The sequence below is a fragment of the Topomyia yanbarensis genome, chromosome 2, assembly GCF_030247195.1.
Source record: "Topomyia yanbarensis strain Yona2022 chromosome 2, ASM3024719v1, whole genome shotgun sequence".
Classification (NCBI taxonomy): Eukaryota; Metazoa; Arthropoda; class Insecta; order Diptera; family Culicidae; genus Topomyia; species Topomyia yanbarensis.
Genome location: NC_080671.1, coordinates 310,296,209 through 310,400,840, shown reverse-complemented (window position 1 = coordinate 310,400,840; position 104,632 = coordinate 310,296,209). Strand labels below are relative to the sequence as shown.

The 104,632-nt window shown below is 38.1% G+C and overlaps 4 protein-coding genes across 7 annotated transcripts; 2 read left to right on the top strand and 2 right to left on the bottom strand.

Annotated features, from left to right (window-relative positions):
* Nucleotides 1-13,883: 13,883 nt before the first annotated feature.
* LOC131683552 (ero1-like protein) lies at nt 13,884-25,252 on the top strand. The gene is made up of 6 exons (XM_058965612.1): nt 13,884-14,535; nt 22,944-23,195; nt 23,639-23,910; nt 23,974-24,547; nt 24,607-24,758; nt 24,813-25,252. Exons 1-6 carry the CDS (start codon nt 14,347-14,349, stop codon nt 24,862-24,864), a joined length of 1,491 nt encoding a protein of 496 aa, XP_058821595.1. The 5' UTR covers nt 13,884-14,346; the 3' UTR covers nt 24,865-25,252.
* Nucleotides 25,253-35,587: 10,335 nt separating this feature from the next.
* Nucleotides 35,588-103,910, top strand: LOC131683549 (cilia- and flagella-associated protein 298). 2 transcript variants are annotated; one of them, XM_058965607.1, is made up of 4 exons: nt 35,588-35,821; nt 35,882-36,276; nt 36,332-36,559; nt 99,405-103,910. In XM_058965607.1, exons 1-4 carry the CDS (start codon nt 35,683-35,685, stop codon nt 99,516-99,518), a joined length of 876 nt encoding a protein of 291 aa, XP_058821590.1. In that variant the 5' UTR covers nt 35,588-35,682; the 3' UTR covers nt 99,519-103,910. The 2 variants fall into 2 exon arrangements, with proteins under 2 accessions (XP_058821590.1, XP_058821589.1); XM_058965606.1 differs by lacking the exons at nt 35,588-35,821; nt 35,882-36,276; nt 36,332-36,559 and adding an exon at nt 75,788-79,269.
* On the bottom strand, nt 43,711-54,931 carry LOC131683551 (protein tipE). 3 transcript variants are annotated; one of them, XR_009304534.1, is made up of 5 exons: nt 54,673-54,931; nt 54,246-54,615; nt 53,934-54,170; nt 45,182-45,333; nt 43,711-44,365 (listed from the first exon to the last, which is right to left on the bottom strand). XR_009304534.1 is itself a non-coding variant. In XM_058965610.1 (4 exons), the coding sequence occupies exons 1-4, from the start codon at nt 54,929-54,931 to the stop codon at nt 45,285-45,287; spliced, it is 915 nt and encodes a 304-aa protein (XP_058821593.1). In that variant the 3' UTR covers nt 43,711-45,284. The 3 variants fall into 3 exon arrangements, 2 of the variants coding, with proteins under 2 accessions (XP_058821593.1, XP_058821592.1); XM_058965610.1 differs by having other exon boundaries at nt 43,711-45,333; XM_058965609.1 differs by lacking the exon at nt 45,182-45,333.
* Nucleotides 55,822-65,569, bottom strand: LOC131683550 (uncharacterized). The gene is made up of 3 exons (XM_058965608.1): nt 65,427-65,569; nt 56,280-57,688; nt 55,822-55,962 (listed from the first exon to the last, which is right to left on the bottom strand). Exon 2 carries the CDS (start codon nt 57,637-57,639, stop codon nt 56,290-56,292), a length of 1,350 nt encoding a protein of 449 aa, XP_058821591.1. The 5' UTR covers nt 57,640-57,688; nt 65,427-65,569; the 3' UTR covers nt 55,822-55,962; nt 56,280-56,289.
* Nucleotides 103,911-104,632: the final 722 nt, after the last annotated feature.

Sequence of the window (104,632 nt, the reverse complement as noted above, 5' to 3'; positions counted from 1 at the left end):
GTTTTACTCGCAGTGCCTACAAAAAGTCACTTTGTTTTCCAAGTTTTACAACCAATAATTTTTAATGAAATTAATTTTTCGAAGCGCTGAAAAAATTAAGTCTTGTTAAGAAGAATTGTGCATTAAAATTATAATTTTATTGGTTTTGTGGCAACTTAGAAAAAGTGTTAAGCTTAAGGTGTCGGTTTTAACCATAATTCCCCTAATACATATTTTTTTCCAACTGGTTAAACTCACGGGAAATAAATTCTTGTGGGTAATAAACAGTCGGTGGTAAAATGTACCATTGTGCCCCATGGGTAGGAACTGTAAAACACGACGTCGTCTATAGTGAAATATTCTATTTGTAAATTCTGTTCTTTTGTTTTGACGAAGAATTATCCTAACGCTTCGAATTAAAGTTATACTGAGGCGAAAATCACTTGCTTACGAAAGAAATTACTATATCATCGCGTAACATAGGACTACCATATATGCATATTGGCTGCAATCCTGAAAGTAGCGAGAATTTCTACAAAATTTGTCCAAACTTACCAATTTTGCACTTTATGAAGTATTTACTGTGGAAAATCGGAACCCATTCACATTTTGAGACAGACCACAAAAACAAGAAAATTCCACTGTCCCCTATACGTCATCGTTTCACAGTTACCCAATGGGTCTATTCACGAAAATTGTGAAATTACACAGACAACACCATGACACGTTACCAAAAAACTTTGTTCGCGGCTAATGTTGAGCATAAAATTTGCTATAAATATCAATGGACTAAATATTTATTCAATGGATGGTAACTCATAAAGATGGAATAATGTTTTTCATTGCAAATTTACTCTGGCTATAACAAAACAAACAAATATTCATTAAATGAGATGCAGTTATCAGATCTCTCTCAAAATACAGCAGCACGCGTAAAGAATTAGAAATTGTGAAATATGAGGGAATGAGACGATTCTGACCATGCATTATTATTTTATTGCGAATGTTTCATAGTTCCTGCTGACATTCGTTATCGAGCACTCAGTCGAGATAGAAGTCTTTTGTCATCGGTCCGTACACTCTATAGCGACAAATAGTGTTAATCCGCGTTCAAGGTTATTGGCACACTCTACGCCTAGTTGAGGTTTCATTATTTTTCCCTTCTTTTGTGATTCTGTTTCTGAGTACCGTTAGCCGGTCAGTGAAGTGAAGCAGTGTTCTTTTAGTAAGCCGTCTGGATACCGTTACATACACAAGCTAAGTATTAGTTTTCGTTTCCCCTTCTTGGTTGTCTTAATAACGTGCACTGGGCAATAGGCCCGTGCAAAAATGACTTCCCCTGACGGCGGTTCATCTCAAGGTGAGATGGACGTCGAAATAAAATCGGCTCCCCGGCTCAAGGTATATCCGAGCTCGGCCACCGGGCCATTTGTGATCTTCTTCCGGACCAAAGAAAAAAAGTGTTTGAATCTGTTGCAGATTTCACGAGTTCTGACGGATCGGTATTCGGCCGTGACAGAAATATCGAAAATTCGCCCTGATAAGCTTCGGGTGGTGGTTAACAGTTCTGCTCAGGCAAACGATATTGCTGGCTACGAGCCCTTTACGAAGGAGTACCGGGTTTATATTCCAGCTAGCAGGGTTGAAGTCAGTGGGGTCGTTTCCGATTCGAGTCTGAATTGCGAGGACCTGCTAAAATATGGGACTGGCTGTTTCAAAGACCCCATGCTTAAGCCAGTGAAGATACTGGAATGCAAACGTTTGCATTCAGCATCAGTCGCAGCTGACGGCAAGAAAATATACGTCAACTCAGACTCTTATCGGGTGACCTTCGCCGGCTCTGCCCTGCCCAATTACCTCCTCTTTGACAAGGTTCGTCTACCTGTTCGCCTCTTTGTGCCGCGGGTCATGAACTGTACTAATTGCAAACAATTGGGACACACAGCCTCCCATTGTAGCAATAAAGCCCGCTGTGGGAAATGCGGTGGGAATCATGCGGATGATTCCTGTGGTAGAGATGTCGAAAAGTGTCTCTACTGTGGGGGAAACCCACATGATCTCCCTTCATGTCCCGCGTACAAACAGCGCGAGGAAAATCTTAAGCGTTCCCTTCAGGGACGCTCTAAGCGATCTTTTGCAGAAATGCTTAAGATAGCTACGCCACCTGTCTCTACGAACATCTTTACCAACTTGTCTACTGACGAAGGCGACTGTGATGAACCCCAGGAGGGAACATCTTCTGCTGTGCCTAGAAGTAGTAGAAAAAGGAAGAACATTTCTTCTTCCAAGCTTCGTCGTAAAGGCCAGAAGGTGTCTCTTCATGGTCCCCCTAAAATAACTACTCAAGGAAGTACTGGTGCAAAACCGAAGCAAGTCGCTCCCGGTCTCAGTAACCTGAGCTCAGAAAAGGAGTTCCCAGCACTTCCAGGAACATCAAAAACCCCAAGTGTTCCCATATCTCAGCCAGAGAAAGAAAACAGTGCTGGCTTAATAAATTTCTCTGACATTGTGGACCGTATTCTTACAGCGTTAAACATTTCTGACCCCCTTAAAAGTATCTTGATAAGCTTTCTCCCCGCAGTAAAAACATTTTTGATGCAGTTCACTGCGAAATGGCCCCTTCTTTCAGCGATTGTATCCTTCGATGGCTAATTCATCGAACGAGGTCAAGGATTTAATCACTGTTCTACAGTGGAATTGCAGAAGCATTATCCCGAAAATCGATTCGTTTAAAATCTTACTAAATAATTTGAAATGCGATGCATTTGCCCTATGCGAGACATGGCTCACTTCAGAAATAACCCTACACTTCCACGATTTTAATATTATTCGCTTGGATCGAGAAGACTCTTACGGAGGAGTACTTTTGGGGATCAAAAAGTGCTATTCTTTCAATCGGATCGACCTCCCCTCGACACCAGGCATTGAAGTTGTCGCTTGCCAAACTAGAATTAAAGGCAAAGACCTTTGCATTGCTTCCACCTACATCCCCCCTAGAGCCTCAGTTAGCCACCGACGGCTTTGCGATATTGCGGAACTCCTCCCCGCACCGAGGCTAGTTTTAGGTGACTTCAACTCCCACGGCACGGCATGGGGTTGCCTTCATGACGATAATCGATCTACCCTACTCCATGAGCTTTGCGACAACTTCAATATGACTATTTTGAATACGGGTGAAATGACACGGATTCCTGCCCCTCCAGCGCGTCCGAGCGCCTTAGACCTGTCCCTCTGCTCGACATCGCTGCGGTTAGATTGCATGTGGAAGGTAGTCTCTGATCCCCACGGCAGCGACCATCTGCCAATCGTAATTAATATTGCTAACGGTTCAGGGCCACCGAATACAATCAATGTTTCGTATGACCTCACACGAAATATTGATTGGAAGAGCTACGCGTCCGTGATATCCGAAAAAGTAGAATCGACACAAGAGCTTCCTCCGGAGGAAGAGTACGGGTTCCTGGCTGGCTTGATTCTCGATACCGCGATTCAAGCTCAGACTAAACGCGTACCAGACGCGAATTCACGCGGGCGTCCTCCCAATCCATGGTGGGACAAAGAGTGCTCAGACGTGTACGCGGAGAAGGCCGCTGCGTATAAGACCTTCCGGGACGACGGGCTGCCAGCTAGCTACCGACAGTACGCGATGGCGGAAACGCGCATGAAGAGTTTGATAAAAGCCAAAAAACGTAGCTACTGGCGCCGGTTTGTCGACGGACTAACGAGAGAAACATCGATGAGCACTCTTTGGAGTACGGCCCGACGCTTACGAAACCGAAACAGTACTCATGAGAGCGTGGAATATTCAAACCGTTGGATATTCGATTTTGCCAAGAAGGTTTGTCCGGATTCCGCCCCGGCACAGAAGATCTACCGCGCCGCGTCCCCTCACAATAACGCGAACGAAACACCGTTTTCGATGGTGGAGTTCTCACTTGCTCTCTTATCATGTAACAATAAAGCCCCAGGGCCAGACAGAATCAAATTTAACTTGTTAAAGAATCTGCCAGACTCTGCCAAGAGACGCTTGTTGAATTTATTTAATAAGTTTCTTGAGGGTAATATTGTCCCTCATGACTGGAGGCAAGTGAAGGTCATCGCCATTCAAAAACCAGGAAAACCAGCCTCCGACCACAACTCGTATCGACCGATTGCGATGCTGTCCTGTATCCGAAAGTTGTTCGAGAAAATGATCTTGTTTCGCCTCGATAATTGGGTTGAAGCAAATGGCTTACTGTCAGATACACAATTTGGTTTCCGCAAAGGCAAAGGGACGAACGATTGTCTTGCGTTGCTCTCAACAGAAATTCAAATGGCTTATGCTAGCAAAGAGCAGATGGCATCAGTTTTCCTAGATATAAAGGGGGCTTTTGATTCAGTTTCTATCAAAATTCTTTCTGAGAAGCTGCACCAGCATGGTCTTTCACCGACTCTAAACAACTTTTTGCTAAACTTGCTGTCTGAAAAACATATGCATTTTTCGCATGGTGATTTATCGACATCACGAATTAGCTACATGGGTCTTCCCCAGGGCTCATGTCTAAGCCCCCTTCTCTATAACTTTTACGTGAATGACATTGACGAATGTCTTGTCAATTCCTGCACGCTAAGGCAGCTTGCAGATGACGGTGTGGTCTCTATTACAGGTCCCAAAGCCGTCGATCTGCAAGGACCATTGCAAGATACCTTGGACAATTTGTCTGCTTGGGCCCTCCAGCTAGGTATCGAGTTCTCCACGGAGAAAACTGAGCTAGTCGTATTTTCAAGGAAGCGTGAACCAGCGCAACTACAGCTTCAATTAATGGGTCAAACTATTGCTCAGGTTTCAACTTTCAAATATCTCGGGGTCTGGTTCGACTCTAAAGGAACCTGGGGATGTCACATTAGGTATCTGAAACAGAAGTGCCAACAAAGGATCAACTTTCTCCGTACAATAACCGGAACATGGTGGGGTGCCCACCCAGGAGACCTGATCAGGCTGTACCAAACAACAATATTGTCGGTGATGGAGTACGGGAGTTTCTGTTTCCGCTCCGCTGCGAACATACATTTCATCAAACTAGAGCGAATCCAATATTGTTGTTTGCGTATTGCTTTGGGTTGCATGCACTCGACCCATACGATGAGTCTCGAAGTGCTGGCGGGCGTCCTTCCGCTGAAAAATCGATTTTGGGAACTCTCATATCGATTGCTCATCCGATGCGATATCTTGAACCCGTTAGTAATTGCAAATTTCGAAAGGCATGTCGAGCTCAATTCTCAAACCCGATTTATGTCCTTGTACTTCGATTACATGGCACAAAATATCAATCCTTCTTCATACTATCCCAACCGTGTCAATCTCTTTCATGCTTCTGATTCAACTGTATTCTTCGACACATCCATGAAAGACGAGATTCGTGGAATCCCGGATCACATACGTCCGCAAGTGATCCCAAGCATCTTTCATAGTAAATTTCGAGAAGTCGACTGCAACAAGATGTTTTACACCGACGGGTCAAGCCTCGACGGCTCCACTGGCTTCGGTATATTCAATCAAAACCTCACCGCCTCATTCAAACTCAATGATCCTGCTTCAGTTTACGTCGCAGAACTTGCTGCTATTCAGTATACCCTTGGGATCATTGATACTTTGCCCACCGATCATTACTTTATTGTCTCGGATAGCCTCAGCTCAATCGAGGCTCTCCGGTCAATGAAACCTAGAAAGCACATTCCATATTTTCTGGGGAAAATCTGGGAGCGCCTGCGTGCTTTGTCTGTAAGATCGTACAAGATTACCTTAGTTTGGGTTCCCTCGCATTGCTCCATTCCAGGTAATGAAGAAGCGGACTCTTTAGCTAAGGCGGGCGCTTTACAAGGTGACATATATGAAAGACCAATTAGCTTCAGCGAATTTTTCAGTATCACTCATCAGAGAACCCTCGAAAGTTGGCAAACTTCATGGAGCAATGGTGAACTGGGAAGGTGGCTACATTCGATAATCCCTAAGGTATCGACGAAACCTTGGTTCAGAGGGATGGATGTGGGTCGGGATTTCATTCGCGTGATGTCTCGGCTCATGTCCAATCACTACACGCTGGACGCACATCTCCGACGTATTGGGCTCGTGGATAGCGGTATCTGCGCTTGTGGCGACGGTTATCACGAAATCGAACATGTTGTCTGGGCATGCGCCGAGTACTGTTCTGCCAGATCTCAACTATTCGATTCCCTTCGGGCCCGAGGAAGATCACCCAATGTCCCGGTTCGAGATGTACTAGCAAGCCGCGATATTCTCTACATGTCCCTTATATACACGTTCCTCAAAACCATCAATATCCAAATTTAAATGCCCCTATCTTTTCTCTTATTATTCCCAGAAGTGCCCTCTTCCGCCTACCGTACCCCAACGATGGTTTGATACGACTCCAAGACGAGACAAAACATCTGTCGAATGAACCAACAACACGAGATCTACAGTACAACATCACACACGCAGCGCGGTGTGTTCCCGATCCGTATCTGAGCCGTACTACGAAATCGTCTGGAGGAACCCCTGCCGGCTCGAGGAAAACCGCCCGGCGTCCCAATACTTGATACATCCGTTCGAATCTGTAATCCTGGCCGTTGATTCCTGATGCCGGAAACTGAAAGTTTATATTCCCCCCCCCCCCCCCCTGTTCAGCCTTGTCCACCCTCTCTCCCATGTCTCTGATACACAGATGTATGACTTCACCCCTTCTCCCCTTGAATATCTTCCCAAAACTTATGTGCCGCCCTATCTTCTAGTGTTAGTTGATCAATCCGTTCGAATCTGTAATCCTGGCCGTTAATTCCTGATGCCGGGGACTGAAAGTTTATATCTCACCCCCCCCCTTCAGCCTTGTCCGCTCTCCCTCCCATGTCTCTGATACACAGATGTATGACTTGATCCCCTTCTCCCCTTGAATATATTCCCAAAACTTAAGTGCTTAGTTTTAGTTGATCAATATTTAATCCCGTTAAGAAATGCCCAACAGTACCACTACTTTAAAATAGCCCCAATTAATTCCCCTTAATCTTGAACCACTCTTTCTAGTTATTTCTAGTTAATAAGCTTGTAAAATGTTCCGCTTAGTTAATAACTAATTTCTCCTACAATCTTACTATACAAAGAACACACAAAATGACCCGTCCCCCAAATCTTACGAATATTATATTATACCCTCTTTTATATGTATAAGTTAGCTGTAAAGTTTTTTTTTAGTTTCATTATATAAAACAAAATAATATTGAAATGTGTAACCCCCTAGTTTTAAGAAATTCAAAATGTAAAACAATGAAAAAATGGCACCTTTAAGCTAACGCATACGTGCCTTATCAAATAAACAAATTGAAAAAAATAGTTCCTGCTGATCTAACGCTGGTGGACAACGATGACAGAGAAAAGCCGAATTGAGCTTGCAGTTTATGGCAGATCGTCGACGGTACGCCCTGTACGATTAGTAGGCGAGGACTCATTTAAGGTTGGACAGAGAAAGGGTAAAATTCGCAAACGAAAAAAACAGTTTTTTTCCACACTGTATGTCAGATCTTCATAAAAGTCAATCAGCAGTACTGTAACAACATTCTACATACGCTGATTGATTTTTATGAAGATCTGACATACGGTGTGGAAAAAACTGCTTTTTTCGTTTGCGAATTTTGCGCATTCTCTGTCCAACCTTAAGACAGTTCGTTTTTCACGACAAATTTTTTCGTGATATTTTTTCATTTGTTTCCTGCATTGTGGGTTCAGATCCCCAGAAACTTTTTGAGGTATCCTCGGTGACCGCAAGCCTGGTGGTGAAACACAGAATCCAATATGAGTGATAGCCAGTGCGAGAAAAAGCTTGGAGGAAAATTATTCGCGAGTGGTGTTATTTGGAAGTTTAAAATGAGGAAGCATTTACAGGAAGCGACCATACGAAAGGAAGTACAATTTTATTTTATATTATTCATCATACTCTTACCCGGCAGAGAAAAGGATGCAAAATTTTGAATGCAGAAGGTTTCCGTTGATTAGAATGATTGGATTCTTGTGTATCTTTCCACAATTATCTGAATTACATGATAGAGTGATAGAATGTCTTAAATGTAATTTTAGAATTATCTTAAATGTAATTTTACAGGTACTTTTCATGATAATTATTAACCCTCCGGAAGTCGCGCATATGGCCCACTGAACGAACAGCCGCTGGGGCCCTAAAACGATTCCGCTAGATTTCCAGAGCAGCGTGCACTCAGTGCACTAGCGCGACTGCCAGAAGGTTAACTGCAGAGTAGAAAATTAGGCGGCATGTAATCGGGATTTTGGAATATATGTTCCCGGTTGATACATAAGGGTTATGAAGAAAAAAGAAAAAAACATATTAGAGATAGTGCAACCCTTTCCATGTTCGCAATAACCAAAAATTAAATCATTTTCTTATGTATTATTTGTAGTGGGTGTATTTAGTAATTGTGAAATATGATGTATTTTATTTTTCCTGCAAACTGAGATAACATTAAGATACATTCCGGCTTCACGAAAATTTTCTTAATTTTTTTTCACAAAATGTGGAGGAAATGCGTTACGGAACGTTCCGAAAGGTTTCTGTTTTCATGATCCTGTACTTCCTATTAGGACATAGAAGTCCTGTATGGATTTTTGTCGAAGGTCAGTTGTCTGTTGGTTTGTATTTTTATGCGTTTTTTGTTTATATTACTACTAATTAACCGGATTCGCCAATTTTCCCTATTCTTTCAGAGAACGAGTAAGGGCGCTATAACCCTGGCTCATTAGCCAGGGCAGGGCTAAATACTTCTGTCCCAACCCAGGAGCCTAGGACCAAAGGAGTGACATTAACCCTCTTGGCAAAGTCACTCCCAACGATTTATCAAACCCCCATCAAATTTAAACGGTTGTGTACGGTTGTCCACGTTTCTTCCTTATTCAAGGTTCAAAATAATCCGTTGATTAAATTATTCATTGAATGAATAATTTGATTGTCGTATAATTTTTTAATCATCTTTATTTTGTGCGCTGCACAGTTGGCCTGGCCGCTTTAATGATTGTGTCATATTCAATATGTGCCACAAACATTAATGACAAGAAAAATTATGGACGAACGTCTGCAATTTTCAGGGATCCCTACACGTATTGGCTGTGTATGTGTAGACTAGACTAGACTAGACTAAATCGTCGACGGTACGACCTGTACGCCTGTACTGCCAAGACAGCACGCAGCGGGATGTCGGGTGGTCCTCGTCGGACCCGTGAGGAACCCTCCGAATTGGTCAGAACTTTCGGTTGTTTCGGCTCCAATTTTGATTTATGCCAGTACAAAAATGAGAGTGAATAGCACTTTTTGATCCCCAAAAGTACTCCACCGTACGGGGTATCTCGATCCAAGCGAATAATAATAAAACAGTGGAAGTTTGGGTTTAAGTCGGTTTCACATAAAGCGAATGTATAACATCTCAAGCGAAATTTGTAAGAATCTAGTTTTAGGATGCTACTTCTGCAACTGCACTTTAGAACAGTGATCAAATCCGTGACCTGGTTCGATGAGTTAGCCATCGCAGGATACAATCGCTGAAAGGAGGAGCAATTTCTCAGTCAACTGATATAAAAATGTTTTCACTGTAGGTAGAAGAGCAAACAATAGACTTTTAATGTGATCAGTTCTAAGAAAGTTTTTATTATCCAATCCAGTAGTAGTAGATAGTAGATGTACCCACTTGTGGGTCATCAGCCCCGCCTTCGGTAGAAGGCAAGATAGCATAGCGGTTCGTTGAGGATGGTGACGTAGCTTTCTTTAACATTTCTGCGAAAGACCGCTCGGAACGTTCCGCAATGGAACGTTTTAATTTATCCCCGCGTAGTTTGTACGCGGGACATGCCGAGATCTCATGCAGAATGTCTGCACAGTAAGGACACTTTTCAGCATTCCTACTGCACGAATCATCCACATGATTCTCGATGCATTTTCCACAGCGGGCCTTATTGTTACAATGGGTGGTTGAGTGACCCAATTGTGCAATTCATGACTCGCAGTACAAACAGACGAATAGGCAAACGGACCTTGTGCAAGATAAAGTAGTTCGGTAAGGCCGTTCCAGCGAAGGTCACCCGATTGGAATTTGATTGGGGGTATGTTTTCTTACCATCCCCCGCGAGTAATACTGAATGTAAATGCTCGCACTCAAGTATTTTCACCCGCTGAAGTAAGCGGTCTCTAAAACAGCCAACTCGGTGCTGCAGCAGTTCCTCGCTTGTCAAACTCTCATCGTTGACGAAGGCTGCAGACTGCACCCTTACAGCTGGAATATCCTGTGAAAACTGCTCGCAGCGAGCAATATCGTTTGCCTGCTTTGAATTAGTCAACACAATCCTGACCTTCTCTAAGCGGACCTTTGTTATTTCGGTCACAGCCGAGAACCGTTCTATCAGGTCTTTCGAAATATGTAAGAGATTCATTTGTTTTGGGCCGAAAGAAGACCACAAAAGGTCCGATCGAGAGCTCTGGATATTGTTTTTGGTCGAGAGGGAGCCTTGGGAGTCGATTCGACTTCCATTTGGCGTTCCTGGAAGGGGGCTATCGATATCGTCAACGCACGGGGTCTGCACCCGCGCAGACGGGAAAAAGCAATAAATGTTTCAAAAAGGTAGATATCGCTTATCTGTATATTTGTTTCCCATGACGCACCAGTCCAGCTTATATAGCTGGCTATTGTTTAATCCTCACTGTGCGAAGAAAAAGCTGAAGAATGCGGCCTTGGAAATTAAAACACAAAGCTAAACCGAGACAAAGCGTATAATCACTCACCGCACCGAGATTAAAAAGCACCCGAACTGGTTGAAAGTCACGGTAAGTATCTTTTCACTTCTTATTCCAGTGACTTTTTCGTGAACGAAGGAATTTTGATTTTGAGTATATTCCTATTTTTTAGTATATTTCAATTTTCTCAGTAAAATTAGTACCATTTTGTAACAAAAGAGATTTTTTTAAAACGTTCACGAAGAGCGTCCAGACATGTACTAACGAAAACAACACTGTGGCAACACTGTCAGTTTTCAGAATTGACGAACAGGGTTGCCAAAATTAAATCTGTATTTTTATCCTGAAAAATCTTTTCATCTGTGTTTACTCATCGAAAAATCTGTGTCGATATCTGTATCGAATCAGTTGAGTCGTTTAACCTTTTGCTGGATAATCTATCGAAGATATTAATTCCTGTTGTTTAAATCAGTCAAGCAAGGACCTGTTTACATTTTCGTAAAAAAAACACTACAAATCGTTCTGATATTTAACATCCAGAAACTTGAAGTTTACCGATGTGCACAATGGAAAAATAATTTTCTTCTTCATTTAATGACTTTTGTTGGTATATAATGTTATATACATTAAGTCGACCAATGTAGCTGTCGAATTTTTGGACAAAGAATTTAGGCTTAACAAAGTCATCGAGCATTACAATTAACGTTTCTGGAAGTAGACTTCAGCCAGGCGTTTGCTGGGTGCTAACCTGAGTGTGCTACAAACCTTTACCTTTCAGGATGAGCGACCACTCTCAAATGTGAAGATAAATTTTATTTAAACTGTGCACGCTGACGAAGTCGATATAAATAATGACTTACTGTGAGCCGTGTTTATCAACACTGCCATTAAACTGTGAAGCAATGTTTGTAAATACGGCTCACAGTAAGTCATTTCTAAGTCGACTTCGTCAGCGTGCACAGCCTAATATAGAGGGCTAAGCTGAGAGAGACACAGAGGAAGTATTACTGAAACTGAAAAAAATATTTCTAAGAATAGTTTTTGTTGTTACTATGTTTTAATTGCCGCCATGTTCTACTGTATCGATTTTGTTGGTTATTTTCGGCTGACGTCGGCGGTAAAACATGATGTCGAGTTATGTTCTACCATAGACCATGCGGTAGACTTGGGTGCAACGCCCAACTCCTACTTAGCAGAAGGCAAAGAATTCTTCACATTTCCTTTCGATGTCCATATGAGCCTGCCTAGTCCTAGTTTTCCGTTCTAAGTTTATAACTGATTCGCTCTAGAAAACCTATCCGTCTTTCAATCTCATTGCTTTCGTTTCTCTTAGTCTTAAATTTATCGAAAATAACCAACAAAATCGATACAGTAAAAATAGTTAATGTAACATCATTTCTCAAAAATCTGTATATCTGTACATACACGCAAAAATCTGTATATCTGCACATACAGATTCTTGGCTGAAAAATCTGTATAAATACAGATTATTCTGTATTTTTGGTAACCCTGTTGACGAATTCAAATTATTTTATTAGGTAACTTGCATTGATCATGATGCCAACACTGCGAAATGGGCCCTGTGGTAACGAAAACAGTATCCCATTAGTCAAATTCGAAGACGTCATTTGGGCTCCACGCAGGCTCCAGAAATAGCTTACTAGTTGTCTTGTGTTGTCTTTGGATTTTCTTCAAGCACATATGAATGCATCATTGTTTCTCTTTTCAATTTGCATGTAACAAAATATTCATTATAAATCGTAGTGTTCAATCTAATTTTGAATAAAAGAAAATTGAACACTACGATTTATAACGTCCATTCGTTTCGCCTGTTGTTTTTGGTCTTTTTAAGTGGAAATGAGCTGTATTACAATACAGTACAAACAAATTTTCTTTGAAGAAGACCGAACACGACAGTTGAAACGTTTGGAGGTTATAAAACATAGTATTAAATTTTAATTCGACTGGATAGCCATAAAACACAAAAATGTAATAAGACAAAGTTGAATAGTGATTTAACGAGACACAAGGAGAATATATTTTAGGTCTGGAGAAAAATCAGGACTAATCAAGCGTTTTCCTGGACATCCCGGGACACCAGGACAGTCAATTGAAAACCAGGGCATGTCCTGGGAAACCAGAACGTATAGTCACCCTACAAATCGACATAGATCGTCCATTAGGGCCTAAATCGTAAATGTAAACAAACTTCGTTTTCGCTATTAGGACATCATGCGACTAAAATACTATAACATTGAGGTGAAAATTAGTTATAATGGTTTTTAGTTCGATTTATAATTAAAGAAAACAAAACGGCGAAACATGCATTTTCTTGGAGATTTCTTAGGCCCTTTTTCTTATATGGAATATAAAGGCTAAACTTACATTTTTGGATAGAACTGGGGCGAATGGTTATTATTCACAAAATTATTCTGTAAACGGCGGTTCTACTCGGTGGTTGTTTCACATAAACATTCGAATATTTCGAAATTTTCATGAAATATGAAGAAAAGATGCACGCTCCCTTTCATTTGCATTGGGTTTCTATGCGCCCATTTGCTGAGCCCTATTAGAAATATCCTGCCAAGCGCGCCCATAAACTATTTTACGGTTAATGTACGTACACGTCACGTGACACAAATACTCAAATTCTTTGTTATACTGTTATAAGGTTGAACCAAACATGCTTTAGGAAAAACATAGTCATACATACCTACAATAAACGCTACATTTAGAAAAGCATTGTCGAATATTGAAACTGATTTTTCTCCATTTGAGAACATTGCGAATTGGGCCCTTATAAAAGATCTGTGTCGAAATGAGCATTGGAATTGTCGAAATTCGCGTAGTAAATGGTATGTAATTTGTTTCCCAAGCTGTACGAGTGATGACTGTAGAGCGCACATACTGCGAACCTATAAAGCATATGTCTCCCACCACCCACTTGTATACTAGTTTGTGTACGATCTTCAAAACAAGTTGTCGATTAGCACATGTAAATAAAGTAAAATTGAACATCGTGTTCTCTTTAGCTACTGCAGCGACCATGTAAACGATAACGGCACCTCGTTGAATCACGTCTGACGCTAACACTCTGACGTTTAGACTAACTGTTTTGCTTTGTTTTGCTTTCGTCATCCGTCGAGCTACGTGCCATTCATGTACTGTTCCGCGAGCTTTGTTGACGACCAGCTGGACTGGAACAGAGGGCTGCGATTTTCACAACGCGATATACTGATTTCAGTATGCGGTTCGATACCGATGCGATTGTTTGCGGCAGAAAGGATTCAATTGGCTTAAGAAACAGGTGCCAGTGGGAGATGTGAAAGTGAGCACGAACGCCATCCACCAGGTTTGTTTAAAGTGTTGACGTGTAGATTTCCTAGTGGGAAATCCCAAAACGCACCCCACCGATTGAGCCGTGTACTGAAAAGGTGCTCTTGAAAATGAAGATTACATATTCACGGTTAGTGCAATTGAGCGGTCCTTTTGTGCTTGTTACACACATTTACCACAGGAGTGTGTCCCAGTGAAAACAAAATACGGAATAGAAAGTTGAATAACTGTGTCTAGTGTAAATAACAACATTCCCAGACTGCTACAAATGAATGAAGCAGCGACGACAATGTCAGTGTCAATGACACCGTGCCGGAGGAGGTCTTCCGGTCATTTGCACCGGTTCCAGTGGTTTTTTGTTAGTTTTGTGGCGCTTATAGTTATAGTGAACAATTCCAGTGGTTATTTTTACAAGGATGGTGGCGATCAAGCGGAAGATCGGTTCTGTTTCTGTCAGGTTTGTATCGATATTTGAGATTCATGGTTTTATATTTTGTAGGTGTATTCTCCACCCGACTAACTCAATATTTTGGCTACGTGTGCAGATGCGTAGATTGCCATTTTGGGGGTGTTTGCAATAGATTGTGATTTTTGTACTATTTCGTTGAACATTAGTAAAACTAAATTGCATATTAAATCCATCTTCAACACAAACGGAGATGTGTCTAATTCTAGTAACCATCTCTAATGAAGCATTTGATGGAACTAAAATAGGAAGGTGCGGTTATAATTATTAATGTTTTAATGAACAAAACGTAGGTGTTTACTTTTAGGACGAATAATTTGCCTACATTAAATATTGACTGCAAAGTACATACGTTAAACTTTAGAGCTGTGTAATTAGAACAAATTTCGTTTTAGGGGAGGTACGCTGTTGTAGAAACTTTAGGTAAGACTGCGTTTCTCGCAAACTTTTAAAGTCGATAATCATAATGATCATTTCTAGAAGATTGCGAAATGCACAGCTAGTGGATCGACGAATACAATATGTAAATTAACCTGAAGGTATCCGTCTTTATCTACTTTTCCCTGCGTTTAGTAAGAAACCGAGTTGTCCCTCGCCGTAGCATTTTTTTTCTATACCCAGTTACGGTTGAATTGAGTATGCCACAAAGTTAATAAATGGAGCATTTTATTCCAGTCATCTTCATGACTATGAACGATTTCAACGAGTATATTTTGAATATTGTTTCCGCATTGCTGCTCAATTTCATGAAAATATAGCAAAAGACCGTTTGGAAAGTAATTGTTTTCATTTTTGATTTTTATAACATTCTGAATTCAGCCTTCACCTGCGCCTTTGCTAATTGCCAAAAGCCACGTAATGCTTATTAATTTTGTAGGTTGCGTGTAAGGGCTGCTAATCAACAGCAGTTGATATATAACCGGTTGAAAGTAAAACGCTCTAATACAGTTACCTGAAGAAATAGTGATAATTCCTCCAACCCAAATAAATGCATTGGTATAGGTCTGGTTGTATAGGTATAGGTTGTTCAGGTTACAGATCCAACACAAATCCGGAATTTTTCCTGAAATAGGAGACTCTTTATGAGATTATTGGACAGGAACATCGGGGAAGTCCACGTGAACATCGTGTGGAGGGGGTACAGGAATTGTCCACGCTTGTCCACAGAGGGGTGAGTCGAACACGAAATTATTTTGTCCACGTGGTATATGAACGACCCCTTAGTTCGTTTTGTATGGGTTTAATGATACTTTTTGCTGAGACAACAAGACGTCGGGTTCAATTCTTGAACAATCTAGGATGTTTCCAGACTGAAATTGCTCTTGGTTGCCTTGGAATTGGCGAAATAAGTTGTGCTGAGTATTATCAGAAATGGGGGACATTAGGTTCAATTCCTAATTCCATCAAGTGTCTTCCGAAGATGAAATTTTTTGAATAGCTGGTTCTTCTGAGCAATATTCGAAAATCATCTAGTTAAGTTCTTTTAAAGCAATGTGATTGCAATGGTTTAGATATAAAAGGATGATGGTTGGGATCTTGTATTTTTAGCCAAGTTATCTTATCTATCTATCTATCTATCTATATATATATATATATATATATATATATATATATATATATATATATATATATATATATATATATATATATATATATATATATATATATATATATATATATATATATATATATATATATATATATATATATATATATATATATATATATATATATATATATATATATATATATATATATATATATATATATATATATATATATATATATATATATATATATATATATATATATATATATATATATATATATATATATATATATATATATATATATATATATATATATATATATATATATATATATATATATATATATATATATATATATATATATATATATATATATATATATATATATATATATATATATATATATATATATATATATATATATATATATGTATATATATATATATATATATAAAAGTCAATGTTTGTATGTATATGATTTATAGACTCCCAAACGGCTTAACCGATTTCCGTAAAAAATTATACGTAGTAGGCATTCGTTATGGAGCATGTTTGTGTACAACTATCACGAACCTGATAAGCAACATGTCGATACTGACACACATGAAACAAACAAAAATAAAATATTTTTATAGCTTAATCAGCGTGAGTTCAATGTTGACTTCATGGTAGAGAAGGGACAGGATATAATTAGTAGGCTGGCGAATCACCCACATAGGTTAAAGCCACAAATAAACAACAACAACATAATTAGTAGGAGGGGGAGGATGTGTCGGGAATCATCTAGCTTATTTTAGTATACGGGGTGGATGAAGGGGATGCATGTGGGAGGTTGGTCTGAGAGGGTGGAGGTGAGGCAGGGGAGCGGGGGCAGATTCAACACCGAACTTCATATTATACCTTCCATTTGAGACTAGGTTAGTGAAATTTGGTTCAGTCGTCACCGAAGTGGCTTTGGATCTGGAATTTGCCCGGAACCCCAGGACTTCCGGAATTATCGATAGGAGACAATACATTCCAATAATTTTTGATTCGCCATCAGTAATCTAGGCCTGCGAATCGAAGTAATTTGATGTTCATTTCAATACATCTTAAACCTACGAGGTAATTACGATTGAGCCGGTTTATATGAGAAATGAGACCGAAATAACCAACCTATAACTCAGGAACCAAAAGTCAGCACTGAATGAAATTCAATAACAGTGGGAGTATTATATCTTTCATTTGAAATCAAGTTTGTAAACATCGGTTAAGGGTTTGCCGGAAAATAGGTGACACATTAGCTCGGGAACTTGGCGAGTTCCCAGGGGGCATTAAGATCCGTCATAGGTGACCAATGTGGTCAAAACTACTTTAATTAGTCATTAGTGTTCTAGGCCCACAAATACAAGTAATGTTGAACGTATTTGAATATGTATTACATCATTCGGACATGAAAAGGAAGAGCGTAAAGGAGTGCAGAAGAGAAAAAGGAAAACCGTCGGCTCGTCAGAAGGCGCCAAAAGGATAAGCCGTGCTCGTCAAAGCCAATGACGCAACGACTTATGCAGCGCTGCTCTTAAAAGTCAGAGAGGACTCGGAGCTGAGGGATTTAGGAAAAACGTGGTAATAATCAGACGTACTCAAAAAGGCAAGATGCTCTTCGAGTTCTAGAAGGATCCCACGATTAACAGCTCGACCTTGCACGAGAGTATTCCCATATCAATGGGTGAAAAGGCAGAAGTTAAAGCCTTAAACCTGGAAATTGTGATTTGTGATTGTGTGCAAGAACTTGATGAAACCACGACGGAAGACGAGCTGAGAGGTGTAGTGACGCAGCCAGGGATGCCAAGCGTTTTTTCAAGAAGTCTGTAAAAATTTTGAAAAAAGTCTGGAATTGTCTGGATTACCTAATTTTTTATTTTTTTTTTTTGAAAAAGCTTGAGGATTGAATTTGAGGTTGTGAGCTTTCAGCATCTTGGATTGCTGAAATTTCCAGCTGAACTCAACAAAATTTATTCAGTGAAATTTTTTTTGCTAGTTTGTGTTTCCAACTACTCTAAAAATCGTTACTCGAAAAGGTGGTTTAAAAATCAACAATTCATTTTTATATCTCATTTTGTTATTTTTCAAATTGTCTGTATAAATCTGAACAAATTTTCTGAAATCTGGATAAAACAAACATAAATCTGTATGTCTGGACGACGCTTAAAAATCTGGAAGAATCAAGATAAATCTGGAAGGTTGGCACCCCTGGACGCAGCAGTGCAGCCTGGGCGAGGTGCACATTACGATCCGGTTAAAGAGGGGATACGGAGGATACCGCACCGCAACTCTTGCGGCAGTCTACGACAAATTATGTGTGATAACGATAACTGGGTAGTGGATAGATCGACAACAACTGTGCTACAATTTATGGACAGATTCCCGCTTCAAGACGTAGTAGAACGCTCATACGAGGGTTTCGTGATCGCCAAAATGAACGGAATCTTCGTGTGCAGTTGTCACATTCCTCCAAGGTAGACAATGGAGCAGTTCAGTCTAATACTGGAGCAGTTGAACAAGCAGTTGATCGGCCAAAAGCCGGTACTCATTGGTGGTGACTTCAACGCCTGGGCTGTGAAGTGCGGAAGTAGAGGAACTAATTCAAGAGGGTGTATTCTACAGGAAGCTCTAGCGAAGTTAGACGTACGATTGTGAAATGAAGGTTCTGTGGAGTATATCATCGACGTCACATTCTGTAGTCTTTCATTGACGGCGAGCATGGATTGGAGAGTGTGCGAAACGAATATGCATAGCGACCACCAGGCGAGTCGCTACCGTATCGGTCAACGGAACTCTGCTGCAGCACGGATAAGGATGACCGGCGAGCGAAAGTGGAAGACGATAGCCTTCGACAAAGACCTCTTCGTTGAGGCATTTCGGCCGAACGGTGGGATCGAGAACGTGCATACGGCTAATCTAACAAGAAGGATTGTAACGCCACAATGCCGCGATAATTGGAACCACGCAATAGACGGCGTCCAGCTTACTGGTGTAACGAGATGCTTAGTACGTTACGCACTGCTTGTCTCAAACCTAAAAGGCGGGCTCAGACAGCAATATCGGAGCCCAATAGAGAAGAGCTTAAGACAGCATTTCGGGAAGCTAGGGCCGCATTAGAACGCAAGATCGGACTGAGTAAGTCAGAGTACCACAAGGTGCAGTGGGGTAGCAGGCTGCATAACGCAATAGGTTACAGCCTGTTAGGAGTCCTGACGAAGCAGGTGTAAGGCTGTGCAACAGAGGTTCCGTTAGCGCATTCTGTACAGACGGCCATGAATCCATGATCGACGTAACATTCTGCAGTGCGTCGCTCATGGGTAACATGAATTAACGAGATAGGCAGCAGTACACACATATCGCCCACCTTGGTCGGCGGAATTGCATTGTAACGTGGAGAGTGAGGACTGTGGAAATTAATGAATTTCGATTAGAATTTTTTTGTGGAAGCACGTCGTGCTGACCAAGGAGTTTTTATTCTAAGGTGATACAATCTTCAAAAACGCCGATCAGCCATGTTGATTTTAGAAACGACAGCTAACAACATTGTTTACTATTTCTCTCCATATGTTTGCTTAGATTTCAGGCGGTAAACAAAGTTGTTCGCTGTCATTTTTCTTCGCTGCAGTATGCTGCACGCTTACCTCACTCCTCACCTAGTTACTGCCAAAGACTTATAACTCAAAGCACTTTGGTACTGACAGCCTCACTCCAATTTCGAATGCCAATGAACTGTCGGAATATTAGCGAGGGCGTGTGACGTATCAATGTCGAGGAAAATGGAGCGGAGTAATTGCCGACGTCCGGTGTATTGGTGGAACGAAATGCTCAGTATCTTCTGTGCTACCTACCTAAAAGTCAGAAAACGCGTTTAGAGAGGCTAGGGTCGCCTTCAAATGTGAGATAGTGCTTAGTAAGTCTACCTCGTACAAGGAATTGTGCAGAGAAGTAGACGCTAAGCACTGGGGCAACGCTTACCGTGTCGTGATGGCCAAGATCAAGGATCCAACGAGCTCAGCTGAAATGTGCGCTTACAAACTGAAAATTATCATGGAGGGTCTTTTCCGAAACACGGCCCAGTCGCATGGCCGCCCACCCCGTACGTTGAGGCAGACGGTGAAACTGCTGGTGACAATAGAGTCTCCAACGACGAGCTCCTTATAGTGGCGAAAGGGCTAAAAGCAAGGGGTGAGTTGCTTAGCACAAATCGAAATTATTCAGCTACACTTTGTTGACAGTTTTTGAGTTGTCAGAAGTGTGCCTCATTGAGCCACACATTGTGGTAACAAGTGAAATGATCATGTATTACTGTGAATCGTAATCTTATATCGTGTTGTCGTAAGTGATGCAGTGTGTGTGGCACATTGTTCTAAGCGACTCACCCCTTGGCTAAAAGTGAACAAAGCTCCCGGTCCGGAATCCTCAACGTGGCACTGAAGACGTACCAGATATGTTCAGGATAGTTCTACAGAAATACTTAGACGAAGGCTACTTCCCGAACAGATGGAAGATCCAGAAGCTGCTGTTGCTGCCAAAACCAGGGAAGCCACCAGAGGATCCATCATCCTATCGGTCTATATGCCTGCTGTATACTCTTGGTAAACTTCTGGAAAGGGTCATTCTCAACAGGTTGACGAAGTACGCTGAAAGTCAGAACGGACTATCGCAGAGGCAGTTCGGATTCCGGGAAGGGATCTCGATTGTGGACACCATCCACAAAGACACCGCGAGCGCAAAGAATAGCGGGTCCCGGACCATTTGTGCAAGGTTCCGAAAAGTTTCTTTCAGACCCGAGGATCGCAGGAGCCAGATGCAGTACGAGACGTCTCCTGACGGGTGTCTCATCCTTAATACTGAGGTAGGCGTACCGGGCTGGGCTGCTGCATTGAACTCAAAGCGTAACCGGACGAAGTTGAGAAGCATTTTTCGACTAATGGCTGTTCGTCTCGCGACCGCGTTCAGAACGATATCGTCGGAGGCGGTATGTCGGGATGATTCCCATCTACATCACCCTGGTTGAGAACGTATAATGCTACCAGCGGAGGAATACGCGAAATGCAGCGAGACTGGTCAGAGCCGCTCTGACCTCATTGGCTAAGTGGCAGCAAGTGTGTGACAACGCGGAGAAAGGAAGGTGGACCCACCGACTCATTTTAAATGTGTAGGTGTGGATGCATTGGAAGCATGGTGAGGTAAACTTCCATTTGACGCAGGGCACGGATGCTTCCGGAAGTGCCTGTATCAGTTTGGAAATGCTTCGTCACTCCTTTAGCTGCAGTGCGTGAACGTGCAAGAGACACCGGAACACGAGGTCTTCAAATGCCCTCGGTTCGAAGAGGTATGCCTGGTGTGACAGTTGACAATATCATCGAAGAGATGTGCTACGATGAACATATCTAGGATGCTGTCAACAGGGTGGTTACGAGTATATTCTCCGAGCTGCAGAGAAAGTGGACAAACAATGTAGCGCCATCGGCTAGAAAGTCGCCCTGAAACCACAAATCGGATTTCGGGAGAAAATCTGCCGCCGGGGAACTCTCCATCGATGTAGACTAGGTCAACCGCCAGCGACCAGTTGGGTAGTATGTGACGTAATACCGGGTTCGGGTCGTCGGGGTGTCAGTGGACCGTCAGGCTTCACCGGAATCACCGGACCGACCTCGACACCCTACCGAGTAATTCGTGAGTAGGCCTGATCCACCTCTCCGGTGGTGGAGCGAGTAGACCGCGTCTAACAGCTAGCAGTGGGTCGTTGAAGCGCCATTGAACCAGAAGCTACGCTCCACCTGGAATCGCTGGGCAGACCTCAGCACCTACTGGTTGGCCCGTTGAGTAGGCTAGGTCCACCGCCGGGTACTGGATCGAGTAGATCGGGACGAAGCGGGGAACTAAATGGCTCGCGGAAACGAACATCGTTATCAGGGAAATCTGCTACCGGGGAATTCACAGTAGGGGAGACTCGCCGCCACGGACTATCCGACAAAATCGTGACAAAAACTCACGAAACAAATACCGGTACTGAGAGAAATTCCATTGCCAGAAAACTTTCAGTTGGATTAGGATAGTTCACCGTCGAATTATATCCGATCTCGATAAAGCAGGGACGAGAGCTAAATGGTGACGTAATAGATGGAGACAAGAAGCATGAGAAGAGTCGAGAGTTAAATCAAAGCTCAAAGGTCGAGCCATTTCATGAACCAAGTGGGGCTCCAAGATAGAGTAGAAGGAAGAGGTGCGACGAAAGCACAACGAGCCCCTCTCCTCCACGAAGTAATACCTTGATGTTGTGAGATCCACACACTGCCAATACACTACAGGTCAAGATTTTGAAGCTTTTTAAGCCTTGCCGTAAAACCACACATACACATACAGACATTGTCCCAGTTTGTCGAGCTGAGGCGTTTGGTGTATGAGACTCGGCTCTCCAGTCATCGGAATTTTTTTGAAGTTTTAGCGAATCATTTCTTTTGTAAGAAATGTAAAAATGATTTCCTAAAAATGAGAGTACCCGCTTAAGAAAAGTAAGGGTGCAAACTTATTTAGATGCGCTATTACGTTCCATAAAACTTTGCTGAGGATACCTACACACGTAAACGTCACAGAAAGCCAGTAAATAGTTTTGACTGTCTTTTTCGGTTTGGGACCGCTGTGCACCGGGGAGCTTTCGATCAACTGTGCTAATTTTCATTTAAAAATCATTATAGCAGCTATTACTAAGACTATTGGAAGAAAAGGATTAAACAATTCGACGTTGGAGATAAAACAATTTAGAATTTCTTAGTTATTTCACAATCAATTCCACCTGACAATTATATCTTTCCATTCTAGCTACAAGGCACAATCGACGACTGCAGCTGTAACGTGGACACGGTAGACTATTACAACAATGTGAAAATTTACCCACGGCTGCGTAGTCTTCTAGTCAAAGATTTCTTCCGCTATTACAAAGTAAATCTGGTGAAGGAATGCCCATTCTGGGTTGATGACAGCAAGTGCGCCATGCGTTACTGTCACGTACAGCAATGTGAGGAAAAAGATATCCCACCCGGACTCAAGGGTGACACCTCGTCCTATCTCAAGGTAAGTGTTGGGTAAGTGTGACCGATTTGAAAGAGCGCTTCGCAAATGAAAAATTGTTTGCTGCTTCACCCCGTTCTACTTTTACTATTTACTACACTGCCTTTTATCGCAAGTCAGTCCCATGTAGATAGGGAATCACATAGAACATGGGACTGACTTGCGATTATGGGCAGTACACACCTCGTGAAATCTTTTCTTTATTTTAAGAAATAATTCTCATAAAGTTATTCTGCAAAGTATGTACATTCATAATTAGTTAAATTATATCATGTTTGGGATTTGGTATCTCAAAAGATTCGGGTTTCTCGACAAGGGTGTAAATTCCACGCGTTTCATATTACTCTTGTTTATCATCACTCACCATGTGCAGTTACTGTTCCCGGTGCTGCGGTAACATGCTGTTGCTCACGTAACTCATTGACTGTGCATTGTTCTCCCTGCAGTACATAAAGGAAGTGCAAACGCTAACCAATTGTGACGAAGACTTGGACGTGGAGCTCGGCTACCTGAATACCAGCATCAGTGATAAGGCTCACAAAGAGTTCAAGAAATGGGCGGATTACGATCAGGCTCAAGATAATTTCTGTATATTGGATGACCACGAGCCGGGTGCTGAATACGTGGATCTGCTGCTTAATCCAGAACGTTACACCGGATATCGAGGTGAATCGGCTCGGAGGATATGGAGCAGCATTTATCTTGAAAATTGTTTTCAGTAAGAGAAATACTATTTAATTTTCCTACCAAGATTCTAGAACAAGCGCTTTTCCTGTTTCAGATCACATTCGATTCGTCGTTCCAATCGCTACTCGGCCATGATTCCATACAAAGAAATGACCCAGAGTGAGGTATGTCTAGAGCATCGAGTCTTCTATCGGATGATCTCCGGTCTGCATTCTAGCATAAACATTCACCTTTCTGCGCACTATCTCCTATCGGAGAAAAATTCGATGGGGTTCGTTTCGCCGACCGGCATCTGGGGTCCAAATTTCGAAGAGTTCGAGCGACGATTTAGTCCGCAGACAACCGACAATGAAGGATCGCACTGGCTACGAAATCTTTATTTTGCATACCTCGTTGAGATGCGGGCTTTGGCTAAGGCTGCACCATACCTTCGGAGTGAGGAATACTTCACCGGTCGGGAGCGTGAGGATAAGGAGGTCCGAATTGCGATCAAGGATTTACTCAACGTGATTGAAAGCTTTCCGTCGCATTTCAATGAATCGGTCATGTTTAGTGGGGGGACGTCATCGGTGAAACTAAAAAATGAATTTCGAGAGAAATTCATGAACATCTCTAAGGTTATGGATTGTGTTGGTTGTGATAAATGTCGACTGTGGGGAAAGCTACAGGTAAGTTGTCAATACTATTCAAATTTACGTATGTTGTGAAATCAAAATTTATGCTACAGGTTCAAGGAATGGGAACGGCTCTAAAGATTTTATTCTCCGGAAAATTCGATGATCAAATTGAGTCCAGTATAGCGACTAAACTAAAACCCGAGAACTCGCAATTCAAACTCAAACGAGCAGAAATAGTCGCTCTGTTAAATGCGTTTGGAAGGTGACAGATACGTTTCATGAGATTATCCACTGTACTATTGAACATTTTTTACAGGCTTTCGACCAGTATCCATGAACTAGAGGAATTCCGTCAGAAGATGCGATAAACGCCACTTGTGATAAGTTTAGTTATGTTTAATGACTCCTTTAGACTGGCAGTGGAATGAAATCAGTGATATGGGTGCTTACAAGATACGCTAAATCCTAATATGAGAGGAATTTTCTGAAAGTCGATTCTATTAATGCATGCCCATGTTTCCAACGATCATCGTATTAGCCAGTTGAAAACCAATGATAGATGCTTTTACTATTGGGAAAAGTGTAAGATAACTGTGGTGCTCAAAGATTTAGCGGGCGAGACCTAACTTAAAATATTTCACGGATAAATTTGTGTACATGTTTGTGAACATAGATGGACAATGCGTACTTGTAATTTATATGGAAGACAATGATATTTATAAGTTTGTAAATAAATGCATATTTTTACAAAAGAGAGTTACTGATCTCCACTTTTCGGTTCTTGTTTCATTACTGTTGATTTAAGATTGTTAGATATTTTAGTTGGGGAATTATGCGAAGGAAGAGATAATGTTTGAAGTAAAGATTGGCAGATTGTAACTTTATATTAGGGTAAAAGAAAGGCTATGGCTTACTCGGCATAAGAAGTCATAAGGAAGTTGTAACAATTGGAGATATTAAATTAAAATATCTTTTAACAGAACCTTTTATAATTTCGGCTGACGATATGCTAAATTTTATATGCTTTTATCAAAATTAAAATTAAATAAGATATAATTAACCTTCCGGCAGTCGCGCTAGTGCACTGAGAGCATGCTGCTCTGAAAATCTAGCGAAATCGTCTTAGGGCACCAGCGGCTGCTCGTTCAATGGGCCATAAGCGCGACTTCCTGAGGGTTAATGTGTTCTAAAAGTGTACTTTCATTGCTACCTCTGTGAAAGATCAGATAGATGGTGTATTGGCAACAATCATCTAATGACAGTAATATAGTAATAAAAGATCGATGTTTATTACTTTCCTATTTTCTTTTGTATTTTTTTCAATTAGAAACCTTTTTAATACTTGACTATACTATTGGTACTATAAAAACTGTTAGCATCCCACTTTCAGTTGCATTAAGGGGTTACACCGCCGTAGAGCACGAAAAACTAGGCATTTTTCGGAATTTTGCTTGACGCAATAAGGAGATGAATCGAGATCTTGTTAAATGGAATTTATAACATAAGTAATGAGTCACACAAAATATTTTTTTGAGCAATTTCATCACAAGATGGCGGCTATGCAACATTTTTCCGCTCGCGCATTTTTTGGAAGGGGTCCAGAAATCTATCTCCTGTAGTTTTTTACCTAGAGCCAAAAACTAAAGTTTTTTTTGATTCCTTATGTCAATAGAAAGCGACGTTTGTGAGATTTTGATTTTACGCAAAAAACGCCGAAAATGTCATAATAATCGTCACAAAATTGTTAATGACAAAAGTTAAGCAATAAAAAAATAAAATCCTGCGTACGTCGCTGGAGAAATCAATATACTGTGAAAATTTTAAAGCGATCATAAATCATTTGTTCGAGTTACATTTCCGACCAGCTCAAAAAAGTGGTTTCGAGAAAAACGCGGTTAAAGTTTTCAGTACACTCGGGGTATACATAGGTGACATTTCGGCAGAATTGAAAATATGAAACATTTATGTATTGTTTTCGTCTACTATGTTTTTACCCAAAAGCATACCAACAAAACCGGCTGTGCCATTCGATATAATAAAAATATCACGTGATCTGACAGAGCATTACCGTGACCGTGATTACAAGGGTTCGCGCCAACAAGTTAAAAATTATTGTTAGTGACATCGCACAGGCAAATGAGATTGCTTCCTGTTACCGCTTTACGCTGCTCTATAGAGTATGTATACCATGTAGGGATGTAGAAATTGACGGAGTCATCACCGAGGAGAGTTTGACATGCGAGGACCTGCTGAAGTATGTGGTTGTCAGGTTTAAAATCCTCCTTTTCCAACCGGTGGAAATATTAGACTGCAAAAAATCGCACACGCTCGCTGGAGACAAGGAATGCTATATACCAGCGGTTCTCAACCTTTTTCATACCACGGACCCCTTAGAAATCACCCTGGGTTGCTGCGGACCCCCACGGACAAACATCGACTTTGTATGCTATCAATGTATTACCTTCAGTTTGTTAGGAAACAAAAAAAAATGAAATTTCAATATCGCTTGGAAAATATATTTTTCTTCGCGGACCCCCAGCTACAACTTCACGGCCCCTAGGGGTCCGCGGACCCCAGGTTGAGAATCACTGCTATATACCATCACACGATTCGAGTGAATTTCGCCGGATCTTCTCTTTCAAATTACGTCCTTCTAGTCTGCCTGTTCGCTTGTTTGTACCGCGGGTAATGATCTGAAGTAATTGCGAAGATTTCGGCGACCTATTGTGGCAATAAAAAAATATGTGGCAAATGCGGTGGGGAGCATGAGGATTGTTCTTGCGGCAATGAAACGGACAGGTGTATTTACTGTGTGGGCCCTCAAAAAGTTAATTATGGCTTGCGTAAAAAAAGCGCGGGGATAAAATTAGGCGCATCGACGCGCTACTTTTAGAAAATTCCTTTGCTCTTTTGGCTCGTGTTGAGCAAGAATCTGATGATACACAAGAGGGAAAATCTCTTGTTAACCCGCGAGAGTCCAGGAAGAGAAGACATCTTTCTAAGCAATCCAATGGAAGTGCTGCCCTAAAGCCGAAGCAAGTTGTTCCCTTGGAAATTACAATTCCAACAAGGAGCACCTACCACTTCCAGGAACATCAAAAAGATCTCCCCTTTTTTCGAACAGAGACTCGGTCAAGTACCGGACTAATGAAATTTTCTGACATCGCGAATTTAATTTGTATAACTTTCAATGATACTGATTCTTTTTTTTTTTTTTTTTTTTTTATTTCAATTATAGAGGTTTTAACCTTAAGGTCATTCGCCTCTTCGGGTTAGAAAAATCTCTTAGGAAAAATTTCTAACCCTATGTGCGGGGTCGGGACTCGAACCCAGGTGCGCTGCATACAAGGCAATCGATTTACCAATACGCTGCGCCCACTCCCCAATACTGATTCTCTTAGAAACCTTCTAATACGTTTTCATCCTAGAGCGCAAACATTTTTGAAGCAGTTGGGTGCTAAATGGTCCCTCCTTGCAGCGATCGTATCCTTCGATGGCTAATTTATCGAACGAGTTCACCCATTTCATCGCTGTCATACAGTGGAATTGCAGAGGCACCTATCCGAAGATAGATTCCTTCAAAATTGCCTTACACAGTTTAAAATGCGATACATTTCCCTTATGTGATACTTGGGTAACTTTCAACATAGATCTCCACTTTCACGACTGTAATATAATTCTCCAGGATCGAGAGGCCCCCTACGGAGGTGAGTCTGGTTGAAAATTTCAGGAAGACCATAAATATTGGCTCTAGCGTATATTAAGAATACTTTTGAGGGTTAAAAGGTGTTATTCTTCCAATCGATTTAACCTCACTTCGATATTGAATTTGTCGCTCTTCGTATCAGGATCAAAGACAAAGACCTTTGCATTGCTTCCTTCTACATTCCCCTTATAGCCTTGATAGGGCGCCGAACGCTTTGTTATATCACGGAATTCTTACCAGCACCGTTGCTAGTTCCAAGGCACTTTAGCTCGCACACCATCAGCACACACACACAATCGCGTTGAATTTATCACTATGCTCAACTTCGCTCCAAATTTGAAGCAAATCGAACAAGTCTAGCTACCGGACCAACGTTTCTGAATTTTGTGTGGGATTTTTGGAAAAATTACATGGAGAAAACCCAATAGCTCGCATTTTCGACGCTAGGTGGTACTGCATGCGTCGTATGGTTACTGTAACTGAAAATAAGAAAGATAATTTAATTGTGTACAACTTTGTCGAAGACTTCTTGTCAATCCGGTTTTGTTAAAAGAAGCAGAGCCGTAGCGTGGTGTTCTGGCGGAGTCTCAGTTTTGCGCCCCTTTTTCAGTTTGACCTCCAAACAATAATTTGTGTACATGGAAATGGCACACCTACTCCCTACTTACTTCATGTTTGACTGGCGTTCATTTCATGTAAATTCCAGCCACATTCCATCTTTTACAGTATATTTATGAAATCAGTTGACGGCGACGGATGGAGTATCTATTCAGAACACTGTTCATTATGGTGCCAATGACATGTATGGAAAACAGGTGATAATCAAATTTAATAAGGGACCATTCATAAATTACGTAACACTTTTAGGGGGGAGGGGGTCCGGCAAATTGTGATATAATCTTACATATGGGGAAGGGGGAGTAAGCTAGAACGTTGCGTAACAGATTTTTTACTGAAGAAAAAAAAATTCAGAGGATTTTTTACGTAGTAGGGGAGGGGGGATAGAGAAATTTGAGACAATTTGTTACATAGGGGGAGGGGGAGTCAATTTTGGGCAATTTTTGCGTTACGTAATTTATAAATGGTCCCTAACCGGACGCGCCTCGAAAAAAGTCTCTGCAAAAGTTTAGTTCAATCCGACACGATTAAGAAGTTACGCAAAACGGCCAAAATGCAAAAGTTTTCACTCATGAAATATCCCTTCGAAGATTCAAAGATTGAATTCGAATTTTTTAGGCTAAGTGGTTTAAATTGTAATGAAACTTCGAGCTCTTCTGCTACCCTGATTTTTTTTTATATATAGTCTTTATGGAACTTGGAAAATTCCGGATTTGAGTCGATACTGGGTTTTGAAAAGGCTGCTTTTAATTTATTTTCTATGCCAAATGTCTTGGAAATGCATGAAACAACGGGCCTTGCATCTTCTCGTAAAAAATTGTTCCCTGCTATTTTTAATTTTAATAGATTTTCAAATATTTTTTTCGAATCAACGGATTTAATTACAACATTACACCAGATCTTGACATTGTTTTTCGATTACGCTCATATGTTGCATTGGGACGTTTTTTGGGGGAACCAAAACTTTAGAGGTGAGTCTGGTTGGAAATTTCAGGAAAACCATAAATATTGGCTCTAGCGTATATCAAGAATAGTGAGGAGACAATTTTAGGAACTGATTGGTGGATTGTTGATTATGATTTGAATTTTCTTTATATTCCAGACTGCACCCACTCATCTTTTTGCGCAAGCAAAGATGCTTTTATGATCTATTGCTGATTAAGTTTTTCACATATTCTTCGCTCCAGTTTTTAATAAAATAGGTTGCATTCATCCATATATCGTGTGAAGATAGATGTCCATGTTATTCCTTTACTAACAAATTCAGATAATTCTTCAATTTATATCATCCATGTATCTTCCTTCCTATTCTTCAGTTTTCACTTTACGTCTAGCTCCAGGTCCGTGCATAAATAAACTCTCCTCAATTAACCCAAACGATCCCAAAACGGATGTCGAACAAGATTCGTCGCCAAAGACTCCGAGCTTCCATTTCCAATCAAACACAATGAACTGGGTTCGACCAGATCTGATCTTCTTTCGGATCAAAGATAGTCCGCAAAATATTCTAATATTCCGCAAGACGTAGAAGTATTCAGCTGTGCCAGATATCTCGAAAGTTCGCCTAGAAAAGCTCAGAATTGTGATATTTTGTCTAAAGCAAACAAATGACGTTACTGGCGACAAGACGTTCATGAAGAACTAACGCGTTTACATGTCCGCTCACAAAGTTGAGATCAATGGTGTAGTTATCGATTTGAACTTGGCATGCGTGGATCTACTAAAGGACGGGGTTGGCTGTTTCAATAACCCCTTGGTCCAGTGACCGAAGATTTCGAGTGACAATCGCATCGAGAGAGACTGCTTTGCGTCTTCTTTGACAAGGGTCGTCTGCATGATCGGTTGTTTGTGCCGCGCGTCATGCATGCAGTATTGCACTAAACATATATCAGCAAGAGATAGCTCTGTCACAAATCTGTCACAGCACCTGGTCTTAGACAATTAAGAAGAAACAAAGAGTTTCCAACGCTTCCAGGAGCACCGAAAATCTCATGTGACATGTCATGGATGGATTGGTTGGACCTAGGTTGGGAATCGGCAACTTTGTGATATTGCGGAACTCCTCCCAGCATCGAGTAGGCTTCAAATTTCATGGTACGGCATGGGGTTATTTTCTCGATGATAATTGATCTAGCTTACTCCACGATCTTTGCTACAGCTTTAAAAAGGTGGCCTGCTTTATTGCCCATGACCATATTTCCGTTCCCCTTGTTCCTATGCAACTGAGAAAACGAGCGGAAAAAGTTTGCATTTTTTTTGCTATTTTTATTGGAACTTGAAGTCTTTGTCTTATTAGTTGTTTATTCTGGATCTTCATAAATGGCTATTAAATTTCATCCCGATCCGACTTCCGGTTCCGGAGTTACGGGTTGTGGCGTGAGGTCACAAAGCAAATTGTGATTCAAGCCGATACTCCGATGAAAGCAAAAAGGTAAAAATGTCGTTAAAATGTCTCTTAAACAACTTAAATTTGCAGTTCTAGGTCACTGACGGCCAACCGAACTTTCGTTGACTACTTTAACCACCATAGACGGTTTCGGAAGTGCCCAGGAAAAGCGGCCATCTTTCAAAATTAACGAACATGAAATTTCAGAAACCGAATTCGTATTTTTGATGCCAAACATCTTTAAAATGCACGAAACGTCGAGATTTTATGATACCTCGAAAAAATTTTTTTATAAAGATCGACTTTTTGGGACTTTGCCGATTTCGCACCTTTTTGCCTTTCTCATATAAAAAAGGCTATGCAATCACTGTAAAAAAAATTTAACCGAAGCCCGGACGGCCGAGTGTCATATACCATTCGATTCAGTTCGTCGAGCTCGGAAAAAGTATGTGAGTGTATGTGTGTGTCATTTAAACTCACAATTATCTCTGAGATGGCTGAACCGATTTTTACAAACTTAGTTTCATCAAAGGGTGCAACATTACTTTGATTTGCAGGTCTAGATCACTAATGATCATACAAAGTAGCTTTGACCACATTGGCCACATATGACGGTTCATGATGCCACCGAGAAACTCGCCAAGTTCCTAAGCTAATATCACACCTATTTCCCAGCGAATTGTTGACCGATTTTTACAAACTTGATTTCAAATGAAAGATACGATAACCCCATTGACTGTTGATAAATTTCATTCGGCTCTGGATTCTGGTTCCGGAGTTACAGGTTGTTTAGTAAGGTCACACTGTAATTTCCCATATAAACCGTTACAATCGCAATACCTCAGAGGCTAAAAACTATTGAAATGATCACCAAATTACTTCGATTCGCAGATCTAGATCTCCGATTGCCAATGAAACATTCTTTGAATATATTGTCCATGATCGACAATTCCGGAAGTCCCAGATTCCGGGCATATTCCACAGTTAAAATCACATTGGTTCTTCGGTGATGACTAAACCGACTTTCCCAAATCAAGTCTCAAATGGAAGGCATAGTATGCAGTAGAATATTGCATCGCCTTCCTCCTCTTACCCTTACACCTAACACCCGCATTTTCTTCATCCATATCGCATACCGAAATAAAATGAAGTAGGGGAAGATGGGGTAAAACGCACCCCCTAAGGAAATATGATCATAACTCAGCTATAGAACATCAATCGGGGGAAATTTAATTAATAATATCGTTTTGCCAACATTTTCCTTTGTAATCACAATCATAACGCTTTGCAAAACAATCAAGAACATGAAAAATATTCGGTCTTCAAAATCATTAAAAACTGCGTTTTGAAAAATTAAAGGGGGAAAACGCACCTGTTCGGGGGTAAAATGCACCACAACAACAGGGCATAATGCACTACAACAACGGGGAAGAATGCACCGCAACATCGGGGCAGAATGCTCGGTGAACAAGCAAGTAGTTTTGTTTTCTAACGAGATTTCACAAAAGTGTGCCATTAAAAAGCCTTAGGTTATGCAATTAGTAGGTTTTTAGAACAATTTTTCTGCTTTCGATTAAAAAATCAACCAAATCAAAGAGGGCATTTTGCCCCCGATGGAGCAGAGATATAAATTTAGCAAAAAGTGAATTATTTAGTAGCTTTTTCATACATAGTGCGACAGAATAATGAACAACGGTATAAATAGAACTGGAATGCACTGAAATAATAATACAAATTTCATTTATAAGAGCTTAAAATCCTTGTTGCACGAGCCAAGATAATGACATGAGAAGAGCATGTTATTGTATTTTGTTTATTTCTCGAGCTGCTATTGATGTACGGTTATCAAACTTTGACAAAGTATGTTTACTATGGCGGACTTCCGACTGGTGTTACCCTTTTCTAGAAATTTTCAACAGTTTTCGATATAAGCAACGGGTGCATTTTGCCCCGGGGGTGCGTTTTACCCCATCTTCCCCTATTTCTGACGCATCCTCTACTCTCATTCTGCTAAACCTCCCCCTTCCAAAGCCATTCTCCAAGCATTTCAAATTATGATACACGGCTTACATAAACATAACATTAAACTCATTCTGATTAAGCTAATTAGGGTAATAAGCCTATTTTCGTGATATTTCTGTTATCACCCTACCCATTTGAAGCCGTTGGTTAGAGCAGCGTCTGCCATCTTTGTTCAACGCATTGAGTCAAGTTGTAGGGCAATAATACGGGCACTCGATTCGAGTTTTTGTTGCGTTCAAAAACCAACATTTAACCGTTTTCAGAGCATTTGTGTTATTATCTTGGTTCTTAAAAACGAAGCAAAGCTGTTGATGCCAATTTGTACGCATTCCATTGATTGTAGGCAGAGTAATAAATGAATTAGTGTGGCATTCTCCCAAATAGGATGAAAATAGGAACTTTACCCTCGACTTTCGTGGTAATCGTGAGATACGTGCTAAGTATAATAAGAATTTAATAGACATTTCCACAATTATATTCAACATAACCAGCTATTGAATCATTGTTTGGATAAATGAGAAAGGCACAATTGCACCGCTAGGTGGATTAAAACAGGTTCTTCCTTCTGTTTTATCTACAGTAAAAAGGGCCATTGCAGATCTTTTTCTGAAAAATATTTAAGTTATTAATAAACGAAGATACACTCCATAATTTTTTAGAGCAATAAATGTTTGCATTTGCTAAGATCGTAACGTTAAAGGTTCAGGTTCAGATAGATATTGTTTTGTTCCATTACATCCGTCGTTCTGATCGTTAACACTCTTAAATTTCTACAGGCGCCAAAGCGAAATGAATTCAAACGTTTCATACGCACATAATTTTTATCGCGATTAATAATAATTAATTGGAACTAATAATTAATTTATATAATAATAAAATAATTTATAACAATAGATAATCACTTATAAATAATTAAAATTTGTTGAGCAGCATATGCTGCCCCCAAATTTTGCCACCCGGAACGACTGCCCCCTTCGCCCCCCTCTTCCCTAGCGCCGCTACTGTATGAACCCAATTTTAGACAATAAAGTTTTATTATATTTGTTGCACCGTTTCTCTCCAGATTTCAGTTTTGCAACGTGGGACAAGAGTGCGAACAAATCTTCAACAGCCAATCAATTGGAATGAACTGTTTCAAACGTATCTCGAAACTGTCTCACTTTCCTTACGATCTACCCATTATTTGTACCATCCCTCCCTTTCTTCCAAAATTATATGAGAAAACAAATTTGCCACGCAAATCGTATCTAATAATAATGATTTCTTGTTTGGCAATCATTACTTCTGAAAAAAAACCACTGTTGAATTGTTGTGAATTTTTATTTCGTCAGTGCTTTTAAGGTTGTTATCGTTGCTCAGAATAATAATTACGACAGCGTTGTGCAGCACATAGTTTCATAAGTCCTTCCAATCTCAAAAATATTGTATATGCCTGAGTCACCAAAAAAGTTAAATTCATTTTTAATAGTGAGTAACATTGTTGAAACTTATACTTCATGACAAATTTCCAACAGATTTAGTTACTATCAGTGGTTTACTTAAAGATCTTCTACTCATTATATTGCGCACAATATCCTGTTCAATTTGATCGCAAAAGAATTTTAATTACGTAGCCAAAGACTACTATATTTTTTGTAGGTTTTGCTTCAACTGTTAAAATTTAAGAAATAAAATCAACAATAAAAAATTATCGAACGCCACTCCTCAACGGCACCGTTTTTTTACTTCAAAAGCCACCTCATTAGACTCACCAAATACATATTTGCATTTGGAGTCATTTTCCATATTCCCTTAGTCATCGAAAATGATAAAATTTTGTTACTTCGGTGACATCTTTCACTTTAAGGGCCGATTTTTTCACCCTCGTTTAACTTTTAAACCAGGTACACCAGTAACCTGGCTTAAGCGCTAAGCGAGGGTGAAGAAATCGGCCCTGAGTGAGGTGACTCGAAAATTTCCGATCACCTTAGGGTCGATTTCTTCACCCTTGCATAACGCTTAAGCTAGGGTGAAGAAATCAGCCCTTAGTCACGTGAGATTTGTTTCATCGCATCGAAAGTGACCGTCAGAATAATCCCCACAAAAAGGTAGATTTTTTGTTGGCAGTTGGATGATGAGGAGGAGAGGGCTCATCGCAAAAGCTACGTTGTTTCCAAGGGGGGGTGTCGATTTTTGTGACAAATTGCCACGAGAGGATAGAAGGGCTTAGAAAATATATGTTCAGGTAGGTACCAAAACAAATCTGCGAGTAAACCAGAAACAGCGAAACCCAAGGCGAAACCAGTTCGTTACAGATCAATAAACTGTTACTAGGTTACACCGGTTCAAAATGCGTTTATTTATTTTGCTTCGACACATTTGTGAGTTTTCACAGCAAGTTTGTCAAACTCTTCTCGAAATTTGAACTAAACTGAAAATAAAGAATTGCTACTTCAGTAGTTTACTTTCCGGAAAATGGTTTTACTACATGTTAAACGTGCTGACGAATGCCAATTCTTGTACGAAGCAAAAACCACTATTACTGTTGAGGCTTTGGCACTAGAATTAGTAACAATCTACAACGGTCGGTTGAAAGTCAGTCGCGTATGCTCTGGTAAGAGAAATTTAGTAGCTCACTAATATAGTCAACAGATCATAACTTCAAAATTTTCAGAAATCGAGGAATTATCGAAACACGGTACAATGCTACCACCCGATATGCTTGGGCTCACCGAAGAGCAGGTGCAGGAATTGAATCTAAACGACGAATGGGGCGAGAAATGCGTTCCATCAGGAGGTTGGATATCCAACCCGGATCCTGTAGGCCGCCGAAATGGACGCCAACCACAGCAAAGAATGCAAGAAGTTCTGGAAAAGGCAGTGGCCGATGCCAAGTTGTTGATATCGAAAAAAATGGTACAAGAGGGTAAACTTTTGTTCCAGCGCAATATCCAGGATGCTTTGGATCTGCTGCGGGGTGCAGTCATGATTGTGTATCCCATGCAACTGCCACCGCATGATCCCATTCGAATGGAGTTTACTAATACGGAAGATTTGACTGGGACACAGGTAAGGAAAAATATTGATTTAGTGAAGTGTGTGGTTTTATATGGCTTTATTGTAGGCTTCCCTAGAAACAATTGAGCCAGCGAAAGCTCAACTTTGGTTCGCTGGTAAACTGATGCTGGCTGATCATAGGCTAGGTGACATAGTTGGGAGCAATGAAAAAACAAAAATTATTATCAAACTTGCGAAAATCAATGAGGGAGCTCCTGGGAGGGAACCAGTTGTTTCTGAGGAAGCAAAAAGGCAGCTAATGTTGCAAGCCTATCGTCGGCAGGAAGAACTAAAGGTAGGTGTGCTCTTTCTAATGTCTTATAATATGTTGACAGCAAGCTGGTAGAAGGACGAAGCTTACTTGCAAGGTCCACATAATGGATATAACATCAAACGCCTTTAGCGTAGTGATTATTCAACGTGAGCATCGATGGTTTATAGGTCTGTTTTTCAAACTGGCTGGGTTATTTACTATTTGATTTAACTGATTTGCAGCGTATTATTAATAGACAAGGCGATCAACGCTGTCGCGTTATCTTATAAAAACACTGTTTTGGGGATAAATGAATTAGATATGATACGTTATTGTTTGCAAAAGCACTACAAAGTAACGCTTCCAAAAAGTTCAATTATTGCTTGGTTACTGAGATATAGTGAAACACGATTTGGGACATTGTGGGGTTTTCGTTTAAAATCACTGTATTTCGGGTGTTTTTGTGTAAAAGTGTCAGAGAACCACGAAATCATAATTTTGAAAAAAATGGATTTTATCTGTACCCTGAGTGTATTCAAAACTTTAACCAAATTTTTATCGAAGCCAGTTTTTGGGGCTGGCTAGAAATGTAACTCAAACAAATCAATTTTGATCGTTCTGAAAATTTCACAGTGTATTCAAAATTGCTAGTTAAATATCGCTTATTATTTTTTTGTCGGCGCACAGTAATGCAAAGCTGGCCAAAATAAAAAAAATTGCACGTTGAAGGAAATTGCGTCTTCTTTGAAAATATCATAGTGGCGTGTTGCGCCGGTTTGCGCCAAGGTTGACCGGCAACTATTTTTTGTAGAGCCTTTGATGAAATGACTAGAGAAAAACGAGGATTTATTGCGCTTACGCGTGTTTCCTGTCGTATTAATTTTGCATAAACCAAGATAGCGCTGCAGTAAGTTGCTTCGATACATTCTAGACTACAGTATTCGACCGCAACCACAAATCCATTATGCGTTTTACTTTCTAGTATGTTGGAAAATCGCACAATAAATATGTTTAGACATAGTTTCGAATTAAATAATAACAGAAGATAAAACGCATCTATGACCTATAATTCAATATCATTTCTTCAAAAGAGCTAATGAGATTTTTGTAAACAAACTTGTTTTGCTCATTAATTCGCTGCTGAGTGGAATTTCATTGAAAATAAACGTTAGTCAACATCTTCACCCTTTGTAGAGGCAGTTCCACATGTTTTCTGCGTTGAAATTATAGCCAACTTAGAGAAATCAGCAAAACAAAAGTTTGTTTACAAATCTTATTACCCCTTTCGAAAAGTTAATATGGAATTGTTTTTGAAACTAATCAATATTTCGAGGCAGTTGAGGGAGTTTGTGGTAATGTACGAGTATGTGCGGTACAATATGCCGACGACCGTGCACAAGTTACTATTACATCATGACATTATAAAAATGTCTGTTCAATTGGTTGATTGTTTGAAGTAAAGGATTCGAATGAAGCAGATCGAAGTATAGAGAGGGGGAAATCATCACGTTCATTGACGAACAAAGATATTTCGACTGGATTAATGTTAGCTTTTGTCCTTATAACGTTTAACTTTGAGACGTGATCGAGTGAGCGATAAATTGGAATATCAACAAGAAATACAATACTTACTAATTTCCATTACAGTTTATTGTAAAATAAACTAATATAATTAATAAAGCAATACAAAAATGTGTTTAAGTATCACCATATGCCTGAAAATATGTCTGAAATTTATTGGTTTTAAATTATACACCGTTTAACCACATTACGACTCTAAAGCCAAAAAATGACGTTTTCCATGTTGTTAGAAAACTTCTGGGTGTGTTAGGACCACCCTTATCAATTCAAACCCATTTTTTTAAATCATATGCCGAAATGGAATCGAGAGTATTAAAATATCCTAGTTTCGTGATTGGAAAGTTTTAAAGATTTTGGACAACTTTTGTACTGAATGGCATCAATGTGCGACGCGGAACAATATTGACTAGCAATAAATATCCATAATAAAGAAGTTGTAATGCCCTCGGCATGATACTGTACCTTGACGTGGTCCGGGGGCTTTTCCACCAAAGCAGTATGATCAAATTTAGTACTTAAATTGGCGACCTTTATTACCAACTTATGCCATTGTCGAAATAATGTACAATGTGGGTTTGGGGCCAAGTACTCTCTGGAGGCATCTTGGGCTTAGCGACGAGCCCCAACCTGGGACTATCCTAAATTTGGACTGTACCATGTCAGGGCTCCCGAAGATGACAATATACCAAACAATCTTTGACAGCCCTACGCGATAACTCATGCACACCTACGCCCGCGATCTCCAAAGCACGATAGTACCTCATTGATAAAATGATCGTGTTAGCATGCACAAATTTACAAACGCTAACCCACAGGCGCCGGTGTTCGCGCGGTCACGGGTAGATCACGTCCGGAAGTTTGCTCCATGGCTGCACCATGGCTGCACGACTACAGAACCGAAACTATACTCGCGAAGCTGCATACACGCCATCACACCCGACTTACATAGGCCCAGACGATCGAATACGCTACCATACAAATGTCTGAGTTCCTCGTCGTGAATTGGCAGGGGCGAACATGCAAATGCAATCGTCCACTAATACATCCAAAATCTACGCGAATACGCGAAAGTGATTAGGAAGAACGCACTCTCTTTTAGCATCTGAGCCATACTGCGAAAATTAAGTATCAAATTCACGGTCCGCGCGCGATCATCTAAGAACACACGCGAATATGTGAATGGAAACACGGTTATGAAATCGAATTTATACATGCGAAGTTACATGCACGCTAGCACACGCGACATACAAACGCCCACGCGATCGAACACGTTAACGGACAAACGCTCGAGCCCCTCGTGATGATGCACGCGATCGTGACGTCCCTGTGTTTACACATGTCTGTACCGTACAACAAATATCATTTAGAAGCACGACCCGCTGCAATTGATCTCGTCTGCAATTGTAGTGACGGGTAGCTCTTCCGACACCCTAGCTCTACAGCTCCAGTAGAACAACTTTCGAAAAAACATCCACACACTCTTACGCAATTGGTGAGCATCCACGCCAACTCAGACAAGTATGCACCTCTGGACTCGAACGCTAAAACTTACACATTCCACGCACAAACCACCACAGCAGGACTCACAATTAGACATATACATACATAATCACACGTAACGATTACAGGTATTCGTCTGGCGACCGGGTGAAGTACATCTCATACGCAGAACTTATCATTTCAATGATGGCCTTGGATCTGCGTCGCCTGTGTTCAAGGCACCATAGCTTCGTCCGTCAGGTCAAAGATGTATGAGACCCGCTAGTCACCACCCTCGGCCCTAGCTGCCCATAAAGGGATAAAAAAAATAATAAAGAAGTTGTAATGTCTTTTTGTTACTAACATAATGTGATAACAGTCTAGTTGAAACACCACCAACATTTTCAGTCAGTCGTATTGAATCAAACATGAATCCAACAGTCCATTTTTTTTTCTTCAAATACCAAATTAATAATATCTTAATGCTCAAAGTTATTTTCAAATGCACCCAAATGATGAGTTGATGATTTTCAAAGTTTTTATGCTGTTATAAACTTAAACTCTAAAAATAACATCCAATGGGGAGGGGGGTTGCTTCTCTAATCCTTCGCCCATCACATCACATGAGTGGCACCAGTTGGTTTTTTAATGTTAACATAAAACGCATCTATGACCTATAATTCAATATCAATTCTTCAAAAGAGCTAATGAGATTTTTGTAAACAAACTTGTTTTGCTCACCAGTGGCACCAGTTGGTTTTTTAATGTTAACATAAGCTGAACTACACAATAGGAGTTACCATAATAACACACAAAATAGTGAAATCACAGATAACAGACAATCAAGTTAGCGCGTAATTGAATTGAACTTTTGAACGGTTCGAGACAGAGCTTGATTGTTTTCGATGAAGTTGTAGAATAACACAATTGAGACAAACTTGCTGAAGACACGGAAGATCTAGCTTTTATACTTTCCATTGCACGAGAAATCCAAATTTAAGCTTGTTTCTTAAAAACGGTTTTATTTCTATAACTTTTGTAGCTTTTATTTTACGCTTAAGTCCCCTTTGGATATATTGAAGATTATTTATGAGTGCATAATTTGCGGTGAAACACCAACTACTAAATATTTTTCTTTTCAAAGTTATGAGAACTTTTATATAAAACATAAACCTTTTTCAAATAGCATTATCTTCGATTAGAGTACTTTTTTCATTTCGACTTTAGAGGTTTTGACCTTAGGGTCATTTGCTTCTTTTCGGGTCAAAGAAATCTCCTCAGAAAAAACTCTTACGCAATTAGAGCACCTAACATTAAATACCATTGCTGTCATATGAAATAGCATGCTTTGTAGTATAGATCACCAAATAATGGCAAATACGAAATTTTTTATATTATATTTGCTCAAAAATATTTTAGTTTTTGTAATAAGTATATATATATATAAGAAACAGTTCTCTTTCAAAATATCTTAACCCCTTCATGCCCATGTTGTTTGTGGACAACAACGTTTTTAATCAGCTATATTCAGTCAAGATTTGCTCACAAAAACAAGTAAGGCTTATTAATTAGACTAATATCTTTAATTTGAGCATTAACAGTTACAAGGATCAGCTCTAGAACTGAAGTTATTGCAATTAGTCTGATTGGATTCCAATAGAGCAGTGCTACCAGGGACAGCTTACGTTGACGACGGAAAATGAATTTTTCATATATCTTCTTTACGTTGCAATACTATTGAAAACTGATAAAACTTATCAATTTAGACTGTCGTTGGCTACGTTTTCCACGTAATTAGACTACTGTTTTCATTCTAGGAGAATTGTATTAAGCATTGGAAGGTAACAATTGAGCAGCTTCTAGCACTGCGAGGGAAGCACCTCTCCTTATGAAGATATCCCAAGTAACAATTGAAGTTTTATAGCATGCTACAAGTGCAATCTAAGTTTTATCAGTGGCTATAAAACTATCATAAAACCACAATTGTTACTAGGGAGGCTTTTTGTGTTTCTTGACTCCACCGTTTTCATGGAAAAATAGTTTTGAAACCCTACATGCACTAGAAAAAAGTTGGGCTAAGTAAGTATTTCTATCTTAATGAAACATCAAAACTGCAGAAGTTATATAAAGAAAACGATTTTTTTAAGAAACGCCTTAATTTATTTTGGTAAATTTCTTGTAAAATGAAAAGTACACGACATAGAGTTCCAGTGTTTTCGACAAAGTTTATTTTTAATTTTATTTTTTTCAAATTTCTTTTTCAGTTTTCTTTTTTTTTCCAACGTATCCTTCAGATGTTTTTCAGAGTTTTTGAAGGCAAACATTTTCTTATAATACATCAAAACTTTTGCTTCTATTATTCAAAAGATATTAGTACTTATAATATAAAGAATAGCTTTTTTGAAATCAATTTTTATGAAATTTTAAAAAATATCGCTTTCGTAATTTTTTGCTCAATAATAACTTTAATCACGACCTTATTTGTAGTTGAAAAAGAATTATCTTTTGTTTGCCCCAATGAGTGATATTGGTATTCCAAAGAACCACGTTATTTGCGAAAATGCGCTCATAACTTTTCAATAAAAATAGTTTGATATATGGTGCAAATTATTCACCTTAAAACAATCGTAATGTTGTCTGAAGACTACTTCAGTTTCAAAACAATACCGCAACAGTTATTTGAAAACACCTTAACCTTTTATTTTAAATTGGTTGTAAAATGAAAAGTATGAAAGATAGAGCTTACATGTCGCTGAGGGTCGTTTGGCTCTAGCTAGAATGAACAATGGTTAATTTTTTAATCTTGGTAAATTTAGAACCCCCTTCTCCATAGACTCAATAAGGCTAAGTTGTTTAGTTTTAGTAAAATCTCAAAATTCCTACTAAATTTGCATTTGTTCATCATTAAGCAAAGCACGAAAAAACTTGAAACGTCTCACATGTGTTGAACTGTTTGGTATACGTTCACCAACCTTCCTAATATTATATTACTCTACCACTTAGGGAAGAGTATTTGTGATTCGCCTAGCTTCATTGTTTGAAACTTGGAGTTTATTGTTACTTTTAAATTTTTGGTGCCCATTTAGAGAACATAAGTTTTAAAACAAATAAAAATCCGATGACCAAAAAAACAAATACAAATAGACATTTTTTATGAGTTTCTTAAATTGATAAGCTAATCTCTCCAAACAATAACACTTTTCTACAAAGACACACAACCTAAGTGTCCATTAATTCAGTTTTTGGATTTTGACGTAAGTGCTATTAGTCTTACGATACGTGCGCAAGTATGCAGTATTACCCATATCTACGAATTTGTAAAGTATGTATTAACGTTGTACAAAACGTAGTTCAGCAGATAGTGTTTCAAGATATGAACTTTAAAACTTTCGGAGCGTTTTGCTTGCAACGAATTTTGCATCATAAGAGTGTTAAATTATGTATTACACTTGTAAATATTACACGCAGTATTGCATACCAATGATTGGATGACTTATCGAACCTAGAAATAATTATCATAAGAAGTCTTGAATCACTCGGATAAACGAGATCGAATACTACCGAATACTAAATACACTAGAAATTATTCATTTTGGGTTTTTAACAGTGTTCTAGTCGAGAATACCTAATATTTGATTAAACAACCCCTAGAGCTCATGACGACTAAGCGAATTAAACATGACACGGTGAGGACCCGATTTTGTCTGCCAACTAGGGTCATGAAGCTACTTCTAGAGACTAAAGAAAAATATTTTAACCGCTTCGGTTTATTAAAAAGAGATAAACAAATATATTTTGTCATTGTCTCCATTTTGGCAACCTAAAATTTACCATGGGTCTGATAAAAATGATCCCTACAAAACTTTTGTTTTGAAATGCCATGGAAGTGTGCTAATAATAATCATTATAAGTTTGTTAAGCTCTTTTTCCATTGAAGTTAGTGATATGCGAAAATTTTATTCTATCCGGTTTAAAAAAGTGAGCATTAGTTATTTCAACACTTTTAGTACTTGTTTAGTTCATGTGAGGTAAATCATTCTTTTCCATAAAAGCCTCAATATTAAACTAAGAGTATTAAGCATACTTACCTTTCCAAGTCATTTGAGATTTGCATTTCCATTTAAAAGATAAAATTTCATATTTGAAAGCGCTGTTTTATTATTTCATAAATTTCTCTGAGTCCTCAAAAATTACAAATCTATCTTGTGTGCGATTTTTTTATATATTATTCGTATCAGCACTAATCGACAAAGACTGAACTTTAATGATCAAGCGTGACAGTAATTGCTATTTAGTTTGTTTCATAATTCATAAAAGACTCCTGTTCAGAGGATAGGTAGTTTATATCCTCTCTTTTTAACTACTAGTTGTCGAATCAAAAATATTAAACTTTGAAGCACTTAACATTCCTGCGTTTACTCGAATCGCTTGCAAATTCTAGTTGACGTTAAAATATGTTATTTAATTATTTTATTCATTGGACTTTGTTCTCTGATTCTAGCTATAAGATGACTTTTGTTCGCATACTCATTCTCCAAAATGCTATAATAATAATAATATAATACGTAACTACGTAATTGTAGCGAATGAAAAAAAATCAAACTAACTGCTGATGATGTCTGGAGACTTGACGATTGCTGCTAACAAAAACTGGAATCTGCTCGGCGGCTGTCGGCTGACTTGACTCGATTTGTCACTGTTGCCAATGAAGCTGGGTCCAGCGATGTTTCTTTATCTCATATTTTGCTTATGTATTCGTTAGGAAGGTCAATGTTCCACGACTCTTTACTAATCCACGATCGACCGTATTCACCAGTGTACAAGCGGACAGTGTGGTGGGGGTTATTGATTGTGTTGATGATGTAATAATCAAGAAACAATCGGAATGGAAAGAGAAGAATTGGTTGACAGAAAAGGAAAATACATGTAAAGAATGTTAAGAAAAGTCAATGTTCTAGATAACGAGGAAAGAGTAAACGATAATGCTAGTATGTACTATAAATAAGATGATAATATCAAGATAAACCGAACTCGCGATGTCCGTGTATTTTACTGCATAGGACTATGCAAAATTTAACTCGTCGCAATCAAACGACGTTTTCAACAATGCCATACTGTTCAAAGTTCACTGTAAGTGGTAAGAAGGTGAATGAAACATGGCAATGCGTATTTATGTACAACGATATCGCGACGCTGTTAGTTTTGTTCTATTTACATTTACATAGATTTACAAAATTTGTCCATGTACATCATATTTACAAGCAGCATTCGCTAAATGATTGTAGTAGTCTTTATAGTTAGCTTTACGTTATTGAATACTAAAAAGTAGGACAATGCCGAGAGCTCGTTTTGAACCATGCTAATAAGTAATTTTATTTTATTGGACTAAAACTTGATGTTTTCACAGAGTGATGATGCGAAATTAATGTTTTATCGGTTTCAAAGTATCTATCGCAATTTTAGCCACGTTCAAGCTAGTCAGATTTGGATAGTTCAATGAACAGTGCTCTTAAAATCCTAACGAGCAAAAATGGTGAAAATAGGCATGCAGCTGTAGAACAAAATCTATAAGAATCTGGTTATTATGTCCGAAAAAAATGTTACTGTTGAAAAAGGTCACTGTGTGAGGTGTGAGTGTGTGCAGAATGTTGGTTTTCCGAATTGAGAAAATTCAGCTGCTACGTGGTGAAAAATCGAAAATAAACTTTCAGTAGTCTAGTTCGTCTTCCTCATCGTCACTACGGCACAGAAGTTTGCTATAAAATATATGAGAGAAAAAAAGCGAAAAATGATATCCTTCTGTAAGATTTGGATATTGCAAAAACGCAGATTATGCTGGCAGACAAATTTCTACAGGCTTAATAATAAATGTTGATTAGAAATGATATGAATGTGAAATCATAACTGCTGCAGTGTCTAAGCCTTAAAGTGTTGTTACGATTAATCAGCACCGTACTGGATTTCGATCGGATTAGATCTGTGATCGAAGCGGATTCGTAGTCTTATGATCCTAATTGTAGTTCAGTTAAATTTCATGATCAATACCTGCTACCGGAATTTTCTTTTGGTAGAAAATTTATGTACGAGTGATGATCAATATGATAGTGTATTGCATGGTTGTACTTTCGAACAGATGTAACATGGTCAGTGCTTTTCCACTGCAACACTGGTGCAATCCACAGCTCTGATATTTTTCAATATAATGAAAGTTATTTCTCAATAAGCTAGTTTTCCTCCAGTTCAACAAAGACCCCATGTATATATAAATTATTGTAAACTAACTCTTGGGTCAATTATTTCAAGTAGATCCTCGCCATGACTTGCTATAAAATAACTTCTTTGCGCTTTCCTCATTCTACACGTACTTTTTCGACATACCAACATAATTTGGATCAGCTAAAGCGTTCTACAAAAGAGCAATCTAAGCGTAAGCAACCTTCATTGGGGCTAAGGAGTCTGTTGGTGTAACGAGTGCTCTTTTGCGAAAATACTAGAATCATCTATTTCCAATCACAACTCATCCAAAGATGATGTAGGTATATCGATGGGATATATCGATTATATTTCTACTCTTGATATCAATAGAGAGAAAAGTGATGTCCCTTCGCAGAAATTTACACACAAGAAAGGGGAATATACTAACTAAATCATCTACTTCAAAGAATAACGACGATCCAGGCGATTTCCGGTGATGGTCTATTAAGTACAGATCAAAGTCACAACGACCTTCGAATATTTGTAACCCTAGACCTCCAGCTCGAAAGAACAGGTTGGATTTGTTCGAACACTTCATTGCTCGACTGGAGCTAGAAACTTAATATTCTGCATTTTGCCAAGCACCCATTTTTTCGGATAGCTTCAGCTCCAAACAGTTAAACCGGCCTGGTACCTTTCGCATTGCGACCAGTTCAGATTTGCTGACGATTTTAAATCATTTGGCATGCTTCGGAGAAATTAGAAGCACAAAAAATTAAGGGTGGATAAGGTGGCTCCGTTGGTTATTATACGACTTTGAATTTCCAATAGGCTTCACCTTATCAAAATGAAATGTTTGAAGAATTCTCATTATAAAATTATTGCAACTATGGTCTTGTCCCTAATATCCATTTTGGGGTTCTTTATTGGCAATTATAAGCCAACGTGTTTGGTATCTTCTAGTAGCTGTACAACAGATGCTGATGATGAAATATGTAGGGCTGTGATAGAGTATGATTAGAGTAGCATAAATGAATCTTCAGCATAAACGTACAGCAACTAAGAATCTATCCCGCATTTTACGGGAAGGAAAAGCTTCCATGGCGTTGCTTTAAGAATCGTATTTCCATAAAGGAAACTTTTCTGTTGGAAAGTTAATTAACCCCGTCTTCGCAGCTTTCAATAAAAATGATATGACAAATCTACGTGAAATGCCTCGTGCATGTATTCTTGCGAATAATGCTATTGACGTATGTCTTATATCCGACCTCACATTCACGCTTTTGTGCTGTCATGATAAATATGACTGTTGATAACATAAACAAGAAATATGTCTATCGTTTGGCATATTTGCCGCATAATGAACCGTCACCTTCTAATAATTTCAAAAGGGTCGTATCATACTGTAGCAGAAATGGGCTTCCCCTCATAATCGACGATGATGCAAATGTACCGAATTGATGGAATACTTAAGTAGTACTAATCTGCACATACTTAATGTAGAAAATAGCTCAACATTTACAAGAGCTGGCAGCGAAGAGGTATTAGGTATGCTCTGACGGTATTACGCATGAGTTGGCAAACTGGCTCGTACTAAACGAGCTCAAACTGTTATCTGATCATAAAAACATCGTGCTCATTTAAACGTCTCGCTAAATATCGTCACATATCGTAATCCCAAATCTACAAACTGGGACCTCTACGAAGAGGGCTTGGCGACTAGGTTTCATGGGTCGTCGGAAGATCGATTGAATCTCCAAGTGACTTGGATGAGGTCGTGGATAAAATAAACTCACTCATAGTAGCAGCATACTAAGCGGCTTGTCCGCTTCGTGCTTTGCGTGCTTCTAGAGGAAGCCCTTGGTGGAATACCGAGCTTGTTAGACTAATAATGTTATGTAGAAGAGCTTAGAATCGCAGATACAGGGACGGGTCGGAGGCATTTAAATTGGCTCACAAAGCATACAGAAATGCTCATCGATCCTCTGAGCGCAGTGCTTGGAAAAGCCTCTGTCTCAAGTCTCAACGAGACTAGTAGATTAAATGAGTTTTTTTTGAAATTGAAATACTTTCAAGTCTGACGAAGATGAAGTACTCAACTGTCTTTTTGATACACACTTTTTAGACTTACGGAGCCATCACCGACGACTGCCCCTGAGTTCTTTGAATTGCGACAATTAAATCGATCAAATGGGCGATTGAACGTTTTGCTCCGTATCTCCGGGAAAAGATGAAATCATTCCAGTTCTACTTCAAAGAGGATATGAACACTTTAAGCATATTTTAAAAAAAATCTTACTTGTAGTTTTGCAACAGGATACATTTCATTATAGCGTGGCGGGAAATAACTGTAAAATTCATTCCCAAAGGGGGCCGCGTTACTTATGAGGAGGCAAAGAGCTTTAGACCGATCAGTTTGGCCTTCTCAAATCAGTGGAACGTTTAATCGACCACTACATTCGGGATGTTAGCTTGGGCGAGCATCCGCTGCATGCAATGCAACATGCATATCAGCGGGGAAGTCTACTACCACCTTGTTGCACAATGTTGTCTACAGCATTGAGCAAGACTTTCGCAAATGCAATCAAGCTTAGGAGTTTTGTTTATATTGAAGGTGCTTTTGACGACGTGTCTTTTGAATCCATTTTGATCGCATCACAAGGTCATGAAGATCCTTCTTATATCGCGCTTGCAATGCTTAGCAACCGACGTCTGAGCTCATCGTTAAGATAAGTAGGGATACGGAAACTGAGTGCCTTCAGATGTCCTCAAAGTGGTGTGTTGTCACCACTTCAATGGAAACTTCTCGCCGATGGCTTGTTAAGGAAATGTAATGAGTTTGGGTTTGCGGCATGTGGTTTCGTATCTTCATGTGGGACTATCAGTTATCAGTTATTGAAATTATTGTCGCAGATCAAGATATGTACGTTGGAGCAATTCTTGACTCAAAACTAAATTGGTCAACTCACATCGATTTCAGAATAAAGAAAGCTTACATGACCTTCGACCAATGTAGACGGGATTTCGGCACATCTAGGAAACTCAAACCCAACTACATTTAGTGGATCCACACAACAATTGTTATATCAATACTGGCATACGGGTTTCTTGTTTGGTGGCAGAAGGGAAAAGTCACAACAATCCAATCAAAGTTAAACCATCTTCAGAGGATCGTCTTGATAGCGAGGACTGGTGCGTTCACGACAACACCTACTGGTTACTTGGGATGAGTATATACTTACTCCCAGTGATCTTACACTCACGTGTAGTTTTCCTTTTAAAAATTTCAATGTGAGAATTCCTCCCCGTGAAGAAGGCTGTTTGGTTAGATGGAGTAACAACTTCAAGAATACGTAGTTTTTTGTACTGACGGCTTTTTTTTGTTGAAGGGGCCGAGCCAATGCTGGTGTCTATTGTCGTGAAATGAGATGAAACAAATCTCATTCGCTTGTTAGATACAGTACCGTATTCCAAGCAGGAATCTTCGCGATTCTGAGTGTCGTATAATCGTCACTTCAAGAAGGACTTTGCGGTAAAAGAATTTATTTTTGCTCTGACAGCCTAGCTGTCCCTAAAACACTTAGTTCAGCAGATTCGTGGTCGAAATTAGTAATCACATGTCACATCGACGAACTTATAGCGGTTCTATGTTCTACCTTTTATGGGTACCCGGTCATTTCGGTTTTATTGGTAATGAATGGGCGACCGAATGGGCTAGGGCGAGCGCTGCGACTGACTTCGTTGGTCCAGAACCAGTTCTACCTCTGTCGGTAAGCTGGATAAAAAACAAGATTCGTTCTTGGGCTGCATCCAAACATGCCAACAATTGGCGTAGTTTGCAAACTTGCGTTCAAACAAAAACTTTTCTATCGAATGTGTGTCCGAAAATTTCAAAGAATTTGTTGTTTTGCCACAATTACTTGTTTAGCCAGGGAAAACAAAATTATTACATGGCTACTATATAGCGTGCTGAGTATTATTCGTGCGATCTTTGTGTATCTGATTACGGAACTTCATATCATTTGATATGTAACTGCCCTGCACTAATGCAATTGCCTACCTGAATTTTTAGTTCTCCATACATAGATGAACCTATGAACAGTAAGCTGAAACTCAAGGATACACTATCGTTCCTAAACCAGTGTGGTAAAAAGTTTGTTGGGAGGTTCTGAGAATCCAGTCGATTATAGAAAAAATGCAGCAATCATTTTGCGGTATCGACGACCGATCTTTGGAATTTCTAATGACAAAAAGTTAAAATCTAAACTATAGCTTCCAAAAAGTCAAAACAAATGTTTATAAACCTAAATCGGTCTAAGCCTAATTTGAATAACAATATCTCTTCGGGGATGTTGTCGTTCTGTAATCTCAATACCCCTTGATATATGCACTCGTCGAGAAGTGCCTTTTATTCCATTGGGAATGCAGAATGCTTCGGTATTATCTATGTTTTTTGTGTCGTTATTTTCCTTATGTCTAATCTTACCCAGAACGGTAGCAACCTAGGGAGCAAGGGGGATTTGCCCCACCACGCGTTTTCCGCCACACCGCGCATTTTTCTCATACATGAAATAGATACTAGAAAGGAAGGAAAATTAAGAATAATCAAATAATAATGCAATTAAGAGATCTATGGTATTTTTAACAGTGAAATAATTAGCATCTGCCCGAAATTTTCGAAAAGTTTTACTACCTAGCAAACCGCCAACACATAAATGTGCGCGCCGCGTTTTGTTGTAATAATTAGCGACGGTAAAACTCGTAGCGTTTTCGAGTGAACTCTCTCAGATCGCTATGAGAGTGCATTTCGCTAAAACTGGCCACTAAAACCTGCTCAGAAATAAATCTGATACCGCTCTCAGAGTGATCTCCAAAACGCTATCAGTTAGTTCGTGCGCGCAATATGCCGGTGTTGAGAATCATCGACTTTTGGATAGCAGTCAGCTCCTTCTTCAACTTCTGCTCCTTCAGCGCCTCCAGTAGCTTTCACGGATCGACTCCAGTCGTCGAAAGTACAACAGGAACAATTTTCGGAACCTCATCCAACCTCAAAATGTCCTTCAATTCTACGAGCAGCAAGCGATATCTGGCAACTTTTCTACCGTATCTAACAAATTGTTTTCCAATAGAACGGCGACGTCGATTATGGTGACTTGGACTTGTCATATCTGGGCGGCTGTGGTGTAGGAATTGGTCCGATAGAACAATGCGATCCTAGTACAGCTTAAAAAGGGCATTTTCCGGAACAGGTCCAAGCAGATAACGGTAGTTCGGCACATTCTCTTCCGAATGACCATGTTGCAGCGCCCATTGCTGGTGCAAAATATTAGCAACGCTGTTGTGACGCTCGATGATCTCGAGCAGCGAATGACACATCCGGCATATACCCTCGACGTTTTGGCGCCAAACATGCCTCCTGCCATTCCACATCGGCATTATCCTGTCCTGGATGGCTATCATGTCGGCCTCGATTACTAAAGACAGTTCACCTCGCTTGAACCACAGGTTTGATGCATCCTTGTCGACGTACGGCTTCTCCAACTGGTGGGAGTGGGCAATCAGATTGCCGTTAAGGTTGTAGTTCGCATGGTGAAGCACAAACTGCTTGATATACTCCATATCGGTTGGCATTTTCCACAAAGTATTCTTGCAGTCGTGGAACCTGCGCTACTCATAATGACTGGATGTTGACTATTCCTTGTCCCCCTTTATCCCGTAGCAATATGAATCTCTCCAGTGCAGAGCTGCAAATTTTCAACAGTTTGTTTTGAACTCGAAGGAGGAAAAATTCTCAAATCATGCCCTACTATGTTCAATTCGTAGTTGTTCGTTTCCATTATTCATTCAAACAGCCGACCTGCTCAATCATTTTCCATTCATTTTCAATTTCATTGACCCTGTGAATATCTCTTTACTGGGGTATTGACTAGGTTTTTCAAGCAAAACTACTCTGAACATAGTTCTTACTGTCCATGTAAGCTTGAAAACGCAAAACATGACGACATTTACCCTAAACTGGTCTCTACAGAGCAGATTACAGCTGTGGTTGGTGAATAAAAAAGCATCAATTTGAAATGAAGACGTACGATTCAGTTATGAAAATCCCGCCAACTTGAAAGTGAATGAGTGAAGAGGCTTTGAATTTGAATCATGGTTGGGTTTGATTGAACTGAAAGTTGGCATTTGAAAATGAAAATTTGCACCACTGCTCCAGTGTCGACTGAGTAGAGTGCATTCCTGCTTGTCTATCCACCTTCTTCAATCAATCTCAAGATCTTCCAGGGCAGTCCGGCTTGATTTGATGACGCCGAAACTATAGGTCAAAACGGGGACAGCGAACGTGTTCATTGTTATGACCTTATTCCCAGCATTCAGGAATGACTTCAAGACACAATTCAGTCGAGAACTTATCTCGGCGCTCAAGCTTGACGTCAGTGAGACGAATCACGAGGAACTACCGGAATCACGAACCATGTCCCGAATCATCTCGCCTTCGTCGATCTTATAGCCACCAGTGTCGACCAATCGCCCTAATAGTAGCTGAACAGATCGACATTTCTCCAAACCAAACTCCATGCTGATGCCGTCACATCCTTTCGATTAGTTTGCTGACTACACGCAGCCGTTCCCTCGAGTCAGCATAGATCTTGAGATCGTCTATATAGAAGGTAAGGTTCACGTCTTCCGATGAGCTCTGTCCATAGCTTATCTGATAGCCATGCTCGTTTCGATTGAGTGTCCTATTGAGCGGATTCATCGCCAAACAAAACCAAAGCGGGATAAGGGAGTCGCCTTAGAATGGCCCCTCAAAGTGCGGAGCGTTTTAGACCGCAACACGTTTTCCCCTATTCTGAGCTGCAGTGTTGTCAACTACCTCTTCATCGCCGCCCGCAGGAACCCTACGATTGCAGGATCAGAAATTGATGAGGAACGACTGCGGTATGGAGTCGTTGCCTTCTTGAAATAGATATAAGATATACTAAGGTTCTGTTGGTTACACATTGCTTGTCCAACAGTGATTGCATCGTTGATGGCTTGATTTTTGCAGGTGATAATGGTGCTCAGGATCTTGTGCACACTTGCTAGACAGGTAATTGGTCTGTACTTTTACAGGTTGGCCATGGACATGTTGCTGTCCTTGAGGAGGCGAAGCTCGCCGATCTTTTTTCGTTTCTTTACGCGGTCAGCCTTCTAATAGCGGCACGTTTGTTCGAGATTCGACTCTCCAATGTCCGCTGTCATGGAAGTACTCGCCTTTCCCGGTGATGTTGAGGCGGCTCCCCTCTAGTCGTGTGAGTCGGCGTCCTAAACATCTAACGGTTGCCACTGCAGTACACAAATTCCAGGTGCATTGGAGGAACGTTTCTGTTCATGATCTGAAGTTCGTAGGTTAACTTAAAAGAATACTGCAACTTTGCCCTCCACGGAAGACATAATGGCTATGGCTCTGGGCTTACTACCTTCACAATCCTTCCCATCAGGAGAATGATGAAAAGGCAAGGCACAAATCTCCGATCAACGTAGCAAAATTTGAACCAGACGCTCCTGGTGGCACTAGGAATCAATTCAGGAGTGGGTCGATTTATTTTGGCAAAATTCATTTATTCTGGACAATTTAGCAAACTTTGTGGAACTGAAGGGAAGTTAACTCATTTAGATATCGAAGAACATTGGTATGTAATATGAATATGAACTGAATTAAGTGATACTTGGTGTTAATTTCCGCTTTAATTTGGAAGCGAGATTGCAAATAAGCATATTTAGACCGTGACATTGAACCAAATTGAAACTACTATTAGATATAAGAATATTTGAAAACAATTAAGAAACGGTGTGTAAATGTATGTTACAAAACACTGAAATACTTGTTTGGCGTACGCATATCGAGAGCTAGTGAGCTGGTCTATTGCGCATCGGAAGATGGAATATATTGCATCAGATATTGTAAATATTTAAACCGAGGATGTCTAGCGAAAGGATACACACAGACACACAGAATTGGGAAAATGCTGGTGGCGTGTTTGTCTTTGGTCACTTTGAACATATCAGATTGTTTTGCTTTTGTTAACTGATTGTGGTTTGGGCTGAGGTCATAAGATCTACTACCTTCGAAAGAAAAAGAGAAGCATTGCAGGATTAATCTAGATCGTGCCATACTTACTTTTCTTTAGTGGGATACTTTTCTGCGTAGACGCGTGGTGATTTGTGGCAAGCCTTGTCGCAGCAGGGACAGTACCAATAGCTTAGCACCCCAATCGAGACGGCAAAGAGCACATTCGGTATGATCAGCGAGAGGATGAGATGCTTCAGATTGTCATCCCACGAGTAGCGAGCTACTACCATCTCGGGATAGGCACGACTGTAGTAACAGGGGAAGGGTTCTCCTACGTGAGAATACCTAACAGAGAAATATAGAAGATCAGTTTAAACCCGTCATTGTCCGAAGATACAAATCCCACGTGTATCTGTTTACCCATATTTCTTTGCGAACTCAGTGCAATTAACCCGCGGTGGATAACCGCAGCCTTCCGTGTTGACTAGGAACTTGGTATCCATCACGTCCCACTCTAAAGCATCGAGATCTCTTGGTTCTTTCTGCAGTGTGTGATATGCAATCTTGGTATAGTTCACCAGCAGCTGATGACATCGTATGGCGGCTGTTGTACAACCTTCACGGCACGAGCTCCAGGTGCAGTTTCGCATTCCTTCAGCGTACACGTGATCGGTCACCACACACGTCACCGGAACTGGGTCGTAATCAGCTACAATAGTCGATATGGCTGGATCCACCACGAATGGTATCAGAAACAGAAAAGCAAAAACGGACAAGATGGCTGTAGTTCCTAAAAAAAATGATGTCTTTGCTATTGACAAATGCTACTGAATGAATTGCAACCTACCTAGACATAGTGAAGTATAGAACTTGGCTTTCTCCAGCAGTTCTGCAATCATTTCTTCCCGCGTAGGCGGTTTCGGTTCCTTACTGCTGGATTCGGCTATGCTCGCCGTTCGACTGTGCGCGAGGCTAACTTTGCTGTTGTTTGAACTTGGTTTACTCATCGTGGTCAGACTGGGTGCCGCTGACAGAGTCGACAGAGATGAATGTAGGTCATTGGTCGATCTCATTTTGCTTTCTGTGCTAATGATTGTTGGTTGCATGAAGTGAAAATGTGTTTTTCTCTTGTTATCCTTGTTGGTTAGTTTTAGTTTCTCTATTTAAAGCGATTCTCATATGTTAAAGATTTTTTTTTGCTTCCGTGCGGCTTTTGACCTAGCTTTGACTACTGATAAATCGATTATTTTACTTTCTGCTATTTGCTATTCAAGATGTTCCAAGCATTGTTAAATTGTTTTAGATTTGATAATTCACGCATTCCTCTGTTCATTCAAATTTCTGCTGATGGTTTACAGTGTTTCACTAGCGTCAACGTACGGTGCAACTGTCGGATGGTCTGACCATGTTGGATCCGTCGACGTTCCTATTACGATCCTTTTCCTTTTCTTACGTTCCGTGTCTGACTGAGTTCTCGTGTTTATCAATGCGTGGTGTAAAATTTCCTCGTTTGCGGCTAATAAAACATTCAACTGAGTCTAATTCGATAAAAATAAATTTCAGTAGCAACAAAGTTTATACAATTCACGTGACAAAATACAAAACACTATTTTTCGTTTTATCGCTTATTGATGCAGCGTCAGATCATAGCAGGTTGCTTCACAAAAGCCAACATTAACTTGAATTAACAATATTTATATCAAAATCGAGCGTTCTTGTTTGGTTCTAACACAACTAGAGTTAGTATGCTGGGAGTACAGTTCAGGGTACCGTTAACTTATCATGTTGGTCGTTGGATGTACGTGAGGAGTTTTGTTAAAGTATTCTATAGCGAGGTTGCGTCTGAGCCTCCCAAGGGTTGGAGTAGTACGGATCGTGCGCGGTTACTTAAGTAGTTGAGGGGTTTCAAATGTGTTATTGTCTTTGGAGTTTAAAACTGGTTCCGTTTCTTCTTCCTTGCTCAACTTAATCAAGAACAATTCAGTTGCACAATCAATATAATGTAGACGAGAATTGTAGAGAACACGACTTATTCGTTCGTTCGAAAGAAGAAGAATTTGAACTGTAGACGCAAATTAGTGCAGTGAAAATACACCCGATTGATGAACTGGACTGTCTTCTTGCAGTAGAGGAATGCCTAGAATCGAAACAGAAAAGAACCGATTATTATATCGAAAAATCTTGCAGGTGACGAAGCATTTTTTTCCAAATTATGACAGCCACAGCTCCCAAAACATCAAGGATTTTTTTCATGTACTCGCCTTTGTCCATAATTCGGCTCCAGTTTGCGGCCAACTCGAACAAAATCCTTGAAGTTTTGACGTGTAAAACGATGACGGTGGAGGGGCTGCACATATGTTTTGTCGTACATAATAGGTTGCAACAATATGTTGGAAAAAAAGTCTCAGTCACCGAAGTTATCGCAAAATAGTCAAAGAAAACAATTGTCCTTACGTGATGGATCTCAGAGAGCCATAACAGAGTCGCCACCTCCACCGCCATCGCCAGATTCGGTGTTAGGTTTATTGGAACACCCATCTGCCAGCAATTGCTTATTAGCACAACCAACAAAACGCATTCTCGCATCATTCCCGATGAAAATTGTCTTTTGACAGAATGTCAAGGTTAGGCAGGAAACAGCAAACAAAATAGTTGGAACAAAGAATCCAATAACAAATTGTTTGTAGGTGGTCTCCAAGCTGAATCGGGCAACAACTTTGTCCGTGTTCGCTTTGGAGTAGAAGCAAGGAAATCGGGCGCGGGCATTGTGATCTGTTCCATCTTTTCCATATTCTTTTAGAAAATCTTTACATTCATCCTGTAGAGTATTGACACAACCTTCCAAGTTGATCATGAGCCCAGATTCGTTTGATATGGTCAAGTCTTGCTCTAGGGGTGCAATCGTTTTCAGTGGCGTCGAAACAGCATAGTGCAAATAGCTCAGATAGGTGAAGTTGGTCAGATCGGTTAGCTCGTCCTTCTCCAGAAGCGATCCATTGACGCAATCGGTTGCCTGAATACCATTAGTGGTGTTTTGTATCGTGTAACACGACGACATTATAACTTTCCCATCGCTTTCGTTCCATATCTCTTGATTCGTAAGCGTTTCAACCGCAACTGAACATTGCGAAAGATAAACTTTATCTCCACTCAATAAAATCATATTCTTATTCCTAGTCGGAATGTCCACACAACGGCGGTCACAATTGTATGGAGTTTTTATCTTTCGGCATGTTCCACGATTGCATGAGAATAAACCGTGTATGTCGATACACGTAATCTTGCCACGTCGGCCGGAACATTTGAGCGGTGCGTCGGTGTTCTTGAACACACACTCAAATGCATCGGTAATGTTGATGCACATCCCCATGGAACAGTTGAATGTTCCCGTAAGATTCTTGCACTCGTCCGCTATGCAACGAGCCTTTTTCGCATTTTCTTGATCTATCCCATAGCATGTTTTATTTGCCGAATTGGTACAATTTTGAAACGTCAAACTGCTTCCATTAGTACGTAGATGGACGTAAATCTGTATGCAGGCACCGGACGTTTTGCTGAGACACCATTCCCCGCAGGAGCCCCATTCGCAGGCATCCTTATTCAGAGCCTTAGTTGTAGTACACATGACCGGTGTTTCGTCGATACCGCTTTTGAACGCACGTGATGAGGGCATATAGATTGCCACCGTCAGATAAACAATCGCCACCGTACTCAGTACAAAGGTCAGCTGACAGATGCAAATCATTCCACATATCCGTGTGTCCTGGGGCGGTATAATGAGGTCCTCGACGGGGACTGGCTTTTTCTTTCCCATTGTCACGGTGCCCGCGTTCGGCCGAGATTACTGCTATTTCGGTGTTTATCTGTTGACGAGAATCATGCAAGTGAGAGTAAATACGCATTGATACGATTGTGTTTGTATGATTTATCATTAGCTGGTTATGTTTTACTCTTATTAGAGGAAGCGCTTTTTAACGGTAATATGCAATGACCATTGAGAAAGATAGGGTCCGACTACAGCACAGTACAAGAAATATATACATTTCAAACAGTTTTCAGTTCTTTTTTCAAAATATCGTAAATCAACACACTAAGGTTCCAAAGACTTCATTGCTTAATAGCCGACCTTTCTTAAGTAACATTAGGAATTATTTTTCTGATGGCTAGCTGTGTCAGGAGCGAGGAGACTTGATCGCCGCACAGTGGGACGGAATAAAAAAAGCCGGACATTGATATTTGCGATGAAACTATTGGCTATGGCACTTTGATGTCTTCGGAAAGGTTTCTTTATTTTTTAAGTAGTTTAATATAATGTTGAAAAAAATTTATTTAAGAAAGATGAAAAAATAACTTTGCATGTTGTTGCCAAAATTGATAGACATATATGGAAAGTTTGTAGACGAAATGATTTTATGAAACTTTGTTGAAGTAGCGAAATGGCTATCTGTTAAGCGAATAAAGTCATTGGTTCAAGTTGAAGTACAGGTCGGAATACCCCCTAAAAAGTTTTTTTATTGTAACTTTTTTATTTGATTTTTTACAGTTTTTCGATGTTCTAGAAAGTTGTAGATGCTTTCAAAACACACCTATTTGCAGAACAGACTAACTCGCTATCTCTTCGTTTTTAGGATGCATGCCTGTTTTTTGGTATTTTTGGGTTAACTGTAAAAAATCAAATAAAAAAGTTACAATAAAAACACACGCTTTTTTTGATTCCGTCCCACTGTGCGCCGGGGAGATTTGATCCCATCGTTGTAACCCAAAGATGGTTAAGAAAACATAAATTGAATATACTAGTAAGCTGCGTAGTTTTATCTAAACATACATTTTATTTTAAGCAAAAAAAGAAATTGGGAATGTGTAACAAAAATATTCACCGATTCAACAAAGAACTTTTATAGAATCACCTACATACTTTTACATACAGAATTCCAGAAGAATTTCAATTATACGAACATGTTATGATTGAGCTGATTTTTTTGTTCAACTAAATTTTATGGATATTTGATCACCTTCACCATAATCCATACACACCACTGAACATAACAAAATTCACACCATAACAATTGAAGTAATTGCTGCCAGAAAATAACAAAAGTAATTTGTCGAAAATGAACGTTAAAAATAAATAATTCGATCGCAGGAAAATCCGAATAACGCAAGGAATAACGTTACATTCAAGGTTGAAAGTCGGATAAAGAAAAGTCCTTTGTAAGAAACGGATATATTTTTTACGGTTATTATACTGCAGGTTTTCTTTAACGCTCCAGTTCCCAGTTCACTGTAGATGTGAATTGGTTCCGTTGAATTAATCGGAAGTTTAGCTTTTTTTGGCGAAACACTTTGCCTGCCTAAAGGCAGCTGAGCGAAAAATATTCTTTTAGTAGAGGTATGCGCCGCCGCACCACGTCGCAGATTTCAGGTAAAAATTGTTGACATGCTTACCATTTTTTACCTGAAATCGGCGGCGTGGTGCGGCGGCGCATATCTCTATCTTTACTTATAGTACCAAAACTAGCATTATGCGCCATTTTAGCTGAAAAGAAGTAAGTTTTAAAAACTTTGTGCGAACGTTGCTGTTAGAATATAGATAACCTTATCTTTTATTAATATTTAGGGGAGTCTGAGACCAAATAACGGAATCTGTTTTCTCCTTTTGTATTAAACATATGGCGCTGTATCTAGATCTGCACTTCAATTACTATGTAATTCACTCTACAATATGTTTATGTTGCATTACATTCTGTTTTGTAGACGTTGTAAGCGATATTGAGCTTTCGAGCGTAATAGGGTAAAGAGCCAATTTAAGCTCTATTAGGGAGGGTGCCTCACTATTTCATTAATTACTCGGACTACAATTAATGGAATGCGTATAAGTTGGCATGAACATGATTTGTTCTTATGAACCAATATCATCAATCGCCATGATATTGGAGCCAATGCGTTGAACAGTGCGAAAATAGGCCCATTACCCTAGATGAAGTTTTTAAATTTCAACATTTTTGTTATTTAGAGTGAGTATAAAACTATTTTACGTATGACTCGATTTTACGATAGCGAGCGAGAAGAACCTCAAACAAAATTTGTTTGTTTTCCTTGGAATTGCACTTGAAGAATTTCGAAAATTTGCTTTTGATTGTGAAGTATAGGGCGAATTTAAAATGCCGGAACATTGAGCCTGAAAAATAATAGTAAGGGTCGATTGATTTACAGTTTTATTGAAAAGAAATGTGACGCGATCAAAAGTGGCCAGATGGCATCATCGTGCGAAGAGCCGTAGGTTGGCGAGATTTCCGCATCACATATTTAAAATTATGTGATGCAGCCAACAGTCTGCTCTTTGATGCAACGTATTCCCTTTTATGCAATTTACTTAAATTAAAAAAAGTTATAAGCAAAACCATCGCTAGCAGCTGGACCATCTTATTAAACAATTGAACAATCAAAGTACTAGAGAAATACCCCTTACAGTTTAGAAAATTTACGTTCTGATTGAAAACTTGTCTTCGACTAATTTTTCAACCAAGGTTTGAATTATAGTTTTATGAAGCTGGTTTTTCATATTGAGTAAAATCTTTATTAACGTAAATGCAAAATAATTGATTTTCCCATATGAAAACCCATACAAACTTTGAACGCAATGTGCAAACCCGGGAAGCAACCAATCGCCACCAAATTTTGCAAAGGGATTTGGGACCACAAAAGGAACTCAAAAAGTGCTGTGCCCGCTAGATTAAATTATTCTGAAGTTTTTCCATACAACCGCGAGCCACTCCAATATTCACGGTCCGCGCGCGATCATTCAAGAAAACGCGAACTTGCGAATGACCACACGCTCAAAAAAATATTACACGCGAACTTACATACACGATATCACACGCAACAAAAATGTCAACATACCAATGCTCGAGTCCTTCGCGATGATCCACGCACACTTACGCCCACGATCTCGCAAACAGGATAACATCACAGTGACTAAGTGAACGGTTAAGCACTTATAAATTCACAAACGCGATTCCAGGAGTGAACCTCAAACTGGCCGTGTTCGCGCGATCATCCCGGTCAAAAAAAAATGCGGACGAACATGGTCAGACGATATAAACAGTTTGGCGTTTGACTCAACTCGCCTGCAATTTGCAATTTGCGAATGTGATTTAAAGGCAATTTCAACACTTAGGCAAATTTTCTGGCGGCTGAAATGGACTTGGTTGTTTTTGCGTTTTTCAAACATTTGGCTTAAGCTTAAAATTGTTTTTTCAAGCAATTCGCGTGTTCCCTCGTGTATTTTGTTTGTCTAGTGCACTTCATTTAGCCAACGAATGCACAGTGGGACGAGCCTGGATTTAAGTCCATATATGAATGTTATGCGATATTCTCGCTAGTATTTTTTTTCTATCAGCTGAGCAATCAGAGACATTTTTGCGAGATTTTAAGTGATTTGAACGTAAAAAGAAATTTTTGGCAGCTTTTTTAAGGGCGTAATTCAAGTGTATTTGCATAATTTGACCATAGGAACTACATCCGGGAATTTTCGTTTTTCAAATAAATGGTTGATTTTATGCATTGCATTACTTCACCAAAATTATCGGTGTGATAAAATTACATCATAAAATTGCCAAAAAATAAGTCAATAGTTACTTTTGTTAGTGTTTAGATAACAGTTTGTCATGAATTGAATTCAAACTTCAAATGCGATAACAACAACGACGCCCGTGAATGCCCGCGACCACACTATACTCATTCGAAAGCTTTTGATTTTCTCTTTCAAATGAGTATATGCTAGTTTTGCGAAAACTTGTGATAAGCAGTCAAAATTTAAAAAAACTGTGAATGGAGACGCATGGTTATTACTGATATTGAATTTGGATAATCACTTAAGAGCTAGAATAATGACACGAATACATGCACAACTTTCAAATAGCATTGAGAGCATGATCTACAAGGGTTTTACTAGTGATCAAGACTAAGGAGCTGAGTGGGAAGTATGTTTTTTAGATGGTAGAGGTATTACGACTGATTGAAAATCAGCAAATATTTTCAACTATCTGAAATAGGGTATAAAATGTTTCTGGAACTATTTCTTGCTAACTTGCGCAATAAATAGAGTGAACACAGTTGAGTTTTAGTCATTTGGTGAGTCTATTTTGATCCGAATTTGCATAACACTGATATAGCTTAAGGGTATGCGATATTATCCAAATAAAATAAGACCATTTTTAAATGAACCATATACACGAAAAAAGGCTTTTGGATTTATTTTCATTTCTAATTTGAAATAAGCAATCTAAGTAACTTAAAACACACCTACGAAAAAATCGGTAATAATCTTGTTGATTAGTGAATGTAATTAAACATTCCACTAAGATGCTCAAAATGTTTGTTTTGAAAATGATAGAAAATGTAGCTTTCATATCAAGTAACCCACTAACGAAATGAATATTCCAAAATTAGTCGAACACATCTTATTTGATTCGTAAAAACAAAATAGTCATTTCTGAAGCCCCATAATAAGTTGTCAATTAATTCATTTCAATATGGAAAATAAATTCCAAAATTAATATTGAAAAAAATCATTATAAAAGACAAAATACTTACTTTTGAGCCACTCTAATAAGTAGAAAAGCTAATTTCTGATTTTGTAATGAAAATAGAAATTTAGCGCACAAAAACTTTTTTAAAAAAATTTTTGTATCTTCGCTACAAAATAATTCTTTGAGCCACCCTAACGCACAATGAATTTTTTTTACATGTGTTTAGTACACGAAAATTAATATACACAAATTTTAAGAACGACTTCGAAAAAAATATATTTTTGAGAACCCTAAGGAATAGTAAACTCTTGTTTTTGAAATGTTTTAATATCAAAAATGAATTCAGCGTACCAAAATTACATAAAATCTTCCTATTTAAACCGATACGGCAAAGTTTGGACTTTAGTCCACCTATTGTTCTAAGTTGTCCCACTGTGGAATGTGGGAAATTGTGGAATCGTGTGTAAGTATAGTGGAACAAGTTCTCTGACCTAAAGTCTTAATGATAGTCAGATTGTGGTAAGTTTTGGTGTGCAATACAAATTTCACCATTGATTTTTTCTATAATTTGGTGGTGATTACGTAGTGTACTGAAAAGTTTATGTGAGAGATAATGAATCCGAAAATAAGCATTATTCGTAATTTTCATATTAGGCACTTAAAGGCGATTAAATGGCGCGTTTCCCGATCAGAAACACATAACAAAAATATTTCAAAACTATAACTCGCATTGTTACTTGTTATAAATTTCTGTTATTTTAACTACTAACGAGACCTAATTTATAACACAATATGTTACAAAAAATGTGTTTTGTTATAATCTTGTTATTTCATTCTGATCGGGTTCCTGGACAATTTGGGGGCGATTTAAGGGCGGGTAGAGCGGCAAAAATGACGGCGGTAAATCGCCCAAATGTTGCATTTGAAATAGCCCCCTAATTGACAGCAATTTGCTGGCAAATTGAAGGGCAATTAGCGCATCCGAGTTGGCAAATAGCCCTCGCTAGCCAGCAACTTGCACTTTTTGACTGGGATGTAACACATTCCCTGTCAGAATGTGAACCGTACACCAAATATTAAATATCGAAATGACGGTCCGCGTAACCATCCAAGAACGCACGCAAATATACGAATGGTCACCCGGTTACAAAATCGAATTTATGCACACGAAGTCACATGCATGCAAGTACACGCAACTAACACTTCAATATACGAACTCTTAAGCTCTTCGCGATCTACCTCGCACACCTACGCTGGCGATCACGCAAACTGGATAACACCCCGGTAATAAAGTGAATGGTTTAGTTCGTATGAAGTTTCAAAAGCGGTCTCAAACGCGAGCCTACAAATGTCCGTATTCGCGAGATCATGATTCGGTCACGCCTGGAAATCAGTATCCTCCGTCCTAGCAACTCAGGTCCATACTTTTGGTTGGACCAGTCAACCACTAGACATCCACTAGACAACACCTTCCAGGGCGACATGATCGGAAACTCTAGTGATATGGAAGATTTCACTTTCTTCTAGCATCTGAACTGTACACCGAAAATTATGTATCAGATTCACGGTCCGCGCGTGATCATCCAAGAACACACGCGAATGGGCGCACGGAATACGGTCATAATAGAATTTATACGCACGAAGTTACGTACATGTTAGCACACGCGACATACAAATGCACATGCGATCGGACACGTTAACGTACAAACGCTCGAGCGCTTCACGATGATACACGCGCTCGCGAAAAGGCTACGCCTGCACATATCTGAACCGCACAATGAATATCACATTCAAAATCATGCCCCGCCGCAATTGGCCTTAAGCAATGTTTTGGTTGGCGACATTGCCTGTTTCGTCCGCAATTGTAGTGAGTGATTCAGACGGGGAGCCCTTCCGAGAATCTAGCTCTACAGCTCCAGTAGGACAACTCTCGAAAAAAAAATTCGCTGCGATATATTGAAAATCGAGTTAGTGACAATAAATTCTCAGGAGTTATTTCGAAAATATTTGGTGTACATCATATCTCAAATTCTCCTGGACCAATCGTTCTGATAGTTTGCACAGTTCTTCTTCACATAATTGCCAAGAAGCTTTTTACAAAATGTTGATTATTATTCTTTTTACAATAACATGTTGCCCGATTTTTTTTAGCAAAAATGGGACTTTTGACTTCAGTGAGGTATGAAAAATTCAAATATTGAGAATGAAATAAATGCTCCTCTATTTACCGGAAAGTGATGTAAAGAAGAGCTATGCAAAATTTCAACAAAAAAACACAAACGAAGCGTAAAACAAGTTTTTGATGAGACCCGGAGATTCGCTGGTAATCACTCAATTTTCAGTATTTGGATTTAATTAACCTTAGCACTTAACCATCCCTACAGCTTCGCTGTAGTCACTCTAATCCTTATGATTTCCCCGCGAAATGTTTAGAGCCTTGATTTTACACAGTTTGACTACTGTGCACTGTTAGTAGAAGGAAAATCTTTCCAATGAATGACACTGACCACTCATGATGACACATTGCACTTTGATCTGGAAAAAATCTTGCAAAAGGCAACAAACTCCAGCTCTGTTACCACATTCACGAATTAGTCCGCAACTGTACACAAATTTGTATCCATGTATCAGTGACTTAATTGTGATTCAGTGCACCTGAACTTAAAAACACTGCAGTAGTTTTCAGGCCATCACGCAGTAGACTCATTCTCAGTATATTTGACGTCAAGCATTGGTTCTTCTGTTATAATTTTGATCTTTTTTCAAATGGCTTGCCAATAGATTGGATACGATTGATTCAATATCCTGTATCATAATATGAATAACCTTATTATTACCGAAAACGCAAATGGAGGTCTGTCCTCAATTGCGGTAATTTTTTCCACATACCTCACTCCTCTCTTTTTCACTTGCTTGCTGTCACCGTAAAACGACTTCGAGTATGAAGAAAAATCAATTATTTTTTTCAGTTGGGTGGTTATATGTGAAGTCAGTTCACCGATTTGTTTGCAGATAAATTTTGAATTATTTTTAGCAAATAATAGCTTCACACCTTTTTCGGGACACTTACTTGCTATTGTGTTCTAGAACAGTCAGAAGATAGTAATGAAAAGAAAGTCCTTTCTTCTAATTATCGATCTATCTCCACTAGCACCATCGAATTATCATCTCAACTATGTAGTAGAACACTTTTTACGGCATTTTCAGGCATTTTTCATTGGATACAGTATTTTTTATTGCACTAATGAAAATTTTTCACAGGCTGCCCTTAATCACGTACATCCTGTTTCCTTTCCATCAAATGAATGAAATTTTTTCGCTGCTTTCCTTCTTCAATCCATTGTGAGAGAATGAAGACTAATGAGAACAATCTCTTAGAATCAGCCTGCGCGGGCGCATGGTAAATCATGACATCGAGCACGTTGTTGTTGTGCTTCGAGCAAGGACATGTGCACCAGCATGCCACAACAATGGTATGTTTATCTAAACTTCGGCTCGAAGCCACCGTTTGATGCAACGTCATACTGTTTTACAACTTGTAATGTTGGTAGAGACACAGGGTGTGAATTATATCGGGATAACGAACAAACGCGTTATTCTAGAGGAAAAACATGTTAATGTACGTTAACGTACCTAGAATAAAATAATCTAATTGATGTAACTGATATTTTCACACCAAAAAATATGAAATTTATCTTCGACGTTATTTTAAGCAAGATACACTTGAACAAACTCACAACGTAACGAGAAATGGGAGATTTGTATAGATACAATATCACGTCCGGTTAGATGATTCTTGAAATGCTTCACTGCTTCATACACGGCATACAATTCCCGATCGAAGATGCTGGCTCTTTGGTTGTTTGCATTTAACTTACATGAAAAGTAGGCGAGGGGTTGACGGCCTTTCTCCGCAACACAGCGCCGCACAGAGGCGTAACTAACTTCAAATCCTGGCCAAAATAGAAAAAATATTGTTTTTGTTTATTTATCCATATTTTCAGCTTAAATTGTTCTTCGAAACATACTCTAACGTATTGCTTAAAAAAGCGTTTTCGTTTGAAAATTTTTGTATGCAACTATTTGAAATCAGTGATTTTTTTACACATTTTATTAGCTTGAAAGCCATTATCCCTGAATTTTTTAGATTGCTCAAAAACTAATTACCCAAAGTCAATATATAAATCAAAATCGTTCTTTTCATAGCAAACTCCAGCAACTACAATCAATTCTTGAGCATTTTTTCAAAACGTCATATCTGCAATGAGTTACTCTCTTTGTTTACTCTCTCTTTCGATTTAACGGCGTCACTATAACACTTTTCACTTATTTTACAGTACAGATCGAAAGACGGTGGTTTTAACTAGCATATTATGCAAAGAGCTGAGGGATAAATGTTAAAGTGACCGAATTATTAACAGAAGAGAAAGTAAACAAAGAGAGTAACTCATTGCAGATATGACGTTTTGAAAAAACGCTCAAGAATTGGGTTCAATTTTAGCTTTTCTTTGTCATTTTTGGGTAGGTTTTATAAAAGTGCTCACTTTTTTCAATTTTCCACATATTCGTTAGTAAAAAAAAGTAGGTCGGGCAATGTCGGGTAAATCTGTTAAAAGGAGAAGATTTTTTAGAGTGCCCTCTCACTGTTCCACGAAGAAAACATTCCCAATTAATCCCATTCGATTTTTTACAGCTGTTTGAAAGATTTTTCAGATAAAGCACTCAGATATTCCCGTATTTTCCCCAGGAAATACGGTGAGTGCTTTCCAGGCTTCGTCGCACGGATGGCCTCAATGGAGCTGAGACTATCCGAAACGATGAAATAATGGTCTGCTCGTTCAGTGGGTCATTTGTGCGACTTCCAGGGCGTTAAGTAGATTTATTGGTTCGGGCAAGGACTCGAATATTAGTTTTTTCAGGACGTGTATACACGTTAATCTTGTTGTCGTGGAAAATGCAAGAAATGTTGGGATTATTAGCCTTCTGTTTCTCGCACTTCTTTGCTAGGGCTACAAAACGGCAATGGACTCAGCAAATCCAACAGAAGGGTGCTCTTGGTCATGATGATTCACGTCGTCCTGGTGAACGTTGTCGGTGGCGATTTACTAAACGTCCTCCGTTTCGGGAAATTCCCAGGAAAGCTTCCTCCAGTCGGCAGAAAAGGTCTTCGATGCGTTGCTCCTCACTTGAAATATATGATGCCTCAGAAGATTTGATTGCTGCAACTTCATTGTGTGGGGCCTCCATAATTTTATGGGCAACTTTCCCTTGCTCATCGCGTGGAGCGGATGGCATCGAGGCGATACTGGTACTAGGTAAAGCACAGAGCCACAGGTACAACCATTTCTCCTAAACGTCGCCTTTCTGAGAGCAAAACACTCGATTTTTGGCCACCGGGATTCCGGATAGCAAACTGGAAAAACGTTGCATTTACGATGGCCGAAAATGTTTCAGATGGCCTTGAGTGATTCATAGCGGTCATTTTCACAGATTTGTTACATTTAGCAATGGCGAAGTGGACGAATTCTGCACGAGGTCCAAGTGAAACTGCGTAAACCTTTTGTTTGTCGTGATTTATTATGTTTACACTGAACGTAGCTTCCAGACATATATACCAAGTGTCAAGTCATCCAGATCAAAGTCCGGAAAATTGATTTTCGCGATCACTGTTTGCTGTGCTATCGATGTATTACTTGTCAAACCGTTTTTGTGTTCTTCGCCATCAGTCACATTAGCGATGGCGCCGGTGGTTGAGTGGTAAGTGTGACCGCCACCCATCCCAGTTGGCCTGGGTTCAATCCCAGCCGAGGTCGTTAATATTTTTCTGAGGTGAAAAAATCTGTGGTCACGTCTTCTTTCGAAGCAAGTATCGGACTAACATGCCTTCCCGCGATCTACGTTCGGGACTGTCCGGCGCCGGTATTGATCAATAAATATTTTAGGATTACCAGGAGTTGCACATTCAAGGATGTTTCCCTACTCCCAAGCATAACTATTAGGGTGGGGCAAAATGATCGTTTTTTCAGCACAGCACTTTTTTGGTTCCATTTGGGGTTCCAAACAACTGTGCAAAATTTGGGGTCGATTGGATTTGACCCGGCGGAGCGCTTGAAATTTGTATGGAAATTAGTAGCAAATTAGATTTGACGAAAATAGAGGGTTAAAATTGTTCAGAGCAAAATTGATCGTCGGGGTCACCAGTATTTTGGGGATACTTTTGGATTAAGCTTGCACGACAGAAGATATGCGTATGTTATCTTCTGTGGACAATCTATTACTACTTAATTATGTACAGATTATCTACAGATCAATGTCCGGTTGTTTCACTACTACGTTGTGTGAGTGTGTGTGCATGGTTGGTATTTATCGATCAGGTGATCGGTTATTCGTAGCGTAGATTGGGTAGATAGGAATATTATATGATTCCAGAGTAAGATTAAAAGTGAGTTACTAGAGCGATGAGGATTACGGTGATGATGCTTACGGTTACCATGGTGGATCACCACAGTGTATTCAGCAATATACTTTGCAGTAAAATTTGCTACAACTTTACCGAAAACACAAAGTCTATATCTTAATTAGGTCAGAAAATAAACTTCGTATGTCAACAAGACTAAACAAAAATTTGAATTTGTTTGAATTTTTGAGAGTTTATGAATTAGAAAAATGTTTTCTACCTTCGATAAAATAATTAGCAATCTTTGGGTTAAAGATATCATAAAAATAATGTTTTCAAAAAAAAAATTCTGCTCAATTTCGAACTATATAGGACACATAAAATTCGCGTCTGTAACTGGAAGATTGATAATAACACGACCTACAATTTTAGTCTATCCATGTGTCTATCTAACTTTTTTTAAACTTGTGAGAAATGTAAAAAAGTCGCAATTTCTTTTTATTTCTCGGATTCAGCTCGACATTGACTGAGCTAAAAGGAGACATGTAATAATCAGAATGGCGGACTATGCTTTTTGTATCTTTTTCCACCATTCCGATTTGTTTCGTGGATTTTCAGGGTCAATTGTAGGGTTTGGAGGACCGGTTTTGTTGTTACCGAAAACCGGTAAATATTCACAACCGAAATACCACAATATTTGTGTACACTTTATGTGTGTTGTGAAGCCCATTATAAATTTGTCCTCGCATGCATTTACGATTGCGTAAAGCGTTTCTAGACCCCTTTTAAAAACATAAAAAATATTGGTCGTAATGGTAGGGATAGATGAACCAAAGAGATAATTGAATCATTAGAATATTTTTCACTTTGGATTTTATGCTACAGAATTCAATTTAAATTATATTTTGAACAGAAAAAAAAACTCTGAAAATGAAACGGTTTCCGTGTGTAGTCGCATAACTCAAGAATGACATGACGGGTTTCTTTGATTTTTGCGTTGTTTTGTTGGATTTTTTCTGTGGAAGGTTCTTTGGCATAGAAGTAAACATTGTGATTTTCTTATACCGTCGCCGTTGTGCTATTTTATGACAAACGACATTTTGGGGTAAACTGAGCTAGATATGTCATGTCACTGAATTTGAAAATTTCTACAATGTGGCTTTTTCAGAATTTTTAAATTCTGCTGGGTTACTGGAATATAGCGAAACACGATTATGACAAGCGCCAATTTTCCGAGTGATCGAGTTGTGACAGCATAATACAGGCAATCCCTAGCTTGTTGGTTTGCTATAAGCCAAAAAGTTTATGGCAAACCAACAGATAACATAACATAACATACGTAATTCCTATGCAAGAGCAACCATCATCTTTAGCTAGGTTCTTGTCTTGGGACCAAAACTTTTCCTACCAAAGTTTTTCTCTGCGAGTTGAATGTTTTCTAGATTATTGAACAAATTTGTTTTTGAGATTTCCACTAGTTTTGTAATTATGCTGAAATGTAATGATGGATTATACAAGAAGAACATTTTGTTTCGTCTAGTCGCCTATCAACATTGTTTGATATATTGTCTCCAAATTGTTAATGAATCCAACTTTTATTTATTGTTTTTTCCCAAATAAAGGAGAAAAATTGTGAAAACTTTGTATTCCAATACCATCATTTTGTAACTTGATATTGCTGTTATCTCATGGAAAAGAATAACATTGGGTAATTTTACGAATCAATTATATATGAAATCTTCTGTGCACATTTGTGACACGTCATACATACTTTATAATCAATACACACTTATGACTTTATCATGCTATTTGTGGACACGGATATGCTCAACTCCGGAACCAATACCACCGACGAACCGACATGACAGAGGCATTCGAAAAGTGTCCCATATAAAATAACGATTGTTTTGAAATGAAGCGATCACTACTGTCAAACTACGACAGATCGCTCCGCCATGTTTGAATCTGGGCAGGCTTCTCGATGAGTATATTGATATTACAGAAGGTGTGCAATTCCCACAGCTGTGTTTGTAATCTGCATCAAAATAGTATATGTAAATCATTAAAAATGCATGTATTCTGTTAGTTTTTTGCTTGTAACGGATAGTTTTGTTAAATAGTACATACATAGGATAATAAAAAGCTGGAAGAACGATCTTCAACATGCTAAAAGAAAGTTTGTTTGTTCTAGCATACCTGGTACAACGTCGGTGCACCATGGTTTTGGCGTACTGTTGTGGTATCGACGAAGACTACCACGCGAACCATTATACAGTTGCCACTAGTGTAACAACGTAGTTTAATTTAAACAATTAGGACAATATCTGACGCATTTTTTGTTCCATTTTCCATACGTCGGTCAAATGAAATTCGGTAGCAATAAATGGGTATATTATACCCTTCATTTAAGACTAAGATTGTGAGAATCGAGTTAGCAATATATGAGAAACAAGTGTGAATCTATAATTTTAGAACTTAATCATTTCCTTGAATTTCTGGGATCCTCAACAGTTCTCAATGTGGTCAAAGAGACTTTGATTTGCTTTTAGTGATCTGGACCGACAATTTCAAACAATTCAAAACTCGTTTCAATTAGTTTTACATCATTTAGATACAATGATTAAACCAGTTTGCATGGGAATTCCACATGTAACCGCATACTTCAACCTGTAACACGGAAACCAAAACTTGATGATGATGATGATGATAATGGTCCCACCTCTTACCCCCACAAAGGTGTGAGCTGAACGATTTATCTAAAAGATAATTAATATTTTGATCCATAACAAAACCAGTTAACAAAAAGAAACGGACTGGTTCAATTTGCAGACATAGCTTTCCTTCAAAAGAACGTAACCAGATACATTTCGAATATTCCGCCAACAACCAGGGTCCATCAAGAAAATTTCCATTCCGGGAAGATACTTGATAGAATCGGGAATTGAACCCAATAGCTTCCATTTCCGATAATTCTCTGTAAGACTCCTCCCGCCTGACCAAGACATCGGTACTACCACCTGCTAAGGTGAGAAGTGACGAGCCTAGTGGCAGTGCAGAGTCCGGTCGAGTTATATTATCCACATCAGACCCCTTTATTGAAAGTCTCCTACCATTAACCCAAGGCAATCAAGGGATACTCCTATCCGAGAACATCCTTGATTGATCAGGAATTGAACCCGATATCTAGTAGTTATCAGAAGGAGTCATCAAGCCCCATACTCAACGAGCTAACTCCGTTATTACCACTATCGCAGCAATAACCGAACTTAACTCTATTGTCGAGCAAAGTCAACACAACTCCATCATCAAATCAGACCCTGATCACAACAAAAGTCTAAAAGCTCCGATTCAACCCGATGAGCTTTTAGTGCTGGTCACCATGTTCGATTTCAAGTTAGTCTCTATCTGTTTAGCGCGCGCGTGGCTCAGACTTTTGTAGACATCTCATTATTTTTTAATAACTTTAATAAACAAGTAACAAAAATCCATCATCATCATAGCGAATGTAATAACTTAGTGTGACTAAATGCAAATAATAGAAGAGAAAAAAAATACAATCTTCGTGGTATTACATAGTTATTCAAATAACTCCAAAATATAAAAATTCAAAAAATCTGTCTACAAAGCAGATTTTACGTGTGAAATACATAGTGTTTTGAACTCCGCTAATGTTGCTGCACGTTTAATATGCCTAGGCATCGAATTGAAAAAACTTATTCCTTTGTACAACAAGGAGTTCTGTGATCTACTAAATAAAAAGTTTGGTGTTCTTGGATCCGACGCGTTTCTAGTGTTGTACCTATGCACATCACTTCCTCTTTCAATTCGATCACACAAATATCGAGGCAGCATTCCATTAATAATTTTAAAAATGAACACCATTGTTAAGTAATAAATTCTTTGCTTCACAGAGAGCCTTTGTAATGCGCTTAGCATGAAACTAGAGGAAGTGTATCTGTTACATTTTAAAATTAATCGCATGATTCTATTTTGCAATCGCTGTAACCTCAATATTTGTGTTTGATTGGCAAGAAACAAAATGGATGGGCAGAAGTCAATATGTGGAGAAACAATAGATTTATATAATAAAATTTTACTACTAATTGTTAAATCATTTTTCAGACGACACAATATACCATGCTTTTTAGCAATCTTTTTGATGACATTGTCAATGTGAGACTTAAAGGTTAACTTGTCATCAATGATTATTCCAAGATATTTTAATTCACTAACGCGATCAATAGTCTCACCATTTATTTCAACGTTAACGTCAGGCCTAGTATTAGCCGAAGAGATGATCATATATTTAGTTTTAGCAACATTTAACTTTAATTGTTCAAATTTTAACCAACGAGCAAGGGAATGCACATCTTCGTTCAAATGCGCCACGGCTTCATCTATATCCTTAGCTGCAATGAACAGAACAGTGTCGTCAGCAAACAAATTTAAGTCACAAAATCGTAAAACTCGCCTCATGTCATTTATATACATAATAAATAAAATAGGACCTAAGACACTACCTTGCGGCACTCCAAGAGGATTGCCGAGAGGACTAGATACAAAATCGTTGGAACTAGTTTTCTGAGTTCTATCACATAAATAGTTTTCAAACCACTTATGCGCTATCCCTCCGATACCAAATTGCTCTAAAGTTTTCAAAAGTAATGGTCTCGAAATTGTCTCAAAAGCGCGTTTCAGATCCAAAAATACAGCAAAAATAGTCTCTTTAACCTCGATTTTCTCTTTCCATTTTGCTAACACTAGATTCAAAGCGGTTTCGCAAGAGTGTCCCTCTCGGTATCTTTAGGATTTTCCATAACTCTTTGCTGTTGTTTTGATGTTGATCGATCTTCCTTTGGATGTACTCACATTTGGTCTTTTTCAAAGCTCGTGAATAAATATTTCGCGCATGTGTGTACCCATTCCAAAGACGTTCACTATTAGTTCTGCAAAATTTCTTGTACTTTTTATCCCTTTTACGTTTCAGGCGCAAAAGATCTAAAGAGTACCAGCTGTTCGAGTTATTTAAATTAATATATTTTTGAGAAATTAAACTATTTGTACACTCTTTTAACACATTAGTTAGAACAGCTGCCTTGTTATCCAAATTTCCATTCAATTCCGTAAAATCCAGGCTTCTCGAAACCAGTTGAGACATGGCTTGTTTCGAATATCTTTTCATGCACTTAATTTTAACTTTATCCTCCTCACGGTTTGGTTCACTCTCCAGCAAAATTGAAATTGTCTCATGATCTGAAATTTTACAATCGGCCTCTACATACGAATGAACCCCATCAAAATTGGAATACACGTGATCTATCAATGTTCTACTGTGTCTGGAAATTCTTGTAAACTCACTAACCGTTTGCTTGAAATTGAAAAACTCAGCCAACTGCTTCAACTGATTCGAAATTTGATCGTTGAGCCAATCAATATTGAAATCGCCCGAAATTACATTAAGTTTGCGTAAATAGCAACTCCACCGGTATGTCTGGAATGAGATAGGCAAAAAGCAACTTTATAACCCGGAATGCTATACTGATCAAATGCATCAGCATTAACAATATGTGTTTCTGATAGAAAAACCAACAATGGACGTTTGTTTTCTACAAGATGTCGCATTGCAACAAAGTTTGTAGACAACCCAGCTATCATACTATGTTGCGTTTCGGCTTCGCCTCTTCAGAAACCGACACTAACGTATTGTCGGAATAGATTAGCGCCGGCTTGACGCAAATCCCTTAAAACTAAAACACACTATGTGTTTCAATCAAACGACTGATCAAACGTGATGTCCCGTTCGAGCAGAAGTTCTGTTTATGCCGATGAGACACAAGTGAAGCCGAAACTTGTCTTGGCTTAGCAGGCCTATGCGCATAGAACCCAGCTATATTTAAACATAATATTTCAGACTATGCTTTTAAATTTCATTGGAACTTCCATTCCAATGAAATTTAATAGCAGTCAATAGGGATGCTGTAGCTTTCATTTGAGACCAAATTTGAGAAATAGAGTCAGACTGTTCTAGGAAGCAGATGTGAATTCACTTTCCCGAATTTCCGGTTTCACCGAAGGTGGCAAAAGTAGTCAATGTGGATTTGATTGGGAACCGGTGAGCTGAAACTATAAATCCAAGCAATTTAGAACACATTTTATGAGATTTTGCATCTTTAAGTAACATGCTGATACTAATTTATATGGGAATTTCATGCGTGATCGTACTCTTCAACCCATAACTCAGGAACCGGAAGTCGGAATTGAATGAAATTTAATAGCAGCCTATGGGAACGTTATGCCTTTCATTTGAGATTAAGTTTCAGAAAAGCCGTTCAGCCATCTCCGAGTATCCAATGTGCATATTTTAGGCAACATACTTTCATACACGCACATACACACACAGACATTTTTCGAACTCGAAAAACTGAGTCGAATGGGGTATAAGACTCATCCCTCCGGGCTTCGGTTGAAAAGTCGATTTTCAGAGTGATTGCATAGCCTTTCTATAGGAGAAAGGCATAGACAAATATGCGATCAACGACAGTATATTTCGGGAGAGATGCCGTGTCGGGTGAGATGCCGCACTCTCCATTTCCCGTATATACAGTTACTTTTTACAGTAATATGAATAAAGATTTTTGTGTTCTGTTATATTCATTCATAAGGAATACTTTATCGAACCTCCTTTTGGACTTCAGCTTTTAGTATTGGCGTAACATAAATTTTGATTAATTATGCCAAAAAACAAAGCATGAATTTCAAATTTTACTTTACCTGGATTACCTGGACTAATCAAAAAATGCAAGTGTAAATTTAGGGAAAAATGTGGGTTATCCCCTTTCGGATGCCAGCCATTCACTTGTTGATACACATTTGATGGAGACGCTCGGCACTTTTCCTCGCACACACAATTGACAGTTGAATCGTGCTGCAGACATCAGGAAAACAGCGCGAGAAAATCCATGCTCACTCTCGCGTACTCTGGTCATAGCAAAGATGAGAGAGGTTGGAAATTTTCATAGCCTCGTTGTCGTCACTGAAACAGCTCGGTGTTTAGTTCGCGAGGACATTTTATTGTGATAATATCCGTAATCTTTGTATAGATGATTTAGTTTTTGCCTTTTCTTTGTACATAGGATCATGACGAGTGATAACATTTAATAGTATCGAAGAATAGATTATTGTTCCACCGAAATCCTAAACCGCAACGATTTCCATTCTGCCGAGATAATTATATCCGATCCTAGCAGACTTTCTGTCTCGGTTTTCTCTAAGCTGTGACAAGAAGTAGTGAAGAAGAAGACTGAACAAAGATGATTTCGCTAGTGGAGCTCCCAGTGAAGTTGAAAGTGGGACGTTTTCCTCTGATGGTGGCTTCACAGTGAGTCTTGAAACCAAAGTTTTGGTAATAACAAACGCCAGTAACCAGAATCATTCAGTGGGGGTACAAATTTGGGTGTGTTTGGAATACCCCGGAAACGATAGTGAAAGCAGCAGAAAATCAATGGTATGCATTAGAACTGAAAGGTTTTTCATGTTTCCAAAGGATGTGTTTCATGTTAAAGCGCCATTTTGACGTCTTAAAAATGCATACATGAATTTTCCTTCCGATCTGCGGTGTGACATGGTTTAAGCCTGTGCTCATCGCGAACAAACCGAAGGGACTCGCAAGTTGTGAGACGATGCACACACGAACATAATCAGCCTGGATTAAAAAAAAAAATCAAAGAGTTACATACAGCAGCTTCGATTTTCTCGTTATAGTGGCGTTGCGTGTCTTGGTTGGTGGTAATTTAATGTGAACCCAGCTAGGAAGAAAAAGACCGCCCTACGTTTTACTGGAAAGCGTGAGTAATATTGAATGTAAATCGGAAACGGCAGCGTCGCGCCACTAGGTATGCTACATAAGTGGAGAAAATAAATGGAATACGATAAAAAGTGGTGCATTGTTCACATGCCGCCTATGGCAATGAGATAACTGGCTGATGAATCGTAACAACGGCTTGCGAAAATCGTGATTAGGTGCGTAAAATCCATTTCAATGGATCATCCACTTGCCAGACAGAGGAGAAGTTTGAGATTTGCTCGTGATTCATTTCGTTGGTATAATCAATAAAACAATATCATTGTGTGCAGCAATTGTGAAAGCCCAGTGAAAATAAAAATTATTTATAATTCAAAATCAGTGAAAGACATGCAATAGTTATGTAAAGGAATAATAATTCGAGTACACCGACTGGAGCAGTGAGAGAATGAGAGTGAACGGAATACCATGTGAATGTTGAATACTGTACATAAATGTGGTGCCAACAAACCTAGCTGGTGGTAGCTTGTAGTAAATTGCTGCAAAAAAGACGAACAATCAGTCGAGAAAACCCCAGTGGTAATGTTCCGCTTGCTGGAGTAAAGTTACCGTTAATTTCACATTTCTCTCAACGAGTGTCAATAGTGACCCGACCAGTTCATACTTCTACATTGCTTCTATTTCTGTTGGTCTGGCAGAAAAATCGTGCACTGTGGAATTACTGTTCGATGCTGACTGATGACAGATACTGAGGATAGACCGTCACGCTACATTACCCGTGCAAGAACCGGTATTGTGAGAAAAGATTACTCCTTCTGTTGGATAAACGTCGCCTAATGACGTCCTACAAGCAATGGGGGGATTGCTAAGGATGGGGTGCCCACAGGGCCCCTTTATAATTAAACAATTCAACTGATAAAAGTTTGATAAATTTTTATTTTTACTGCATGCCAACGCAACTCCAGCACTCTTCGCCGACAGAAATATCATATCAATACCCGCAGGTCGAAGGTCCTGCTCTGCGACGGTGTGCGTGTGGAGAAGCAATTGTTCAACTCCTTCGCTTCAAATGTCAACGTGCCGAGGAAATTCTGTGGAATTATTAACCAGGTTGGAAAACTTCTTCACAGGCGCACACTAGGCGTGTAAAATACAGTCCAATCGGTGGAAAACGCTGGGAGGTGTATTAGTTTCTTGCGTTTCTACGTATCTTTTGTGAGTCAGTGTCGTCTACTGTGGAAGTTCGGTGGCATTGCCGGATTAACAACCTCGCTACTAAAGCAATCTCTGCTAGGCTATGGATGAGGAAATTGATCCACGCACACTACGCGAAAAATTGTTATTTTACACGACTGCATTTTTTATCCTGCTCGGCACCTTTAGCCTTTTCGCCTTTCTGTTCCTGGTACCGTTTGTGATTGAGCCAGCTTTCACTACCATTTTTATGCAATTCGATGAGTCACCTGCATTCTGTGTCACCGTCGACTTAACGCATCTGTATGGTGCAAAGAACTGCAGTTGGGCGTCATGTCGCGAAGGATGCACCAAGGACATTTACGAATGTCAGCAGATTCGAGTCAACTACAAAACGAGCGCACAGTTAGCAGCAGCTGAGGGTACAGAGGAAACCACAACCGATGATCCTTCAACAATGTTCACAGCTGCTTCTGAAGCAGCAACAGCAACAGCTACAAAAATCACTGGTGATAGTAGTGTTAGTAACGATAATAGCAAAAGTAGTCTAAAAAATAATTTGAATAATGCTAGAGCAAGTAGTGAAGTAAAAAAACAAATTTATACCGTGGACAGACATCCACCCTATACTTTGTTGGGCGTGAGCAGATTCGATTCGGCACTGAACCGGTTCGAGCGAGCCATCCGCGTAGACTACGACTACAGTGATATGCTGGTAGATGATAGGAACAATGGTTTCGGTGATCACAAAAATGGTATCATTAGTTCCATCATTGGAGATGATAACACCCTGATGGAGTATCCAGATGATATGAATGAAATGGCGGGAAATGAATCGGAATGGTTCTTCAGCGGTGCCCGCTTGTTTCCGAACGTGAAGGGCTGTGGTTATCCACCGATGCTCAACTGCACAATTTGGACCAAAAAGTACTGGAAAGTTGGCACAAATTTCACTTGCTACTACTCACGGGTCGATCCTGGTCTGGTAATTAGTGACCTCGATATGTGGCAGAACACACTGAATCTTGTGTACGCCACGGCAATTCCCATTCCATCGTTCATAATCTCAGTAATTTATCTCGCATTTGCTTACTTTGTAATTTACAATGAAGATGAAGAAGCAGCGTTATTGGATAAAGAAGGCGAGGAGGAAGGCGCTGAAGACGAACTGAATGATACCGATGAAGGGAATGATAACAAAATCAACGAAAGCGAAGTAGAACTGTCGGCTAATCACATCAATGAGAACGAATGTGACGGTGGGAACACAGTTGGTTCAAACACAACAACACCGATCCAACCGCTACCGAATGGAATGGCCAACTCGATACCCAATATTAACAATACCAACACAAATACAACTGCTACTACCAACACAAACGGTTCTTCGAAGCCTATCACGCCAAATTCAGTATCCGATATCAACTCCTTTGGTCACCAGCTCAAAGTGAAAATGGCAGACGAGATGTCCCGGGAGAGCATCGACGGAGGATTGCTGTCAAACTCGGCCTCCATTCAAGGGTCAGTAACGTAATCTCATTCACATTATTATAATTTCTCTACATCCGTTAGCTTCCTCCATTGTCGTAAATCAGTTTGAAAATCTTACAGCAATCTTGTTGATTCGAGTTCATAGACTCAGTATAATTTCATTTTTGTGGGCACCATATGCAATGTTCAAATCAACAGCCTTAAATCTCGTACTATGTTGCTGTTACCGTTGTTTAAGGGGTTACATACCTTTTTATTTTTCCAAGAATCGGATTTTTTATTGCATAATCTGAATGTACAACTCCTTGTGAAATTTTAAAATCGATTATCTTGAAATGTCGTTTTTCCTAAAATGGTTTTTCCGTGATCACGATTGCCGAAAAAACACTCAACCGATGTTCTTCTTTTTTTCAATTGATCGTAATTAATTTTTCTCGTACCTTAACGATTCCGTTTTTATGCATAAATTTTTATTTTGTGGATGAGAATTTTTAATACAATTTTTATAGCTTAAAATACCGGTTTTTATGAAAAACTTTCCCCAATGCAGGAAAAAAGTATTATTTATTCAACTAATCGTTAAGGTACGAGGAATACTCATATACTAATTGATTTTTTTTTTTATTTTTTGAATTTTGGTTGATCTGTAGGTCTGCAATGGTGATCACTGCAAACCTCTAAAACAAAAACGAGTTTAATCCACTTAACAGTGTGATGAGATAACACTTATCACTCTCTTCGGATATTATATCGATTGAGAACATTTACAATATTATGTTTCGCGATGTTTTTGATAACACATACTACATTGGACAGTGGTAGGCCTTAGAAAAACGCTCAAATCAACATCTTCGGATGTCGGTCAAATTAGTATGGGACAACATCTTTGCGAGAAATTTAAAATCAAATAAAATAAAATGTCCTTTAAATAATACTAATGTTTTGTGAATAAAATATTTAAGTTCTTCATTAAATGCATTATCTAAGAAAAAACCGGCTGGTTCAAAAATTGTAAAAAAATATTGCGCATATTTGAAGCACATATCATTAATAGCGTTTATTCAAATTTCATGGCGATAATTTTTTTTTTTGCATAATTTTTATGTATCGATTTGCATCGATTTTTATGAAATTTTCAGCGTTTTTCCATTAAAAAGTGTCATTTCGCGAAAAATCAAAATATCGTAGCTTTCTATCGTTCTAGGGGAATCGATTAAACTTTTGTTTTTTGGCTTTAGGTAAAAAATTACAGAAGATAGATTCCCGGCCGTGAATAAAGTTGCCACCTCTGGACAGGCTTTGACTCGGAAATTTTCACTGATCTGGGGGGTGGAGGATTTTGAATTGAACGAAACAGAAATTGGAATCAAAGCGATTGCTCGGCATTTTAGAGCACTTTAATCGCTTTTTATTACTACGTTAAAGTAAAGCTGTATTTTTTTTCACGTTTGAGAACGGTTTTATCGGTTTTATGTGGTGTAGTATTTCACTTCCCCGACTAAGTGCCAAGAACACAAAAGCACCAGCTACTCGCACTGTGGAGGATAAGTCGAACGAGTATTGCTCTCCTCCACAACTAACAGGAAAACGAGGGCAAAGGAGGCAGAGCTACGGCATCACACTATGTGGTGTCGGTTATTCATCACCAACAAATTTTCATTTCGCAACAAAGGAGAAAAACTCACCTCCCTAGCCCAGCTATGGATCGCTGCCGGAGTAGTATCAACTCCGGAAGATCTCGTTTGATGTTGACCTAGTCAGTTTGGATTAGAACAAATCTGCCAGACCTTATTGCAGCTGGTGATAAGCACCACTGAGAGTTAAATGATTTGGTGAAATTGCAGAAAAATAACTTTTTTTACACTATTTTGAGCGACTTAGTGGAATGCAACATTTCAATTGTAGTACATAGCGCAATATTACTTTCCTTAATTCGCGCATGGCCTACCGAACGAGCAGCCGCTAGTACCCTAATTTATCACACCGATAATTTTGGTGAAGTAATGCAATGCATAAAATCAACCATTTCTTTGAAAAACGAAAATAACCGGATGTAGTTCCTATGGTCAAATTATGCAAAAAACACTTGAATTACGCCCTTAATAAAGCTGCCAAAAATTTCTTTTTACGTTCAAATCACTTAAAATCTCGCAATCTCTGATTGCTCAGCTGATAGAAGAAAAATACTAGCGAGAATATCGCATAACATTTATATGTGGACTTAAGTCCGGGCTCGTCCCACTGTGAGGTGACCTGCTTGATCGAAAAATCGAGTATTTTGATTACGGCGATAGATAAGTCGAAGAATGTGGATGTAATGTAATATATATAGATTTTTTAAGATTCTAACAAACATTCTAACAATTTCTGTGGCACGTTAGTATCAAAAATTCATGCCAAAAATACGTAATTTCTAGAAAACCGCCTTGGAAAACGGGTACGGAAAATCAAACAGAAGGTATACTTATGTAAATCGGAAATCTTTGTTGTTTTAATGACTTCAACCAGAATTACCAACTGTACTTTTCCAGTAACGAAATATTGCTTAATTCCACCATTTTGTGGAGTTTTTCAAGGAAAATTTTTATTTTAACTTTCCAAATTTGTGTACGAGTATACATAAATTTTCAAAAAGTTAGGTTGTTTCTTTCCCTTTAAAAAAATCACGAGAACAAACCTCTTTTGTCTCCTAAAGCAGTCCACCCCCTTAAGCGTACCTATTAATTTCGAACACTTTTTTAACATAAACCACCTCGCCATATTTTGAAAGAAACCGTTAAATTATTCTTTTAACGATCTACCAAAAATGGTGTAGTTGGTGTATTTCGATGCAATAGAAAAAAAAGGTATCCTCAAAAATAATCTTCAAGTACACAGTATTCGGAGAGGTATATTGTGGACGAGTTTATAATAACTCTGTTTCCACTACTTGAAGTCGTTTATTTCGCTTCTCGTTTTCCAAGATATGTTCTAGATCGATCAATGGATCATAAGTTAAAAAATTATCTATCAGAATGTTCTGCCAAACTGATGGGTGATCAAGACACAATCAAACAACTTGAAACTGCTTGATGTGTATTTCTAGCAGTGGTACATAGAAAATGAAGATTCAAATATATCCTTATATCATCCTTTTCATTTTTATCGAAATAAAATTCGGCTGATATATTTAAACGGATCACTACTATATTGAACAATAAATAACATGCTATAGCTTTTAAAGCATGCAAGATAGACACTTAGTGCCTTCAGTAAAATTGTTCGCAAAAGAAAGAGCTCTATATTTGCTGAAGACATCATCTCAATATAATCACTTGAATGTAAATTAATGAAAATATCTCACTTGTAGGAGTATTAATCTGTGAAAACACAATATCCAAAGAAAGATCCAATAATTTCTCCGAAGGTAATATTGACCCAAACTTAGCCGTTTCGACGATATTAGTTGATTGCTTGTTCTTGGTATTTCTAGATACCGAAAAACGGTAATAATCCGTCATCCGTATTTAATGTTAAAAATATCTTTTGATAATAGTCCGAACGTCAACAAACTATAGCTTGCTCGAAAGGTATTTGTATAAGCTATTTGTATTTGTATAAGCTATCTAAAAATGTAAAAATTGTCCTTCTATGTTGTCAATTTCTACAGTAATTAAAAAAACTGCAAGAAGTGCCATTTTAAGCATTCAAACATCCATATCTTAGAAACTAAATAACAGAATCAAAAACAAATTAATAGCTGGGCCTTTCATTTTGAATTGGTTTGGATAAGATCGATTCAGCCATTGCTGAGAAACAAGAATGGGAGTTTCTTCATTACACACACACACACAGACACACACACATAGACCTTGTCCCAAATCGTCGAGCTGAGCCAACTGGTATATAAGAAACAATCTTGAAAGTTTGAGCGAATTCTATACATTTCTTTTGAACGAAATGTAAAAAGGGTTTCGGAAAAAGCCATAACTCCGCCAATTATCAATATATTTTTATAAAGTTATTCTTTTTTATTTCACTGAAAAATGTACTACCAGAACACTACAAGTTTGATGTAATGAAATCATTGCTTTACGCCGTTACGTGAATTCAAACTTTCTTGATATTTTTTGCACGAAAAGGTATGTAACCCCTGCTATATTTTGCTATTTTGTAAAAATTATTATGTGATTTTGGGACTTCAAGGTTTGATGTAATGAAATCATTGCTTTACGACGTTACGTAAATTCAAACTTTCTTGATATTTTTGCATGAAAAGATATGTAACCCCTAAAATTATGCTATATTTTGCTATTTTGTAAAAAATGTTATGTGATTTTGGGACTTCAAGGTGAATACTACTAACAGGGAATCTACGCTACCTTCAGAACTAATGCTACTCCTTTAAATAGCTTTGCGAGACGCAATAAGACTCGAAAAATGATGTGAAAATATCTATATTCCGTTCAGTAGACACTTTCCAATTCATGCCCCGTAAACAACTCAATTTCGGGGTTTGCGACGGAGACCCACAGGTTGCCGGTTCGAATTCTGCTGCTAGGGCGATTTTCGCACACAATTTATTTAATCCAGTATTTTGATCTGTTTTCTGATTTACATTTACAAACAACCACTTCGTATAATTGTGCATGAACAGGGTGGCGATTCCTGGAAAAAACCTGGAAAATCAGGGAATTTCAGGGAATTCTATTTGACCTGAAAAAACCTGGAATTTTCAGGGAATTTGTAATCAAATCAGGGAGAAATTTCGACTTGGTGTTAATATTTTTTTTATAAATGCGACTGGAAAATATTGGCTCAAATATTCGGTTGAACGCACTTACTCTCCTCAACACATTTTATACTAGGGAGAATAACAATATTCGATCCATCTCATAATTAGAACTTCTCACAATAATGGTTATATGGGTCATCCTCCGTCAGATTTACAACCAAAATTTGAATTACTTCCAATTTTTTTTCTTGCATTCTTTAGCTAAAAATAATTGACACGCATTTTTTGTTTTGGCTGAATATGATACTTTTTTCAAGTTATTAGATTTGTAACTTTTGAAGTTTATAAAATCGAACATTTTTCAATCACTGATAACTGCATGGAAAACACATTATTTACAAAAAGTAGTTTTTGCATGAGCTTACCGAAAAAAACATAAAAAATATTTTTTGTTATATAACTTATGAAATCTGCAATTATTATAAACAAATTGATTTTTTTAATTTATATTAAATATTAAGAATCATGTTTAATCTTTTTTTTGTGAAAAATATGGAGTAGATATCAAAATACTATGCAAGATATTACAGTTATAAACTGAAAACAAGCCAATTTTACACTAAACGACCAGTGACAGACCTGTTATAATTGTATTATCTCGTGAAGTACTTCGAGATCCATTCCAAATTTTTTACCTAATCTTCACAATATAATTATAAATGATTTCAAAAAATCATAAAATGTTTTTGGTTCAACATAAAAAAAATTTGCTTCTAGTATTTGCAGAATACATAAGTTACATAGCAAAAACAAATATGCATTGCAAAAACAATTTCGGTGAGCTCATGCGAAAAGGAAACTTTTATTATTTAATATTTTTCTACAAATTGAATAGTTTCTGAGTAGAAGATTCATTGATTCCAGCGGATACTGAGTAAAAAATATAATTGTAAATATATTAAGATTATGCAAAATATATGATGAATATTTTTCAATGTACTAAACCAAAAAATCAAAAAAATTATTGCGTATATTTCAACTATATATCCTTAATAGCATTTATTAAAATTTTCATGGCGATACGAGAATTTGATTTGCATCATTATTACTAATCCTAATGCCAAAAATCCTGTTTTAATAGCCGTAAGTTTAAAGGCGTACTAACTGTTTTTCAACCAGACTAACTTTTAAACCCGCCTAAAATATTTGGTAAGCCTTAACCACACGATGCTGTCATTTATATGGCTGTGTTCTGATCTGCGATACACGACAATGTTAAAACAACAAATTCAAGTTAAAGAAAATGAGTAAATTAGACAACATGGTGAATTATTTTTCATTCTCATTTTTATTGTATGTCATTCAAATTGAACACGATACCTGTCGACGTGAGGAGAATATTTACATTCGTTTGAAGCGAATTTTCAAAAATTTGGAATAAATATCAATTATAAATAGAGGTTAGATCACACTCTGCGAATAAGAATTGTGCAATTTTTTCAGCGAGGATTAAATAAAAAGTAAACAAAGGTCAAACACAAAATTAAACTTTGACAGAATGATCATTTTATGTTCAAACGTGTTATTTTTCATATTTTTATTTGCACTGTGGCAGACAGAGAATATAGATATATTTCTGTAATGCATCAATGTAGATTGGAACGATTTTATTTGCTAACAAAATTTCTACGATTCTATGAATTAAATAATAAGTACATTAAAACATATATGAATGTTTTACGCAATATATTTTTACGAACACCCTGTAACTCTTGGCTCTATCCCCTAGAAAAATTAATTTTATTTTGTTATTTACTTTCGTTGGTGTGTAATACGATAAATATATAGGCAATAATTCGTGAAGATATGTTACTTGTTCTCATAGCGACATGCAAAAAGAAAAGAATCAAAACAATTCTTATTGCAGTTCTGTTTCTAATCCGCAAAAACAAATCTGGTCTAAATATGCAATTCGAATCGATCTAATTTATCCAAACGCGCTCTACTGTAACCCTTTGACGTGCAATTAAAATCAAGCGTGTAGAGAGAAGGAAAGGACGAGTAAATCGAAAATGCGTGTAGTTATAGTTCTTGCCTTTCCTACCTGATAAAACTGGCTTATTTATTGTCATCTTTATTGTGAGCAAAGAGAGCCTTATTTATCCAGAAGAATGCCAAAGAAAAAACAACGAAGTATGCGCAAGAGGAGCATGACGAATTTTTGCATTTTTTGTCTTCTTCCGGTAACATGATGCTGCCATTTGCATTGCTGTGTTCTGATTGGCAATACACGGCAATTTAATAAGAAAACATACAATGAATTACAATTTAATTCAATAAAATTTAATAGTCTGGTGTATTTATATTTCATAAACAATTTTGGAAGCCTCGTAACATCAAAAATATTTAAGATCCATAATTGGCTAAAACGTTATTTTTCTAATAATGGTGTATACTATTGAGAATGTTATGGATTTCTATTGTTAATCGTTAGCCACTCCAAGGACTGAGAGAGCTTCTCCAACATTATGTTTAGTAGTCAGACAGTTCAGCCAAATCTGACTGTTTCGAATTAAATCAAATGCTTATAGAAAAATAGTGGAAGCTTACCTCTTTTGAAACGTTTGTATTAGTTGCTGTTCTGCAGCACATGGAAAATGCCAAATACAATTATTTATTTGCTTCAGATAATTATGTGGTCCTTGGAATAGAAATCTGACATTTTAGCCTGGTGGGGCTTATTATACCATCCTACCCAACTACTCCACTAACCATGCATATATAATTTGGCAGACCTACTTTGCTGAAAATTAAGTAATTCAAATTATCAGCACGATCAGCTAATCAAGTCTGAAATACCAAAAGTTCAGTAATTGAGCTGAGAATTTGACATTTTCAAAAGCTGTTTTTCAGCGAAGTAAATCTATCATATGGGTTAAATCCAAATTGCTGAGCTAAGGTTTTACACTAATGTGCATTCGCCTCTTTGCCTTAATTTTTGTTTTTTTTTATGCTGAATGCAAAAAAGTGTCATTTTGGTATATAAATTTAAAATATTTTTTTCGAAAATTCTAGGAAAACCTATAAAGATATCAGGAAAATTGTATTCATTGGACTCTTCAGGATACAGCCACTGTTAAAATCGTCCAACGCATTGTGAATATCCGTGTTTTACCAAAAATTGGAAACCCTGGTTTTACTAGCTATTGAGATAAAATTTGGAATTTTCAGACGAATATTTTTGCAATAACCTAAAGTACCCCTTCGTTGATGCCAAACATTATCAAGCGAACGTAAAACACTCTCGTGTTGCAATTTGAGCCTATGTTTCAAACGTAAATGAAAAGTGGGAAACGATATATGTATCGACTTGGGCGTGCATTATAAATGGTGCGGAACCACGATACGACGATGTCTCAAGTGGGCCATCAGTTCAACAGCTCATAAGCTTAATGAGATTCATCTGACGAGACACAACAACACTTATTGAATGGCGGTGTTGACAATCACGTTCAACATAGCCGATTGTCAGCGGCTTATGCATTCTACATGTCCGACCGAATTGTAATTATGAAATTGAAAAAGATATTCAATTTCTGTGTTGCTCATCGCATGGGTAGCATGATACAGGTAGCATATTTGGAAAGCAGTGCATGAAGAACGTCCATGAATGACGTTGTATTTGGGAGGCTAGGGATTGTTCAATATTTAACACAATTTTGAATTTCACTTTCAAGTTTATTATTTATTTGGATCTCTTTAGTGTTCGCATCGCTGTGTTGAATGGAATGATTGGTACACACATGTAACGATGCTGACGCTCGTACAATGATGAATAAACTATTGTTTTTAATAACGTAAGGGCACGCGTCCTGAGTCCTGATAAAGCTTTAGACGATGCTACAAAATAAATAAAAAAATAACTGTGCTGTTTTTTCTCTTTTTAATTAACGACTATAAGTACGTCAAACTTGTTTCCTTTTTTATGCTTTAACTATATTCAACTAGCACTGAACAAAAATAACCATTCTGCCATCCTCTAATCTATTTATACTTAACTACTAAAACTAGGAAATAATCACATAATTTTTTTCTCGAAATAATCGCCTAAGGATAATGCAAGTTTAAAGCACAGATGCATGCTAATGCTGATTTCATTTTTGGATCTGAGTCGCTCTGGGTTCGCACTGAACTGTCATTTTTATATAGCTGTTGTAAATATTAGAGCGAACCTAGGGCGACTCGGATCTAAAACCGAAGTCAGCATTAATTTGGAGGATAGTGAGAAAAGGCGCTTTAACTTAGGCTTAGTGAGCCAGGGAAAGGTGTAAATACCTCTATCCCATCTAGGGCTGTGGTACCGGTAATACCGATACCGAAAATCCCGGAAATACCGACCCATTATTGGTACCGTAATACCGGTACTGAACAAAAGCCAGTACCGGTATTTTCGGTACCATGCATTTTTTTTATGAAAAACTAGCTAATATCCGTCGCGCGTTGCTGCGACTTTCAATGAAATAGGAGTGAAACACAATTTGTTCTGAAGCGCCATCTGGCGAGCAAATAATCTCCAACCAGTAGCACACAAATACGCTCCATAACGAATATCTACTACGTATAAATTTTTACGGCAATCGGTCAAATCGTTTGGTAGTCCATAAATCCCATACATACAAACATTAACTTTTATCTGTATCTATAGCGGGATCCGTTTCCAAATGTCGGTCTGCAAGGTGGCTTTCAATTATATTTAATTATCTTCTAGATAAATCGTTCAGCTTACGCCTTTGTGGTGAAATAAGGTGGGGCACAATAATTCTAGAAGTTAAATATTACTAACGCCCGTTGTACTGAACGAAATGTTTAATTTTTTGCACTATTTAGACGAAAAAAAATTTCAACTATCTGTTACTAAATTTCAAAGTATTCACATCTAGCATAAGAGTGAAAATTTATAATGATTTTTTTATTGGCTATATTCTGATTGATTCCAATTATTCACTGGGTGGCGCATAACAATGCTGTGGTTTAAGTCATATCTGTATTTGGTTTGCGCTTAAATCTTTATCTATAAAAGAACGAACAGCGATGTAGTAGCTTACAATTTTAGAGTAGGTGAACTACTTCTAATGAAGCGATTTGTAATTTTTCGTAATCGGAAAAGTCAGCAAAACTAAGGATTTACATTATCGCTTCGATTTACTATTGATAATAGGGTTTCTTACATTTACCATCTGTTGAAGTCGATTAATGTTACACCGCTTAGCTTGAAGATTATAGTGGCCTATATCACGAAATAAAAGAAGGTGCCCCATTCGAAAAATACTTTCTGCTGCACTGAGACATCAATTTGAGCATTAACTTTAACTTTGAAGCGTTTCTCGAATCTTTTGACAAAACATTCGAGTACCGGTACTTTTCCGGTACTGGGGTATTCAGTACCGCAGTATCGGTATTTGCCAAAATGGATCGGTACTACGAACTCTAGTCCCATCCCAAAGGACCAAAGGAGTGACATTAACTTTCTTAGCAAAGTCACTCCCAACGTTTTAACCTAACCCCCTATAAACATAAACGGTCGGTACGGTTTTCCTCGTTTATTCCTCATTCAAGTTTCAAAACGATTCGTTTGTTGAATTGTTCATTAAATTAATAATTCAATCGCTGCATAAAATGGAAAAATCTTCAAACCCAGCTCTACACAGTAGGCCTGGCCGTTATAATATTTGTGACACATTGTAATATGCATCAAATATTAATGTTGACTAGAAAAACACTAAAGAATAACTGCAGTGTTTTCCAGTATGCTTTTCAATATTGGCTGTGTAAGGGTTAGAATAGAAAAGAATAAACAACGATATTCATTTAGCACAGGACTGGAAGACATGAAGTATTTTAATATTAAGAGCCATAGGAGAAAGAGCAAGAATGTGAAGAAAGGAAGTTTAGAAAGTTTACTGACGACTTAACCCTTTGTCTTCTACCGCAGAAGTAATTATTTGGGTATTTTTATTGAATGCAATTCACCTGAGGTAAGTCACGAAAAGCTTCCACACTAAGCATTTTGCGACGTTGAAAACTCTTAGAATGAGCTGATTGTTCCCTCACACATTTTAATTAACTTAGCAAAGGTTGTAGATCGAATACAGTAAGTTTCTAATCAGGAAATCTAATCGGAAATTCTCCAACTGATTTTGATAATAGATACGTCGTAATATACGGAGTTACATGTTCTATCTAAATCTTCATTAAAACAAATACTTCTCTACAAAAATGTTGAGTAATATTCATATTTTCCAAGACGAATTCGCAAAATAATGGTTACTTTCATATTGTTGTCCCAAAACCGCATAGTCTTTTGACATTAAAATTAAGGTGACCATACGTCCTGGTTTCCCAGGACATATTTTAGTCTTGACCTGACGGTCCTGGGATGTCGAGGAAAAAACTTGATTTGTCCTGGTTTTTCTCATTTAAGCCTAAAATATTTTTTTTCAGTGAGCCTTCGCTTGATTCACTCCGGTTAAAGTCGCTGTTACGGCCGCAACCATAACTGTAACGTAGACTCACTCTCTAGTAGAGTACGAGAAACAGCCTAGTACACTCGAATGTCCCAATTGTGCCATCAGATGTTTCTTTTTAATCTATCAATAGTGCCTCCTTATTTCTCTTTTCAACTACCTACCTACTGGTTCGCCGTTAGCCAGTCATTTGCCCCTTCTTGACATGGGTAACTATCGTGGAATAATTTCATGGAACGCTGTGTCGAGTTGGTGATTATGAAACCATTTCAGGCTCAATGCATTCAGTAGAGTAAAGTGGGGTCAAGTCAAGTGCACTGATTTTGACAAACAAGCACTCGTTGGAAAGGTTATACATCTGGCAACGTTTTAGCAATAATAATTTCAGGTCGGGCTAAATATTTTTCAATCTCCATCCATTAGGCGAAGATTTTTTTTTAAATGTGGCAGTATACAGTAGGGGTACACTGTATTCGAGATTAAATAAAACAATGTACACGCCTAGGAAATCGGCAGTTTAACTTTTATTTGAAGAGTATAAATATTGCAGATAATTTAAAAATTAATAACACGAATAATCCCAAGTAACAATTGAAGTTTTATAGCACGCTACAAGTGCAATCTAGGTTTTATGATTGGCTATAAAACTACCATTAAACTTGAATTGTTACTAGGGATATATGCAATCCATTGACGTCATTCCGGTAAGAAAATGATGAAGTGGCAAATTATGTGAAAAACCATGAAGCCGTGGAAGAAAATGTTAAAAAGCATGTTTTTCAGCTGCTGCCTGTGGATTTGCACCTGCGAATGATTTTTTTGGTATCCTCGTCGTCGCCAGAGTGTACAATTGAGGTTGTGCACTCCGGCACACGTGGTTGCTTAGCTGTGCGACGATCATGTTTGCACTTTGGAGCATTTTTTTGGATTCATTTTCCTTCTCTTTTTTGAACATGCTTTTTTAGATTATCTACTTCAACCACACCTTAAATTATTATATTGTTAACTCACGCGAAATATTTGACGCGTTTACATTGATGACAAGCACTTTCCTTTCACACCAGCACGTAATGTTTCTAACGGAAGCTTGAATTGTTTAGAGGCTGATCGAGTACTTGCGCCATTTTGAACAGATGCAATTGCGTTCTGTATGTCCTCTTCACTTCGTTTTGGCGGTTTTCGCACGAAATTACGCACAATTTTACTGTCGTTTGACAAATTTATCTATTGTGTCTCCAAGCGGCTGACCTATCATTGTTTGGCATATGTGTCATGTTGATCATGTTGTTGGCATATGTTTCATGTTGATGTCCGTATTTTTTCAAAAACAAAAATATCGAAAAATCAACACAATACTCGTGTTTAGCATTGATTTTTACATGAAAAAAAGACTCACTTGACATTTTTGGCTTTCTCATAGAGAAAGGTTATGCAATCCCTCTAAAAAGCGTCAATCTAATCCCGGCCCGGAGGGCCGTGTGTAGTATGCCATTCGACTCAGTTCGCCGAGATCGGAAAATGTCTATGTGTATGTATGTGTGTGTATATATGTATGTATGTATGTGGAAAAAATGTCACCTCGGTTTCTCAAACCGCACAAACTTAGTCTTAAATGAAAGGTACAACCTTCCCATCGGCTGCTATTGATTTTTTTGTTGATTGGACTTCTGGTTCCCGAGTTACGGATTGAAGAGTGCGACCACACAGCAAATTCCCATATAAACTAAAATGGAAAATTCTCAAAGGGAAGAATAAGGGAAAAATTCAGAATCGAATTTGTATTGTGGATGCCAAATGACTTTAAAATGCATGAGACGTTGAGATTTTATGCAAGCTCGAAATTTTTTTTTGACGAAAATTGACTTTTTTGCCTTTCTCATATAGAAAGGTTATGCAATCGCTCTAAAAATCGTCAACCTAATCCCGGCCTATTTTTTGGCTTGTATAAGCTCAGGTAGGAGTGTACAGTAAGGGGTTGCTACTTTAAAATCATAACTAGTTTAAAATTTCCTTACGGATCTTCCTCCTTTATTCGCCGCTGGTTTCAAGCGATGTTTCAGTGTCGACACATAGTATCTCAAAATCGTGGCTCTCGATCCATTTTATGTACTATGTGCAAATCGTACTGAATATGTAATATACATTTCCACCATTGTATTGAACATAATGAGCCATGGAATCTTAGTTTGGACAAATGAGAAAGGCACAATTGCACCACTAGGTGGATTAAAACAGGTTTTTTTACATTGATTAAATGTAGTGTACTGAGGACGAAAGGCAACGCGTTTTTGCAGAACAACATGCGAAAACATAAGCGAAACCGTAACTAATATAGCTAATCCACGGTAACAACCGAAATGACAGTCGTCAACGATGTTCTCTACCGTGTCTAATTCACGCAATACGAGCGACCTCTGCAATAAAATAGCAAAGATAATGCCCTATACTTATTGTACCCTCATACCTCATTTGGCCTTATTCTACTAAATGGCGATCAGCATGATTTCACGCCTGGACAATGAACAACGATCAGCTTGTCGTGTTTGACGTACTACATAGCATGGAGTATTGAAGTCCTACGTCAGGCCAAGGGTAGCTACTTGGGGCTGTTGATGTTTCAGTTTTACTTCAATGACGAGTATTTAATAACATATCAAACCCCGACATTTAGTAGACCAGCTATCAGTTTGTTAGCTAAATTTACTTTTTGTTGTTTTGAATTGAAAACTCAAACAAAAATTGCTGAGGTATAGAAAACCATCTGAGTATGCTCCTAAGGGCACCCGCTATATCGACGCATTTGAAAAACTGGTAGACTTTTTCTTAATTAAATGTCTCCTTTGAAGGTTATACGGATATGGTATTGAAGCTGAATGAAATAAATATGCCAAAAGCTTACTAACGGGTCATATTTTATTGTCTGGAAGTTTGAAAAAGATACCTTAGGTAAGTTTCAGAAGCGTTTTTTCCGTGATGCAATTTGATGTGGGACTAATTACTAGATGGATTTTGATTATTTATACAGCAGCTGAATCAGAAACACTTAACTTTAATATTGGTATTAATTTAATATCTGTGTAATAAAAGTAGTCCATTAGAAATCGGTAAAACTGAAAAATTCACGAAAAAAGGAAAAATTGCCGTTCGTGAGACAGCTAGTTCAGGCAAACTCGCCAATATGAAGCCGCTAAGTGGTCCAATTAAAAACAGCGACATTTTCCGAAACAGTGCGATAAAACAAATATACGCTTTCGAGTGCAACTATGACAGTGAAACAAAAATAAGAATATATCTTTAAATTTAAATAAAAAAGTGATCTTCGCGGAAAAACGCTACCGTTCTACCGGTGCGGAATTGATTTCCAATGTCAATTATTGCCTCTGTACTGAACGGAATAAATTGATTTTGACGCGATCTGTTAGGACACAATAATTGTGTAACAAATTCCGACAATACGAATTTTATTTTATTGGTAGCTTCGCTTATTCAACGATGAAGCATCTTTGAAACACGTAAAACCAATTGCCTTGAAAAAGCATTATCTAATTTGCGTTTAAACGTCGTAGATGTCACAAGTATTTTGGCGCAGGTGACTTCACGTTAGTTCCTAGAAGGACCGCTCTTCGCTAGAAGTAGCCTACGAAAAGCGCTCTAAACGGTCCACCATATTAGGACCACCATTCTCGTTCCGTGACTTTAAAATGTTTATTGCTACAAATTCAGTGGCGTAGCCAAATAGCCAAAGGGGTTATTAGGATTGAAGAAAAACAACATATTGGTGCTTACTAAATTAATTGAATATCACAATAATAATCCTCCGATCAATTCTCAACGTAATTGATCCCGGTCAAAAAAAAAAAATGCGGACGAACATGGTCAGGTGATTTACAGAGCTTGACGTTTGACTCAACTCGCCTGTGCTAATTGCCCCTAGGAACGAATGCAATTTGCGAATTCGATTTAAAGGCAATTTCAATACTCAGACAATTTTTCTGGCAGCTGAAATGGACTTGGTTGTTTTTCTCGTTTTTCCAACATGGCGGTTCATGTTTGGCTTAAGCTTAAAATTGATTTTTTTAACAATTGGCATGTTCTCGCTTGAATTTTGTTTGTTTCGTGTACTTCATGAAGCCAAAGAATGTGGGAAATTGTGGAATCGTGTGTAAGTATAGTAGAACAAGATCTCTAATGAACGTCAGATTGTGGTAAGTTTTGGTGTGCAATATCAATTTCACCATTGATTCTTCGAATAGTTTAGTGGTGTTTATGTGAGTAGAAAATGAATCCGAAAATAAGTATTATTTGTAATGTTCATATTAGGCAACTAAGGGCGATTAAATGGCGCGTTCCGTAGGCGATTTGGGAGCGATTTAAAAGCGGGTAGGGCGGCAAAAAAATGACGGCGGTAAATCGCCCAAATGTTGCATTTGAAATGGCCCCCGTAATTGCCAGCAATTTGCTGGCAAATTGAAGGGCAATTAGCGCATCCGAGTTGGCAAATTGCCCCCCCGTTAGCCAGCAACTTGCCCTTTTTGACTGGGATTGTTCTTATCCAGTCAAAAAGGGCAAGTTGCTGGCTAACGGGGGGCTATTTGCAAACTCGGATGCGCTAATTGTCTTTCAATTTGCCAGCAAATTGCTGGCAATTAGAGGGCTTTGTCAAATGCAACATTTGGGCGACTTGCGGCCGTCATTTTTTTGCCGTCCAACCTGCCCTTAAATCGCTCCCAAATCGCCCACGGAACGCGCCATTTAATCGCCCTTAATTGCCCAATATGAAAATTACAAATAATTCTTATTTTCGGATTCATTATCTACTCACATATACTTACCAGTATACAACTTATAGGAAGAATCAAAGGTGAAATTGGTATTGCACACCAAAACTTATTCATTAAGACTTTAGGTCAGAGATCTTGTTCTACTATACTTACACACGATTCCACAATTTTCTACATTCGTTGGCTAAATGAAGTGCACTAGACAAACAAAATACAAGTGAGAACACACCAATTGTTCAAAAAATAATTTTAAGCTTAAGCTAAACATGAACCGCCATATTTGAAAAATGCAAAAAACAACCAAGTCCATTTCAGCCGCCAGAAAATTTGTCTAAGTATTGAAATTGCCTTTAAATCGAATTCGCAAATTGCATTTGTTCCTAGGGGCATTTAGCACAGGCAAGTTGAGTCAAACGTCAAACTTTGTAAATCACCTGACCATGTTCGTTCGCATTTTTTTTGATAGGGTAACATCATGGGGACTTTTGGTCAATTGCGGGAATGGGATCTTTTAGCTGAACTCGTAGTCGTGATCCCATTTTTGTCAAATTAAAACAATATTTAAAATACCTGCCTGAGATGACTCCACTAGGACTTGATTCCAGAGTTCGGAAACCAATGATCATAACTCTATGATTTGTAATGATCCAAGAACTCACTTCGAAGGTATGTACCGAAATATGAATTAGAGACAATATTTCGAATGGGATAAACTTTAAAATTTGCTGAAAATGGCTTTCTGTGAAATTGAAACGCAGTGAAGACCCGTTTTCGTCAGCCGTTGATTTTTTAAGATTTTTGACCCGATTTTGTCATCTAGCCATGGTTATGAAACTATGTCTGAGGATTAAAGAATATTTTCACAGCCTCGGTTTAAAAAAAATAAATAAAGAAATATTTTTTGTCATTGTCCTCATTTTGCCAACCTAACATAAACCAAGGGGGTTGATAAAAACGGGTCTTCGCTGTGACCAAATAAGACTTTCGGAAAGTAGAAGGAAAATTATGACAAATTGCGTTTTCCGTTTGTCTGTAGTAAGTCATGATCGAACCATTTTATGAGCATTTGATTTTTGTTGTAATGTTGATATGAATAACTAAACCAAATGTTAGAAAGTATTTAAAGTCAAGATCATGCCATTTCAAAAGCATTGGAGGTTTAGTACCTTCGTAAATTTTTACAACGTAAAACAACACATCTTTTGATGAAATAGTTTTGACATTAAATAGTTATAGAAAATTGAATCTCCAAACAAAATTAGTTCGTTACTTAATGTCTTCACTAAAGTTTTCGAGAGTGCCATAACAAACAACTTTCTTGTAGACATGAATGCTGCATGCGTTCAGGGTATCGAAATATGTTAGGCTAATTGTGATAGAAAATCTTTAAAGCGAGTTATTCGGATTAGAGACGGGCAAAACGATTCAGTTTGGAGAGTGAATCGTGTCCGATTCACTCACTAAACAGAACCGACACTTTCGATCGATTCAGCGATTCGTTTCAGAACTTTGGAAAATGTTTGAGATGAAACGGGAAAAATGTATTTATTTGGTGTTTAGGGGGGGGGGTCTGCTTACGGTTTCAGCATGAAGAAAACACTTTATTTGCGATTTTTTGTAGCAAATTGATCAAAACTTTTGTTCATTATAATGTATCATTTCAATAACATTATTTATTTTTTCCATGCAAAAAATATTGACAAGCGACTCTGTAATGAAGCTTTTTGTAGAATGCCTCTAGAAAAACACGATTTGCGGTGTTAACTGTCATTCAAAAACTACTTCACCGATTTATTTCAAAACTTTGCATACACATTCTATGTATGAGATATCTAACCCCTACGTTAAGTATTCGAGATAATTTTTCAATTAATGGAGTTTTTTACTAATTTGAAATGAAAATTGCTATTTTCACGAAAAATTCCGCCGTTTTCAAGATTAGTTTCTTCCTCGAAAGTATTACTATTATTAAATTTAAATTAGTTATGAGTTGACATTCTATACCGTGTAGACAAACAGAGCTCATGTATTCATCGTGTTTGTTTATTTTAGAGTGATTCATAATCATGGCAAATTCTTTCGGTTTTGGCTCTAGTTGAGTTTATAATAAATTGTCACTCCTTCACTGAATCGCAGCTCTTTAGAAAAGAATCGCGATTCATTCGCTCTTTCTGAAGAGTCGATTCTTTTGATTGATTCGCGGTTCATTTGCCCATCTCTAATTCGGATATTACTTTATATGAAAAATTTCTCCTGTTGTTGATAAACAAAAAAATTCACATTGTGTTCAATTAATGAGATTCTGCAGCTTAAATTTAAAAAAATATTTTGAAGCAAACTTGATTTAAGAAAATTTCGTAAATATCGTTTGATAGCTTTGGGACGATCCATAAATGACGTAGCATTTTTTGAGTGATTTTTAACACCCCCCTCCCCCATCGTAGCATTTCGTCACAAACCTCCAAATACTCCCCTGGTAATTACGTAGCTTGCTGGTAATTCTCCCCCCCCTTGTCACCGCAAAATTAAAAAAAAATTAAGAACGATGTTAGTTATTCCCCTTTAAAAAAGCTACAGTATGACATGACCCCCTACCCCCCTTGTCGTCACACATCATCACAAAATACAAAACTCCCCCCTCCCCCATATAATGCTACGTCATTTATGGATGATCCCTTTATATGCTGCATACTTGTAGCATTAATACCTTCAACAAAGTTGTTTGTTGACATTCTCAACAACTTTGCTAAAGACACTAAATCTCTTACTGTTTTTTGCCTTTCTCATATAGAAAGGTTATGCAATCGCTCTAAAAATCGTCAACCTAATCCTGGCATGGAGGGCCGAATGTCATATGCCATTCGACTCAGTTCGTCGAGATCGGAAAATGTCTGTGTGCTTATGTATGTATGTGTGCATGTGGAAAAAAAAAATGTCACCTCTGTTTCTCTGAGATGGCTGTACCGATTTGCACAGACTTAGTCTCAAATGAAAGGTACAACCTTCCCATCAGTTGCTATTGAATTTTTGTTGATTGGACTTTTAGTTCCGGAATTACGGGTTGAAGAGTGCGACCACACAGCAAATTTCCATATAAACTGAAATGAAAAATTCTCAAAGGGGGAGTAAGCGAAAATTTCAAAATGGAATTTGTATTTTGGATGCCAAATGACATTAAAATGCATGAAACATTGAGATTTGATGAAATCTTGAAAAAAAAAATTTGACGGAAATTGACTTTTGTGACTTTGGAACATTTTTGCCTTTCTCATATAGAAAGGTTATGCAATCGCTCTGAAAATCGTCAACCTAATGAGGACCAAATTTTTTTTGACTTGTATTGGCTTAGGTAGGAGTATGCAGTAAGAGGTTACTACTTTAAAGTTTCTTAACGGATTCGCCGCTGATTTCAAGCGATGTTTCAGTGTCGACACATAGTATCTCAAAATCGGGGCTGTCGATCCATTGTATGTACTATGTGCAAATCGTACTGAATATGTAATATACATTTCCATCATTGCATTGAGCATAATGAGCCATAGAATCGTAATTTGGACAAATGAGAAAGGCACAATTGCACCACTAGGTAGATTAAAACAGGTTTTATCTTCATAATCACTTCTAGGAGGATCAATTACTATAATTATTATATCAGAAAACGTGCTGTTTTATGTTGGAAAACTTCTTCTACGTTTTTAAACTTCCAAAGATGACGGTTTCGGAATTATGTCATTTTGGCCGTTCAAAAAACTTTTCGAACATTTGTTTTACTTTTAAAGTGTATATTTTATAACTTCTAAAGTATATCATAAAAAAGTTATCTGTGGATGTGTGAAAGCTATTCTATACTGTTTATTTTTGTTTATAGATTATTTTATCAAGGTTACATCATATATTCTGGCATTTTAGAAAAAATATCGGTTTTCACAAAAACCCCCACCAAACCGGCTACGCCATTACTTCCGCAAATTCAAGTGAGTTCATAGTGGGTTTATAAAGTGAACACACTATCAAATATCATGATTTTCTAGACATGTATACCTTGTATATAGTAATATAACCCCAACATAATAACAAAACATAATAATGGATTAAATAAACAATTAAGATTTAATAATCTAAAAACTTTTTTTTCTTCTTCCATAGAAACTTGAGCAAGACGATGACGACCAGTATCTCAACTCCTCCTGGTCCGATAGCCGCAGTCTAAAGCGCCAGGTACACGGCTTGGACGATGTTAAGTTTAAATTTACTAAGTAAGGGAAAGCTTTTCTTATGAGTAACGAATGACATCAGATACAAACTCTAAACAGGCGATATTTTTTTTCAATGTCCAGCATCGCAATAGCAATTAAAAGAAATAAATGATAAAAAAGCAAACTATTTTAAACTATACGCGGGCTCGTTTTTGGAGAAAGTTGTAATACAATATTCAATGAAAGTTTTAAAAACATGCACAAAATGTCAACAGACCAGTAGCAGGCAGAATCATTACAAATAGTTATATAATTGAACGATTTTTTTCTATCGTATGGAATGGAATAGGCATGAAAAGTTTCGGCACAATATTCGGACATCTGCTTTATGCGTTTCAGATTTCATCTGAACTATTGATAGGAATAGAGTTTGCAAATGTTTACCCAAATTTTAGGAAAGCGAGTATTATTTGCAGCCGGTATAAATATATATATATCTGAAAAAATATCATACTTCAAATTTTCAAATCAGTAATTTTAAGAAAGGTTATTTTCAGGGCTAAGTCGAAAATTTGCAATAGAATTCATCATTTTACAAAATACGCTAAGCAATGTAAGAGTGCATTTATCATGTATTCATTTATATCATTACTCCATCAAGAGATCGTCTAATGATTTCGCCACAAAATCACAACATACATTCAGGTTTATAAAGAAAGCAGAACCACCACTCGTTCCTCTGTATTCTTCAATTCCCTCCTGAACAGTAAAATAATTAATTACTGGCGTCCAAGAAGTTCATATGACATTACCAAACTAAACTAAACATAACAACACTGTTTGTTGGATACAACATGAACCCACCAACTCCTCCGGTGTATTTTACACATACCTTTGAAAAAACACAATGGCAAATTTTACTAAACCAAAGTCCAAAGACCGAACAATACATACGACACGTTACCGGTAAAACATGGTCAACAAAATTCACAACTGCAAAACATCTAATCGAGGAGCCGTCCACCACACAATGAGCTGACGAACGGGTGGTCTTGAAGTTTGGGTGAATACAGAAATTGGATAGCACTAAAAACATAGAAAAGAATAGAAGATGATCTCATTGATGAACTTTCGCTTGTTTTATTTCAAGGTGGTCAAAATACCGTTCGATGTAACTCGATCCATAAAAATTGCTCGCAGGCGACGCTGTTGGTAAACTGTGTTAGTTTTCTATAGAAGATGTTTTGAAATATTTTTAAAACATTTTAATGCTAGATCGTTACTGACCAGGTATTCTAAATTGAAGTGAAACATTTTACTGCGAACATTTTATCACGACAGCTTCATTGAACTACGTTGAATGTTCTGCCAAAAAGCTAGAGATATGTAATGGAAAATCATACACAAATATTAATCTCAGTCGATTAGTTTCGTTTAATCAAATAAGTCGAAATGTTACGAAACCGTTTCGCAGTCGAAAGTAGCCTATCAGCAGAATATTTAGATTTGGAGCCATTCATAAATTACGAAATGTAAAAATTTCCCAATATTGAATCACCATTTCACGAATTCCACCAAGATTCGTCCGAAAATCTTCAAAATCGTGACCGACATCTTCGATTCCGATGAAGGCGCAAATTTTTCAAAGGGGGTAGAGGCTGTTTCATGCAGTATTTTCCTAATAAATGTTCGATTATCGTATTTTGTAAAGCAAAACTATTCGAGAAATAGTTACAGGGAATGAATACTCCTGCGTGAAAAAAATTATACTGAACAAGAAGTTGCAAAATAAAACTAAAATTGATTCTAAAAATCGAATTACAAAAAAAACCCGTCTTTTTATTTTTTATCTTCTCTCAACTATATTGCCATCTCTATCTTCTCTCAACTATATAGGCACCTATTAAGATTAATTTTATTTTTATCTTTGTAATTTTTGCGACTCAAAAACAATGTTTTCGGATAAAAAATAGCTAATTTTATTGTTCAGAAGGAAATCACCAATCTGAAAGTTTTCAATGTAGCTCAATAAAAAGCAATAAGAGTTGCCAAACTACTAACAAATAGATTTCATGAGATTAGGAAATTTATTACTTCATATTCCTGCTTTACGAACGAAACGAAGGGGTGGCAATATAGTTGCCACTGCTTTGTAAAGGGTTACAGAGAAAGAAAACATTTCAAATGTAATTGCATCATGGTTAAACTATCAGTAAAAAAGTTTTGCCACCGATAACTTTAAATATGTTTGAAAGTTTCGTGCTAATTGACAAACAGGTTTGTCAAAATTCACTTACAATTTCCTGTAAACTATATGGTCTGATGATCCAACTGAAGAGTTGAAACGTATATTTATTGTTTTCTCATTGCTTTCAAATAATTCTCAATATCGCCTTAATGTCAAAAGCAAAGTTACAGGAAATGTTATGTGCATGTTGAAAAACCTATTGCTCTCGATGGAGGAATGCGAATAACAAAAAGGTCAAATATAAAACAGAATATTTTTTTTAGGAAAAAAAATTAAAATATCTGAAAAATGACTATTTTTTAGAATTTTTTATAAGCGTTTTTAATTGAAACGGTACTTAAATCGTACTCAATGAGAACATTGTATTTTTGAATGCAAATATTATAAATTTTAAAAATACGTCAAAAGTTGTTGTTAGGATTTTTTTTATTGATAGTTTTTTAATGATGCAAATACACTAAAAACTTTGTTTTTGCTTGAAACGATAAATAGTTGATTGTTGATTGCTGTTGATTGAGAAACAAGTTTAACTTATAAAAAGGGCACAATTGAACGGATTAAATGATGTTATTGATATCAAATTCCAAATACCTCGAAAACTATTAAATTTTGTAGATTTTACCTCAAATCATTTTAATTTGAAATGACATTTATTCATTCTTTATATTCACATATTCTTTAGTTAAATAATAGTTTTGCCTGTCAATTACAATGAAATTTGAATTTTTTTCTTTCATGGCATTTATCGACTAAAAAATAAAATAAATGGATGTTTTGTAATTTATTTGCAAACAAACATTTTTGTTTTTGTGCAAAATGCAATACTTATTTTTCAGTATAGACTTTGTCGCGCAGAACTATTTATTTCCTTTAACCTATTCTCAGATAATTTTGCTGTACAAAATTCGGTAACTCAAGATTTTTTTCGAACGTAATGCAATTAAAAATTACGCCCTTTTGAAAAATTGCTCTTGCGTCAAGATTTTTCTAGTCGTCTAGAAAACATGGAGATTGATAAACCGAACGTAACTACAAATCTTTGTTCGAATCGGCGGTGGTTATGTTTTACGGCCGGCCGTTTTCTCATGGAATTCCTGTAATAGGTAACGAAACATTTTAATTTATTTTTCTCAGTAAAAACATCTGACGTTACGTACTAGCTATCACTCCCTCCCCCTGTTCCAAAATGTCACATTTTTTATACTCCATCTTCCCTAAATATGTTCCATAATTTATGAATGGTCAAACTAGCTTACGCTACGCTACTGGTTGAGTACGATACCTCAAATCTTGCAAACGTATTCAATTATGTACGTCTTCAATGATTTCAAAGAAGCATGATCTTTAGCTTTTTAAATGAGCCATAGGTTCTGGTTTTAAACATAGACTAGCGCCAAGATGTTGAATTTCTTGCGTCTACTACACAGAATGTGAAAAACGAAGGTTGCTTACGTTGTTACTCTCATAAATAACTCATTAATAAGCGCTATAAATTTTCATATAATTTGCTTGTTGTCATAACTTTCAAAGATGATGAATTTACTTTTTTATCATATATAGCATCATGGGAGAGAAAATATTAATCTAAAATTCAGATCTTTGAATAGCACATTGCAGCTTGGCAGGTTATATAAACTATTTACGAGGCAGAGATTCTACGAATTGCAGCATTATTAGTGTTACTAAAAAAAATCAAATGCGATGATTTAATGCAAGTTTTTGAGCACACAATCACCAATGAGGCATAAACTACTTAGTTTAAATCTAATAACCAAAGAAAACTAATAATAAAAACGAAAATCGTTTAATTGAGGAACTGTTTTTTCACAACTGTCGGAATCAAACTCTGAAAAAGCACCAGTGGAACGATAATGTAAATAGAGTAGTTACAGAGCTCAGTTCACGATAACAATAAAAAGGAGTTTAACGAAGTTTGCGCTTACTGAAGCATTTGGATCAAGGAACTAATTCAACACAACCAGAATATTAAAAGTGTACAGCTTTTCTTCAGCGCCATGACTTGTTATTGCGAAAAGCACAAACATATGCTAAAAATACGTGGCGGGTCATTGGAAAGATTTAAAGAATTGTATATTTTCAACTATGTATTGCCTTGTCATTGCTATTAATTTAATATTTATCACAGACAGATAATAGATGAAATGATAAAATCTACTACGAATAATTAATAAAATGTGAAAGCTTTAACCGCTCGCTGCTTTGTCTGATAGGAATTGAAAGAAACAACCCAAACTAATAAAAATATCAATTACACAGATGCTTTCAAAATATGCAATGCTGAATGTTCAAAGAGATTCATTGGCATAAAAAGATCGCGAAACCTTCATCACTCGAACTAGCATTCTTTACCATTTATTGTTTAAAAACGACAATTTCAAGTGGTGTCTGGTAAATTTGTCGAGTAATGGACAAAGTAATGACCAGTACAAGTGTCGTTACGATGCAGATTGTTGTTTCCTCAAATAAGTTTTGCTGTTTTAACAAGGGAGCTAAAAATCGTTAGTAATAATGTCCCTTGCAGTTCTTCAGGTTTAGTTTTGCTTCAAACGATGTGTACAGAGAGCGAAATACATCGATGGAAAATTGAGCAGAATTAACACATAGGGTAAACAGGTCTAATACGCCCCCCTTAAGTAAAAATAGCTATATTTCACCATTCGACACTATGCTCTCCGCACCAACTACTCTAATTTACTGTTATATTAGTTAGAAATTAGTACCCGTTTCATTTTTTATTAAAAACATCCTGTTACAAGTATTATTAAACATTTTTCAAAGATGCCTAAATTCTAGTTTTTTTTTCACCCAGGGCAAAATGCCCCCGGTTAAAGTGTAATATACCCCACAACAAGAGGATGGTATGCCCCACACCAATCGGTGAGTATGCCCCACGACAATGGGTGGGGCGT

Coding starts and splice junctions, on each gene's coding strand:
- LOC131683552 (XM_058965612.1), top strand. CDS start 14,347: ATGAATGAAGCAGCGACGACAATGTCAGTGTCAATGACACCGTGCCGG. Junction 14,536..22,943: donor ATCGGTTCTGTTTCTGTCAG/GTTTGTATCGAT, acceptor TTTCCATTCTAG/CTACAAGGCACAATCGACGA. Junction 24,759..24,812: donor CTGTTAAATGCGTTTGGAAG/GTGACAGATACG, acceptor CATTTTTTACAG/GCTTTCGACCAGTATCCATG.
- LOC131683551 (XM_058965609.1), bottom strand. CDS start 54,931: ATGCAACCAACAATCATTAGCACAGAAAGCAAAATGAGATCGACCAAT. Junction 54,616..54,672: donor CTATACTTCACTATGTCTAG/GTAGGTTGCAAT, acceptor CATTTTTTTTAG/GAACTACAGCCATCTTGTCC. Junction 54,171..54,245: donor GAGTTCGCAAAGAAATATGG/GTAAACAGATAC, acceptor TTTCTCTGTTAG/GTATTCTCACGTAGGAGAAC.
- LOC131683550 (XM_058965608.1), bottom strand. CDS start 57,639: ATGGGAAAGAAAAAGCCAGTCCCCGTCGAGGACCTCATTATACCGCCC.
- LOC131683549 (XM_058965606.1), top strand. CDS start 77,852: ATGGATGAGGAAATTGATCCACGCACACTACGCGAAAAATTGTTATTT. Junction 79,270..99,404: donor AACTCGGCCTCCATTCAAGG/GTCAGTAACGTA, acceptor CTTCTTCCATAG/AAACTTGAGCAAGACGATGA.